The sequence below is a fragment of the Panicum virgatum genome, chromosome 7N, assembly GCF_016808335.1.
Source record: "Panicum virgatum strain AP13 chromosome 7N, P.virgatum_v5, whole genome shotgun sequence".
Taxonomy (NCBI): Eukaryota; Viridiplantae; Streptophyta; class Magnoliopsida; order Poales; family Poaceae; genus Panicum; species Panicum virgatum.
This window is the reverse complement of record NC_053151.1, coordinates 29842009-29946650: the sequence shown is the minus strand read 5'-3', so window position 1 is coordinate 29946650 and position 104642 is coordinate 29842009. Positions and strand designations below refer to the sequence as shown.

The following is a 104642-nucleotide window of genomic DNA, read 5'->3' as shown; positions in this document are numbered from 1 at the left end:
ATGTCATATGCAGGACCCAGGACCTTGATGAAAGTAACGAAGTACCTGTTCTAATTAGAGGTGGCTGCACCACTGTCACTGCCGCCACTGCCATCTGCAGTTTCTTCACCAGTAAAGAGCTTTTCAGCAACTTCCTTGCTAGGGGATGGACGGGACCTAGAAGTACATATATGAATTTTATATATGAGTTTTATGTTCAATAACCAACTGGCAGAAGTAAAAAACAGAGGCTGTTGTTAGGGATAACCTTTTCTTTGCGGTTCCTTTTTGTATCTTTGTAGAGGAATTACCAGGTGCATCTGCAGTAGCAACCAACCTCTTGTCCTGTGTCTTGTGTCTAGGTATACTAAAATTTAGGAAGCAAGACTACTGAAGGGAACAACATCATCTAGTTGCTACATTTCAGTTTACTTAAAGTGTGAGGATATAGTTGTAACAATAGTAAAGAGCAAATGGCATGGAATGCTAGATGTTGTTGTAATAAAAGTAAAGTGTTATTGGCATAAAACGGTAGATGTAGCTAATTACCTGATCATGAGCATTGTTCCTTGTACTCTGTGGAGTGTCTGCTGGAAGGAGTATAGTGATGGCTCTCCTTGAGTTTTCACCTTGTCTCATGGTTGTTCGCATCGCCCCAATATCAATGGAAGAATGACTAAACTCTGAGCCCCCATCAGCTAGCCAGATAAGGCAGTGTATATGGAGCAGGCCATGCTTTTGGAACTCTATAGTGTACAGAGCTGCATGGGCAACAACTTAGCCCTGAACAACAATAACAAAGGCTGAAGAGCAACATGAGATGCTAGCCTATATACTATATCTCACCTGCATGTACTGCACCAAACGTCCCACCCTCCTTGATATCATCTATGAATTCATCGACTTTCATATTGAACACTCGCACAATCAAATCAAATCGATCACGAGGCTACTGGCCTGGCTCATATCGCAAAGCATCGGCAATCTCTCTCCACCTAGTGTTGCATGTAAACGTCACAAAAAGATCAGGAGGGCCATATACTCTGCATATGGCCATTGCATCATGATAGTTCATCGCATGAGCCAGCATAGCACAGAAGGACCACACAATCAGCACGGGAGCATCAAAAGAGGGCACAACACATTCTTCCCAACATAGCACATAAAACTCACATTGAACACTGCATATCAAAGGAGGCCAAACAAAAAAAATAACATGAATAAGATAGAAAGCATGTCACAATCACCACGCAAACAAAATCAGACTATATGGATCACTTACACTCATATATTAATGCAACAAGAAAGGCATTAATGCAGAAAAAAATAAGAAATAAACACACTGCATGGAAAAGAAACAAGCAGCAAGTGCAAACTGACCTTTGCAGGTCCTTGAGCAGCAACTGGAACAGAATCCCTCGTCCCTTCAGTAGGAGACGATCTAGCAACAAACAGCAAACCTGATTAGCATGGGCGAAAGCAAATGCATTTGGCACACTAAAGGAAGCCATGCAAACATAGAAAAAATACCAGCAATCAAAGATGAACCTCTCAGTACCAAATTATTCCATTTTGTGACAAAATTATCTCTTTTAGTCTATTAGCACTCTAAAATATACAAGCCTGTATTTTTTAGTTTGTTGCCTCTGCATAAGTGCAGATACTTAATTCTAGTCATGCTAAATAGGAAAGGGGAAAAATATAGTGCAGTTTTGTGTTCCACTCAATATTGAAATGGTCCTAATGATATAAATCGCTGCAAAAATTTGCCACGAATCAGAAATCGAAGATGAAGCTTTCAGCACAAAATTATTCCATTTTGAAACAAAATTCTCTCTTTTAGCCAATTAGCACTCTAGAACATACAAATCCGCATTTGTTAGTTTGCTTGCTTATGCATAAGTGCAGATACTTAATTCTGCTCATGCTAAACAGGAAAGGAAAAAATACAGTGCATTTTTGTGTTCTACTCAATATTGAAATGGTTGTAAAGATATAAATCACTGCTGTAAGGATCACCGGGGTGTCCGACCCTAGAGGGGGAGGGGGTGAATAAGTTCGCTAATCGCTTTTTAACCTAGGGCTCAAACTACTTGCATAAGATAAACCTAACACGTCCTATACATGCTAGTTATGACTAAGGTTTATCTTTGCTATTCTCTACTTACCCCAAAAAGAATTGCAACCTATAGTCAATCCTAATCAAACTAACTAGGAAAGTAAAGGTACGCAAGATAGAGTAAATGCGGAAACGTAATACGGTAAGTAAAGAGGTAAGTGCAAATGGGATGCAAACTCCCGAGTAGACACGGTCATGTAACGTGGTTCGGCACAAACGCCTACGTCCACGGGACACCGTGGCTCTTCCGATCATCGTCTTGCACTACGCCACCAAGGCGATGCCGGCAAGCAAAGACAAGTGCCCATAAGACACCGAGTCTCGTGCACCGCCACCGCCTCTCTTGGTCACCCAGCTGAAATCCACTACGAAGCTTCTCCACCAAGGAGGGGGTCTCCTCTTCCCCCGTACAAAGTGTCGTTGCCACTCCACACCAAGTCGGAGGGTCACACGACGGATCACAAGGATTGCTTGCCGCAGCAAGACTTCTCTCAAGGGAGCTCTCGCAAGAACTAATCCCTATTACAAGCACTAAGCACTCTCACAAGTGTGTTTAAGCCTATATGATGTACACTAAAGCTCTATGGTGGTTGGAGATGTTCTTCAAGTGTAGTATGCTTCCTTAGTCTCCAGCACTATCAAATGAGCCGTGGGGTGGCATATATATAGCCCACACACCCCAAACTAGCCATTGGAAAAAGGCTGACAAAAAGCGCTATCACCGGTTAAACCGATGCTCCCGTTTTTGTCATCACCGGTTTAACCGGTGAGTGCATTTTCCAACTAGCCGTTATACTTCAACGGCTACCACAATCGACCGACGTAATCAACCGATGCAGCGTCAGTTTAACCAGTGAGTGTAGTTGCTGAAAAACTAACTCTCTGGATAACTGCACCAACGTTCACCAATATCTAGCGTCGGTTCATCCGGTGTATAGATTTTGCCTCAGCTGCTGAGTTCATTGCACCGACGTATTCAACTTTCCTGGCGTCGGTTCAACCGGTGTTACCAAAACTCCCAGACGTGCTCCAAGTCAATGCACCAACGTATGTAATTTTCTTAGCGTCGGTTCAATCGGTGATACTAAAATATCTCTGTCTTGATTGTTTTGACTTGGTTTCTTCACGGTCTCTTCAATCTTTGAATCCTTTGGACCTAAAAGCGGAACCCCCGTAGGGGCGGCCCTTCGGGCCTAGCTACGCCTATCTTCTCTTTGTCATCACTTGAACCTAAAAGCCTGAGAATGGTCATCTTAACAATCATATTAGTCTAAGTGTTGTGTTGTCTATATCAATCACCAAAATATTATATTGAAATATGGCATGAGAGGCCATTTTCGCTACAACTGCACACATTTGCCATGAATCAGACATGTAGTATGGATCAGTTAATTTAGTTAAAGATGCACTCTTAAGCAAACATGTAGTATGGATCTGTTAATTTAGTCAAAGACTAAAGGAACAACCTGTGTGCTATTTTGATATATCTTTGGAGAAATATTGACTCTTTCATCTTTGAAATAACTATTGTTAGCTTCAATGCATAAGAAAGGTACATCTGATTCAATGCTATAGAATCTCAGATTTATCTATCCAATCAGGTTAACTTCGTGGGATTTGGCATTTTTCATGAGCTGTGATATTTTTAAGCAATTTATAGAGTTGCAAGTAAAGGGAAAATTGGCTGTAGGACATCCTTTAATGTTGACTTTTGCTTCAAACCACTAAAAAACTATGCCTTTGCTGAGAGACACTCTTCAACCATTCCAATTTGCTGCAGGACACTAGAGTCTATTCTTTATTCAGATTAACTGAAAAAGAATGGAAAATGACCAAATTACCCCCATAACTACGGCTTCCGATTCGCGCTTTGCTCCCTCTTGCTCCGGCGAGCAGCGGCCCTCCTGCCTGCCCCTGCTCCGGCGTGCAGAGGCCTTCTTGCTGCCCACCCGTTTCGTAGCGCCGGCCACAACTTCAGTCCGCGGGCCACGACGCAGCAGCCGCCGCACCACCACGACGACGCCCTTCCTGGGGCGCGGTGATGAGCCCATGGCTGGACAAAATAATTCAAATATAGCAGCGGGTAATTCTCTAATGTCATCTGGTCTTCAATTTGGAGCTATTTATTTTGATGAGAAATGTGGCAAGAATATGGAGAAATTTACTAGCACTGGTCTATCATCACAAGAAAACGAAAGAAAAGAAGTAGTGAAAATATATCTATATAAGCTCCGCTAGCAGCATCATGGCCAGCTCCGTCGCCCTCCTGCCACCCGCCACCGGCGGCGGCGGTGCATCGAGCTCCAGGTCGATGGCCCCCTGCTTCGTTCCGCGGGGTGCGGAGGTTCTAGACGCGGCCCTCCTGCCGACGGCTTGGTCCGCCGCGCGGCGGCCCTCTCGTGCTGCCACCCGTGACTCGCCCATGCTGCTGCGTCACTGCTGCTTCAGCACCGCTGCCCACTCCGTCTTCTCCAACCTCGTGCCGGGAAGGGATCGTCGGCCAAGTTGCAAGCTGGTCCGTCCGTCCGTCCGTCCCTCCCACGCGTGCCGGGCTTGGCCGTCTATTCTGTAGCGAGGAGGAGAGGGGGCACCGCCGGGGTAGCACGCCCGGCCGGGCTGCGGGCAAGAGAGCTGCGCGCGGGCGAGGAAAGCGGCGCATCGCCGCTGGTATGCGAGAAAGCAGAGGGCTTTGAGAAAGATTGTTGTGCGGGAGAGGATAAGTCAATAGGGGCAAATTCGTCATTTCGTGTGATTATCCAATGAACTTGAATAAAATAGTGGGCGTGATGTCTCCCAGCAAAGACACCTGATTTTTTAGTGTCTATGAGCAAAGGCAATCTTTTTTAGTGGCTTCTAGCAAAAAGCATCATTGAACGGTGTCCAGGGGCAAATTTACCCGCAAGTAAATTATGGTCATGCTAGATAGAAAAGGGGCTAAAATACAGTGCGTTTTTGTGTTCTACTCACTATTGAAATGGTCATAAAGATATAAATCACTGCAACAATTTGCCAGGAATCAGCAATCAAAGATGAAGCTTTCGGCACAAAATTATTCCATTTTGAAACAAAAACATCTCTTTTAGCCAATTAGCACTCTAGGATATACAGGGCTTGCATTTGTTACTCTATTTGTTTCGCATAAATGCAGATACTTTATTCTGGTCATGCTACACAGGAAAGGAAAAAAATGCAGGCACTTATGTTCTACTAAACACTGAAATGGTTCGTTTTTGTGCTCTACTCATTATTGAAATGGTCATAAAGATATAAATCACTGCAACAATTTGCCAGGAATCAGCAATCAAAGCTGAAGCTTTCAGCACAAAATTATTCCATTTTGAAACAAAAGCATCTCTTTTAGCCAATTAGCACTCTAGAATATAAAATCATGAGGGAGAAGAAACGGGGGAAGAGGAGGAAGAGGAGAGGGAAGGGGCGCGGCTCTTATCTCGGCGGGAAACGGGCCGGGCATCGAGCTCCGGGAGCACGCCGACGCGACGGGGCGGTCTCGGCCACAGCTCCGACGGGACATCGGGAAAGCAGCGGAGGACAGGGCGGACAGGCGCCGCCTGCGCACTGTTCCGGCGAGGGGGCCACTGTTCCGGCGCGGTGAGGCGAGCAAATCCAAGGCGGATCCAGCCGCGCTGAGCTGGAAAGGCGCCGCGTCCGCCGCAGCTGTTCACCCGGGCGCCGCTCCCTTCCCCCGCCGCAGACAGCCGGGCTCCACAGCTAGGCGCCCCCACCGATCAGACGGCGGATGAGGGCAGGCCGGGCGTGCGCCGCTCGCTCCTGCCGCGTCGCCGCCCGCGCTGCGCTCCGCCCCGGACCTATCCACCAACGCGGTGGACGCCCGCTCTACCCTAGCCGTAGGGAGCTGCGGCTGCCGCCATCCGGGCTCCACCGGACGCCAGGCCCACCGGGCAGCGAGTGCGGGAGCTCAAGTGGCCACTGCCACCGCGCGGGGGGCGCGCTCCCTCCCGCCGCGCGGCACGCGCCGTAGCAAGGTGCTGCCGCCGCCCGGCGGGCTCCACCCGACGGCTGGCCCATCGGCCAGCGAGCGCGGGTGCATACACGACCGGTGGCACTGCGCGGAGCGCGCGCTCGCTCCCGCGCCGCTGCAGGCGCGACGTGCGTCGTGGCGACACGCGTCCCCGCCGTACTCGTGGAGCGCAGAGCTGCGAGCACCAGGCAGCAGCTATTAAAAATTTTGATGCATGCTCCGAACTCTGAACCATAGTCACAGAATTCGGGGTCGACGCCTCGATCCATGACCCCGGAACACTGTCTCGAATCGGGGGTCGGGAACGACATGGATCGATGTCCTGATTCTGGACGGGTCGCCATCCCATTGCCGCACAGGTTCATCAAGGGACAAGCTCCAAATCTGACGGGTCATCGCACCACTGACGCAAAGACGATTCGAGAGGGGGACGAGACGAGATGCAGATGGAGAAGGTTACGACTTACGAGCTTACGGACATGGCGTCGCCTCCTCCAACTCCGGCAGCCCGGCGACGACGAAGACGCGGGCAGCCGGCAGCGGAGAGTCGGCGGCACTCCGGGCACTGTCCCAGCAGCGGCCGTCGTTCACCCGCCGCCGACCTCACGCGAGTACGCGACCCGCCGGCGTCTTCTCGCTGCGAAGCACGAACGACGGATCTCGCCGACGACCTCCTCCCGTCGGGCCGTCACCGTCCTCACAAGCCCGCTCTGCTCTTCTCGAAGTTGCCAGGCGGCAGAGGCGCAAGCAAAGGCAGAGGAACCAGGAACCATCGTCAGTCAGACTCAGATGTGTGGCCCGTCTGTTGATTTTGATTTTGGATCTGTGTAATTTTTCTTGGTATAGCGGTAGGTTTCATGCCTGATGGCTCGAGTTGGGGGGTTCGACGCCTGCTTTTTTATTCTTCCCTTTTAGAGTACTAGTATATTCGCAACGAATCACGTTGGAGGGATTTTTTATTTGCAACTATAATCGCATGGAGGGAATTTTTTCAGGGACATGGAGGAAACTCTCCGGCCACATGCAATACAATATTAGCTCATGGACAAAATAAAAGGTAACCTGAGCGTGATTACGAACTTTTTTTGTCTCGTCCCAAAATCAAAAGGAAAGAAAAATTGGGGACTAGTAACTCGATCACGTTGGGGACGTGACCCTCGACCCCAAGCACCGTCCCAGGGGTCATCGACCCATAAACGACGGAGTCACGTACCAAATTTAGGATTCTCGTTCTGAATAGGTATACCATCATCGTATCATGATTCTATAAAGTATCGATCCTCGACCCTCGACCCCGTTCCTCGACCCGGTTGACCCGGGAATTTTGTGACTATGCTCTGAACACGGCTTCCTTACCTTCTCTATCTAGCTAGTAGCGACACACCAAGTTTCGATCCACAACTAGAAAACGAGCGTAAAAAAATGACGACACGTTATATTAGAGTGGTGAATTATAGTAGTAAACATGTTTAGTTCTCAAAAAATTTCAAGATTCTCCGTCACATCGAATTTTTGGACACATGCATGAAGCATTAAATGTAGTTAAAAATAACTAATTACACAGTTTAACTGTAAATGTTGAGATGAATCTTTTGAGCCTAATTAATTTATGATTGGACATTAATTGCCAAATACAAATAAAAATACTACAGCAGCCAAATTAAAAAAATTTCACGAACTAAACAAAAAAAAATCTTACTGTTGTACCGTCCCGATCCGGATTATTCTCGGCGGGTGCGATTTGATAGCGCCGCTGACTTCTCTCGCCGTGTGTCATCACATCGTCGCTCAGATAAAGGCTACCACTGGTGATTAATCAGGACACGTACGGCTGAGCACATTCTCCTGCGCTGCGTTAAAGAGCTTCCACAATTATTGGCAATCATCCAGCAGAACTGTGCATGCATCCACGCATGATCCGGGGCATGACAGTAGCAGAGAGTTCCTGACACTGCTGCTGCTGCATGCTGTGCTGAAAGTTCTTGGCAGTGCACGGGGACAAGCCGGCGTGACGGCGAGCACGCAGCAGGCGGCCGGCCCGCCGGACGGCGAAAGCGAGCTTGTGAATTTTGGCACATGCGCGCATGCGCGTGTGACTGAGAGTACGCAGCGCAGGACGCCCGCGCTGACTTTTGGGAACCGGTGTCGACTGGGTGAATTTTGGCGATCCTTGTACTCCAAGGTAACTTTGTCAAACAAGGAGAATTACCTTCGCATCGAGGACGGTAAATAATAGCAGTGCTTGTTGCAGAGCGCCAACGACCTAGGGCCTGTTTAGTTCATTTTGAAAAAAAAAATTGCAAAGGAATCTTAGTCATTTGAAGTACTAAATGAAGTCTATTTGCAAAAAATTTTGCATAGATGGGTTGTAAATCGCGAGACGAATCTAATGATGCTAATTAATCTATGATTAATTAATAACTAGCGGATGGTTACTGTAGCATCACTATTGCAAATCATAGATTAAGTAGACTCATTAGAATAGTCTCGCGATTTACAGCCCATCCATGCAAAAAGTTTTGTAAATAGACTTCGTTTAGTACTTCAAATGACCAAGATTCCTTCGCAAAATAATGCGTTTACGGCGTTTTTGCGTTTACAGATAAAGAACTAAACAGGTCCCTAGAGAACTCGGTGCAGCCGCGCGGACGCTTTCTCATCAAGTCATCTTCTTCCGGTTCACACTGATACCATTAATTCACCCCAGATTGGTTATTACCATTGCCACCATTGGCGCGTGAGGAGCCTGGCGGTCGCGGTGTTTGGAACGGTGGAAGTGGTTACTCTCCAAAAGCACCGGGGGAGGTGGCAATGGCAATGGATCATGATTTTAGTGTTTTCTTCACAATTCAACTTGATTACTGTTTGTCTAATCTGTTTACACACCGTTTAAACATTACTTAGTGGTATATTGTTTTTGTTTAATCGATTGTTTCGGCTGTTCAAGTAGCCATTTTGCCCGGATAATGGGCTAAATGGTAGATGATAGACTGTTTAGCGTTTAGTGTAACATATATTTTTAGATTAAAATTTTAAAATTGTATATATAAGATACTGATTTTTCAATTTGAACTTCAGATTATCTAGATTAAATTTTGAGGCATTTGCCACCCCCTAGGTATTTTTGGGAGTCTTGGATGTGCGGCAAGTTGCGCCCGCTGCTCACCTGTCAATAGGAAATAATGTAGAAAAGACCGTAGGAAGTATAGACTAATAGTGAGTAGTTGATTAGAGCATGTACAACAATAGCTCTTAAACCAGACCCTGTATATCTGAAGTAAGGGCTCCTTCTTTTTTTTGAGAGCTATTTTTTAACCTTAACTTTAGTAGTGACATCTAAATCTCACTCTCTTCTTTTAACCTAAAGGGTGGGATATATTTATCAGTGGATAGAGAGCTCCATGAAGACCCTTTAGGAATAGAAGGTGGAGCAAGAGATTTGGAGGCATCTTCAAGATGGAGACTTTAATAGTGCCATATCCCACCCTTTGTGCTAGAGTATGATTTTTATATTTCACCCTTCAAATTTAAGATTTATTTAAAGGATCTGCTAGAGTTGCTTTAAGCTGATGTGATGCTTCGTCGTGGTTAGTTGAACTTAGACCTATGTGAATGTTGTGAATGGTACTGTGCTAACAATCTTTTTGTGTTAATGTAAAACATTAAACACGTTTTGCGGCCCCTATATATCTAGGCGCGGGACCTAGCGGTGGCACTACCCCTAGAGCTGACTGTGGGCAAGAGTTCGCGGTGGGAAGGATCTGGATTATTGCTTGATCCCCATCCCAAGGTGAAGAAATTTTGACATTTTAAAAGGTTCGATTTATATGTAAAACAAAACATATGTCAGGTGTCAAGGCTCCTCTCAGGCTATTAGTTAGCCATCAAACATCTCCGTGTATCCGGAAGTGATTTGACAGACACCAGCCCTGACGTGAATTACAATTATTACTGGAAAAAACAAGCTTTCCAAAAACACAATAATAAAAGGAGCCAAACATTATTCCGAGGGAGGCGTTTAGCTTTGGCCCGGCGCGCACACCACTTGGGCACCAGCAGAGGAGGCAGCAAATTAAAGCCGGTTCCGTGGTCAAGACGAGCGGCGACGTGACCCAACCGACGCTCTCGCTGTCCCGCACCGCGCGCGTGCACGGCGCACCCCGGCCGGTTGCTCGCTCGCCGCGGTGCTCGCTCCTCTACGCCACCGCGCGCCACCACTTGCTGTTGTTCCCGGCGACGCGCAGCAATTAAGGAAGCTAATCACAGTGAACAATGACGACTCTCCGTTCCCCTACAGTTGATGGAAGTATGTTCGTCAGTTGTGCTGAAACAGACCTGGCCAGTCCGAAAGTGTCATCGACACAGTTACCAAGACTAGAAACTTAAGAACCATGCCAATGGAGTATCATGGTGATGACACTCCTTTCTCCTCATACTATTGGTACATATTAGCAAATTTAATGTCCATGACACTTTTATAACACTCCCACTGAAATTGGCCTTAGCCAAATGATGCTGGATTTACAAAGTGGAAAACAGAGTAATCACAGAGTGAGCAATGCAGTGTGAGAGGAAGGACAGTAGCACGCCCATCTTGCCACAAACAAACGGCACATTATTCTGTCATTTTCCCCCCATGGAACACAGTAGCAGCGGCTCTGGCTGCCAATCAGTGACCAAGCTTACAACCGAATTAACGGTGGGACACAAGCATGCGGCACCAGTACATCACCGTTCACCAGCAAGCAGCAGCAGCAGCAAGCAACTGCCGGCACACCAACAAGTCCGTCAGTAATCACCGTGCGGGAGGGATTAATCAATTATTGCCTGGAAACAAACAGAGCAAGCGCACATGGGGGAAACGGCAAGCCACCTTAATTACAGCGTCAAGCCAAGCGTGATTAATCCTAAGCACATTCTTAATCGGCGCCGGCACCACACGCGGACACAGAGACATGCGAGGCGCGATGCATCAGCGAACTCACTAGTATAGTATGCAACGCGCGCGATCACAAGGCCTTCGCCGGGGAGCTGGGGCGGCGCGGCGGCGGCGTGCCGGCGAGGCAGTCGCGGGAGCGGGTGCACGACCGGTAGAGGCTCAGCACGGCGAGCCAGTCGGTCAGGGTGGCGGCCAGCGCCGGCGGCCGCCGCTGCCGGTGCCGCCTGCGCCGCCTCGCCTTATTCTTGGCGTCGTCGGGGACGACGATGTAGCCGTCCGCCGCGGCGGCGGAGAAGGGGCCGTCGGCGGCGCCGACCTTGCTGGAGAGGAGGGAGGGCGGGAGGGGCAGCGGCAGCGGCAGCGCCGCCGCCCTGGCCTTGCCGCGTGGCGCCGCCTGGCGCGCGGGGGTCTTGGGGATGCCCGGGCGGTGCTCCCAGGAGAAGGGCACCGCGGAGGCGCGCAGCGGGGAGAGGAAGCGGTGGTGGAACGGCGAGGGCGCGGGCGAGAAGGACGGGAAGGAGAAGGAGAGCCCCGAGGAGGCGGAGGACGACGACGACGACGACGCCGAGGCGCCGGAGGCCGAGGTCGGGACCGCAGAGGAGGAGGACGACGACGACGGCGGCGGTAGGAGCTGCCGCCGCCTGCGCCGAGTGGCGGCGTCGGGCGCCGGTGGCGGGGACGAGGAGGAGGGGTTGGGCATTTGCCGCGCGGTGTTTCTTGGTGGACGGTGGTGGCGTGGTCAGAGGCAGAGCGCTGGAGAGTGGAGGAGGCGCAGGTCCGGAGCGGCGGCGTCGGTCTTTTATGGTTGGGGGTGACGTGATCCGGGTGCGCAGGTCCGGTTTGATCTCGGTAATTTTCTGCGTCCGAGGCATCGGATCAAGGCGGTAACAGTAATGGAGCTGTCCTGTTGTTAGGAGGGTAGCGTAGGAAGCCTCTCCCAGCGGAATTAGCGAGGAGCGAGATCATGCGACCGCAGACTCGAGATCGAGGGCGGGCTCGTCATTTGTTTACCGCGCGGTAATTCGTGGTGTCATCAGTGGTGTTGACCATTTCTATCGACTTATAATAACTTTGGCCGCTGGTACTTGAAACGTGTATGTAAAAATCGACATAAAAAGATAGGTTACTGTACTTTCAAGACATTTAATTATTTTTTTAATGAAATCATCATACTTTTCATACAAATTGTTATTCATTTTCATCTTATAAACTGTGTCAATATTCCGAACGTTTTGAATCGGAAGGAGTACACGGACGGACATGATCGACAGGGAGCACAAAACAAGCCATCGTGACCCTTGAGAGGCAAAAAAAAACCATTAAAACTTCTGAACTTAGGATTCTCAATGTACCTTAATCCTACCTCATTAGTATATAGTACTAGTAGTAGGCTAGCAGCTTGGACGAAAGGACCTTACATTTGGTAACATTCGTTCCTAACAACTACGCGTGTATATAGTCAGGGAAGGAATGAGAGAGGCAGAGAGCATTCTCCGCTTTATTTCCTCGACACCTCCTTTTCCGCGGGAGGCGAAACAGTGCGACCGAGCGAGACGCACGCACAGTAGTGGTAGTGTTAGGCGCCGAGGTCCTTCCCTTTTGCCAATTCTGCTGAGCAGAGGCCCTGACACGCTAACCGGGCAGAAGAATCGCTCACTACGTACAACTGCGTCCGTCACCGTTGGTTAGGAAACGGGAAACGCAGCGGTCGCGTGATTAGCCGGGCTAAACAAGCTTACTGCTGGAGCTGATAATCATTTGCGTTTAGCCTCTCTAACAACCAGCAGTCCCGTAACCACGAGTTGACTACGTGCCTGTGCCTTGTGGGGCTCTGCCACCTACTTTAGTACCCCTGAAACAAAAATGTGATGCTTTTACTTTGTGATGCAAGGTTTTGCTGCTGAAATTGTAAGGTTCCAAATCAATGAAGCCGTCAGATCGATCAGAGCTTGGTTGTAGGGATCGAAATTAATTAAAATAGTAATCTATAATTTGGAAAGGAGAGACGAGAGAGTAGTTCTATTCTAAAATTAAATTTGGAATGGAGGGAGTAGATCCGTTCTAAAATTTGTTTGGTGAATTTGGGTGATGTTTCCGTGGCCTCTTTTCATATCCGAGATCTCTATCAGGTACAGTGGAGAAATGAAAACATTTCCTCTGCAGCCTCTACTGAAAACAGACCACGCCAGTGACTCGATCGTGCTGTAGTTATCCGTCTCTCTCGCTCTAACTCCGCCAGAACTTGAAACTAGCATGTCAAAACGACAAAACCGAAAGCAGCGCCGCGCGCACTACCGCAACCAGCCACCAGCAGCGGTAATCAAGTAGCAGCAGCAGCAGCAGCTATCTGCGATTCTGCGCGCAGTAGGTGCCACGTCGTCCGCGAGCTGACAGGCACCGCCGTTTCTTCCTCCACTGCTCACGCATCCACCACCGTCGCCGGCTGACTGGCCGGCCGCCCCCCGCAGAGGCAGGAGCCGAGAGGCAGCCAGGGACGACTGGCCTGTACAGTCGACGTGGCTTCCGTTTCCTTCTCGCGTGCCGACAGGCGCCCGATCCCGCCGAGATGGCGCGGATGGGCTTTGCCGTGCGCGACGCCGGCACGCCGCTGCCCATGCGCTCGGTTGCTGACGCGCGCAGGCGCGGCGGCGGCCGGCGGGTGGGTGGGTGGTTCGGCTCGGCGAAGCCCGGCGTCGGCTAGCCAGCTTCGTTGATCGTGAGTGTGAGGAGAGAGAGCCGTGTCGCGCGCGTGCCCCGTCACGCGCGGCGGACATGATTGCTAGCTGCCCCCGGTCCGGACGGCGACGGGAGGAAGGCGGCCGGGAGCGTAGCGTACACGCGTACACGCATGGCTGCTGGCTGGACAGCAGGAGAACAAAGGCAATCGGCAAAGACCAGGGAACAGCGCCTTGTCGCCTCCCAAAAGAACAAGGCGTACCTCGCGTTTCAACGCTTTTTTTTTATTTGCAAAAATCGCAGCAGCCTTGCCTGCGAATAAAAAGTACACTGATTGACGGATGGAAATGCATGCTGCGACCTGCCCCGCGCTGCTATCAAAAAAAAAACGTACGACTACTACCCAAAAAATAACTTTTTTTTTTGGTGAGGTATGGTGTGCATGACGGGGCTTCGTCGCGGTTGTTGTTATGCGCTGTAATCATGCAGTTGCTGAAATAATCCCCGCGGTTAACCGCTGCTAGCAGGTGGCGTTTTGCGCCCTCCTCCTTCCTTTTCCTTTTCCTTTTCCCCTTGGAATGGAATGGGACTGTGTGCTCGCAAACACCTCACCTGAACACCTGACGACGACAACGCTTTCACCCTTTACGCTTCCCCGCCACTTGCCAGATCCCCCGATCCTTTTTACTTGACACGGACGGGGACATGAATCCTAACGCAACGCCGCTGCTGCTGATTCTCGGTTCTCGTTTCTGAGAACCAAGTGGTCGAGACACATGTACACGCACTCGCGCGCTATGATCAGGGTGGTTGGACAATGGCCGGGCATACATGCCGGCATTCTTTCTCGGCGAGCATCAGATCAGTTGCTCCATCCTCGCTCGACAGAATCCTCCACCTGACGGCGCTCCGGAAATCAGAATGCGTGCGCGTACGTACAGCCGCTGTCGAGTGCGGACCAAGGCGTGGACTCTCCGCAGCTGGATGCCTACGGTCTCCAACAGAAAGATTCGGTGTTTCAGTGCTTGAGCAAAGAAAGATTCGGGACCATCGTTCCTAATTCTTCATGACAGCATTTCGATGATCCATGGATGGTAATGAGCAGAGCGTCAGTCTGCAGTCGTGCTGCGGGTGTGTGTGTGTGTGTGTGTGTGTGTGTGCGCGCATGCATGACGCATGCAGGCCACCAGCAGCGAGGCAAAGGCGAAACAGGAGTAGATTATAATGCAGTGCGGGAGTACTTGGTAGCAATAGCGCAACGAACCCCATGAAGTTATTGGAGATGCCATTAGCTCGATGATCTGAACAGGCTTCAAGGATCAACGAACCACACACACACACACACACACACACATTAGTATTAGGATTTAGGACTAGTGCTGGTCCTGAGACCTGAAAACTAAGCTGCCTGTGCGCCCAGTAGCTAGCTAGTGCTGCGGCTCCACCATGCATGATATATTGATACCTATCTCATCTTCGTTCAGCTCGAGTTGGTCCGAGATATTAATGAATAAACTCAAAGGGTTCGGCGTAACAACAACCAGCCAATTAATGCCCAATCATTTGGAGCATTGGAAATTTTTTTATTAACCATCCAGACCAGCAGAGACCCCCATCTTGGGAGTTTGAAATGGAATGCAGGAGACAAGAATCGTGCAGAAAGCAATTCAGTCAGGTCCTGCAGGAACACGAAAAAATTCCCCGCGTTCCGACGAGGCTTATTGGACGCTGGTAAATGACGCGGCACTAGATAGCATGCAGTGCGTTTGGTGGCATCAGCCATCAGGCACATCACGTAATGGTGTGAAAGTACTCGTCGGAGTGGTGGATGGCAGTATGGCACGCGAGGAATAGAATGTGCAGCCACCATGAAAGGAAAGGAAATTCTTTGTTTCTTGAAGCAGTTTTGTGTAACACTTACAACGTTTGGTTCTTTTTTTTAATATATAATACAACCAGTAGGGGCATCACCCTCCTGTTTCATTTTTTTTTTAAAAAAAGCATGAAGGAAAGGAAGAAGGAATAGGAGCAGCTCCAGCTGCCAGCAATTAGATGGAAAACACACTCAAAGCAGCGCCATCAGACCGGGTCATCGTACAAGTTTCTTGTTCAATATAAAGGGACGCAAAGGAAGGGACAAAGCTACCAGCATTGGTTATTGTTCACCACATGCTACTCAGTTAGGGATGAAAATGGATGGGAGCGGTCGGAAAAACCTCTCAACCATTTCCGTTTTCATTTTTTATTACGGGAAACAAGATTAGGAGCGGAATAGCCGGGTACGGAAATAGAATATAACGGTTACGGAAATGGGCGGGAACCGGAAAATCTACCTGAATGCATTATTATTTAATCACCATTCACTTTGCATGAATATAACACTAGACACTCCTTTACATAAGCTATTTTTAAAAAAATATGATCAATATTTCTTGTTTACTATGATGAAACCATAAAGTACATATATTGATGTTGAGAAACATGAGAGGATATATGGTGTGCCTATAATTCTTTTTCGGATTTTATAAATACGAAACTAATACGGGATTATCCCGGCTAAAAACGGGATCCTGGAAATACAGGCGGGATACACCCCTTTGCGCTTCCCATCCCATTTCCATATTTTCCCGTAAATACGGAAACAGACAGGATAAATATAGAAATACGGACGGGACGGGATGGGAATTTTTCCGTCCGTTTTCATCCTTATACTCAGTACTCAGCCTCTGATGGAATACGTTGAGCCGTATTTTAGCACGTACTAGTTATTGGCCCCGTTTCATTTCCTAGAATGCTAGAAATCAACACTTTGACTGCTAATTACGGTGTCAAACTAAATCAGTTTACAAAACAAACTCCAAAACCCCTGCGCTAGAAACCCTGAAGAATCTAATGAGGCCTTTGACAGCGTAATTAGAGAATGGTTACTGTAGCATCACTGTAGCCAATCATCGATTAATTACCATCATTAGATTCATCGCGAAACGTTACACCCATCCCTGAAAAAGTTTTGCAAATAAACTAATTCAGTACTCCATGCATGCAAGATTCTTTTCTCGGCTTGCGTGTTCCAGGAAATGCTAGAAGGAAACAAACAGGGCCATTATGTTATTCTTTCGCAAAAATGAAAATGTTAACATGTTATTATGCATGTGGTAGCAATAGAAACATTAAAGCGGGACGCCATGGATGGTCACGTACTCGGTACTCACGTACGAGAAAAGAGAGGATGAGCAGACAAGAAGCTAGCTGTAACACAGAGCTATTAATTCACTGCAATTAAGTTAATTAAGATTATTAGTTTCGACCCTAAATAATAAACCATAAGTTAGCAATCTTTTTGTCAATCTGGCCCGACCAGTCTGACCGGTAGGGGCGACCGGTCTGACCGGTGGACTCTTCTCTCTCCCAACAACTCACTCATCCTCCCCAGCTCTCTCACTCACCTTCCCCGAGCTCACCCCTCTCCCCAAGCCCTAGAGTCCCAAATCCTCACCCCAACTTGATTCCAAGGCCGGGAAAGAGATCAAATCAGCGTGGGATGTGTTCCTCTCCACGATTCCCTCCCTGGGGTGCCTGGGATTCAAGTTCTTGTGCACAAAGGAGCTCACTCAAGGTATAAACGCTTGTGTTGGCCGATCTCCTTTTCTAGATAGTTTTAGGTGATTTCCCCTGGTCAAAACCTCTAAAGATATACCTGAACTAGTGCCTAGAAGGGTTTAAGAATTTGTGGGCGACTTTCGCCGCGCCAAGGATTCCAGCTTTTGGTCTGGGTTGGACCGGTCTGACCGGTCGGGGTCCGGACAGTCCGGTCATGTGTTCGGATACTCCGAGTTTGTGGTAGTCTGGACATTCCGGGTTTAGGTCCGGATTCTCCGGACTTGGGAGTCCGGATACTCCGAGAATACGTCTGGATACTCCGGATTTTTGGTCTCGAGTCGCATACAGGCCAGACCGGTCTGACCGGTTTGGTATACCGGTCTGACAGGTGCTAGCAGGGCTGAGAGGGTTCAATTAGGGTTAGTTGTCACAATTGGATAGAAATTAATTTGGTTGTTGATTACTTGTAATTTTTGCAAGTCATGCATGTATTCTGTCATATCATATGCATATGCATACGTGTAGCAGCCGCAGCGGAGGAGGTGATATACGAGGTGGTTGCGGAGCCCCCGGAGCCATTAGAGCAAACCCAACAGGAGGAGAAGCATGAGAACCAGGCCCAGAGCCCAGTGGAACCCGGTGTTGAGCAGCAGACGCAAGGCAAGCTCCGGTGCACATCCTATTATTTCAAATTTATGACACCTAAATATGTCTCTATTACTTGTGCATTAGATTTAGGAATTATTTGGAACTCTAGTTGCATGATCCCTAAGTTCCCTTGAGTTATACTAGTATGTATAGGACGATAGAAGTACTATGCTTAATGGTTCTCGGTAAAAGACGAGTGATCTCTGGTCACTCGCGATAAATAGGATGATTAAAAGTCGAGTAATTTCCGATTACTCGCGAGATACAAGATATATTAATATTTCAGTATATGAGTTTTTGAATTTGATATGTAATGAATGGAGAATTGAGACCGGACCGGAATGATGAGGATATGTAGGTATGGCAGCAAGACAGGATTTCTGGGTGTCTTAGTCCTTTCTGAGTCGGTTAAGGACCGTACCGTTGTTGGCCCTGCTGATCATGTTTGAATTGTACTAACCGCATACCGGGAGTAGGAGGTAGTCGAAACTGGTAAGCCGAGTACTGCTTTGCTTCGAAAGTACAGGAACCCGCACCCAACTCCTAGATCGAGTCGAGTGGCCGCGGAGAAAGGGGTCGCATATGTTTACTTTTGGTGGTCTCACGTAGGGCTCGGCTGACTATATATCGTTGGGCTGGTTCCTGTAGTTCGAGGCGGGGAGGGGAAATGTTGGTGCATGGGGTCCGACAAGGCTTTTGCGTGTCGTGTTGGTTAGGTCCACCTTGCAAGGTTAAAGCGAATTGATTCGCCGTCAGTCGGACTCGGATATGAGCACCTTGATCACTGCGTCGCATCGTAGTGTTATGATGAGATGATGAGTATATTTATATACATATGATGATGAACGCCTTGAATTATTGTTGATTTCACCACCATATTTGATATAGTTGGTTCATGCAAATATTAGAATAGAATTAATTTATATAGAATCTGGAGCTAAAATACTGAAAGTAAGGAATTACTTTATTCGCTTTTCTGCAAAATAACCACCAGCCAAAAGTCTTGCATGTCTAGATATGTGGGCTAAGTTATACCCGCTGGTCGGATAAGTCTTACTGAGTATTAGTTGCTCAGAGTTTGTTGCTACCCAAAATTATTTTAGTAGCCCAGGACGTTGACTTCTGTCCCTGATGTGCCAAGTTCATCTGCCGCAGTGCAGAGGGGTGGAAGGTGGATGAGCGAGACCCCTAGACTAGGGCGTTGGCGGGCTGCACGCTTGCGGGCTGAGCGTGCAGCCTCTCTGTTTTGTTGCGACCGGTCTGACCGATAGTCCTCGGCTGGTCTGACCGGTGTGGCTAAACGGTCTGATCGGTGGTGTTAGCCTGTGAGTGGGCAGCAGTGTAGTGTAGTCGTTGTTTGGGTGTAAATTCTAGTTGATAGTTGTAACACTTGTAATTTATGTTTGTATTTGAATCAGGTTTGTAAAACTCTTATAGTTGAACTATTTTGTAAAAGTGATGGTTATTTTTATTATTTTCGCGTTGTTGTATTTTGAAGTATTCGTCGTGCTTGTACCATCTGCGTCCGTCTTCGCGTGGGACTTCCGGTGTTGTTTCGATCAGGCCATGGGTTGAGAAAGGATCCCCAAATTAAGTCATTAAGTTAATGCGCCCGATGTGTTCAAATGACGGCCATTACGCTTAATTTAGAGTTTAAATTTGGCGGTTCCGTCACAGCTGAGATATATATGGCTCGGATTGTGAGTCTTCATGGTGTACCCAAGACAATCATATCAGACAGAGGCTCACAGTTCATTGCGCGTTTCTGGGAACACTTGCAGGCATCTCTGGGTACACAGCTTATTCGCAGCTCAGCCTATCACCCACAGACCAATGGTCAAACTGAGCGAATCAATCAAATTCTGGAGGATATGCTTAGAGCTTGTGTGCTCTCTTACGGCAAGAAATAGGATGAATGCCTGCCGTTAGCGGAATTTTCTTATAATAACAGCTATCAAGAGAGCATCAGAATGGCTCCTTTTGAGGCATTATATGGGCGGAGGTGAGAACTCCATTGAATTGGTCAGAAATCGGTGAAAGGAATGTATTCGGCCCCGATATGGTCAGTGAGGCAGAAGAACATGTCCGGTTCATACAAGAGAATTTAAAAATAGCTCAATCCCGGCAGAAAAGCTATGCGGACAAGAAACGTCAATCAGACTCATTCCAAGTGAGAGATCATGTCTATTTGCGGGTATCTCCAATGAAAGGGATCCAACGGTTTGGTGTGAAGGGAAAGCTCGCCCCTCGCTATGTCGGGTCTTTTCCTATCATTGAGCGGTGTGGGCCAGTGGCATACCATCTGGAACTCCCTGCCCACTTATCCGCGGTTCATAATATATTCCATATCTCTCAGCTCAGAAAGTGCCTCCGTGTTCCCACCAAGATCGTGGATATAGAGGAGCTACAATTGGAGCCCGATCTTATGTATCCTGAGCACCCGGTGAAAATTGTCGATTTCAAGACTCAAGTTACTCGAAATCAAACTAGCAAATTCTATAAGGTGCAATGGAGTAATCACTCCGAGCGGGAAGCTACTTGGGAAACGGAGGAGTTTGTTCAGTCAAAATGTCCGGATTTGCTCCAAACTCACCAAGGTATCTAACCTTCCATGTATTTCCATGTTTCTTTGCAATTTAACACCTCCGTTAAATCTCGGGACGAGATTTCTTTTATGGGGTAAGATTGTAACACTCAGCTATTAATTCACTGCAATTAAGCTATTTAAGGTCATTAGTTTCGACCCTAAATAATAAACCATAAGTTAGCAATCTTTTTGTCAGTCTGGCCCGATCGGTCTGACAGGTAGGGGCGACCGGTCTGATCGGTGGACGCTGGGCCAACCGTTTTTTTCTTGGGCCCACATCATTTCAACCATTCTTCTCTCTCCCAACAACTCACTCATCCTCCCCAGCTCTCTCACTCACCTTCCCCGAGCTCACCCCTCTCCCCAAGCCCTAGAGTCCTAAATCCTCACCCCAACTTGATTCCAAGGCCGGGAAAGAGATCAAATCGGCGTGGGATGTGTTCCTCTCCACGATTCCCTCCCTGAGGTGCCTGGGATTTAAGTTCTTGTGCACAAAGGAGCTCACTCAAGATATAAACGCTTGTGTTGGCCGATCTCCTTTTCTAGATAGTTTTAGGTGATTTCCTCTGGTCAAAAACCTCTAAAGGTATACCTGAACTAGTGCCTAGAAGGGTTTAAGGATTTGTGGGCGATTTTTGCCGCGCCAAGGATTCCAGCTTTTGGTCTGGGTTGGACCGGTCTGACCGGTCGGAGGGACCGGTCTGACCGGTAGGGGTCCGGACAGTCCGGCCATGTGTTCGGATACTCTGGGTTTGTGGTAGTCTGGACATTCCGGGTTTAGGTCCGGATTCTCCGGACTTGGGAGTCTGGATACTCCGAGAATATGTCCGGATACTCCAAATTTTTGGTCTCGAATCGCACACAGGCCAGACCGGTTTGGTATACCAGTCTGACCGGTGCTAGCAGGGCTGAGAGGGTTCAATTAGGGTTAGTTGGCACAATTGGATAGAAATTAATTTGGTTGTTGATTACTTATAATTTTTGCAAGTCATGCATGTATTCTCTCATATCATATGCATATGCATACGTGTAGCAGCCGCAGCAGAGGAGGTGATATACGAGGTGGTTGCGGAGCCCCCGGAGCCATTAGAGCTGGCCCAGCAGGAGGAGAGGCGTGAGAACTAGGCCCAGAGCCCAGTGGACCCCGGTGTTGAGCAGCAGACGCAAGACAAGCCCCGGTGCACATCCTATTATTTCAAATTTATGACACCTAAATATGTCTCTATTACTTGTGCATTAGATTTAGAAATTATTTGGAACCCTAGTTGCATGATCTCTAGATTCCCTTGAGTTATACTAGTATGTATAGGACGATAGAAGTGCTATACTTAATGGTTCTCGGTAGAAGACGAGTGATCTCTGGTCACTCGCGAGAAATAGGATGATTAGAAGTCGAGTAATTTCCGATTACTCGCGAGATACAAGATATATTAATATTTTAGTATATGAGTTGTTGAATTTGATATGTAATGAATGGAGAATTGAGACCGGACGGAAATGATGAGAATATGTAGGTATGGCAGCAGGACAGGGTTCTTGGGTGTCTTAGTCCCGTCTGAGTCGGTTAAGGACCGTACCGTTGTTGGCCCTGCTGATCATGTTTGAATTGTACTAACCGCATACCGGGAGTAGGAGGTAGTCGAAACCGGTAAGCCGAGTACTGCTTTGCTTCGAAAGTACAGGAATCCGCACCCAACTCTTAGGGCGAGTCGAGTGGCCGCGGAGAAAGGGGTCGCATATGTTTACTTTTTGTGGTCTCACGTAGGGCTCGGCTGACTATATGTCGTTGGGCTGGTTCCTGTAGTTCGAGGCGGGGAGGGGAAAGTTTGGTGCGTGGGGTCCGACGGGGCTTTTGCGTGCCGTGTTGGTTAGGTCCACCTTGCAAGGTTAAAGCGAATAGATTCGCCGTCAGTCGCTCTCGGATATGAGCACCTTGATCACTGCGTCGCATCGTAGTGTTATGATGAGATGATGAGTATATTTATATACATATGATGATGAACATCTTGAATTATTGTTGATTTCACCACCATGTTTGCTATAGTTGGTTCATGCAAATATTAGAATATAGTTAGTTTGTGTAAAATCTGAGGCTAAAATACTGAAAGTAAGGAATTACTTTGGTCGCTTTTCTACAAAATAACCACCAGCCAAAAGTCTTGCATGTCTAGATATGTGGGCTAAGTTATACCCACTGTTCGGATAAGTCTTGCTGAGTATTAGTTGCTCAGGGTTTGTTGCTACCCAAATTATTTCAGGAGCCCTGGACGTTGACTTCTGCCCCTGCTGTGCCAAGTTCATCTGCCGCAGTGCAGAGGGGTGGAAGGTGGATGAGCGAGACCCCTAGACTAGGGTGTTGGCGGGCTGCACGCTTGCGGGTTGAGCGTGCAGCCTCTCTGTTTTGTTGCGACCGGTCTGATGGACTGGTCTGACCGGTAGTCCTCGGCCGGTCTAACCGGTCTGACCGGTGGTGTTAGGCTGTGAGTGGGCAGTAATGTAGTGTAGTCGTTGTTTGGGTGTAAATTCTAGTTGATAGTTGTAACACTTGTAATTTATATTTGTATTTGAACCAGGTTTGTAAAACTATTGTAGTTGAACTCTTTTGTAAAAGTGATGGTTATTTCTATTATTGTCGCGTTGTTGTATTTTGAAGTATTCGTCGTGCTTGTACCATCTGCGTCCGTCTTCGCGTGGGACTTCTGGTGTTGTTTCGATCGGGCCGTGGGTTGAGAAAGGATCGACAAATTAAGCCATTAATCTAATGCGACCGATGTGTTCAAATAACGACCATTACGTTTAATTTAGAGTTTTAATTTGGCGGTTTCGTCACACTAGCAGATGATGCGAGCTGCTGGACTATCTAACGGAATAATCATGGAGCTTGTCCGGCGTCTTACGAGAGCAGCCGCTCAATAATCTCAGGGGCGGCTGGCATTATGAATTCAGGCAACAGAGAATGCTGTGGTGCTTTGTTGTGCCCAGCTGAAACCAAGGAACGGCATCCAGGGTTGGTGTCGGCAGCGGCTAAGCCCTCCATGATAGAGGCTGCTGCATCCATCAACCATCCATTCAGCTGAAAACCCCAAGAAATTTCAATGATTTTTTTTTTTCTGGAGGATGAGCAACTATTGGAGATAGGAGGAGGAGCATGGAAAATTGATGAAGCATAGGATAATATGGTTAGTCCTTGCACATCACCTGACCTTAATTAAAGAGTGGTTAGGCGAACAGGTGTGATAAACAGTTTGGCTTCAGGACGCCAGCAACTAATAGTTCAGCAAGCCTTCCAAGTGGCTACCACCAAGTACAGGCGCAGCTCCGATTTGGTGTGGGGCTACACGCACGACATGGATGTTAACCGTTGAGTATATAAACAAGGTACACGCTCACTATTAGTATAAGGATGAGATTTAATCCTAGGCAGATACCTCAATGGCATCATTGGAAACTTGCATGCTACAATGACTAGAAACTTTCAACGCCAACGGGTATAGGAGTGGTGCCTGGTGCGGGAGTTAAAATGTCATGCGTATTAGTTCTCGTGCCACTTCATGTTCCATCACAGTCTACAAGAATGTGAAGTAACGGAAAGGAAAGCAACTTTGAGCTGGGCACATACTTGATCACTGTCATTCTTCATTCTTGAACAGTGCCTACAATAAATGAACCAGATACAGAGAAACCGTCTGAAAACCAAAACAAGATGAACCAATGCGTTCGTGCAGTTAGTTGGTGTAAAATGAGAGCAAATGAATAGAATTCTAGTACCAAATCTACAACTGTCACCAGTAAAATGGACGGAGACACAGAAGATGCAATTCGTATGCCCATCAATATGGGCGGGTACCATGTAGTGGTACTTTATTTTTTTTCCCTCAAAGCTTCCATTTAGCATAAATGTATGTATGTTACAACAACAGTGTTACAGGGTATTTACAGTGTGGCGAAGATATACACAGCCCATTCCGCATTATGGAGAGGCGTGCGGCTTATCAACAAGAAACTTTGTGACAAGCACAATGCAGCGTCTTCTTAGAAACAGCGGCGTTGTGATAAGCACAATGCAGTGTCATCTTTCCTTGACTATTACTTTGGATCTTTCATTCTTCTTTCTGCACCACTGGAAACAGCTGCAGTACCTGTGTCCTGTAGGTACCACAATTTTAGACATGTTTTGAACTGTTAATATCAGGCCCCGTTGGTACCAACCAAAGTAACAGTGCTGGAGAAAACCATGAGGCTCAAAACTTGGAAAAAGATTGAACATCAACCATGCAAGTAACAGTGCTTGAGAAAACTATGAGGCTCAAAACTTGGAAAAAGATTGAACATATCAACTAGTCATGACTCATGACTTGCATATGAAACTTGCTACTTGAAAGGGAACTGAACACCCACTGATGAATGGAAAGTTGGGAGCTCACGTTAGTCGCTTTGCAACGAAGAACACAGGTATTCTTTGTAGTTTCCCTCCGTGCGCAGGTTTCATTTCATCAATTAATTGTTCAGCTTGAGTGCCTGCAGCAGTCAAGACAAACTGGAAAAGCAATGTTGTCAAGTTGGACTTCCAGAATTTGGTGTATATATGTTTGATCATAAAACAAATAATGAGCACTACTACTATGTCTTAAAGCACTCTTATCCAAAGCATATATAATCTATCATGCAAGAACTTCATCCTGGAAAGAGGAAATTTCAATATCTCAAAGCTCCTCCGGGGAAACAAGTGGAAAACTGAGAGAACATCAAAACAAAGAACATACAATTGATAACAAGTGTTGTACATTGCTGCTCTATTTCCTCTTCCCATAAAAACAAATCTGATCTGCCATGAAGTTCAGTGCTGATATTCTAGGAAGGTATGGTGTAATTACTATATGACCATACTTTCAATATGGAGGCTGCAAGGTCTCATCTTCTAGTACAAGTTTTCCGCTAAATATAAACCACATACAGACTTATGAATTCTTCTTTTTAAGGTAAAAACAGCGGCGAAGGAACATGATGTGGTATATAAAAAAGAAAAAAAAAAGGAAAATCGATGTAGAGATGCCCAAAGCCAGGGAGCAAAAAAAAATGAATTTGAGAGCAAGTAGACAGAATGAAGCTAACTAGAGCTACTGTACAAGAGTGTCAAACCAACTCATAGTATTGGATCTTATAAAGCCTTCTAAAACTATGTGTTTGCAGAAGTATTTCATCCTTGAATCCCTATGAATTCCTTTCAATAATCTAAAATGGTATTGTGAAACAGCTTATATTTGTGAATGAAAAAACTGCAACAGCTTATGAGCAATGTACCACTTCCTTTTCCTAGTCACGAAGCAAATGTAAAAATGGTGCAACTTTGTGTACTATCTATTAACTATTTCCAACAATAAACCACTAGTGAGTTTCTGACAATTTTCATAGCAATGAACTCGAATGCAGTTATATATCACAAAAATCAACTGTGCATGTTTGACAAAGAAAAAAAACATGTAAAACCTTTGAAGATTGGAAACTCTTAAATTTATCAAATTTAATGTACCAAAAGAGAACATTTAAAAACGTCAAAAAAAAAGAACTGCAACTGAAATGTGTTTAACCTTACCAACGGGTAAAGTATGGCCATAAGTCCATAACTTGTAAGAGGAGAGAAGAAAAAAATTGGAAGGACACACGGAGCCCCTACATAGGAACAACCAACAATATGTCAAAATTACACAAAAGCCAGCTAGAGCATATAGATTATTTAAGAATATGAAGAAACAACATCATGTCAATAAAGCAAGCAATTTACATAATAAGGTAAGGGAAAGCAAAACAATGCTCATTTACGTGAGGTATCTTGTGTGGGAGCTTTCAGCGCTGGGTATGCCTTTTTAATGAAATGGTTTCAACTTGGTGCAAAAAGTATTGCCTATTGATTTAATGTATAAACAAGCTGAACAGCCAAAAAGATTTAGTAATCCGTAATCATGGAAACACTTCAATAACAACCTAAAAGTGTGAACGCTTGCCACAAACATACCAAAACACATGTAAAATGGATTGAGGCATTTCAAACAGACAAAATGTGTATAAAATATGTAGTTGTCAGCTAATGAATTGTCAACATACCAAATCCAGCAAAGAAGGCCCAATTTGATTCAAAGAACTCAAGCCTCTTATTCAGACTCACTGCAAAGAAGTTCCACTTGTACCTGGCAAAAAGTTTACCAAAGTTCAAGGTAACAGAACTATGGAATTAACCCTGCAAATGCATAACACACGGAAAAATAATAGTTGGAAGAATGATGAACAAGATTCAGACATACTTACTCGAAGCAATAGTAGGCATACATCAATGACAAGAGCAGGAAGTTCATTGCCTTGCCAAAGTAAGGTACATAACCAATCACTGAAACCTGCATGGCATTTCATGCAAATATATGCAAAACAGTAAATAACAAACCAAGAAGACCAGGAGAAATGAAGTTCAAATAGATATCATCTGTGGAATTGTGTGTCCAATGATACATGAAGGGAACATAGAATCATATACCTCAACAAAGAAAATGGTCAAAAGGAGGATTGAATAGACCTGTTCCCCTATACCAAGTGCAACCCTAATATCAAAATATCAGCAACAGAGCAAGCAATCAGGCACCACCCATTTCCACATGAACACACCTACCTGTCAAATCCTTCAGGTTGGCCTTCTGGTTCAGTTATGTTGTGAGCATTCAACGCTCGAGTTGAATCTAGGCTCTTCCTTTTCACAACATCCAAAGCATGCTTGGCAATGTCATTATACCTGACATAAGATGGTCCGCATCACAAAAGGGATAACAGGGTGATCCCTTGTTTAGTCTCTGAAATATGCATAATTCGAGGATAACAAAATGAGAATCCATACCTGTAACAACAAGTGAGTTCATTAAATACAAGAATAAGTTTCCACACAATCAAAATTTAAATTTCAAAGACCAAATCTAGGTCTGTTGTCATGTACTATTGAAACCTAACCAAGAATTCAGCAACAGACAACACTTGTTTTTTTTCTTTTTGAGAAAACATAGACTGGGCAAATTTACCAGCCTGTTGCAAATATATAAATTATTATAATGTTTGCTAAATGCATATCTCTGAAAGAAAATAACAAACTGACGCATAGAAAGATCTATTCTGATCATGTTACTCCCGGATACTGAAAAACAGAAAATTTACCAGCTTGCATGGCTAGCTGGAATATTTTTTGACAACTAGCTAGCTGGAATATTGGACCATAGTTGCTATAGTGAACATATTACTTCATTAACAAGAGAAAATGGGCAATTTTTAAACCAGAAACTGTAAGCTATTAGCTTATATAATGTTTGATGATCCCATTATTGACTGAAATCAACAGCGTACTCACAGAAAGAAGAAAATAATTTTTCTGGCAGTATAATACAAGTTAGAGATCATGCATTGAAAAGGATTAAACATACCAAAGCGTACTTAATATGAAGCTGAAGACGTAAAGTGGATAAAACCAAAATACCTGAAATAGATATTTAGTTATGTGAAACCAAAATGTAATAATAAATAATAAGCAATGCATAAATATTTAAAGAAAGAATGTGATAAGAATAACATGGAGATTACAATGCCGATAACACACGTATTATAAAGTAGTAAATGACATGATTGTGACGAAAAGCATTATTCTTCGAGAAGCTAGTAACAGTAAATGTTATTTTAAGGGAGATAGCTGTGGTAAATTGATAAGAACTTGATAGTTTGTCCGAAGGGATCCTGCAAACTAGTGGTGCATGCCATAGAAAACTTTGCAGCATATGGAGAGCCAAGCATGTCACTAGGAAAACATTAGTGACGCTTTAACAAAATAACATGTGTATTATGATTCATGAACCTTCATTGCTACGAAAGAACAGGTTTTCCTATCTCACGTTCTATTTACATGAATCATTGCAAAGGTAAGTGCCCACTAATATATTGTATTTATGCCAACATCTGTTATTCCACACATGTTTCTTAAAATAAAAATGCAATCCAAATACTAAATTTCACATTTGCTAGCTAACATCAATAAATCTGTGTCGTTCAATGCAAATTAAATAACTTAATGCACCATAATAGCCTTGAAATTTGAGTGTTAATGGGAATACCAAGAACAGAAACATGATCGGTAACATTGTTTACAAAAAAAACATACCAGCATATAAAAGGTAGCACTTACATAAAAAATCTCAACAAGGCCCGAGCGTAAGAATGAATAAATAGCTATAGCTGCCTTGTGATCACAAAGGTGTTGTCCACCCATTTGGTTGCATTGCTCAGGTAGAATCCACAACAGAGCCGGAATGACCACCGATTTCAGGGTTAGCAAGCTATGAAGCAAAGAATTATTTAGAAGTTTATTCAAGAGAAAAAACACAAAAATAGGGTAGGCAGGAACACTGAAAACAATGTCATGAGACAAGTGCTGAGAAGAGACGACTGACATGATAATAAATAACATATTTTCCTTATGTTTAACACATAGTAATTGAATTGAAGTGACAGAGAACTGGGAGAAGTCAATGCCCACTATTCCCTGCATAACTCCAAACAGCCCATCAAACTCCACCCTCTTCACTTTGCTAGTACATCAGGTAAATCGGAAGAGGCAAATGCATAACAACATTCTGATGTTATTTGCTAATATGCTACCCTAGTAGTCTCAGCACACTTATCACAAAACTGTACAATCTACTCACAAGTTCTAATAACTTTAGACCTTACCACATTCCAAAGCTACAGCAGACACATAATTTAGTCGAGATTCGAACTCAATAATGAACCACCGTACCTCCCCAGGAAGATGAGGCCGTTCAGCAGGAAGCACTGTGCGATCCTGATGGATAGTGCCCTCGAGCTGCATCCAACCAGAAATCGACGAGGTTATACTAACGGAGCATGTAATCGATGCTTATAGCGGGGTCAATTAGCTCTAATTCTCCCCCCGAAAAATCAAATAAAATTGTAAAAAAAAAGGATAGAGAAGGGGGTATTGAACAGAGGAGGAGGGACCTGGCGCAGAAGGAGACAACCCGGTGGAGGCGCGCGGCCTGGAGGAAGCCGGCCAGCCAGAGCACCGCCGCGGGCCTCGCTTGCGACGCAAGCGACTCCATCGGCGAGGGGACGGGGAAGGGGAGGCGTCTCTCGTTCGGATTTGCTTCTCGAGAGGCATTATTTGATCGGCAATCATCCGACGTACGTGTTCCGATGTCGAAAGCGTCTTTGTTTGAGCACCGGAGGCGTAAGTGTTCTTTGCTCTCTGGGCCGGGCCTCTTCGCTAGGAAACACAAGCGGCCCAAACGGGCTCTCCACGGAATGCAACCCTTCTCGAAGCCCAACCGCAACAAATCATCACAGTGAGTCACCCCCTCTCGCCCACCACCACACCAGACCTCCGACGGCGGCGGCGACCCCAGTCGAGAACACGAAGGCGACGGCGATGGCGACGGCGCTCAACCGCGGCCTCCGCTCCGGGATCCGCCTCCTCGCCGCCGGCGCCGAGGCGTCCAAGCCAGGCAAGCGCCCCTCCCATCCCGCGCCCTCTGGCCTTGACCTCCCAGCGCTGCGCGATTTAGGGTTGCTGCGGCGCGATTCGCTTCGGTTGGGTGTTAGTTTTCCGATGGTCGCGGTGATGGATGCGGGTGGTGGTAGATCCGTCGGTTACTCGGAGAATCGTTCTAGTCGCGTGATGAAATGGTTGGGGTTGATAATACGTATTTGGGGGGGACAAGATTTGTCCGCGCTCCGCTGTGACTATGCTTTCGATCGGCGTTATAAGATCAGGCGGTGCGTCTATTTTGGTGAATGAATCAGGCGATCCACTAAATTAGATTTCGCTGCTCTTTCGGTCTTACATGTGTTGATTGGGAAATGGCTGGCCTTTGGGCTTTTGACCTTTTAGATCGAGACTTGCCGAGTTTACAACATCGGACCACTCTGAAATCGGTAATTATAACAGTGAACAATGCAGCAATAACAACTCTGATCCTTTTGTATCATTCCAATTCACCCGAGAGGAGAGTGAAGAACAGTACGCCTGTGCCCTTCTGTTTTATATTTCTTCTTGTTTACTTACCGTTCCTCTTATCAAAGTTTGTTCATTTATGTGTTTTAAAGGAGGTAGTACGAATTTGTTTGAGGTCTTTGGGTCCAATTCCATTTTGTTGTCGTCGACCTGATGACAGGTGTTTGAGGGCTTACAACTTAGAAACAATGGTCTGAAACTCTTGATGGTTAAACAGGGGTGCTGGTTATTCTTTTGTTGTGCTATGTTATTATTTCTCCTTCGAAGCAAAGGAGGTTTATGCTATTTACGACAATCTCACACCTTTTATCTGGAACCCTGCTGGTTGTAATCAGTGCGCTGGTCCCATGGTTTCAGCAATAGGATTATGCGAACTATTTTACCCGGAAAGAAACCAATCATAACTTCATAACATTTTATTTGTATCAATTGTATCAGTGCCCAGGGATCAAAATTCCTATGTTTCTTGACCGCATGTTTTAGAGGCGAAAATGAAAAGGCGGCTTGAATATTGGACTGGTGGGAAACTGGAGATGATGGTAGTTGTGAATGAACATTAGTGCATTTTAGTTTTTTTGGCTTGATCGTTATATTTCTGATATCGAACCATTACTATTACTCCCTCCGGGCCGATTTCTAAGGCATCCTGAGGAGTATTCCACATACCAAGAAATCTCATTCAATTTCCATCAGTGCCACACCTCATTCAATTTGCATGCGAGCATGTAGGGTGATTCCATTTTCCAAGGCTACGCGCACCCAATCAATGGCCTACACGAAATCTCCTTTGCTTTAATCATATGACGCACATGCATAATCTCTTTGTTTACCTCCTGCCCAAGGAGTAATTACCTGCATTGAAACTTGTGCATGCCTAATATGTCGGCCAAAAGGAAAAATGGGAATACGCCCTATAAAAGGATCCGGAGGGAGTAGTGCCTTTTAGTTCTTTGGCTTGATCATTATATTTTTGACATCAAACGCATTTGTGAACTTTCTATTCTTAATATCACTTCGAATTGCTGATCAGTAGATATTTGTGGATGCATGGGCCTATTCATTATACTTCTGATTGTTCTTTTACTATGAAATGAAGTTGTGATCTCATTTGTTTTCTCGCTCATGGGCCTATTCATTATACTTCTGATTGTTCCTTTACTATGAAATGAAGTTGTGATCTCATTTGTTTTCTCGCTCCCTTAGTAACCCTGATTGCTGGTTTTCTTGGATTTGCCAGCTTCTCGTGGATTCCATGCCACTGGTGTGAAGAGAATGGGAGGGCACGGCCATGATGAGCCGTACTATCTCCATGCCAAGCACATGTACAACTTGCACAGGATGAAGCATCAGGGGTTGAAGGTGACTCTTTCCGTGCTGGGAGCAGTTAGCATCGGCGTTGGAGTCCCTGTGTACGCAGTCATTTTCCAGCAGAAGAAGACCGCCTCAGGTTGAGCGATCATGCTCTCAAAGCCTACATATCGGAGACTTATTTTCAACAAGATTTTGTGAAGTTAAAAGCTTGGACTTCATTCTTACCTTGCTTGTTGCTTATTACCATGTTTTCTTACGAGAAGTTGTATTGTAACCTCGTTTCTTGCCATTATCAGTAGGACACAACTTTCTGTTAATAATATCGTGGCTTGAACTTTCCAGGCTGTGGAGAAACCTCAGCAGTGATATCATTTGTTGTTGTGCGGTTTCTTGTCACGCTACTTGTGCTGAGCACGGGTATCCGGTGTTACCTTTTGAGGTGTCACTTGCTTACCGATGTAGGTGGAAAGATGCAATGGATTAGAGCGGGGCTGTATTGATTCTGGATAGGAGATTCCGTGGTAGTCCACGTCACAATACTGAACCAAAGTCCCGGTGACGGTGACAATTAGGGGTTTAGGGGTGGTGAAGGGTTCTAAATTTTAGTCTAGATAATCAAAGAGCTGGGTTCTAAAAAAACTGAATGTTTTTAATACAATTTTGAGCTAAAAATATATAAAAGTAGTGGTTTTATTCGATTTTAAGCTAAAAATATATAAAAGGCATGTTTGTGTATGACGAGAGCACTAAGACTATGATTCATTACCGCGCTTAACTGACAATGCAGTTTTTAGCTGCACAATATTGCTGAACTTGTAGATTTCGAAGACGAGGCAAAATTACCTTACCGGTACGATTTAGGAGCTTTTCAGAAATATAGAGATTAAAATTAGTGTTTTTAAGTTTATTTTCAGAATTTTCATTTTGTAGAATCAACAAAAGGTTGTTACTCTCTCTGATCCAGAATATAGCTACATTTTTCCAAAGTCAAACTTTTCCAAGTAAATTATTTCAAATTATAAAAATTCCAAACTACACTAGTGGACTAGATTGGAGTTTGCACGGAGAGGTTAGTTTGCACCTGATATGTTCTCTAAATCTATTAATATATTTTTTATGCTATTAGTCCCTATGATTATTTTACTATTTATAGTTGAATTAAAAATAATTGATTTTAGAAAAGTTTAAATGTAGTTATATCTTGGGATGGAGGAACTATAACGCAAGGACATCCAAACCGTTGGAAAATAAGGCGGTGATGTAATCTTGATTTAATGCCCCGTTTGGGAGTGCTTCATGCGGCTCCAGCTCCACGGCCAAAAATACGGTAGCAGTACTGTTCATCCTGACTCCGCTCCCTCTTCTCCTCCTGTCTCACTGACACGCGACACTATTTATTGAAGCCATAGAGCCAGATTTAGATGATTCCGCGCTACATTGACGCTATAGTGCCGGAGTCGAAGCCGGCAGAAGCCCTTCCAAATAGGGCCTAAGGTTGGGCCTACATTCAGAAGAAGAAAAAAAGAGTAGTACTATTCTCCTTGAAAAAGTGAACAAATAATATCAGATTCGGGGGGAGGATAAATGTGAACTTATTTCCCAATAAACCCCTTCCCCTTGGAAGCTGGTCTAGTCCCGTGTCCCTCCTTCCGACGCGGCGATCGAATCGAGCGCCCGCCACGGCGATGGCGACTCGAGTCCTGCCGCCGACGCTGCTTCCTCTCCTCCTCCTCCTCCTGCTGCTCCCGCTCTCAGCCCGCGCCACCGCCGCCGCGGGCGAGGAGTTCCCGCGCGATGGGCGGGTGATCGACCTGGACGAGAGCAACTTCGAGGCAGCCCTTGGCGCCATCGACTTCCTCTTCGTCGACTTCTACGCCCCGTGGTGCGGCCACTGCAAGCGCCTCGCGCCCGAGGTACGAGCGCTGACCTGTCCACTGGGCCTGCCGACCTGCAACTTGCTGCTGGTGCTAGCCCTGCGAGATGCGATGCGAATTGGGATGTGTTGGGAGTTGGGATACCGTGGGGTTGTCTCTGTGGATCTTGTTGCTTTTGTTAGTGCTGTGCAGCCGGTTGATTGGGATTCTGGGACCGCGTGTTCTTTGCGTGGTCCCATGAACTCAAGCAGGCGAAGTTGGGAGACAGAACTTACTATTTTTCAGGATAATTGCTCGATTTTTGAACAAAGCCTGTTATTATTCAGTTATTCAATAAATAGTGAGATAGGAGTTTGACATCACCTGAATTCACTTAGATTAGCTTATACGTAAGAAAGGAAACTAAACGCAAGTACAGTATGTTGTGGCCAATTAATAGATTCTCAAAATATATGCCTTGCACTTCTATAAAAGACAGGAACTGCCAGTGGGTTATCTTGCTGAGGACTTCTATCTTGGATTGAGAAACTGAAAATTTCTACTTCGTTAATGCAGTTAGATGAAGCTGCGCCAGTGTTGGCAGGGTTGAGTGAGCCCATCGTAGTTGCCAAAGTAAACGCTGACAAATACAGGAAACTTGGATCAAAATATGGAGTAGAGTAAGCTCATGTCCCTAAGTATTTTGGTTTCACTGTGGAGTATAGATTTTTAGATTGCTGAATGCTGATGCTTCTTAGTTTCTAAATACAGTGGGTTCCCTACCCTGATGCTTTTTATCCACGGTGTCCCAATTGAACACACTGGTTCAAGGAAAGCTGACCAGCTTGTCCGCAATCTGAAGAAGTTTGTTGCGCCAGATGTTTCTATCCTTGAGTCAGACACTGCGATAAAGAACTTTGTTGAGAATGCTGGTACAAGCTTTCCTATGTTCCTTGGTTTTGGGGTGAATGAGTCGCTGATTGCTGAGTATGGAAGGAAATACAAGAAAAGAGCTTGGTTTGCTGTTGCAAAAGATTTCTCCGAGGACATCATGGTGGCCTATGATTTTGATAAGGTTCCAGCACTAGTTGCAATACATCCGAAGTATAGGGAACAAAGTTTATTCTACGGCCCATTTGAAGGTATTTGTTATCGCTTTCTTGTGGTCCTGACTGGATTTTTTCTGCTATGATGCATAGTTTGCAAAGTATTTTGAAGTACCATATATCGTCTTATGTCCAGTTGAATATCCAATAAAATGACATTTTGCTTTCCCCATAACTGATGACATTGTTTTTTGGACTTAGGAAATTTCTTGGAAGATTTTGTACGACAATCCCTGCTCCCTTTGGTTGTCCCAATCAATACAGAGACACTAAAAATGCTGAATGATGATGAGAGGAAAGTTGTTCTTATAATTTTAGAGGATGATTCAGATGAAAATTCTACACAACTGGTACAAGTCTTGAAATCTGCTGCTAATGCGAACCGTGATTTGGTGTTTGGATATGTTGGAATCAAGCAATGGGATGAGTTTGTGGAGACTTTTGACGTTTCCAAGAGCTCACAGCTGCCAAAGTTGCTGGTGTGGGATAGAAACGAGGAGTATGAGCTAGTAAGTAAAGCTTCCTCAGTAATCAATATCTACTCTAAGCATAATTTTATTCTTTCCTATTTGTTGACCTTCTATTTTCCATGAAAAAGTTAATGCTTGATTAAGACAGAAACTGCTAATATTTCTCTGCTCATCATCAAATGGAGAATCCACTATGCCCGGGATTGAATTAAAAATGCTTCTTTGTGAAGGTGGATGGTTCAGAGAGATTAGAAGAAGGTGACCATGCATCCCAAATAAGCCAATTCCTGGAGGGATACAGAGCAGGAAGAACCACAAAGAAGAAAGTCAGTGGTCCTTCTTTCATGGGTTTCCTGAATTCTCTGGTCAGCATGAATTCGCTGTACATCCTTATATTTGTCATTGCCCTTCTGGTTGTCATGGTGTACTTTGCTGGGCAAGATGATACTCCTCAGCCAAGACGAGTTCATGAAGAGTGATGGAAGCTTGGGGAGCTTGTTGCATCTAAAGATGGCAGATCTACCAGGAGATGTAGCTAAGAGGTTAAATCTCAAACTTTCAACTGACGCGATTCCTGAAGAAGTGTGGTTTTAGAAATTGATCCTGACATTCTTCAATTTCTATTGACAATCAACTTCTACATTTTGCCTGTTTGCAGTTCTACTTTTTGTCCTTCGATTTGTTTGTTGTTTAGAACTTAGAAACTAGCCTCTGCTTGTGTATTAGAAACTGCCATTTCAGAGTTCATCCTGTGCATTAAATATTTACTGTGAAAATATATTTGTCGTCATACTCGGCTACTAAACTTTTGTACAATTAATACAGAATATATAAAAGTGTGTGCTATTATGCTATGGTCCTTACTGGTTGTCAGTTTGTCACTAAAACATTGAAACAAGCCATTTTGCTGAGGAAGGTTTTTCCAGGGATTCAGCTGTATAGCCATTTCATCGAGATATTTTTTTTTCCAAAAACAGGATCTCTGCCAAACTTGATCAATAAAGGTTTTGTGTTCAGTTTTGTTTTTATTTGATTGGTTCACTGGGAAAAAAAATCCAAAAAAAAACACAGCGAGAGTTTATTACAGCTGACATCCGTGTAACGAAGAATTAAAAATCTTGGAGTTTAGCTTCAAATTTCCATTTTTATAGGGCATATTAGGATAGGATTTGAAAAGTACAAACTTTATTGTTTTGATCGTCTCTTAGTGAAATTATATGCATGCTTAGTGTATGAAACTTGTGCTAATAGATTACTTCAAAAATATTTCAATACGACATTGATGTTGTAGCAATTGATGATATATTGCAAAAGAATTGCTGAGGATACAATCATACAAAGAATTTTGGAAATCGCTACTTCCTCGTGGTATTATTTACATGTAGCATTACGTTTGTCCTAAGTCAATTTTAGCCAACTTTGATCAAATTTATAGAAAAATAATAATAACTTTTACAACATCAAATTTATAGAATTCTATATTTTTCTATAGATTTGATCAAAATTAGTTAAATTTAAATTAGAACAAACATAATACGATGTGTAAATAAAAACAAAGTGAGTACAAATGTAAACGGAGGGAATACCTGACCGCAGAAACGTCCTTGTTGAAGTCCGGCCGTGCATGAATCTGAAGGAAAGTATAGGCACGGGAATTGTGATTGATGTATTGCATTGAGTTCCTTGGGCGGTATATATAGGAGTACATGGTTTGGAGGGCAAGTACCCTCTCCTAGAGATAAGGAAGGTTATCCCGGGATTACAATCAATTCTAAACTAACCATATCCGGAGTTGCCTAATATACTCTAACATCCCTCCGCAGTTGTAGCGGTAGCAATACGAATGGTCAGATTGGAGAACAATGGAGACGTATCCCCCCTGCAGTCGGAACGCCGGTGCGAAAGCTTTGACTGGAGACTCATGCAGATGATAGCGCTTTAGTGCCGTAGTAGCCGAAGTCAAGGTGGACGTGGTCGAAGCCGTGGAGGGGGCGCGGGTCGAAGCGTCGTCGAGGTCTCGAGTACACAAACTCAGCAGCTTCTTGCCGAAGACAGCAGCAAGACGGTGCGGCGGGTGACGATGGTAGACGACGCGGTTTGCGACTTAGGTCACGCTCAGGGGGTGGCGACGGCGCATGTTGCAGCAAGTGTCGCGCTCAGATCAGGGGTGGCGACAACGTCTTCCTTCAGGAACATCGGCGGTGATGTCCGCACGAGAACGGCTCGAGGTGCGGAGGCAGATCGAGCGCCTGCTTGACGAAGACCGGCGGCGAGTGGCGCCACCGCCTGAAAAGGCGACGACGCCGGTAGGGTGGCTTGATCACGAACGTCGTTGCTGCAGCCCGGAAGGGCGCATCAACACCTTCGTCCTTCGGGGGTGTCGACGATGAAGCGGCGACGAATGGCAGGGCGACGCAAACCCGATCTCTGATCAGGAAAAAGAAACACGGCAGCAACAACGGGACAAACCTCCGGGTACAATCTCGGGTGCACCTAGTTGGATATTCCCACCCCACCTTTATCCTCATCTCTCCCCATCGGGAAAGAACAGAGGGGAATAGCAGAGGGGGGCAAGCCGGCGAAGTGCATCCCAAGCGGCCACTGCTCCAGCTGCGCGGCGGGCTGGCGACCTCCGAACCATCCCCCGCGGCAAGGCGGCGGCGGAAGCGGCGCTGAGGACGAAGGGGACGCAGGCTCGACGGTGCCGAGGAGAGGACCTGTGGTGGAGGGCGGCGGCAGTGCTGCGGCCTGGTGGCGACGTCAGACGGCGATGCGGTGGCCCGATGGCCCCGACTGCGTGGTGGCCTGGCGGCCCCATGGCTTCCTCCGCAGCCATGCACTCGCGCTCAGGGGCAACGGTGCGGCGGCACAAGTGGGAGGGGGCGTCTGGACGTTGCGCGGAAGGGGTGGCGGGTCCTGATGTGATGCCGAGGGAGCGACGACGTAGAGGCAGGGCAGGCTCAGCGGCGGGCCCATGGCGACGCAGTGCCCGACGAGGACGACAGCAGTGCAGCCATGGATCTAATGGGCGACGGGAAGAGGTAGGTCCCCTGCTGCTTGTTGACGACGACGGCGGCGCGGATCAGAGGGATCCGCGGCGCATCCTAGGAGTACGCTGCCCCCGGCGGAGATCGATCTCCCCGGGGGGCGGCGCTTCGACAGCGGAAGCGGCTAGGTCAGGATCTAAAACCTAGGCGTCTAATGCCATGAAGGAAATTATAGGCACGGGAATTGTGATTGATGTATTGCATTGAGCTCCTTGGGCGGTATATATAGGAGTACATGGCTTGGAGGACAAGTAGCCTCTCAAAGAAAGATTATCCCGGGATTACAATCAATCCTAAACTAATCATATCCGGAGTTGCCTAATATACTCTACCACAATCAATCTCCTGCGGTCCAGTCCCATATCGCTGGGGCCTAGTGTCTACTACTTTCCTTTGGCTCGTAGCTCTGGGAACGTATTGAAATGGAACTGATGGAATAGAACATAAAAAATGAGCACATGGCTTTTGACAGTTTGCCCAACCAACATTGTATTTGGCAGTCCAGTTGATAAATTCCAGAGGAACAAAAGCGAATCCGTGTGTAGAGATGGTGCAAACCCTTTTTGACACCAACGTGTACACTTCTGCCACGCACGTCCTGCTTGCAATTGCAAAGGTCGCGTCCTTCTCGGCAGAGCCTTCTCCGTGAAGTTGAAGCTCTGCCTTGGACCCCCAAACACGGCCTGGCCTGCTCCTACACCCATCTGGCCAACTCCTGCTGCTCGACCGACCGGACCGACTGGCCATCGCATCCGCCGTACGTACTCTGCGATGAAACCCGAGGCGATCACGCGACGCGACCGGCTGCCCGGTTCGCGTGATATGCGCGTGCCGGGGTCCCGATCCAAGCGAGCGAGAGGGGGGTCAGCGGCCAGGATGCTGACAAGGTCGAGTGGATGCAGAGCACCGAATGAATGAACGAACACAGTACACACGCACCGAATGCTGATCCGGGCGGAAGTGCCCGTGCCCCGGTGGCAAGGGCACCGCGCGGCGGATCCACGTGCATGTACCCTCTACTAGAACCGTGCCCCGAGAACCCCAGAGAGAGAGAGAGAAGCCACCAGGCAGCGAAGCTGCCAGCCGAGGTGCCCTGCGCCGCGGGACGCCGGCGGCGGCGAGGGCGAGTGGCCGTGTGGGTGGACGCGTCGGCTGGGCTCCCCCGATTCCTCATCGCGCGTTGCCGGGAGTGAGATTAGCCGTAGACTCGCGGTCGCGGCGTCGGTAGCGGTGGCCGGTCGCGGCGTCGGCGCGCGGTCACCGTGCCTAGCGCGCGCGCTCACGTGCCGGCGCGCCGCAAGGGCGCAAGGCTAGGCCGGCGACCCGGTCACCGACCTCCTCCGCACGTCAGTTCGGTTAGGCCGGCCTGCGTCACAGCAGGCTGCGTGCAGCGATCCGCTCCGCTGCAGGCGGCCGTCGCGTCGGCTGGGGCTCCATGGCTTCCATGGCCTGGAGGCAACGTAACTTGTGCGGGAGATACTGCTGTCCTCGCGAAGGTACTGGAAGGCCCACGGCCCTTTGACCATGAAGCTAGCAACAGCATGACCACGATGAGTAATTAACGCAGAGGGTCCGCGCATGATTTGTAGTAGCAAAGCTAAGGTTGTGACTCGTGACATCCGGCCGGCTTGATGACTAATCATGCTCGTCGAATGATGCACTGGGCTGGGTTGTGCCGGGCGAACGGCCACGTCGAACGGGGCCGGCCGGGCGGCCATCATGCATTCCGCCGGTCGCCGTCGTGACATTTGCCGGGCCGGGAGCCAGCCCGCCGGTTCCCGGATAAGAAGGCAATTAGGCTGGTCAAAAGGGCCGCCGCAGCAACCAGCTCCCCGCCGGCGTCGCCATCTCGCCGCGCCCGGCAGCTCGCAGTGGCCTCTCGCAGGTACCGGCGGGTGGTAATGGATCATGATCCTAATGCTCCCTTCACAATTTTATTTGACCCTTTATTTTTTTAACTCAGAATTAAATAAAATTATGGTCCGATCCTTTTAGACCCCGACCCTTAGATTATCTAGGAAAAAAAATATGGCCCTTTACCACTACCGCCGATCCAGGAACGTGAAGGGCATGCCATTACCTCGATCGTAATTGGCTCTCCCTTGCTGCGTTCGCGGTCAAGGTATCAGGCCAAACCACACTGCAGGACGGGCCATCCGTATACCTGCACCACGAGACTCTTCTTTTGTGTTCTTGTGTACTGAAACTCCTAGGGTCGCGGTTCCCGACCGTTTTCTCCTCCGTGATTCCGTCTCACGCATCCACGGGCGGCGGGCCCTACGCAGGACATTCCTGGTCCTGGCCTCCATCTCCACGCGCGCCTGTCTCGCGTGGTATACAATCTTTCTCCCACGATTCAGTCCCGTACCTACGTGCGTGATGACTGACCGATCGAACGCGGCGATCATTCTGCGAGCTCATTAATTTTTTTTCCTCGAATGATTCACTCGGTTTCCTTTTCAGCAATGATGCGTTTGATACCCGTTTCGTCTTTCCCTTCTGTGGAGACTGTTAGCCCGGGAACCCACACGACGCGACTCGCATTTACTCGCTCTTCTCAACATGTGAAACTGATCAAACGAGCAAACGGATGGGTAATCTACAGCCTCAGTTATTCAATGCAACTTCCAATCAATATAATGGAAGATGTGCAAAACGAAATTTTCAGCTGAAGTTATCTACGGAGACCTTGAGGATCCCTGACTCCTTAGGTCAGGTACCGCCACGGTGTCGCATTCTGTAATCACGATAGGAACCCTAGAAAACACTAGCTCCATGAATCTATGCTGGTACACAGTGCACCGTAACGCAGTACTACCATCCTGTCCATCCCTACCTTATACGATTGTACGGAAGGTACTGCGACGAGTCTAGCATCGATCTAAAAAAAGGGCGCATTCGGAGAATTAAAGAAAACTCTTTGGGAAGAATTTGTGACTTTTTTCAAGCTGGGTGGTTTTGCACTTAGAGAGAATTTATGCAAGACCACAAAACTCAACTCTGCTCAGCAGAAATACTCAAGGCCGTGTTTGGATGAATGGATGAAAACTTTTGCACAAAAAGACGAATGCATGCATGAAGTACTAAACGAAGTTTATTTGCAAAACCTTTTTAGGAATGGGTGTAACTTTTCGAGACGAATCTAATGAGCCAAGTTTCATCATTATTGGCTACAGTGATGCTACAGTAACCGCGCTCAATCATCCTCTAATCATGCGGTCAAAGACCTCGTTAGCTAGAGCAACTGCTACAGTACCACAGTTGTGGAAGTAATTTTGTAATTAGACTTTATTTAATACCCCTAATTAGTAGTCAAAGTATCGTTTCTCTCTCATCAAAATTTTTCCACACTCCAACCAAACATGGCCCAAAATTATATGCATGCTTGCATCTATAATGCTCATCCGTAGAGAAACCGGGTCATCCCTTAGTCATTCGGCACCCCTGGCAACCACCCCGAGCAGGCACACGCAAACGGCAAGCGGAGCCGAGCCAGTCCCACTCGGACCTGCGCCACCTCGCCGCCGGCCGGCCCCACAAAATCCGACGCCGACCACCACCAGCTCCCCCGCCACGTGGGCCCGCTGGTTGCCCGTCCCCACAGGTCATCCGCGGGGGCGCCGGGGCTTTATGTACCCGCCTCAGCCCCCCTTCCCGCGCCGGAGCAGAGCCCAGACTCTGCAGCGCGACGCGGCTCCTACCCCCCCCCCCCCCCCCGACCCCGACTCGCCGCTCGCCGGGAAAGCACACCCAGCTCCGGCGAGCCATATACAAGCTCCGCCAAGCTTTCCGCCCCCACTTACTCTCAGCCGTCGCCTCGCCCCGCGCGGCCAGGCGATCGAGTCGCTTTTACTTCTTTCCTCGTCGCGCGGGCAGGCAGGGGCGCAACGACGGCGGCGGCGGCGGCGTGCGAGATGGAGTCGGCGGCGATGCGGAGGGCGTCGTCGCTGGCGGACCCGGAAGACTTCGACCTGACGCGCCTGCTGAACCACAAGCCGCGGATCAACGTGGAGTGGCAGCGCTCGTTCGACGACCGCTCCCTCAGCGAGCTCTCGCTCTCCGGCGCGGGCGCGGGCGGCCGCGGGGGCTGGGGCGGGTGCGGCGCCGGCGCGGGGGCGGAGAGCTACGAGAGCATGTACTCCCCCGGCGGCGGGCTGCGGTCCTACTGCGGCACGCCGGCCTCCTCCGCGCGGCTCTCGTTCGAGCCCCACCCGCTCGTCGGCGAGGCCTGGGACGCGCTGCGCCGCTCCCTCGTGTCCTTCCGCGGCCAGCCCCTCGGCACCATCGCCGCCGTCGACCACTCCGCCGGCGAGGTGCTCAACTACGACCAGGTATGCGCACGGCACGACAACGGCATGCTGCCTTGCTCGAGCACACTTTCCTGCTCGTGCAGGGTGGTTGGATTCTGTTAGGTCGATCGATCGAGATCTTTTCCTCTCTCTCTCTGTTTTTTTTTCTGGAAAATACTGCAGTTATGTTGATCAAGATAGATACTTGAACAACCGTATAATTAGCAGAGGAGTATGCATGTATGCAGGTGTTCGTGCGCGACTTCGTGCCGAGCGCGCTGGCGTTCCTGATGAACGGGGAGCCGGAGGTGGTGCGGAACTTCCTGGTGAAGACGCTGCTGCTGCAGGGGTGGGAGAAGCGGATCGACCGGTTCAAGCTGGGCGAGGGCGCCATGCCGTCGAGCTTCAAGGTGCTCAAGGACCCCAAGCGCGGCGTGGACAAGCTGGTGGCGGACTTCGGCGAGAGCGCCATCGGCCGCGTGGCGCCCGTCGACTCGGGCTTCTGGTGGATCATCATCCTCAGGGCCTACACCAAGTCCACCGGCGACATGACGCTCGCCGAGGCGCCCATGTGCCAGAAGGGCATCCGCCTCATCATGAACCAGTGCCTCGCCGAGGGCTTCGACACCTTCCCCACCCTCCTCTGCGCCGACGGCTGCTGCATGATCGACCGCCGGATGGTAAGTCAAGGCGGCGGCCGCCGTAACTTATTAAGCAGCGTAGAGAGCTCAGCTGATCCGACCGGCCGGCCGCTGGTGCTGCAGGGCGTGTACGGGTACCCGATCGAGATCCAGGCCCTGTTCTTCATGGCGCTGCGGTGCGCGCTGCTGATGCTGAAGCCGGACGCGGAGGGGAAGGAGATCATGGAGCGGATCGTGACGCGGCTGGCGGCGCTGAGCTACCACGTGCGGAGCTACTTCTGGCTGGACTTCCAGCAGCTCAACGACATCTACCGGTACAAGACGGAGGAGTACTCGCACACGGCCGTCAACAAGTTCAACGTCAACCCGGAGTCCATCCCGGACTGGCTCCTCGACTTCATGCCCACCCGCGGCGGCTACTTCGTCGGCAACGTCAGCCCGGCGCGGATGGACTTCCGGTGGTTCGCACTGGGGAACTGCGTCGCCATCCTCGCCTCGCTCGCCACGCCCGACCAGGCCGCCGCCATCATGGACCTCATCGAGGAGCGGTGGGAGGACCTCGTCGGCGAGATGCCCGTCAAGATCTGCTACCCGGCTATCGAGGGCCACGAGTGGCAGACGGTCACGGGTTGCGACCCCAAGAACACGAGGTGGAGCTACCACAACGGCGGATCCTGGCCAGGTCAGAGCCATCTTTCACCTCAATTCCTGCACTGGTTTTCATTTATTTTCCCCTCCACTGATTGATCGTGCTCCTCGATCCTGCAGTGCTGCTCTGGCTGCTCACGGCGGCGTGCATCAAGACCGGGCGGCTCAAGATCGCCCGGCGCGCGATCGAGCTGGCGGAGGCGAGGCTGGCGAGGGACGGCTGGCCGGAGTACTACGACGGCAAGCTGGGGCGCTACGTCGGGAAGCAGGCGAGGAAGTTCCAGACGTGGTCCATCGCGGGGTACCTGGTGGCCAAGATGATGCTGGAGGACCCGTCCCACCTCGGCATGATCTCCCTCGAGGAGAACAAGGCCATGAAGCCCGTGCTCAGGAGGTCGGCCTCGTGGCCGGTGTGACGTGGCGGCGGCGCGCGGCGACTACTCGACCACTCGCGCGGTGTTGTGTTTGGTCAGATAAAAGAGGACACATTCATCACAAGGTTGTGTTTCTTTGGCTGGCATGGCAACGACTCAACCGGCGTGCATTTCTTCACTTCAACTCCATCCTTGCTTTCCCTACTGCTGGGAGCGCGCGCGTTCAATGTTTAATTTTGGTTGCCTCCCGTGTACAATTATGCAAGTCTTGCCGACAATAAGAAAACATCGTCGAAATGATTTTTTAAATATATATTTCATTTCCATGCCAAGAGCAAATATAATGACGAATTTAGGTGAACCTATAGGGCTACTATCCTCACAGTTGAAAAGGCTGTACATCGAAATTTTTTAAGAAGAGTCGAAATGAACGTTGGAAAAAGGCTGGTAGCCAAAAGGGCCAAGCCCAATGGCCCACGAACGTACGAATGTGGGTCCCATAATAATTCACTCTGTTCTGATTGTCTGCTTTCGCCTTATTCCAAGTGTTTTGTGAGAGAGAATAATTTGGAATAAGCTGATTTTGTTTATTTAATAGTATTTTATGAGAGAGAATAAGCTGGAATAAGCCGAAAGCAGAACAGAGTGATGTTTAACTGAGCATCAAGAGCCTTTGGGCTGGTTAGTAATTATATATTTATTTAGCCCATTTATGCAGCGCGACGAAATACATGCAAGCAGGGCAGGTTGCGGCTGCCCGCCCCGCAAGAACATATGCGGGCTCATGCGGCACCCCCGCAAATCGCCACGATTGTTTAGCGGGTTTTGTAGCAGCCCTCGTGCCGCCGCGTCACGAGGACTTGGCCGCTGCAGAGGAGCCCGCAACCATGCATCTGATGAAGCTACCTGAAGTCGCTTTGCGTCAGCAGATGCAAATGGGGCCGACGACGACAGGCAGCATCAGATGGCATGCCGATGAGGTCACTTTTGGATCTGCCGGCTACCCTCCGCCGCGATGGAGCCAAAAAAAAACCTGGTGGGCGGCGGCTATGAGTCGCCATGGCTAGCGCCATAAGATGGGAACTGCGACTTCGGACACCGCCGCCACTTCCCCCACTCGGGAGCTCACTGCCTCGCTCCTGGCTAGGGCTCTGCGATTCAGTTGCGGGCTCTGTGGCGCCGCTGGCCCCCGCGGGTTGCCCGCAATGAGCCGCTTCGGCTATGCGGGCTAATCTGCAGCAATAGCTGGGAATGCGGCACGGGTTAGCCCAACGGGCTTGCGGCAAAACCCACCCCACTTGCACTAATTTAAGACGAAGATGGTAAATGGGAAATTAAAATACGCCATCATGAATTCAATAGAAATAAGCAAAGGAAAAGGAGGTTAAGAGTATGTATGAAATCTTTCAGAACTCAAACAAAGTGCAGGTTTCATCACAGGAGCTTAACAGGCATAATTAACAAAATCCTCTACTGGGAAGGTTAAACTTTGCTCAGCAGGACATCGATCTTTTTCCTCCCTGTTGCACACACCAGCAGCCTAGTCGCCCTTGCGGCGGAAGGAGCAGCCCTCAGTGAGCCTGGCCTTTCCACCGGTCGGTTGGCAGAGCACCGTCTGGCAGCCAGGACACACCACCACGGTCTGGGAGTGGCTGAACACAGTGGTTCTGCAATCACATTAACAGATAGTTAAATACTGTTAGCAACCCATAAAACAGGTAAAATATATATTTCACTGAAGCTTAACTTAGCTTTTACGTTATCCTGTCTGTCCATCTAAATCCTAATCCATCGGAATCAACTCATGTGCATAGTGCAATGAAGGAACAGAAGTCCCACAAATACTACAAGGATAACATCCAAAAGACACAAGAGCAATCAAGCTTGGAGATGACAATAGTATAAATTAAGCTTGGAGATGACAATGATATAAATTACGCTTGGAGGTGACAAGAATATAAATTCAGTGGAATCAATCCATAGTGCATACTACAACCAAGGCAGATGCACTTGCAACATCTCAAGCAAAAAAAGAATTACGCTATGAAATTCTAAAAAATACAACTTGCACTGTCAATTAAGTCACCTAAACAACACACAAAATAAGGCAATTGTATCAGTCCGGTAATAAACTAACACAAATATGGAGTGCACCCATAGCAGTTTCTATTTCTATACCTATCAACAATTTTCTTCCTTTATAATGTGATAACAACCTACAAAACTTTTGCTAAACCCTTACAAAAAATATGAAATTATACCAAATCAAGATGCACCCTTAGATCAGTTAGTTCCACACAATCTTAGCATTGCAAAAAATAGAAAAGTCAAACAATTGAATCGATACATTGACAGTTTAGTACTAATTGCAACCCTAATTGCTAACTATAAAGTAGAACCCCAGTTAACCCAGTAAAGTATGGATGGAATAACAATATCACAATTCACAGGCTTAGCAGGACACATCAACCATGATAGATAGACAATTTGCAAGATGGATGCAACCTCTCAGGGGTGGAGCCAGCTAGATTCCTGGGTATTCCCAGGAATACCCAACAAATTTATCAATACCTTAGACATATATCAGATGCATACATGTGTATATATTTTATACTATATAAAAGAAAGATTCTCGAGTAAATCAGCAGCTCAGAGCTTCATCCCAACGCCAGACACTCTCCTCTTTGAAGGAGAACAAGTTTATGTACTCATGACTGTTAGCATGTTGGTTAGCTAGTTACCCATTCTACTGGCTTAAACTATATACTCCTAAAGAGCGTGATCTGCTGGTGCTCACGATAATCCGACCTACAGCCTCTGGTACATTTATATACACATCCTTTAAATGAATAGAACTGCATCTTATTAGCATCTGTATCTACATGGTAACAGACAAAATAGATTCTTTGATCCCTTCTTCCACTATTTTTTCTTTGTTTGATTATCATAGCGTCACAATCTTCCTCCTCTAACCCTAGATCTTCAATGCATAATACCGAACCTATCACCACGATCAACATCTCAAATGATATCCGTGCCACTCTGTATCGGATATGGATTAATCCAATTTTCATCAATGGTGTTTATTATTCGGATTCACCTTTGAATTCATTTGCTTGGAAAGCGGGAATACCCAACTCAAAAATCCTGGCTCCGCCACTGCAACCTCTCAACATCTACATTATTACAAGTGGGTGAAATAGCGCCTATACGTGGTTTCTGCACCACTCCAAGAGCAAACAACACAGGCAAACTATTGATCACGCACATCACAATCTATAAAAGTTGTACACAAGAATCAATCAAGCAACAGGTAACCCCCCTCAATTGCAATTGATGAGTAACAAAAGAAAACAAAAAGGACCATGGACCAAGAAGCCTTACATGCTGAAACAGCCCTGGCACTTGACATCCTGCACAAAACAAACCACAGAGCAAACACAATTAGAGACGGTCCCCAGTCAGACGCCGCCGGAAAGGGCCATCGCCCACAGATCACAGGCGATTTGCACCGCTCCATCACGCGGAAAGCGAGAAAAGGGCATAAACGCATACCATGAAGAAGGAGTTGGGGGACTGGACGAGGCGCTTCTTCTTGTGCTTGAGCTTCTCGAGCTCCGCCGGCGGGTTGAGCAGGTCGATGTCGTTCTGGAGCACCTGCAACGAGTCCCCAAGAAACCACCACGAACAACATCAGATCGGAAGAGCAATCAACCAAGCGGAGAAACGAGATCGAAATGGAAAGGAAAAAACAAACAACACGGTCGAATCGAACAGCGTACCATCTTGGAGATGCGGTCGCCGCCTTGAGCGCTCTTGCAATCGGAGGGAGGGAGCGAGGGCGAAGGCGAGCGCGAGGGCGAGGTGGCGGCGGGGAGAAAGGGGGGCTAGGGCTGGTGACGGGAGGGTGGACGCTTTATACGACAAGGTGGTCAATCTGAGGCGTCCATTCGGGTGCCGGCTCATCTCGGCCGTTCGTGCGTTGAGTCGGTTTTGCAGACCGCCGCCGCCGTCTCATGCCACACCGAAGAGCAAGTCTGACTTCTGTAAAATACCATAAAAAATGTTTGGTCCTCTCAAACACCACCGAAAAAATAAATCGTTATCATTCTATCACATTTTCCACTAAGGACGTGCGCAATGGTAATAGTTAGTAATACCTATTTAATCTGCTGATATGGATGTGAGAGACAAAAGAAAAGATTATTTTATATTATGGAACCTACGCGTTCCTCTCATATATTTTTGGACTACGTGAAATAGATCAGCTATTTACTCGTCACTAATGACTACTCTCTCTCCTATTTTTTCATTGCCACATCAAATCTAGCTAGCTAAATAGCTAACCATTGCGGACGCCCTAACTCACCACCCGCTCCGTCATGCTCGCCGCCAGCTCCGCTTGCCTGCTCATGCGGCTGGCTCCGCCTCCGGCTCGCCACCTGCTCGTGCTTCCTTTGCCTCAACGCGCGTGGAGCCAGCCGCAGACCCCAACTCCCCCGCCTGGCCGCATGCGCAAGCCCGGTGTCTCTGCCCTGCTGCCGCCCGACACCATCTGCCGCGACGTGGCGCTCTGCTGCGCATGCGAGCTCAGCCCGGCGAGCACGGAAGCGCACACAGCTCATACCGCTACCGGTCTACCGCGCGCGCATCTCCGGCAGCTCGCGCGACAGCGCCATGCACGTGGAGTCCCCCACCCGTGCCACAGTGGACCGCACCACGGAGCGCTGCCGATTGTTGAGGATCTGTACTGCCTCCGCGTGCGCGCCACCGCTCTATAGTCGTCCGGGCCGCCGCGATGCCGTCCGTCGCCTCCACCCAGACACGCTCGCGCTCGACCTCAGTGGAGCGCCCCACGGTCACGAACCCCATGGCCTGCTTCACCAGCGCGAGCATGGTGCCCATCCTACCATGTTGTCGCTCACATCGAGCACGGTCACCAGGTCTAGCGGCGCATGCGGCTCCGCCACCCCGTTAGTCTCGGAGATTCTGAGTGCACTGGCGGGCACCAGCACGGCGAAGTCGTCGCCGGATGCGTCCCTCGCAAGGTCGAGTACTTGCAGTACGTGGCGAGCGCCACCGCTCCTCCATCGGATGCCTCCGCCGCGCCTTCTCCGCTGTGCTGGTCCTCAAGCATGGGCCGCGGCGTCCGGTCCACGGGATCGTCGTCATCGAACACCCGCGACTCCATGGGCCGGAAGAACAGTTGGGACGCTTGAGTCGAAGATGCTTGAGTCGGAGATGCAACAGGAATGAAACTGGTGCAATCACTCCGCGGTGAAGACAGCCTGCCCACGCGCTTGCCGCCAGCCCGCGTGCTCTCGCCCCCAGCTTGCCGGCGCCCCTGCTGCATCGTGCTCGCCGCCGGCTTCGCCCGCTCGTGCGGCCGGCTCGTGCTCCCCAGCTTCGCCGCTTGCGGCACCGGCCGGCCCAGCTCCCTCACCATCCGCCGCCTCCAATCCTCGTCAGCTCGTGCTCCTCCTACTGCTCCTCTCACCTCCGATGCTCCGACCAGATGCATGCACTGCTCCGCGAGCTCGGGAACCTGGCCGACACACGCATCATCCTGGAGACCAAGGCAAGGCAGGGGGAGCACGAGCCGGAGGCGGAGCCAGCCGCACGAGCAGGCAAGCGAAGCAGCGGCGAGTTAGTGGAAAAGGTGACATAATCTATAAAACCTATATAGTTGGTTCTCACTAGAGATTTCTCTTGATATGCAAACTGTCCACCTCAGATATGCACTATCATATACAATTAAAATTCACTATACCTTCCCTCAATTTTTTGTAAATATTGCCATACAATCATCTTAGTATTTCTACTTTCAAATTTCCCCTTAAAATTTTATTTAAGAAATCCCGCAGCAACGTGCGGGGTATCACCTAGTATCCGTTCAAACTAACACCCACTAATTGTTTCTCTCTTCATGCAAGATGTCCGCATCATTTCCCACTAAGTATCTCACAAAATGCAATCTATTCATATTCTCTTATTAATTACAAAAAATATCCATATTTTTAATTTTTAATATATTAACGTAAAGTCATATAAATACGCTATTTTTCATCACATATTCTTCTATAAAGTGATCAAATATTCTATTGATGTTTCTTCTATTAGCTTATCAGTTTTTACCAGATCCGTTAAACAAGAAATATCCATGTCATACCTACTACGTGCAATACTTTTGATCTTTAAACTATTAACGCAAATCTCTACTATGTACAATATTTTTAATATTTAATCTATTGACGTAGAGTCACATATATATATATATATATGCTATTTTTTTATCATCTATTCTTCTATAATATGATCAAATATTCTATTAGTGCTTCTTATATTAGCTTATCGATTTTACCAGATTTGATAAAAAAAGTAGCATGCAAGTAAAATTCACATCATCTATATATCACATATATATCCTATATAGATGGCACCCACTAAAGTCATTAATTATATTTCTCTCAACATGTAAGCCATCCACATCATATATGAACCTATTATATCAGACACCCCATCACCATCCACTAGGACCATCTGTGAATGTTGCTATATAATCATCTTAGTGTTTTTACTTTCAAATTTTATTTAAAAAATTTTACAGCAACGCCTGGGTATCAGCTACTGCTACTGTGGGGTAACGATTCATACGTATTTTACGGGGCTGAAAGTTTTCGTTGGTATTCTGCGGAAGTTCGACGTCTTTCGGCGCGCTATGTGACCAATTTTCGCCCTCCCTGGTAAGCGCTAAACCCAGCAGCAGGCTTTTATCCAAAAAAAAAAGAAAAGAAAAACCCAGCAGCAGGCTGCAGTTCCCCGCGATTCCGGAATTCCGAAAGCCCGCCGTCGCCGGAGACGATCAGAGGGCAGCGCCCCACACTCCGCGCGGCCGAGGCCAAATGGCGCCGAAGAAGAAGCAGCCGGCGTCGAAACAGAAGCAGAAGCCCAAACCCTCCTCATCCGCCGCCGCCGCGGCGCCGCGCCTCCAGATCTCGTCGGAGAACGAGCGCCGCCTCCGCCGCCTGCTCCTCAACTCCTCCGCCTCCGCAGCCCCCTCCCCGGCGTCCACGGACGGTCCCGGGGCCCGCGGGGAGTCGAGGGAGCAGAAAGCGCGGCGGCTGCGTGGCGTGTACGACAAGCTCGCGCTCGAGGGCTTCACCTCCGCGCAAATCGAGCAGGCGCTCTCCGCTATTCCTGTGAGTATCCCATTCCCCGAGCACACCTCGACCTCACTGTGTGTTCGAACTTCGAATTGCCTGTGAGCTGATGATTTTTGTGCTTTTTTGGGGCAGGATTCGGCGACATTTGAGTCGGCGTTGGACTGGTTGTGCTTTAATCTGCCAGGCGATGAGCTGCCCCTTAAGTTCTCAAGCGGTGGCACCAGCACCACCTCCTCCCGCGTAGGTATGAAATTTGAAGGGTTTATGGTTCAGTGCTTCCAGGCGGTGAATATGTGTAGACATACATTTCTCTGTTCTTGGGCTTGTGTCCTCATCAATCTGCGTGCGTGCTCCTGAACATGCATTTGTGACGTGTGTGTTCTCCTGCATGTGCACACAGAATATACTTTACATTACATCATCGATTGTTTGCTAGAATCATGTGCTGATTGCATTGGTGGTGTGTGTTGCAGGAACTGAAGGTTCTGTTAAGGTACTGTCCACAGCCAAGGAAAATTGGGTGCCACAGAGTCGCGAACCTGGGGAGGTGAATGCTAGCACTGAGCAGTTGGAAATCAGAATTGGTGGGCGTAGAGAGGAGAATGTATCATTGGATGATGGGCGGTCATCGCAAGCTGCTTGGATTCGGCAATATATGGAACAACAAGAGGAGGTATTGATGTACGAACAAGTAATTTTATCACTTGAGTTGAGTCATCGAGTCTTAGTACTCTTTGAACACTAGTTGGAGTTTGTTAACCTTATGTTTAATACAGCTCTGACCATTAACTGTAATAGCTCCATGCTAGTTAAATTAGGGAATATAATGGAAGTACTTTTGATGACACATTATTTATGTTATTTTGTTGTTGTCAATGTAAATGTTCTTTTTACACATTAATGGGAAAAATATGAAAACTTGACAGCATAAATGTTGTATCATATGGATTTTTATATGACATTTTAAACTGATGCTGGGATTTAATGTACACAACATTGGAATACCCTACGCATATGAATTCATGACGAATTAAATTATTCGTCTGCCAAGTTCTTTCAGATCTTCCTCTATCAAGGCTTTCTGTTCTTCCATTTATTTCTTTTTATGTCTTGTTTTATGGTATAATTTTTTGTGTGGCTGCCATTGATATAGGAGGATGCAAATTCTAATGATTCCTCCACATGGGAAGATCACTGCTTACAAAGTTTGGAAGTTGTTGAAGCAAAACCAAGTAGGCGGAAGAGCAAGGGTAACTTAATTATTGTATTATTATATTCATGTTATAACTCGTCTACTAGTTCTTAATAACTTGATCCTGATAAGTTTTTGAGGTTTTTTACGTAGTTCAGACAGATCTATCTTATGATTTCATCCCACTTTACAGCTGCAAAAAAGAATTCCAAGCATGGAGGCTTGAAGGAAGATACAAGCCATTCTGCACATTCTGTCTCTTCAAATTCTGAAACTGCAAATGTTGAGGGTGGTCAGAATGATTTAGGGGTAGCTGAAAATAATTCTGACAGTCCAGGAAATATTGATGAAGGATCTGATTTGCAAAAGGGAACTCCTAAGGATGTTGTCGAAACTTGCACGAAGGTGATAGAGGAAGAGGAGGTAGAGCTTGATGGCATGTTTTTTGAAGACTCATCTGCTTGGGATGCAGTGGCTCCAGAAATATTGAAACAGCAAAAAATAGAGAAATTATCACATGATGGTTATGGCCATCTTCTTGGGAACATAGATGATATATGGAAGAAGGTCCAATTGCTTTTCCTTTTTCTTCATATTGATGGAACATGTTTCATGTTTGACTTGTGCTTCTGCTCTGCACGTTTTCTAACTGTTCAACTTTCCCACTACAGGGAGATTCTGGTAAAATGCCAAAAGCTGTTCTACAAAAGTTTTGTCAGAGACTTGGTTGGGAAGCACCCAAATATAGTAAAGTATCTGAGAAAGGTGGTAAATTTGTGTATGCTGTTAGCGTGTTGCGGGGTGCTACTGGCCGTGGTAAGAGTCGGAAGGCTGGAGGCTTGACGAAAATTCAGTTACCTGAAATAGATGAAGAATATGGATCTGTTGAGGTCACTTTTCTATTACTTTGTATGATAAGGCTTCTTATAAATATTTTATGTCAGCTAATTATTGTTCTGATACATATGCTCATGGTTGTCAACTTGTCATGCTTCGTGGTAATAGCTATCATTATACCTGCATGGTATAATGAGATGTCAATTCATAACTACTCACAATAGAATAACGTTATTTATCCTTATCTAAATTTGCATTATTAACTGAACTTGTGAACAGGAAGCACAAAGTCGAGTTGCAGCTTTTGCTCTATATCAATTCTTTGCTGACCTTCCCTTACGTCAGCTGCTTACTGAGCCATACTCGTCACTTGTTTTAAGATGGCAAGAAGGTTGATGCTATTGATTCATATCTTCTTTACTGACTTTTGAATCATCACGGGTCTTTGTGTTACACATTGCATGTTTCCATAAAACAGGTGAATTATTGTCAACATCAAGGGTGTTGGATACTGAAGATAGTCGAAGAGCTGGCTTTGTAGATATGTTATTGAATATGGATGCAGATACATCTCATATCGAAGATTCTTCTGCTGGTGTAATACTTGTAGATACTGGGGATACTGAAGACAACAAATCTGTACATGAGAAGAGAGAGACTGCCATGATGAGTTGTATGGGTAAGCTGTCAATACAAGTCATCAATTCAATTACTTGTTTCTGAAACATATTTCTGAATAATGTCATAAACAATCTTGGTTGTGGATGATTATCGTCCCCCCTCCTTCCGAGAAATGGTTGTCACTGATGGCAGACATATTACTTACATTTGGCATATTGAGCAATTGCATTCACCTTCTTCATTTCCTTGTACTTTCTGGGCAGTGTGCATCATCAAGGTTGCTATCATATGTAATTTCTTTCCTTGCCACTTTTTAGGATGAATCATATGGAACACTGTATTATCTATTGACATGCATGAAACAACAAATAAGCTTTGATTCCCTACCACATATATATTCCTCGAGTTAATATTTTTTCTCTTATAAACGAAATGGTCAAATAAGTCAAAGCTATACTGTCATTATTGGGCCTCTATTGCTTCTATCTGCTACCCTTCTAATTAAAATGGTCAAATGAGTGAAAGCTATAATCTCATTGTTGTAGTTCTATTTCTTCTATCAGCTAATAATTAAAGTGTGATTTGTTGTTCTTCCACAATTAGGAGTGAAATCCCCAGAGCATGCAGAGAGTGCAATTTTGAAAAAGCAGTTGGAAGACAAAAAGAAGCTACCGAATTACTTGGTATGCAATGAACGTGCAATCTAATAATAGTATTTTTCGTTTCTTTGTTTATTACTGATGAATTCTTGTGTTCACCTGGAATTTAGAAAATGCTGGAAGCCAGAGCTTCTCTACCAATAGCTAAACAGAAGCAACATTTCCTACAATTGCTGAAAGACAACGATGTAATTGTTGTTAGTGGAGAAACTGGATGTGGGAAAACAACTCAGGTACCTGTGCTTCGTTTTCATTCAAATTATTTTACATATCAAATATCAATTATGTTCTGTGCCAATAGTTCCGAGTGGAAGCCAACATGTCGTGCATCATATCATACAACCATTTGCTCCCTTTGTAGATGAGTCTGTTATGTCAATAATTTGTTACAGTCTCATTTGTCTCCTTTTTCTTCTCAAACATGCAGGAGAGTTGTGTATCATTTTACTAAGAAAGAGAACCCAGCTGTGCAAAACTACTCACACATCAACCCCCCCACCACCACACACACACATCCCTTGATACATAAATACATGCACCACTGAAATAAAAGGAACGGCCCAAACAAATGCCCTTGTAGCTGTGTAAACGGGCAAAAAGCTGTTTCATTTGAGTTCTCTCAAAAGTTTCTTACTATTTGCAAACAACATGACACAGCAGCTAGCGTAGCAGTAACGCTCTTACCAGTCCTGGGCAACGTCCTCTGGTCCTGGGTTCAATTCTCACAAAACAATTCAATATTCCTTCAAAGTTACAGCAGCCACATTGCAGATGCCCACTTAAAATGGTAAAGCTTGCAATAGACGGTGGGAGTGAGCCCAGCCTTCATACTTGTTCTTTGCAAGTGCACATTGTACAAACCAGGCTAGTGAATCTTCTGTGTCAAAGTTAGAATCAACAAAAACTGAATCGGCAAGGCTGGTAACCGGGCTTAAGCCCTTAACAGTGGCCAGCGATATTTTTTTTGGAAGTAGTAGTGTCAACAATGTTAATTAACCTGTCTCATTATTAATCTCCCTTTCACAGTAAACGATTTTATATTTTTGTTTCATGATATGTATAGAAGTGTTTCTTGATACGATGTTTATATTTGTATGTACGCTCTTCTCAGTACTTTGTAATGAATATGATGCAACTTGAACTTCTGTAGGCTAATTATAAATTTCCAGAATTATGAATTCATGAATATTTTTCATATTTGCAGGTGCCACAGTTTATTTTGGACGACATGATTGATTCTGAACTTGGAGGATATTGCAATATAATTTGCACTCAGCCCCGGAGGATAGCGGTAAGATCAAGATGCAGATCTTTATCTTTTCTTTGATGACAGCATCATAAGATTAGCAGTGGTATTATGCAAAAGTTGCATGCCTTATTCATGAAATCACTTGCAAATCTATATATTAATTGAATCTCCCATCAGAACTGATTTGCATTATCAGGAGATCATTTGTTGTGGTGATCGCTCTTTTCATATTTGCTAAGACTCCAAACTTTACATAATCACAAACTACCTATGCCCTTAATTTTATCAAACAGATATAATCGAAAGTAACTGGGATTGATCTACATATGTATAGGCCATTTCTGTTGCGGAGAGAGTGTCTGATGAAAGGTGTGAATCTTCACCTGGATCGAATGATTCACTTGTTGGATATCAAGTTCGTCTTGACAGCGCACGGTGCGTTTCTTTCTCATGCACATGTTCAATGTGCTCAGTGCTTACAATTTGGCACATGATCCCTGAAGGTTTATTAGTATAACTTGTAATTTGTACATAATATGTCTGATGTTTTCTCTTGGGTAGAAAATCCTTTCTTATGTGTTAACACCTCCCCCCCCCCCCTGTACTCATCCTTTTTTACTTTTTTACCTCTTTGTTTTCCTTTCCCTTGGGCTTTGGACCATTTAGTTTTATATATATACTACATGTCTTTCAAAAATATAATGTTTTTTTATTGTTTTAGGAATGAGAGGACAAAACTTTTGTTCTGCACTACTGGTATCCTTCTCAGGAAATTATCTGTGAGTAGTGTCCTCATATGCATATTAATTATTGTTTCATGCATTTTTCTTAATCAAAGATGATATCTATTTTTTCATTTGGTCTGGTCTAGTTAAACTTGAAGCTGCCTTTCAGCTAATAAAAGGAGAATCTAATTTTGTATCATGTCCTGATGGTTGCTAAATATAATCTGTTGTCCATGCAATATGTTTCAGGGAAACAGGGACTTAAGTGATATTACTCATGTTGTCGTAGACGAAGTGCATGAACGTACTATTTTGGTATATACTCATGTGTGTTATCCTTTTTCATGTTACAAAATGTCATGTGTGTTCCCATGCTAATGAGGTAAACAATCTTTATTTTTCCCTTCAGAGTGACTTCCTGCTTATTGTTCTTAAGAACCTTGTTGAGAAACGCTCCAATGAACAAGGAAGGAAGTTAAAAGTGATTCTCATGTAAAATCCATCCCCTTTTGGTTTAGTATCTTTACTTCTTTTAATTATTGCATTTTCTTTCTTACTGTTTGCATTTGTTGGCTTGCTAATCTTGTTTTTATTCCAATGTTCTTTATAATCAGGTCTGCGACGGTAGATTCAAGCCTATTTGCACGATATTTTGGAGAATGCCCTGTGATCAGTGTTGAAGGAAGAACACATCCAGTGTCAACTCACTTTCTTGAGGATGTTTATGAGAAGATGGAGTACTGTCTTGAATTGGATTCTCCTGCATCAGGAGCGTACTTTGCACAACATGGGGAAAAGGTTTCGTATTCTGAATTCTCACACCTGATAGTGTACACATTCTTCATCTGTTGTGTTGGAGACCTGTGACTATTGCTGCTTCTTTTGTATGGCTAGAACTTGTATATATTTCAGTTGCTCATTGTATTTGTAGATATAGGCTTGTTCTGTTAGTCTTCTGTGTCCGTTTTAAGAGTATGGAAAATCTTGTTGGTCGTGCAACTTCTTTTGCAATAATGTATAACACAGTTTACCAGCCCAACATGAACCAAGTATTTGATGTGTTGCCTGCAATAAAGCTGAGAATTCCCTGTTTGGTTATAGGACTACTTTATGGGTAAGAGTATGGTATGTGTTTTCCGCAACTGTATGTTCTGTCACTGCCCATGAGATCCTCAGGGCTAACCAATTGAATTCCATTATACTTGGTGTCTGTTTTTTACCATTAATGCTATACTTACATTTATTGTTTTTTGACTCTCTTTCAGTGGAAGCATGCTAGCAGCTCAGTGAATAACCGGCGAGGCAAAAAGAACCTTGTCTTATCCTCATGGGGTGATGAGTCAACTCTTTCTGAAGGCTATGTTAACCCTCATTATGTTTCTGATTACTATAAGTCATACAGTGAGAGAACCAACCAAAATCTAGTGAGTTTCTTTATCTGAACTATACTTTGCACTCTTCTGTTTTAAAAATATTTTGATTCTGAATATTTTCTGTTGATAACACAGAAACGGTTGAACGAAGATGTGATTGATTTTGATCTGTTGGAAGACTTGATATGCTTTATTGATGAGAACTGCCCTCCTGGTGCTCTTCTAGTTTTTCTTCCTGTAAGGGTTTTACATCAGCTAAATGCTTTGTTTGCTAATATGTATCTTACATTAAAGGGCATATCCTTTCCCACCATTAATGCTGCAGGGAGTTGCAGAGATTGACATGTTGATTGATAGATTATCTTCTTCAGTTAGATTTGGAGGGGCATCATCTGATTGGATCCTTCCCTTACATTCACTACTTGGACCCTCTGATCAAAGAAAAGTGTTCCAGTCTCCACCAGATAAATTCCGCAAGGTGATTACCCCCACTTCTGTCCTCACAGATATACTGTGTACTTACTACATGATGTTGCAGGTTATTGTTGCCACAGACATAGCAGAGACCAGCATTACAATTGATGATGTAATATATGTAGTTGATACTGGAAAGCACAAGCAGAACCGTTTTAACCCACGGAAGGTCAGATTTCTCTTATTTTCACCTGTAAACATGGAAAAAATAGAAGATTATCTGTTATAAATGAGTTTGAAGAAATGTTGTAAATGAGCACGTGGGCTAGTGCTTGAACGTCTTTGCACTAAATACTGGAATCAACTGTTATAGTCTTCTATGATGCCAGATTGTGTTCATCTCATGGTTTGCTTGCATATGTGGACTTTCAAATTCATTAGCCAACAAGTCCTAAAGCAATACTCAAATGGTGCTCAATATGGCTGTTTGGTTAGCTCGACAGTTCTTGTGTTTGTGCATGAGCTCTGTTTACTTCATTATGCGTCGTATGTTGACAGAAAGAAATTCCTATGAAACAGTATAATCTTAGAAGGTGGAACAAAAGTATTTAATAATTCTTTTGTCTTGTATGTTTGCAGAAAATGTCAAGCATAGTAGAAGATTGGATTTCTCGTGCAAATGCAAAGCAGAGACGCGGAAGGGCTGGTCGTGTGAAGCCTGGTTTATGTTTCTGTTTGTATACCAGGCATCGATTTGAAAACATTATGCGTCCATTTCAGGTTATCACTGGCCCTAGTTATGTTTTTTTAATGGTTTCCTAGTCTGCCTCTCATATAAGCCAGTTATCTCTCTTGGTGCCTTTACCTTTCCGTTATTCCCTATATGGTGACCATTCTTTCTGATAGGCTTTCCCTGTTCCCTGTTGGCTACCTCATCCTTCTAATCCGTCTCCAATATATCAATCAATTCTAGGGTAGTAGTTATATTAATTAATTGCAAACCCACATCTGCACAGAAGCAAGGAGGCTGTATTGTCCATTTGTAATATGTGGAAAAGATGTTTCTTTGACACAAATGAGTTATGTTTTATGTTATTGTTAATATCATTGCCAAAGGCTATCAAAAGTTTCCTAAATAGCACATGTAGTCTTCGGGAATTTATATTCAATCTATACTTGAAGGTGCCTGAGATGTTGCGGATGCCTTTGACTGAGCTGTGCCTGCAAATAAAATCACTTCATCTCGGAGACATCAAATCCTTCCTGCTAAAGGTACATTTCCCTCTGTTTTTCGCAATCACTCTTTCTTTCAGTTTCATCACATTCTATTCAATATCTGCAAGTTTTATTTAACTTGTGCCCAAGAGGTTGAGTTCCTGTGCACCTTTTTATAGAGTCTATCACGATTTACTTAGTAACTAGGTGATTCCCCGCGCATTGCTGCGGGATTTTTGAGAGCTTTTCGATAAACTATGATAAAAGATATAATAATTCTTTAAAAAAAACGCTTTGGAGAGCATGCAGTAAGATAAATAAGCATTTAGATCGAGTTTGCTAAAAAACATAAATGATAGATTTTTTTAATAAAGAAAAGATTGTATAATTTTGGTTAAATTGGAAATTTACAGTGTAAAATCACCTTGATTAGGGGGGCCAGGCCCCTGCCCGCCCCGTCTCCGCCCCTGCAGACATGCATGCATGACGATACATGTGTGACTGTGAATAATGGACGTGCAACTTTGAGGCTTGATTATATTGATTGCCGCGAGCTGGTGGAAAAAGTACATGGGTTTTTTGATCATTTATTTTGAGTGGAGCACTTGTTGTAGGGGAAGGAGATAGAAAGACATGAAAGTTAAAGCAAAGTGAGCATTTATTTTGAGTGGAGAACAGAAGATGAAAAAACATAAGCTAGAATGATGAATCAACGGTCATGATTAAACTTGGCTTAAGATCGAATGGACACAATTTTGTTGATGACGTGGCGCAATGTGAGTTGAGAGAAATAGAAGTTAATGGCTTGTACCTTGTAGTGGGGACCAATTATATAGGTTTTATAGATAAGCTATATTTGTATTAGTTCTGCTGTTGTGCATATCATTCTGTTAGTGATATGCTCACATTTTATCATGTCTTGTTCCAGGCAGTAGAGCCCCCTAACGAAGAAGCTATTTCCTCTGCAGTTGACTTGTTATACAAGGTTCTATTCTTTCTGTTTATTAACCATGTATACATTGTAGTAAGTGAAAGTATGCATAGCAATCTTGGCATTCCTTTCTGTAGTTCTCAACTAAATACTATGCTGCCATTGCTTTATCCAGGTTGGAGCATTTGAAGGACATGAGGAGTTGTCACCTCTTGGGTATCATCTAGCAAAACTGCCTGTTGATGTTTTGATCGGAAAGGTGTGGCTATTTGACATGAATAATTTGAGCAAAGTAACTTGATTGTGCTGTTTACAATGTGGAGTTTCTCATTAATCTTCAGTAACGCTTAATAGCAGACTTTTTTCATACGATCCAACACGAAGTACATTCTATTCTCTGTCTCCATCTTGCATTGAAACTTTTCCCATTGAAATTTCAGTAAATTAATTCTTTAATTTTTGTTACACATCTCAAGAATGTTCCGAGCATATTGCCTTATTTTCTATCCTTTTCTGTACAAGAATTAACATTAGGCTGTCAAAGAGTCGAGCTTGAGCCAAGCTTGTACAAGCTGATGTCTCAAGTGAGCTAACTAACAGAACAATACGTGCACCTTTCAGCATTGGGCATTACATATGATAACATAAACTTGAGGTCAGCTTGAGTAAGCTTGAACATAAGCAAACTGTTTAAGCTCAACAATTTGCTTTGGTGAAGGCTCATGGCCTGCTTTCTTACAATTAGAGCCATGCTAAAGTTGCTTGTCGAGCTTGAACTCTTCTGAGAGTCCTGTTTACTTTGATTTGTGTAGGCCATGCCCCTTTGCATTGCACATCTATATCATTATAGGAAATTATCATGCATTATTTTTCATATCTGTTGGCCTCTTGTGCATTTCTGTATGTAATCTGCAGTAACTTCCGGGTTCTTAAAAATCAATAGATGTAGTTAACTTTAGAGTTCTTAATCTGACGACAGGCAGTCCTCTTCCCGGTTCAAGAAAAAACTAATACATCTTGTTATGAATTTATAGTTTTGATGGATCTTTTTTTTTCACATGCTGATGATTTGATTCATTTTTTTATATGCGACTGCAGATGATGCTTTATGGTGCTATCTTCGGTTGTTTATCACCAATTCTTTCTGTTGCTGCTTTTCTGAGCTATAAATCCCCATTTATCTCTCCGAAAGATGAGGTATTATGCGACTGCAATGATGAACAATTTATGTGACCTAGATGTTGAATTTCATGACTCTTTTTTATTACAGAAGCAAAATGTCGAGAAAGCAAAAGCGACACTGTTGAATGAGAACCTTGATGGGTCTACTTCTGCAACAGATAATAAACAATCAGACCACCTGGTAATGGTAATTGCGTACGACAAATGGTCTAGAATACTGCTGCAGGTTATAAACTACTTCCTTCTCTTCTAGAATACATTTTTTCTGTTGCGTTGTGTGGCAGCTTTTAATGTGTATTTAGGATCATGTTACTTTATCATAAATTTTACTGTGTGGTTGGAGGATTTCTAAAAAGCTGGTTTTGAATTGCAGCATGGAGCTAAATCTGCTCGTCAGTTTTGCCATTCATTTTACTTGAATAGTACGGTGATGCACATGATCAGGTTTGTTTCATCAGAAGCTAAAATCATGTTTACGCAGAACCTGATGCAAAAAAGCAGATGTCCTAAGGCTTTTTTGGGCGTTTGCTTACAAAGTAGTGGGGTTGTTCTCAGTCTTCAAATGTGAGATTGGGAGTCTTCAAATGTGAGAATGGGGTGCTATTATATTTCAAATGGAGGAACTAGTTCTATTGCCTGTTTTATAATACAAAATTTTCTCTAAACCTAACCCAACGGGGAAAACAAATACTCAAATCCAATCCAATCCAATGAAGGTAGTACATACATGAAGATGCTCAGCAACTCTTTTTATACCAGTTCTCATTAAAGATGTAAACTGCATTTTTGTTTTTGGAGAATATTTAACTACATATTTAGTTGAAATCCATTTGTCATTTTTCTTCCGCTGCCATTATCTATGCACTTTATGTATGCCATATATGGTTATGGTGCACAACCACCTGAAGTTTAGCAGGTAACATTGTGAACCAGGTATTGATAAGCATAGGTTCATAAATCATAAGTATGCTTCTGAGGGATCATTGTAATTGTTTGCTTTCAAAGCTCATAGGTGGACATGGAAAACCCAATTATTGGTTTGGAACGTTGTAGCTCCCTTGTATTAGTTATGGGAAATGCGACATTTTGAGTTGCTACTGACTCTGTTAGTTTTTTGTTTGCTATGTTGTTTTCCTTACTTACAGATATCTTATATTGCATAATGAAGTTGATTCAGAAGCTTCTTTTTGGCTATCATTAATCAGAAAATGTGTTCAAGCTTACCATAAAAATGTAGAAGTTACTAAGATTCTCATGTGATATGTTTATCCACTACAAGTATTTAATCAGGTAGATTTTCTTTGCAGGGACATGCGTCTTCAGTTTGGCACATTGTTAGCTGATATTGGACTTATTGATCTTCCTAAAGATAGTATGGTATGTTTACTTCATAGAATTGGTCGTTTGTGTTTCAATGGAATGTTTGGGTTGAGAACAAGTCTGCTCCCTCTCCTTTCCTCTCTTCCTCAGACAGAAAACATCGAACATTTACTTAATAGAAACAAACTTTTGTAGACTGCAATCCATATACTTAACTTTAAACTTACAAAGTTGATCAAAAATCACTTATGCTTTAAATTCAGTTCAACCTAAGTGACTTTAACTTACTAAGTTACTAAAAAACTGGCAAGTTCATAATCAATGATGTGCTAAGGTAGTTTGGTCAGTTCAATCCAATAAATATCATATACCTTACCTCTTTGTCAATACTACTGTAAATACATATTCTCTAATCTGAAATTGAAAGACATCAAAGTCAATCTTCAACTATGAATTGGTTTTTCTATTTCCAGAGGCCTAAGGAGGGGAGTAGGAAAAGTAATCTTGAGATCTGGTTTTCTAATATGTCGCTTCCATTCAATGCGTATGCTCGCTGCACTTCAGTTATTAAGGTAATAACATGATTTCTGGCCCTTGTATATTGATACTAGTCATTTCCCTTTGTTTGCTTTCAAAAGGAAAAACGACACATGATTAATTTGGAGAATATTGATTCCGGTTGCAATATTGCAGTGTCATTGATCGAATGACTATGTATCTTCATGTATATGGTTCAAAAATTGATCAGATCTAGTGTACCAAAGTGAAATGAATGCAGTGTATATTGAAAGCTCACTTCCATTAGATAGGAATAAATTTACTGCATGACTTCTGTTCTTGTTTTTGGTTTGAATGAGCCTGGAATGCTTTTCAACTGTCAGCAACTTTTGGACATGTACCAAAAGTATGTTTGGAATGATCTTGTACCGTTACTTGTTGTCAGTGTAATGCTATCATTATGCTTATCACATTACTAATTATTCACTTGGTAGATAGATATGATGTCAACACATTGTACGAAAAATGCTTACATGACATTTGTGTTGTGTAGTCGGTCATATGTGCAGGTCTATACCCTAATGTTGCAGCATCTTTGGAGGGTGTTGATCCTGGAGCTTTAGGTGGAAGAAAGCCATCTGATATTCTGTTCAGTAAGGACCGTCCTAGATGGTATGATGGAAGGCGAGAAGTCCATATACATCCATCATCTGTGAACCACAGCTTGAAAGCTGTTCGATATCCATTTTTGGTGTTTCTTGAAAAGGTATATGCTTGTTTTTCTTACATAAAAGGGATCATTGCTGTCTTGTTCCATAGAGAAGTTTGTTATGTATTTGGTATGCTTCTAGTTATATGTTTTTGTGTCAACTGTTATCAATGGCAACCGGTCTAGACTCTATATATTACCTTTGCATTCAGATTATGCATAAGAGTGGGTCTTGTATACCTGATCCATAGAAAATTTGCGTGTCCAAATTTATTTTGCTGAGAGTTAAGTACTGTCCAATTTGAGTATATTGTTGTACCAAGGAATATGGATTTATGATCAGCACACCAACCAAGATGAACTCGGATTATCAATTTCTGATGTTGACTATTCATTCTATTATTCTATCTCTGTTTCTTATTTTCAGGTTGAGACAACGAAGGTGTTTTTACGTGATACTAGCGTCATTTCTCCATACTCACTCCTTCTGTTTGGTGGTTCCATGGTGATCCAACATCAGGTACTTTGACTCTCATCGAACACTAGACATACTTGAACGTCATCATCCTCGTTTTATCTCTACCGGAGGCACTTGGATCTTAATTTTCTGATTCTTTTGGAAAGATTTTGTCCATGTGACTTTTCCGGTGGTAGTGTGTTGTATGTTGGAACTTTTCATGTGCTGTCCATATTCTATGTGAAAATTGGAAATGGGCACCACATTAGGAAGATGCTATACTTTAGGTATTTTGGTTTGACCCAGGTCTATATGGTCATGTGGAATTGTGGATCAGATAGAAACTTTTTTTTCCTTTTTGGAGAGGTCCTAGAAAGCTCGTATGTATGGTCACATAATATATGATAGCTGATATCTGAATTCTCAGAAGGGATACTGATAGTCTCTGTTTCCAGACAGGAGTGGTTGTTATAGATGGATGGTTGAGGCTGTCTGCTACTGCCCAGACTGCTGTTTTATTCAAGCAACTTCGAATAACACTTGATGCTGTTCTGAAAGAACTGACAAGAAAGCCAGAGGTATGGTGTGTCTTCCTCTTGTTGAACATATGAAAGGGGAAACACGGGCAGCTGATGTAATGGAAATTTTATGCTGCTGTAGCATCTCTGGACCATCTCTTTATACAGTTGCTTAATATCTATTAACTGTATATGTAAGAATGTATAACTTGCTTTGAATAATAGACAGCTTCACACAATGTAAAGAAACTTTCTTTGTACAAAAGTCTGTTTAACAGAGCTCACAGAACATATTAGCCCTCATGCTGCAAATCCCTTTTCTAATAGCTGATTTTATTGTCTTGTTTCAGATGGCAACATTTGTTGACAATGAAGTGGTCAGGTCCATCATTCATTTACTGTTAGAAGAAGACAAAGCCCAATTAGCATGAGTCATGGTAATCCTATTGATCTTTAATTTTCTTGGAACTATATCGAAAGTAGGATCATGCAGATGGAATAGTCATAACCTTTTTTAATACGGATCATAGGGATTTTCATGGAAAACCTTTCCTTCAAGTTTTGAAGGATTATATGGTTACATGGAACACTTGATTATATATAGAAAAAGTTAGATCTGATGGCATCCATTTAACAATAGGAAGTAGTAAAGCACTTCTCATGGTTAACATTTTGATTGATCAAATATAGCATGATTAACATTTTAATTGATCGTATGCTATTATTTCTCCAATGTTCCAGTAATTTTAGTTTCAATGGCTATTTTCTGTGATTCTACATTAGGTCATCAAATTATTATGTACATAGCGGTTGCACCCTCAGATAATTACAGAGTTTGCGAGTTTGGTCATTTTGATATTTTGGGTTCTGTGTAGGCATCAATTTTGATTCTTGCCGTGCACATCTGGGCTTATATCTGCAAGCATTCTTACTGCACAGTGTGGGTTGCAATATATATTGACGTGTATGATTTTTATGTGCAAGAAGTTTGCCTGGATCTAGTGCACCCTTATCCCATTTGGGTAACTTATACATCATAATACGGAGCAGAGAAATCCCACAAAAGCTTGCATTAGTCAAATCTTACATTTGTCGACCAGAAAAGAAAATGAAAAACCATACATATGTACCTTCTTATCCAGGAAGAAAAGCGAGGCCTACGGGAGCATCAGCGCTATTTCACCTGTGGTGGCGTGCCGCGTGTCCGCTGGGACATGACGGCCCTTCCATCACGCGGCAGACGCGTGGGCTTGCTCGGCTCGTGCACTCGTGATGAGTTCTGGGTCCAACCTGGCCTGTCGTCCGCATCACGCGTCGTGCCTCCAACTTGTCCTACGTCGTCCTTACCTCGGCAAAATTTCCCAATCCGGTGAAGTTTTGTCATATCTGTGTAGGGAGCTATTAGCGACTTATTGTTAGAGCATCTCAATGATAATGGTTCGAGAAGTAGATCATAACTGCACCAAACCATTTTACTAATATATGTTATCCCACACCAGTACAGCACACCATCTCAAACCATCATCTTTTAAAACCAAACTAAACCAGACCACATTCATCATGCAATTAGCTAGCTCCATCTGTCCACGTTGTAGGTCTGCAGCTGATGTTCACGTTCGCCTATGCGCGCTGCAGGCCTATTCAACTGCATTAATTGGCCAAAATGATTCTTTCGAACCAACAAATGAACTCGAAAACAAAAGCTCAATCCGTATCAAACCAGTCCCTTGTGAAAGAAGAAACAAACCTAATCAGACCAATGGTTAGACACATCAACCCATTTGACACTGAACCAAAAGAGCCCGGATAGCAAAACCAGACTATTAAAACTGGGTGCGCCCCGAACCATTAGCAGCTTGATCTACAACAGTTCCCTAATAAATATCTCTAAGTAAAATAATATTGGGATGTTCTAATTCCATTTTTATCGATTATTAGAAGAGATGCTTTTACAGTTCCTCAGTAACCGTATCCTAATACAACTAACATACTGGAAGAGCTAAAATTCTTCCTTTATTTGAGGAGAGTTGGGGTTAAATATTAGGACAACCCAATAATTATTTGGTAAAGTGAGATGTTTTGGGTAACTGCTGGAGTATATATTTCTCTCAGTATCATTAGGCCAGTCTCAGTGGGGAGTGTCATCGCATAGTTATCAAAATTGTGAACTACGTAAACGAGGCAGAGTGTTATGGTGATGATACTCCTCTCACATCCTATGACACTGCCCATCCTCTCTTCGTAATGGTTCTACCATGTCAGCAAATTTAATGCTCATGACACTCGTATGACACTCTTATTGAGATTTGCCTTAGTTTTTTGGGGAAAGGGAGACGGCTGGAGATGCTTTGTTTGGTTTTTGCAGCTATTGTAAACTGAGCTCTTTTGGCATACGAGTAGATTTTGAAAAGGTTTTAAAGATGTCTTTTTCACTAAGCATTAACTGTGCTGAAAGAAGGCTGCAATATGTTAAAACCTTTGTTGCCTACAAGAGATCCTATCGTTTTATTTTCTATACTACATTTTTTTTCATGTCTATATATGTGCTTTGTAGACCTAAATTGATAGATCTTTCTTCAGTCTCGCCCCGTACTATTAATAAATTTGCATGTCGTATATTGACTTTATATTTTCCTTTTTTTGAACTGATGCTGTAATATACAGCCATAATGCAACTTATTGTACTACGCTAAACGCTGATAACACAGATCATACACGCTTTCACTGCAGGCGCGGCGTTAGCGCGCTGATCATCTAGTATACGTAACTCAGAACAACAAACAGGTAACATAGTGCGTTGGTGGTTACAGTTGTATTAGCATTTGGAAACTTAGAGTCGCACCTTCTGCAATTCACGAAGTCGTGATCCATTCTGGATGACAGTTGCAACTGAAATTGGGAATACATCTTCTACAAAGTGCACCGTTCCGAAGCACTGTTATTTGGCAAGATTTTGCTGTCCTAGTTACTCTCTTTTCAAGTTTCCAGAACCCCGCACAGTTGACTGCTATGATATAGCGCGTGATAGGGTACTGCTCGATAGGCTCTGAATGGATGTTTCTTGCGTTCTAGAACTATTGACTAATATAGAATGGAACAGCGCAGAAGGCAGTGACGACATGAACAATTGAACACCGTACTTACTACCTATCGAGGGTTTGTATGGTCCGCGGCAGTCTTACGTTAGGATCTTCTACTTCGTCTAGTTTCCGTGATGAGCACGGTGCTCAATTATGCTACCACCACACATCGTGGACTACTGCTCTAGACAAGTACAAATGTTTTATGCCTGCCAAGTTCTTTTGTTTCTTCAACCACGGGCTCTTCACACTTTCAGAAGTCAACATGGCACCGGTTGGACGAACCAACCATTCCTTTTCTTGACCTTTACCTTTGCCTTGCCTACCCTCTGTGCTTTTTCGTCATGCCGTAGCATGCAATCTGCACCTCCTTCTGGACACAAGGCATTCACGTCAGGAAAACACCTACTACTACCAGCGAAGTAGCCAAAGGTGAAGAAACCCCAAAGGTCTAAAGCAAGGCTAGCAGCTCTACGCGATTTCATTTTTTGTAACTCTTAGAGAGAGGAACAAAATCATCCAATCCAACTGTCGCATATCTGCAGGACCACTGTTTGTAGAACGGAGGACAATGACCGGTGGACCTCATCGATGGTTGATAGCCTGTCTGATAGACTCGAGTGTCAACGTCTCGCAGATGCCCTTTTTGGGGCTGGATAGTTAGCGCGCGAGCTAGGAAGAAAACCAACAATCGATTTCCGACAGCTCAAAACTTTCCATTTTGGGAATCCGTGTCCATTCTCTTTTCGGTTTCGGGGGGGAGGCGTCCAACATATTTACGGCTCAATTATACCACTGCAGGGTGCGAGCCCCCAATCCGACAAGGCTCCTTCCCTTTCTTTTTTTATTCAGCGCGCAAGGCTCCTTTTTTTCCTGGCGCACGATACGCACCTCTGATACATAGGCTAGCTTCTTTTTTTTCATTTCGTTTTTCATTCAATAATTTCTGTATTATGGCACCGTTTAGTTCCCAAAATAAAAGTTTTTTGTTGTCAAATCGATTGTTTGACCAGATGTCGGAAGGATTTTTTTGACACTAATTTAAAAACTAATTTTAGAACCCGCTTGGAAACTGCGAGACGAATCTTTTGAGGCCTTTGATCGCACCATTAGCACATGTGGGTTACTGTAGCACTTATGGCTAATCATGCACTAATTAGGCTCAAAATATTCGTCTCGTCGTGTACATCCAAACTGTGCAATTAGTTTTGTCGTTTACCTACATTTAATACTCCATTCATATGTCCAAAAAAGGAGGCAAAAATTTTTGGGAACTAAACGGCCCCTATATCATTTTTGTATGTGTGTACATTGTGGACAAGTTATACATAAAATTCTCCAAACAACATTCATAAAGATAAAAGTTATAACTTGTAAATATAAGTTTCTTTCCTTTTTTGGAAAGTTTTCTTATCCCACATTTTTCTACTTTTGGAAATTTATAATTTGTAAATATAAGTTTTTAGTATAACTTTTGCGCGCCTTCAGTGGAGAATAAACTATCATCATAACTTTTTATGATTGACATAACTTTTACATATAATTTTTTTCTAGCAATTCTTAGTATAACTTTCACGATACATATAAATTTTTAGCATAACTTTTATGATCTATACAATTTTAATGCATAGATTTTTTTTCAAATACTTATGGAGCATAATTTTTAGCATAACTTGTAGAATGTTGTCTTTATCAGGGAGATTCCTCTTACAAAATTCTTTTACACAAGTTCATCATTCAACTTTTTACGTACGAAATTCATCATACAACTTTTGAGTACAACTCTCAGTATACTTTTTTAGATAACTTTTCACACAATTTGATGCATAAGTTCGTCATATAGCTTGTGAAAATATAATTTATCGAGATAACTTTTCAACACAACTTGCTGGATAACTTTTTATATACAAGTTCATCATACAAATTCTAAGCACAAATGCTTGATATACTTTTTAGTAGATTTTTTCTGAAGTCTTTGTCAAGAGAATTTCTCTAGAGAAATACATAGTAGAAAGTAAAAAATTGAAATCTGAAAAAAGGAATAATAAATGCTGGAACACAGGGGAAGCAAATAGAAAAGAAAAAGAGAAAACACTGTCAAATCGAGCGCCAGGAAGCGCTCCAGCGCGCGGGCGCCCAATTGGATTCACGCCCGCTCCTTTTGCCGGTCACGTATGCTCTGACACCCATTGGCCAATGGGAGCGGGGCGGTCCACTCGCCTTCCCTTCGTCGCATCTTCTTGCCGGCTCCTTTTGCACCTCCCTTCCACCCACCCCTTTCCACGATTTTTACCGGTTCCATGTCCAGACACAAGTCAGGTCCACAGAACGTATGCTCGATGGGCCTTACGTATACGATGATGCCTCCTGAGTCAATATCTTGTGCTAACTTAGTAGAGAATCTACTAGCGTCCCAAAACCGAATTGAACCGTATCATTATCGTGCCCATCGAGGTTTCTCATAGCTACTATTATCATACACCCAAGTGGTAGTTAAACCATAGTCTTATTCAATTTTTTTTACAAAATATCATTTATTTTGTTGTGACTTGCTTTATCAATATAAGTTCTTCAAAAATGACTTAAATTTTACTATATTTGTATAGATTTTTTGAATAAGACGAGTGGTCAAATTTGATGTCAAAAAGTCAAACGACCTATGATAATTTGGGACGGAGGGAGTGGTAGTTAAACCATAGTCCAGTGTAGAAGCACACCTTTAGTCCAGTGCAGAAGCACACCTTTCAGCACGAGAAAGATGCCATCTGAAGCGCATGTACGACACACCACATCCACATCGTACAATTAAACTGACCTATAATCTGCATTAGTCCCACATATTGTTAACACTATCTTTGAACAATGTTTCCGAGTAAGGCCAGGGATTGGTGGCCCGGTGCCGGGTAGACAGGACAGGAAGATCCTCCGAGCACAGAACAAAGAGGCAGCCAGCGAACGCGCCACCGGCATATCCTATCCTTGGAACCCAAGGCCGCGTCGCCGGGGAACAAGAAGCCAAAACCAACCGGGCTGCATATCGGAGCATTTCTTGGGTCCAAAGCTACACGCTATTCCCCTCCTCCTCCTCTTGCCGAGATCTCCTGGATTTCCCCTGGTGGCTTATATATAGCCTCCGCCGCGGCCGAGACCGTCCCTTCTTCCTCCCCTCTGGTCCCCCTCCTCCGTTGCCGCCATCGTCGCCGTGTGCGGTGTGGGTTCTTTAGAGTTCTTGGAGAGGCCACGAGCTGAGGTCTGTTGGGCCGTGGAAGCTGGAAGGCGTGCATGAACCTGACGTTGAGTCTAGCCGTCAATGGCGGCACCGGCACGGGGAAGAAGCGCAAGGTGCGGGACGGCGTAGTGGACGACGTGGGCGATGGTGGTGACCGCGGCAGGGTGGTGAGGCTTCTCCAGGCGAGGGAGCGGATGGTGGTGAGGCTGGAGTCGGACGATCAGAGGGTAGCGCCCGATGCTGCTGCTGCTGGCGGCCTGCGGCTGATGCAGTTGCTCCTCTCGTCGGTGGCGGCGGGGGAGGCCGGCGACGTGCGCGCGGCCACCGCGGCGCTGCACGAGGTCTACCGGCGCGCGTCCTTCCGCGGCGGCGATCCCGCCTTGCGTGTCGCCGCCTACTTCGCCGACGCGCTGGCGCCGGGGCTGCGGCTCCGTTCGCCCGCCACGGCGGCCTCTCCGCGGCCGACGCCCTGGGAGCAGTTCCTGGCGTACACCATGTTCTACCAGGCGTCCCCGCTCTACCAGTTCGCGCACTTCACGGCGAACCAGGCGATCGTGGAGGCGTTCGAGGCCGGCGGCCGCCGGAGCCTCCACATCGTCGACTTCGACGTGTCGTACGGGTTCCAGTGGCCCTCTCTGATCCAGTCTCTCTCGGACGCCGCTGCCGCCGCCGACGCCGCGAGCACGAGCGGCTCCCACGACGGCGACTGCAAGGAGCCGGTGTCCCTGCGGATCACCGGCCTCGGGACGAGCGCCGACGAGCTGCGGCAAACCAAGGCGCGGCTCACGCGCTTCGCGAGCGGCTGCCCCAACGTTCGGTTCGAGTTCGAGGGCATCGTGACGAGCGGGCCAAGCAGCGGCCGCCATGAACGCATCAAGAACGACGACGACGACGCGACGGTGGTCGTCAACCTGGCGTTCCCGGCATCACAGAGCTCGAGGGCGAGCGCAAGAGAAGCGTGCAGCGCGCTGGCTCGCATCCGCTCCCTGAACCCTTCCCTGGTGTTCTTGGTAGAGAGAGGCGGAGCCGGCAATGGCACGCCGAGGGGGCGCTCGAGCCTGGTTCCGCCGTTCACGGCCAGCCTCCGGTACTTCGCCGCGGTGTTCGACTCGCTGCACGAGTCCCTGCCGGCCGACAGCGCCGAGAGGCTCGCCATCGAGAGGAACTACCTCGGCACGGAGATCCGCAACGCCGTGGCTTCTCTAGACCGCAGCCACGGCGGCGACGGTCACACGGCGGCGGAGCCTTGCAGCAGCGCTAGCTGGAAGGAGATGATGGAGAGCGCGGGGTTCGAGGCCGTGGCGCTGAGCTCGAGAACGGTGAGCCAGGCGAAGCTGCTGCTGAAGATGAAGAGCGGGTGCGGCGGCGGCGGCGGGTTCCGGGTCGTCGAGGGCGGCGGCGGCAGGGCGATGTCGCTGGGGTGGCGGGACAGCGCGCTGATCACGACGACGGCGTGGCGGCGCCGCCGGCGCCGATCGATCGGCAAGATATCCAGCTAGTACGACATGCAGTGGGCAGTGTGAAGCCGAAGATCTCAGTTATTCATCGACCCGATAAAGTATACTTCATCTTCTTCTTGGTTTGTTCGATTGGTTCGTTATCGAGAGAGAAAGGTTTGGCTGGTAGATTCTCTTGTGCTTTTCTTCGTTGATGCGTACGTGTAAACAAGATGCCAAGAGCTGCTATGCGATTGATACGTACAGAAATAGACAAAGCATCATTAGATTCGAAGCAATGTCCTTTGTAGCCCACCAATGGATGATGAACCGTGTCGAAATGTGGAGTCGACTCGAAGCATATGGTCAACCCGGTTAGATCACTACAATAATTTCAGTGGATGAAGTCACAAAAAAAAAACTAGTGGATGTGAGCTGGTTTTAATACAAATGATGAGCTGACTAATGCACTACTAGCTAGCTAGCTCAGAACTGATGCATCCAAACAATTGTTAGTATCGATGCGTGAGTCAATTTGGGGGTGAATGTGAAGTTGACCTTCTTGCTTCCATGCGATTTTAAGTCCATATAGTAATAACAGACACAAGTTTGCAATCCTTGCGCTTTGACTTGAGCTAGCCAAGTACTAGTACATTATAACAAAAGTTGCAGTCATATAGAAAGGACATGCATGCTCCGATCATATGCTTTGAACACACGACTCCAGGGGCGGATCCAGCGGTCTGAAGTGGCTTCAGCACCTCCTACCGCCACTGGATACATGGAGCCTCCTATAATTTTTTGATATTATACACTGTGAGAAAAGACTAAAATTATTTAGAGGTAGAAAAAAAAACCCTCCTAAAAATTACCGTGATTCTATGCTTCACTAGCATTTGCATGGAAGTTACTTGACTCGCATGGTAAATCCTCTCCCTCTCAAAGTCAAAAAAAAAAAGAGGAAATTTTGCAAGGTAGTAGTAAACTATGATGCACCAGCTGGGCAGAAAGGATTCCACCTTTGAAAGGATATAAACAGGACGGACGATCGTCTGACCTCGCCAGAGAGTGGTTCACCAAACCGTTGGTCCGCACCTACTAAAGATCCTCCTCCTCCGACGACGACGACGGCGTCGCCGAGACGCCGCCATTTGTGCCACCCGGACCTCGCGCTCGAGCTCGCACTATTGTTAATTAAATCGGCTGACGGTGTCCTTAATCAGTTGGGCTACAGTGTGGAGATAGGGATGATGCATCAGAGATAGCGTGACCGCCCTATCATCATCTGCCACTCTAGCTACCACCACGAACAACGCATGCATTGGCCCCGCTGCACCCAGCAGGCCGCTCTGACTTTTGCATGGCATGGACCATGGACCCTGACCAAGTGACCATGCATGCTCATCTCACGCGTGTGAATTGCCTGGAACCCTGACCGTGCTCATCTCTGTACCCTGACCATTGCCGTGGACAATTGGAAGGAAGACGAGGCCGGCTCCAGCTCAGCTGATGATAAGGCAGTTGTGCTGACGCATGATGGACCTCCCTTGTTCTTGGTCAGATCATCAAGAACTAAACAACACGCCAGCAGCATTCGAGAAAGGAGGTGTGAAAACCAGCTCGGCGTCAGGCGACCGGCGCGCACGCGCCACCGCTGACACGCTATGCGTCTACCGGAGATGCTCCAAGATCTTGGCCGGAATACTTTAGCCCCGGCCGGGTCGATCGGCGCCGGACCAACTTTTTTTTTTCCCACGACGCGAGGAACGGAACAGCGACGTTGAATTCCGCCTCCAAAGTCCAAGCACAGCACAGCGCGGTTGGAAATTGGAATTCCCAGCCCCGGCCGTGGGCAAGCAGCAAAGCTGTTCCTCCTCCTAGCTCCTCCGCCGTGTCCAATTCCATGGCGCCACCACCAGAGAGCCGGTCAATGGAGAGGAACGCGTGCAGGGGAGCAGCCTGTCCGTCCAAGGAGCTAGCGGACAGAGCGCGGGTCACGTCGTCGGAGCCCGCCGGCCCGGTGGGGGAAGATTCCGTCTTGGGCAGGTAGAGTGGCCGCCAGGGGAGGGAGGGAGGGAGGTAGGCACGCGATGGAAATGGAATTGGCATCGCCGCCGGCCGCCGTCTCTTTTGGCTTGGCTCACGGGAGATCTCTCCGAATCCGGCTTTGTCCTCGCCGACCGCGTTGTCCGCGAGGGGAGGTGGAGATCTTGTCGTCGGCTTCCGGGGGAATATCCCAGTGCGGGTGCACGCGACAGCGACGCCCCTGGGATCCAAATGTTCGGACGCACGCATTGTTCCAGAATATTGTCACTTTGGCTTTGCATGTTGCTCAAGGGACAGGCCGATTCGGGTGCCATATCTATCTATTATATTAACAAAGGAGTGTTAGAAGAAGTTAAAAAAAGTCACCACGTTCGTTGAGAGGGTCAAGAAATTCCCACGTTAATCTAAAAAAGAGAAGAATTTGCACCGTCGGATTTTATGAAGATCTAATGGTCTATATTAACCTAAAGAGTCCAAGCCAAATACTAGAAGAAGCTAAAAAAAGCCACCACGTTCGCCGAGAGAGTCTAGAAATTCTCATGTTAATCTAAAAAAAAGAATTTGCACCGTCGGATTTTATGAAGATCTAAAGGTCTATATTAACCTAAAGAGTCCAAGCCAAATACGAATTATATATTAACAAGGGAGTGTTAGAAGAAGTTAAAAAAAGCCACCACGTTCGTCGAGAGGGTCAAGAAATTCCCACGTTAATCTAAAAAAGAGAAAAATTTGCACCGTCGGATTTTATGAAGATCTAATGGTCTATATTAACCTAAAGAGTCCAAGCCAAATACTAGAAGAAGCTAAAAAAAGCCACCACGTTTGCCGAGAGAGTCTAGAAATTCCCATGTTAATCTAAAAAAAATTACACCGTCGGATTTTATGAAGATCTAAAGGTCTATATTAACCTAAAGAGTCCAAGCCAAATACGAATTATAAATATAACTAGATTAGGAATCTAAAAATAAGCAATTCATCAATGTGATACTGTCTTTATATATGTTTCTTTTTCTTTTCTATCTCTTTCCCCCCACGAAGATGTATATGATACGGAGGAGTAGATGAGATGAGACACGAAGATGTATACGATACGGAGGAGTAGATGAGATGAGAACTGAGAAGCCTGCCGGCCAGCATCTCAAAAGGTCCTCATCAGCTTGCACGCTGCTAGGCCATCTTTTGTGCGCTCAAAGCTCATGCAGGACACAGTGGCGACTCCATTTGCAAAGGCAAGGCTGGCGACTCCATTTGCCCTAGCTACTACGATTGCAAGGCATTGAGCCACGGCGTAAACTGCGAGACAAAACAACAGCAACATCCCTGCTCTAGCCGGACAAGAAAGCGAACGGCCGGGTAGCACTAGGCCGCGCCTCACGGCAGGCACATGGTCTGGCCGCTGCACGTGTACTTTCCCGAACAATCCTGTGATAGGGAGAAGGAAGCTGTTAGCTGATTTAGCCTGGGTTAACAACAACCCAAATAAGGGAGAGGTAGACCGGCAGCTGTAGCAACGCGTATGTTGTCCTTATTTTGTCATTATACATGAATATATTTTGTAATACAGTATCCAAATCCAATTAGCCAATTAGAAAATATCAGGCTCTAAGGTAACTATTGGCGGCCCATTGAAATTCTTTGATTGTGTTCCGTCCAACAAAAATTAGGCCTGGACATGAGTCATGACTGGAGAGAAGAACGAACGTCACTTGCACCTGATGGCCGGGACATGATGAGAGGAGATTGCTGTTGTGGGAGCCTCCTGACACTGATACTGGACATATCAAAATCAATGTTGATGATGTTGTCTCTATGCAGAATCACAAGCTGGTATTGGCCTTGTGAGTGGGGATCACACATGTATAGTCATACTTTCAGCCTACATAGATTTTTTTAGTCCGACTGTATGGCGGTCATTCACTACTATCGAAATAAGGGGCCCGCCATCCTTATTCTGTTATTCACCAACCAAGAGGCTACATATTGCAAGAATGCTTCAAAATTAGTATCGAGTTTGTGAAAGAGAGCAGAACAATATCACAAATGATCTAGTTTAGACCATGAAGCTGCTAAACCATAGCGTAGTATGGCACGATCGCTCTCCGAAGTGTTAAAAGCAATAAATATCTTTAATTGCTTGGATAGTATAATCCCCTTCTGAAGTGTTTGAATAATTAATAAACTTTTCTCTTTACTTGCAAAAAAAATATGAAACTAAAATACATTTTAGCTCTTTTTTGCGAGTACATTTTTAGCTTCCTCAATCAAGGAGCACGCATACCCACAGCAGAGATCCATGTAGCATTGTTCCCAAGCATCCGAGGCACGAGGAAGCAGCCAAGCTATGAGCAACATGGGAAAAAGTTCAATTGTGTAGCCCTTTAACGGAGAATAAGAGCAAAAACATGTTATATTTTGCTCCAGATACAATGATTCAATTTTCTAAAAACGAGAGAACAATTGTGGCATTTTTTTAGAGAAGCTAAGTTGTTACATCGATCATTCTCAGCTCAATTGATCATGAATGAAAGGTATAATAAAGGTATACACAAAACAAAGAATACAAAAGAAGAATATATTATTGTTTCTCCATTTGTTATTGGGAAATATATACATAGCGACTACCTCCAACGCTTTGTTTGCCGAATGGATATTTCCCCTTAAATCCTCACACTGTAGCAAGGATCAAAATCGAAGCCAAAAGATCTCTTGAAGACAGTTTGCATAAAGAGGTACACCATTTTTTCTCGAAAACAATAATGGTTTGGTGTAGGTATTATGTAGATGCGATGTGGTTTCAAACTTAAAGGCAATGGGATTATGCACAATTTTGAGAGGGGCTAAGAATTTTTTTTTGGAGCGATCATGGAGACTTGGAGAGGCACAAATTGTTGGTAGCACATGGGGAACAACTACTATCAAAATTAAGAAATGAGAGAAAAATGTGAGGATGGTGTGGCCATGGTAGAGATTTGACACGATTGCAATCTACATGATGATGAAAGAGGGCAAGATTTCAAGAGGCTGACGCCGTGGTGAAAGCAATGTGTTAGCCATGAAGAAGCGCAGTTGGACAACAAATTTGGAGAAGCCTCCACGATCAGAAGATAGAAGAGGAAGGGCAGTAGGGCTAAGAAGCAATCTCAATCTAGAAAGTGATGAGAGTTAGTGCTCGACTTGGAGAGCGCACGTCGCAACACAATCCCTATCGAGTCAGGAGGTCGTGTATCACCCTAACATAGCAGAGCATCGATGTCATCACCGAACTGAGGCATTGTGATGACCACGGGCAATGATGAGAGATGAAGTGAGCACATGACCTGTTTGAGACTGCTTCACTCTAGTTGTACTGATTCTAGTGCTATAGCGAGTACTCATTGTCACTTTAGTTTCATTTCCAAGTCCATCTTGTTTTATTCTGACTGTGTTCATAAAAAGATAACCAACATCAAATTTATTTCATTTAATCTATACCTATTTGCAAAGCGAGAAATGCTTCCATCTAAATTAGTTTGGTCCATTTGGTTTGATCCGTTTCAGGTGGACCTACATTTTAGCTCTTTTTTTGCGGGTACATTTTTAGCTTCCTCAATCGAGGAGCACGCATACCCACAGTAGAGATCCATGTAGCATTGTTCCCAAGCATCCGAGGCACGAGGAAGCAGCCAAACTATGAGCAACATGGGAAAAAGTTCAATTGTGTAGCCCTTTAACGGTGAATAAGAGCAAAAACATATTATATTTTGCTCCAGATACAATGATTCAATTTTCTAAAAACGAGAGAACAATTGTAGCATTTTTTTTAGAGAAGCTAAGTTGTTACATCGATCATTCTCAGCTCAATTGATCACGAATGAAAGGTATAAAGGTATACACAAAACAAAGAATACAAAAGAAGAATATATTATTGTTTCTCCATTTGTTATTGGGAAATATATACATAGCGACTACCTCCAACGCTTTGTTTGCCGAATGGATATTTCCCCTTAAATCCTCACACTGTAGCAAGGATCAAAATTGAAGCCAAAAGATCTCTTGAAGACAGTTTGCATAAAGAGGTACACCATTTTTTCTCGAAAACAATAATGGTTTGGTGTAGGTATTATGTAGATGCGATGTGGTTTCAAACTTAAAGGCAATGGGATTATGCACAATTTTGAGAGGGGCTAAGAATTTTTTTTGGAGCGATCATGGAGACTTGGAGAGGCACAAATTGATGGTAGCACATGGGGAACAACTACTATCAAAATTAAGAAATGAGAAAAAAATGTGAGGATGGTGTGGCCATGGTAGAGATTTGACACGATTGCAATCTACATGATGATGAAAGAGGGCAAGATTTCAAGAGGCTGACGACAACCGTGGTGAAAGCAATGTGTTAGCCATGAAGAAGCGCAGTTGGACAACAAATTTGGAGAAGCCTCCACGATCAGAAGATAGAAGAGGAAGGGCAGTAGGGCTAAGAAGCAATCTCAATCTAGAAAGTGATGAGAGTTAGTGCTCGACTTGGAGAGCGCAGGTCGCAACACAATCCCTATCGAGTCAGGAGGTCGTGTATCACCCTAACATAGCAGAGCATCGATGTCATCACCGAGCCGAGGCATTGTGATGACCACGGGCAATGATGAGAGACGAAGTGAGCACATGACCTGTTTGAGACTGCTTCACTCTAGTTGTACTGATTCTAGTGCTATAGCGAGTACTCATTGTCACTTTAGTTTCGTTTCCAAGTCCATCTTGTTTTATTCTGACTGTGTTCATAAAAAGATAACCAACATCAAATTTATTTCATTTAATCTATACCTATTTGCAAAGCGAGAAATGCTTCCATCTAAATTAGTTTGGTCCATTTGGTTTGATCCGTTTCAGGTGGACCTTAAACCATCATATATGCAAGACGGATCAATCCCCTCCATCCACAGCTCAATCACGTAGATCCCTAAAATTAATATAGAGGCACCAATACGTATCCGATATTTATACCAACTTTATCCGTAGCCATGCATGAATATAATTGTCTAGTATAATATGAAATACATATACTACCGCCATCCAAAAATATAGCAACTTTTAGACATGGTCAAAAAATCAAATATTTTCATATTTAACCAATAATATCTCCAAAAATAATTACTTTTAAATATTAAAAGTTATATATTAGATTGTTGGTTTCATTATGAATAAACTAATATTACTTTTATTGTCAATGTTCATGTTCTTTTTACCATATATGGTCAAAGTTTAAATGTTTGACTTGGAGAAAAATCTAAAAATAACTACATATTGTAGGATGAAGGTGGTACAGTGCATTTATTTGATATAGTAAAACTTTATGTTTTTACATGTTTGGTCAAGTTTAGAGATGTTTGATAAAACTAAAGTGATAAGTAATTTACGGCGAAAGGCGAGGGAGTAGCACGCAGCACATGTGCCACGAGAAATTCCAAGGCATCTCCGCGCGTCGCTCTCCTGCCATCGCTTTCTTGGATACGCTTCGGTCGAGCGGCCATGGGATACCGGTTCGAGACTGTCAGGTCATGTGTGCGATCGAGTATCTTGCTAAATAATGTCGAGATATCCATTAATCCATCCATCGCAATGGTCGTGGAAGAACATTGCTTAGCTCAGGTTGTTGCGAACAGAGAGCCCAGCCTTTGGTGCTTAAGCAGCTTAACCCGATGACGCGCCGGGGATCGTCTCCTGCTTTTTCCATTTTATTTTAATTAATTAAAATCTTTCGCGATGCGCACACACAAGCTGTCACGACTAAACTCTGTATCGTGCCGTGCCTAATAGCAAGATTAGCATACAGCCGGCCGCTGGCTATAAACATCCTTACAGTCTACCTCTCACCCATTTATATAGTTAGTCTTTCATATATGATCCACTTATCACTCTCACAAAGTTCTTAATTCTTATATCTTACAATTAGCTTCTCTTTTTTCTACTCTCTACTCCAATTCAGCGTTTAGCCTTCTCACATTCTTTTATAATACTGGTCCGCAGGTAAAGCCGGAGCGACCACCACAGATCCAGTGACCCAGCCAAGTTCCAGTTTCCAAGCAGCATAGCCTACGCGGACCAAATAAACGCTATTTCAGTCGATTTTTTTTAAAAGCAGCTATTTCGAAAATCACTAATAAACTAGAAATGCTAGCGGTGTTGCCGCGTATGCCAGTGTGTGGGCTGCTTCCACTGCAGATGGCCTCCTGATTTTGCGTATGGTACGGTGAGTTGAGGTAGCGATGAGTCGGATGGGTATTTCAGCTTCTTATCCGTTGATTTTGAGATCTCTTGCATGGGTTGATAATTTATTTTTGTAGTGAACTTTGAGATTATAATTATAATTTACAACTTTGATGCTACGTAAACTAATATATAGGGTATAGTTATGCTATGCAGGTAGGTCTATAATATTTTTTAGGCAGCATAGGTAAGGCAAATGCGTTGCTTTGTTGTTTTCACGTTGATGTCATGATTTGCGTCTTGTTTTTGCATTTGGTATATATTTGAACTTCGTATTATCATGGTAAGATTAGCTACAGAGTAGTAGATAATCTATTAGTAATATATGAGATTATTGTGAGCTACGTAAACTAATATACCTTTGAAGCCAATTCCCGAATCATCTGCTGCAAATTGGACATCTTTTTTGTACTCGGAGAGCTTCAACTCTAGTTCTGCAATATCAGGCCTACGAAACAAGAATCCAACTAAAGATATAGAATACATGAGGTAATTTAACATCTTCGTTATGTGGAAACCACAGGTAGCAACTAGCAAGAAAGGTCCAGAATACGCCTGACATCTTAAGCAATAAACAATAGTACATTTGGAAGTCTCCGTAGCTTTCTTCTCCCTCATCTCTCTCTGAGCTACCGCTCCTCGTTCTCCCGCTGCGCCTCGCGTCGCCCGTCGTCTCCAACCGTGCGCCAGCAGCCGTGCCCCGGCCTCGTCCTGTGTCGCACTCTCCGAGCGCGGCCGCCTCCTCGCCACGCCCTTCCTCCCCTACTGCGCCGTGCCGTCCTCGCTAGCCGCGGGTGCGCCGTCCTCGCCGCGCTAGCCCACCTCCCCGCCCTTGTGCCGTCCGCGGCCACTTCCGCGACGCCGGCAGACACTCCGTCCGCGCCGGCTCGGCATTGCTAGGCGGCGGCCGCCCTCGAGCTCGGCCCGTGGCGACGGCAGCTGGATCTGGCGGCCTCGACGTCCGGCTAGGGGCGGTGGCGGTGCCTCCCGCGACGGAAACGGAGCTGCGGCGCCCAGCACTCTGCCCTCTCCTGCTCCCTCCTCCAGTGCCCTCCCATGGTGGCGGCGCGGCGGGGAGACTGCGGGCCTGGCCAGATCCGGCGGCCTCAAGCTCGGCCCGTGGCGGCAGCAGCAGGATCTGACGGCCTGGACGTTCGGCTAGGACGGTGGCGGCGCCGTCCTCGAGCTTCGTCGCGGCCTAATTTGGCGCTCCCTCCTCCCCCTTTCCTGACCGGCGGCCATGGTGGGTGCCTGCGCAGGGCCATGGCGGGGAGCAGATTCCCGGCAAGCGGCGCGGTGGAGCGGCGGCTGCAGCTCTTATAGTTACAGGCGCGGTCGGTGGCGGAGCAGGAGCGGGGCGCGGCCGGCGAGGCCGGAGAGGGACTGCGGGTTGATTTTGCATTAGCAGAAGAATTTTTTTTTATAAAAACATAGGATTTGCACGATCTTGGCCGTCCGTGTGCCCGATCGGATGGCCGGGGAAAAGCGGGTGACGTGGCCACGCTGGCCGGCCACCTTTTGTTGCAAGAATCGTATTAGTAGATAGGTGCTTTTGTCCGGGAGATCCGGGAGACGAATAAAAAAAATTTCGAATATAAACGGGATCTCTGCCTCGTCATACCCCATGGAATGGGACTTGGGCCGTCGGATCGACGATTCCGCCAGCCCGTAAGGCCCATGCATCTCACGGGCCGTAGTATCATTTGCGTTGGGCCTTCCGCCCCCACTCTCTCTCTGGAGTCTGGCCCTCTCGCTTTCCCCCCGATTGGACTGGTCGGCTTCGAATATTGCTCTCGCAAATTCCACCGCGCCGCCGCCGCCCGCCGGAGCAGCCTCTAGACCCACCATCCAGCTCCTCCCCCTTGTCCATGGAGGCGGCCGCCGCCCCACCTTCTCTGCGCCCGCACCGCTCGCGCAGCATCAACCCTGCTCCCGCCACGCGACCGGGCCCGAAACCTAGGCCGTGGGGCCTACTGGGGGCGAACCGCCAGGCCAACGCCGTCAGGTGCGAGCTGCCCCGGCGCCCGGAGCCGCGCCCCCTCCGGGCCAGCGCGATGGCGGAGGACGGTGGTGACGCCGGCGGGGCTGGGCGGAGGAAGCGGCTTGCGGTTTTCGTCTCCGGCGGGGGATCCAACTTCCGGGCGATCCACGAGGCCGCGCTGGCCGGGGAGGTGCACGGGGACGTCGTCGCGCTTGTCACCGACAAGCCAGGTGAGGAAAACCGCATCCCTCCAGCTGCTCGGGTTGCGAGCGGATGGATGTTTTTGGTTCGAGAGTGACACTTCTGCGTTGCAGGCTGCGGTGGTGCAGAGTACGCCAGGAGCAGCGGCATTCCGGTCGTTGTGTTCCCGAAGTCGAAGAGTGCGCCGGAGGGAGTCTCGGTCCCTGAACTCCTCGATACGCTGAGGTTATTTCTTGCTTATGTCCCTTGTCTGTGTCATTCTGAGAGCAACCACGTCAGAAAAATAACAGGATTGAAACGTATAGTTTTGCACAATTCGCATACACTGCTGCCATGTTGTTATAGTTTACTGTTGACTGTGGACACTCTGTGGTGTACTGCATTCCTTATGCCTGCCATTTGGATAACTCTAATATTCAGATTCTTGGCTCATATTTGCCAATGGAACAGGGAACATGAAGTTGACTTTGTTCTTCTTGCTGGTTACTTGAAACTTATACCTGCTGAATTGGTTCGGGAATTCCCAAGATCCATATTAAACATCCATCCTTCTCTCCTTCCGGCATTTGGAGGCAAAGGCTACTATGGTTTAAAGGTTCATAAAGCAGTTGTTGCCTCTGGTGCAAGGTAATTCAGACTTCTCTAGCATTCTACCTATGCAATTCACCTGTGGATTCCCCAATAAAACATTACCTGTATGCATAAACCCGTGTAATTTCAAGGAACATGGCAAACATTCTTCTCAAATTGAGCATAATATTTACAAATTATGCTCTTTGATTTTGCGTTTCAATTATGTGGCTTCTGTCATTTGACAATAATATTTGATACAGATACTCGGGCCCAACTGTACACTTTGTGGATGAGCACTATGATACAGGAAAAACATTAGCGCAGAGGGTTGTGCCGGTGTTTGCGGATGACACACCAGAGTTATTGGCTGCGAGAGTCCTTCATGAGGTAAGAGTTCAGCCGTACAGACTAAGACAGTTCCAGTTCTAATATTCCATCGACACACCATTAAAGTTAATCTGCAACCCAAAGTATTTATCATTTCCTTGATTGAAATCTATCATCCAGGAGCATCAAGTCTATGTTGAAGCAGTTGCTGCTTTGTGCGAGGACCGCATTGTATGGAGAGAAGATGGCGTCCCACTCATCAAAAGCCAGCTAAATCCGGATGTATACCTCTAATTGACGATTCTGGCACCCTTTTGAAGCAATAAAAATTGTAAAGCCCAGCAATAAAAATTGTAAAGCCCCGCCAGTTTTCCCCAAGGCAAGGGGTACTTAACAGTTAACATAGGCTGATATGGTGCCAACTTAGTTGTCATCTAAACACTCCCATTTGTTGGCAGTGTTGGAAATGAGAAAACTGGCAGTTTTCCCCAAGGCAAGGGGTACTAACTACCGTGGGATTAAGCTGATGAGCCATACGATGAAGCTTTGGGAGAGGGTTATCGAGCATCGCCTAAGAAGAGTGACAAGTGTGACCCAAAACCAATTTGGGTTCATGCCTGGAAGGTCAACCATGGAGGCGATTTTCTTAATACGACAATTGATGGAGAGATATAGGGAGCAGAAGAAGGACTTGCACATGGTCTTCATTGACCTTGAGAAGGCGTATGACAAAGTACCGAGAAATGTCATGTGGTGGGCCTTGGAGAAGCACAAAGTCCCAACTAAGTACATTACCCTCATTAAGGATATGTACAAGGATGCGACGACGTTTGTCCGGACATGTGATGGCAACACCACTGACTTTCCTATTAACATAGGCCTACACCAGGGGTCAGCATTGAGCCCTTATTTATTTGCTTTAGTGATGGATGAGGTCACAAGGGATATACAAGGTGAGATCCCTTGGTGTATGCTCTTTGCTGATGATGTGGTGCTAGTTGACGAGAGTAGGACAGAGGTTAATAGGAAGTTAGAGCTGTGGAGACGCACATTAGAGTCGAAAGGGTTCAGACTTAGTAGGACCAAGACCGAGTACATGATGTGCGATTTCAGCGCGATTAGGCATGAGGGGGGAGACGTTAGTCTAGATGGACAAGTGGTGGTCCAGAAGGATACTTTTCGGTATTTAGGATCGGTGCTACAAAAGGATGACGACATTGATGAAGATGTTAGGCATAGAATTTCAGCTGGCTGATTGAAATGGCGACAAGCTTCTGGCATCCTTTGTGACAAGAGGGTGCCACAAAAGCTAAAAGGCAAATTCTATAGGACAGCAATTCGTCCGGCGATGCTATACGGTGCTGAATGTTGGCCTACAAAAAGGCGACATGTCCAGCAACTGAGTGTAGCAGAGATGCGGATGTTGCGGTGGTTTTGCGGGCACACAAGGAGGGATAGAGTCCGGAACGAAGTTATTCGGGATAGGGTCGGAGTGGCACCAATTGAGGAGAAACTTACCCAGCATCGGCTGAGATGGTTTGGACATGTCCAACGAAGGCCTCCTGAGGCGCCGGTGCGTAATGGGGTTCTTGAGCGGGTCGATAATGTAAAGAGGGGTAGAGGTAGACCTAAACTGACGTGGGATGAGTCGGTTAAGAGAGACCTTAAGGATTGGAATATCTCTAAAGAGATAGCTTTGGATAGGAGCGCTTGGAGACTAGCTATCAATGTGCCTGAACCTTGAACTTATTTCTTTCGGGTTTCATCTCTAGCCTACCCCAACTTGCTTGGGAAAAAAGGTCATGTTGTTGTTGTTGTTGTTGTTGTTGTTGGAAACGAGAAATAATGTTTGATGAACTGCAGCTGCAGTATGCATGTATGCATACTGCATAAACCACGGTTGGCTTTACTGGACCACTAAATAATGTGGTTGCCCCTCCTGGATTTTTTTTTATTGTTTGAAATTTTTAGATGGGCAAAACTTATAAGCACTCATTGGATCATATGATGCTCTTCCATTGATGGAAGGTTCTCTACAGTACCTGATACATAAATTGATGGTCGTCCCTGAAGAGACGTTTTTCAGACGTTACTCGCCGCAGCATCACCAGGAGGTTTCCCTGGAAAATTCATGGTGGTAGAAATGGAAGGCAATCTGTTCCGAGGATTTAAAAGAGGCAGCTGCATTTGGTTATTCATGCTTTCACCACCTATTGTCATTCTATGTAGTCATGGTCCCAGCACAAGTGATCAGATGACAGGTCCATAAGCCTGCGCAAAGGCTGCAAGAGTACATGCTCAACGAGATGTTTTATTCCATAATTTTGTTGCACTTGCTAACTTAATCAGTCCTTACAAATACAGTGTTGGAACCACTTCAATAATTTACACTGTTGCAGCATCAAATAGGAAAAAATGAAAGAAAACTTGAAATCAAGACCACAAACTATCAGGAATATAGGTATGAGGTTCATCATCAGTTGCTACCACAATACATATCCTGTTTGTGATCTCTCTCGCGACCGCGAAACCCTCAGCTGATCTGAAACTCGCCGCTGGCATGGACTTGCTTCACTTGCTTGTCATACTCATCCTCACCGTCCTCTTCCTCCTCGGCCTTCTCTGGTTTCTGGCTGTCCTGCTCATCCTCTTCTGCCCAACCAAAGCCAGCCACAGGGGTGGAGGAAGGAGGCGGCGTCCGTGCCTTCTCTACGATCTTCATGATCTCCTCCACGGACTGCACGGAGTAGGTTGGGGCACTATTGTCCTTCTTGTAGTACATTGCCTGTGCAGCTTCTGTGAGCTCCCTAGGCAGGTTCTTCAGGAACCAGGGGTGGTTCCTGATCTCCCTAATTGTTATTCTCTGCATGAAGTTTGGAAATGGAATGAAGCCATTGAGCTGCTTAGGTTGATCTGAGCTTGAAATATATGGGTTACCTTCGCAGAGTTTGCGACGAAGATTCTTGAGAGAAGTTCCTTGCAGTCTTGGGAGACATGGACGTACTCCGGAATTTTGTATTGGATTGACATGATCCTCTATGAAAATAAAGAATGCAGCAAGAACAACATTAAGAGACAAAAACCGGGGGGGGGTGCTAGATTAGCAAAAGGAGAAGTCTTTTTAGTTGTTACCCCAATCGTCTTTCTGAAATTCTTGGGGTCATCAGGGTCCTCAAAAGGATAAGCACCGACCAACATCACATAAAGGGTCACTCCACAGGACCAGACGTCGGCTGTCTGAACCATTAATCAAATGTTGCAAATATGTTAAGACAAAATAAGCAAATAAATATAAAGGCAACAAGCAAGAAAGTTTGTACTAAAGAACATTTCTTTTCAGTAGGATATTAAGATGCAGTTATGGTTGTCAATACAGCCTTCAGTAGGGCTACCTGTTCTATTATGGCACAGGCCCTCTAATGAAAAGAACATTCAAATGATAGCTCTTTAGCACCATTTGGCTCTATTATGGAATTCTAGATATTATGTGGGAGTGTACTGTGTTTCTATTGCTAGAACGTAGAACCTATGCATCCCACCGTGGCATACTGGCATTGGCTATATGCCTATATTTAGTTCACTCAAAATGCCTAAAAAGGTGGCACCACGAACTCTTCAAAGCAAAGCAAAACTTCAGGTACATTACATTTTCATCAAGCTTCTAAAATATATGTGATTTCGTTGAGCAACAATTTTAAGTGGATGAACATTTGACCTATATCAACTCAGCTAAGGTACAAATAGGAAAAAGTCAAAGCTGTAATGCATCTATGTAATATGTTTAGATGAGGTTTGCTATTGGGCTGATGGTTATATTCTGAGGGCAGGTGAAAGATGGCATCAGAGAATCAGTACACTTTTGTAACTACATGTTTTTCCACATATTTTCATGCCGCAGGGTTTCGAAAAAGAAAACACGAGCCCTGTAGTAGTTATGGAGTTTAGGAGCCGTTTTTCATCAAATCCTTAAAACTACAAGTCTTTTAGGATCTAGGCTGTGTTTCTTTTCGCCATTTGGGAAAGAAGTAGATAGCACCTGTGATCATTCTGAAGTCCAAATAATATGTATTCTCAAGTATCTCTCTCTAGAACTGCTGCAGGCAGGGAAGTCAAATTCACCCAAACAAAAATCAGGTAGACGTGGAGAAAACTAAAGAAGGTCACTACAGTATTTTAATGCAAAAGCAGGCAAAAAGCACAGAGCTTTATGACATAGAAGTGGGCACCATACGGTTGGGCAGATCGATGCCACTACTTTGATATCAGCAATAGCCTTGAAGGGGTTCTAGAAATCAACAATTTAAAAATATAATATACTTGATATTGTGTCTATAAACTATTTATCTCTGACAAGCAAATGCAACCAATTTTGCGGTGCTGGAAAGGAGAAGTGCAAGCAGACTGATATGGTTTCTTGGATAGCAACCGAACAAAATGCAATCACTGTTTGCGGCAGCTGATAATAAGAAAAGTAAAAAAGGAGTAGAAAATAGCTTCAAAGGACCACAAGAGGCCAAAAGAGAGGTTCAGTCTAACATGACTGCTTGAAAAGGATTGGGCTTGAGGGCCTCTTGTGATAACATCAACCAGATGGTCTGCAGCACTAAAACCATGATGGTAAAATGGCTAGGAAAAGGACATAAAGCGTGAATTGAACCTAATAAGAGGACCTGTCAAGCAAAAACAGAGAGTTGCCCAACTTGATGCGCCATAGTGGTGCGTTGTTATCCCAACAGTCTTGTCACAAGCATGGATTCACCTAATTTTCTTAGTCGCCTCCTTTCAAATTCCTAATGATGGAAAAACAAAGACCCTTTGAACATTGCATGCTCCTATATAAGCAATTTGCAATTCTGCATCGCCAATGGCCATCTTCAACCTCACCGAAATCAAATAGCACTGCTGAACAAATATCTTTATCTACAGAATCTCGTGCTTTTCCTCCCAGCTGATCTAACTTTTCTTTCAGGCCACAATTTATTAAAGCAAGAGGAATGACCGAGCATACAGACTACAAATTCTTCGCTGCTAAACCGGTCTGAATCCGATGAACCTAAACCTTTCGTTCCACCCTTCGGCTAGCTGTGCATGGCGTGCAGGGAAAGCAGGTGGAGCAAGCATCGCCATCACAAGCATGATATGTGATCGCCGGAGAAACAAGAGAATGTGCATGTCCAAATCGAGATCGCACGGGGGAAGGAACATACGTATCCTTCAATCCTTGGCTCCTTGCATGATCCCTTTACTCCTTTTCAGAATGATTTTTTTCTTCCTTTTCAAACCTGCACTACGCTACTACTCCAGCACCAGATCTCATTAGCTGGGAAAACATCTAGTACTAGTATTCTAGCTAGAGGAGGAGCGACAGTATGACACACTAGTGTGTGAGTCACTACTCACTAGTAAGCATGGTCTGCGGGCCCATCGCACAGGCTGCTGGCCCCCCCAGCTCGACCACGGCCAGAGCCCAGGCCCTGTTTGGATCACGATTCCCAAAAAAAAAATCTCACATGCATGGAGTACTAAACGAAGTTTATTTGTAAAACCTTTTCACGGATGAGTGTAATTTTTCACGACGAATCTAATGACAGTAATTAATCGATGATTGGCTACAGTGATGCTACGGTAACCATCCTCTAATCGTGCGGTCAAAGACCTCATTAGATTCGTCTCGCGAAATAGCGCAGGATTATGAAGTTAGTTTTGTAAATTGACTTTATTTAGTATCCCTAATTATTGATAAAAAAATTTTGTGCTACTTGCTACACGCAACCAAAGGGCCCCAGAGCAGGGCGCGTGCTGTGCTGCGTACCTGAAGCCCGAATCACACGGCGTGCGCACTGCGAGGTCACGGATCACGATGCACCGGGAGAGGGGACTCGGGGCAGACACGAATGGGCCTCGACGGGCCCCACTGCCCAGCGGCAGGACGGGCCTGTCTGCCCGGGCACGGGCTAGCAAATCTCCATCTCGGACAAATCCCAAATCCATCATCAGCCGGCAGAGCCCAGAGATCTGTGCAGCAAAGGGACTATAGACCTACAGCGACGGCAGAGTATCTGGACCCGGTCTATAGACCTATAACCTGTGACAATGTGGGCCCATTTGCTGACACGCCTGGGCACGCCTGTGGACCGGGTGCACATGGACTCTGGGGATGGAATCGAGGACGGCCCGTTACGTGGACTCCAAGGGGCGGCACGTGCACGTGGGCTCGCGACAAGCGAGACTGCGAGAGTCACTGCGAGCGGGCCCCACTCCTGCTACGTCACAGGGAGGGAGGGAGGGAGAGAGAGAGAGGAGAATCTGACGACGGAGAGATAGAGAGAGACGGACTGACCTTGCCGTCGTATTCCCGGCGGGAGAGCACCTCCGGGGCGATGTACGCCGGCGTGCCCACCGTCGACTTGGGCTTCGAGTGCAGCAGCGACGACTGCAACCAAAAAGGATCGCGGCGGAGAAGAAAGGCGTCAGTGCCGCAGCCAGAGCCAATGATTTCTTGTTGCTTGTTCATTCAGGCGAGAGGTAACCAAAAGATTTTTAGGCGGAGGAGCATTTCCAGGTGAGCAAGGAAGGGTGAAAAAAGGGGGCGCTTTTTGACGGAAAGCTCGTCCCTTTTTCTTTGGAAGGAAACCACCGATCAGTAGGAGAAGCACGGCACCTTGGAGTAACCGAAGTCGCAGATCTTGAGGCGGGGCGCCGGGCTGCCGTCCAGCAGCGTGTTCTCCAGCTTCAGGTCGCGATGGCAAATTTGCTGCAAATCCACGACGGATTTCGCATCGGACACTTTTTTTGTCAGCACAAAATGGTGCACTAACTCTTCTTGCTGAGAGAGAGAAAAAAGGATCGATCTTTTCTTTTTGGTTCTTACCATGAAGTGGCAGTAGCTCACGCCGCAAATCAGCTGCTGGAAGAAGTACCTCGCCTGCGCAAGAACAGCACGGCCGCCATTTACACGGGTTATTAGCACGAGAGAAGAAATCCTCCCAAAGGAGACGAAGCGGACTCGAGCTACTTGTAGCCGCCTGATTAGCAGCTGATCCTGACCTCGTCTTCGCTGAACCTGCCGGCGTTGCAGATCCGGTCGAACAGCTCGCCGCCGGCGGCGTACTCCATCACGATCGCCAGATGCGTCGGCGTGAGCACCACCTGCAAAAAAGGAGGGGGGGAATTCGCGCACAGATTCTTCACCGGGAACACACAAAAACCATCACATTTTTCTAGTCGATTCCCCGCACCTCCTTGAACCTGATGATGTTGGGGTGCCGCAGCGAGCGGTGGTTGATGATCTCCCTCGCCACATTCTCGTCTATCTGCAAACCGCGCAGAGCTAGCACCCGTCAGGAAAAAAAAACACACCATGAATCTCGCGAGAACTATCACCTTTTGGCCGCGGGGGATGTACTTCATGGCGACGAGCTCCTTGGTCTCCTTGTTCCGCATCAGCCGCGCCACGCCGAAGTTGCCGGCGCCGATGTCCTTGAGCAGCTCGTACTTCTCCATGGCTCCGGCGAGCTCGGGGGAGGGCGCGGCGCGCGCGAGCGCTTCCCGATGGTTCGGACTGGCGAGGGAACCTCTCGGGAGGCTTTGGAAGGTTCTCGCTGAGGTGGGAAAGGGGGTGGAGGAGGAGGAAGAGGGAGAGGGAAAAGCAGAGGGGGAGGGATTTGAAGCTTGCTGCTACTCCGGTTCGTCGTTGGGATGAGTAGAGACTACTACGAGTTCGATTACATAGGTGGTGGTAGCCCAGCGAGGAAGAGCTCGTTTTATATTAGGCGGTTAGTTTAAACTTGGCCATGATACGGCGAGCTTAACTGACAATGAACTTTTTTTTGGATTCTAAAATTGCATTTTGAACATCTGGTTTGTTGCGGTTTTGTGCAATGGTCCTTGCGTGAATTGCCAAGAGAAACAATTCTCCTGGTGGTCGGTCAGGCCAATGCCAAATTTAACGGGGGCCAATCAGATGATAACATCTGACTGAACTTTGGAACAGTGTCCAGAATACGTTTGGGATCTTCAGAAAAACCGGAACACGCTAACCAGACACCCCCTCCTGCAAGCAGCAAGCGTGACGCGGGATGCGGCGGATGATGGCCTGGTCTGACGCCGGTTGACCCGCCGACGGAGCGTCGAGCCGAGTGGCGACGGAGGGCGGCGAGGGCCGAGGGATCTGCCTGCGCGACGCGACGTGGGCGGCGCATCCGCTTCCTCGTTTGGGCAGGGAGGCGCTTTGCCTGCTGGCCAAGCAGGAAAAAATAATACTCTAGATCCAGCGGTAGATTTATGGCTGGGCATATTACCCGAAGCCCGAAACCCGTACTCGAAAAACCCGAACCCGTATCCCAAAAACCCGAACCCGAAAAATCCGACCACTATTTCGGGTAGCAAACTCCGGTACCCGAAATTATTACGGGTAATTCGGGTATTAAATCCCGGTACCCGAAATACCCGAAAACCCGAAGTGCCCCGTACCAAAATCTGTCTCAGAAGCAAATTTGGCCCACCACAGCCCAATCCCTGTATGGCTACCCACCTCCAACGCAACTTTATCCTCTTTACTGTCTTCTTCTCCCAGACCTAGTGCCCAATCCCCATCCCTCTCACCCCGGCGGCGGCGCCTCCGAGACCTCCGTGTGACCGGGCCCCCACAAATTGCTAGCGGGCGGAGAGCATGCCGAGGAGCAGCGGTGACGGGGCGGCCAGCGGTGTCTGCGTCACGACGACGCGCGGCCGCGGCAGCCGGAGCCCGGCGGCGAGCGGCAACATGACCCGCGGCCGCGGCAACAGGAGCACAACGGATGAGCGGCAACACGGACGCGCGGCCGCGGAGCGGCGGTCGGCACCACAACACGACGGGCGGGGCTGAGTACTCAGGTGGCTTGCCGGCTGCTTGCGACGCCGGCTGCTTGCTTGCTATTGCTACTACGCCTGCAGCCTGCTGCTTACATCCTTGCTTGCTTGCGCCTGCTGCTTGCATCCTTGCTTGCTTGCTACGCCGGCTGCTTGCTCGTGGATCTGCTGCTTCCTCGTTTGCATTTGTGTTGCTACTTGCTGGCTGCCTTCATAGTTGTATCTCGGGTTGTTCGGGTAAACCCGAACCCGAACCCGAAATGTCGGGTACCCGAAATGTCGGGTTTTGTTTATTTTGAACAAATTTCGGGTTGAAGATTTCAAAACTCGAAATTTTAAAAACCCGAAAAATCCGACCCGAAATTTTCGGGTAGCCCGAACGCCCAGGCCTAGGTAGATTGTTCGCGGAGCCTTGGACCACCACGCACATCGACGAGCGCGCGCACCCACGTGCGGCCGCGTCGCCGTCCATCCACACGCGTGCACGCGCCGCCGCCGTCCGCCGGGCGATTCAGGCCTGTAAATTTTTTGAAATAGGACCTGTTATCTTTACATGTAAACACAAAAAAACCGTAAATACATTAAAGTAAAATGGAATCTTGCTAATTTGAATCACTATGTCGTGGTGCTGCAAACCACGGCCGGGTGGCGGAAGGCACCCGCCCTAGCCCAGAGGGTGTGTACTCAGGGGGTAGCTAGTCTTAGATCGATCTCACTCAAGAACTTGAGGAACACAGCCGGATTTAGAGTGGTTCGGGCCGCCGGAGCGTAATACCCTACGTCCACTGTGTGTTGTATTGCCTTCCCACGAGAGTGAGAAGGTGCGAGAGCTTGAGTCCGTCTGGATCTGTCTGACGAGCGCCTCCCTTTTATATCTCAAGGGGGCGCGTACACAGCCGTTGGATCCCCGACAGGTGGGTCCAACGATGCAGTATAAACTAACGTACTGTTCATACATTATGGCGTCGCAGGCAAAGGAGATCTCTCTCTTGGATTCCCTTGCCTGCTCCCGGAGCTCTTCGTCCATCATGTCCTAGCGTTGTCTTGTCAGGTCGGGCCTGTCGTAGCTAGTGGCACCGCCCGTCACATTGCTTAAGCGGGTGGTGTAGCTTGCGGCGTAGGCGGCATGATGGAAAAGTGCCGTGCTATCGTATCCATTTAATGCTGCAGGCGGGCTCTGCGCGGGTGCGGCACAGGCGGCTGCACTGTGCTTCTTGGTAATACGCGGTGCTCAGCGAGGCCTGACAAAGGCTGTCTCACGTACCGCGGCGACAGAGCACGCCTTGTCCACCACATTAAATGCGGTGGGTGGGCGAGTCCCCCTGCGGAAGACTCGCGCACGATCCCGCGTCCTCGGGACACGTGGCGGTCCCGGACCCCTACATGGTGAGGGTAGTCCGGACGGGCGCAGGAGGTCCCGGACCCCTATGGGGGTCCGGGCCTCGGCGGTCACCACGGAGCTTCCCTTCTTTAGGGACACGTGGCGTCTTCGGACCCTTCCCCAGGCGGGGAGCGGGTCCGGGGCCGTTGGCCTAGTGAGGGAAGAGCCTGACCTGTGGGGCCTGGCTACTCCGCCTTTCCCGCGCAGCTATGGACAACTACGCGGGTCCTGCCTTGCTGCAGTAAGAGTGGGTATCCCTGCTACAGGGTACCGACAGTGGCCCCCGGGCCCACCTTGGGGAAGGTACGAACCCACAGGTGGGGCCACTTCTGCGATTTGGCTCTGTATGGCTTCAAGTTCCTTTCTGCAGGGGTCTCGACCGGCTTTGACCACCCGTCGGGTTGGTTGCTGCCTCATCACGTCGCAACGGATTACTGACTATGGGCCCCATGATCAGTGGTTCACCTAGTCACACGCGCGACGTTCGGCATTGTTGCGGCCGGAGTAAACGGGTCATTTACCACCGGCGCAGCTCCCGAAAAGCTCGGCCACGCCTGCGATTAATGCGCGCACGTCAGCTCAGCTTCCGCCTTGCTTCACGCGTGCGGGCGACGGTTCGGATCCCGCCTTTTCGCACCCTCGTTGATTACCCACCCTCCCTGACAGGTGGGCCTGGGCCCCCACGTCATGGACTGGGCGGCTAACTCCGGGTGCGGGCGTCGCCTGAGTTCCGGCGACGGTTCCGGGGCGCGCCGGTTGAGTCAGGCTTTATAACGGGGCATACCGCATTCCACGGTTGCTTTCCCGCATTCGTCTTCTTCCTCCAGCCTTTGCGCCCCTTTGCCTCCGAGCTTCCCTCGCCCTTCTCTCCCCCCTACACAGGCTCCTTCCTCACCCACCAAGAGATGGCATCCCTTGTTCATCCCCGTCGCTTCCAGACCGAGGGAGAGCTGAACACAGTGCGCCGCCAGCTTGGGTGGAGCGCTCAGGAGACCGGCTGGGGGGTGCGAGCAGGCTCGGTTCCCCTTGGCAACCTCAGCACCGGGGAGTTCGTGCTATTCACCTCGCACGTCTCCGCCGGTGTGGGACTGCCGATTTCTTCATTCTTGCTGCTGCTGCTGGAAGACTTCGGCCTCCAGCTTCAGCATCTGACGCCCCACTCCCTCCTCCTGGCGTCCATCTTTGTGCATCTATGCGAGATGTTCGTGGGAGTGCGTCCCTGCGTCATCCTCTTCCGCTACTTCTTCATCCTGGTGAGGTCCGGAAGGAGCAGGGACGAAGTGGGAGGGTACTACTTCCAGATAAGGAGTGACCTGCCGACTCCTTACATTCCGGGCCTTGCTGGCGGAAGGTGGGAGGAGTGGCGCAGGGATTGGGTGATCGCCACCACCGAAGCCAACGAGCGCCTTGTCCTGCCGACCGCGGGACCCGCCTCCGATAAAGCATCCTGGAGGGCCAAGCCATCGCTGCAGCCGGAGTTCGACTCCGTGCTGGATAAGATCAGGTCGCTGGCAGGGAGCGGCCTCACCTCATGGCACGTGCTCGGCGACTTCGTGAAGCGCCGGATCGCCCCCCTAAAGCAGCGGCCGCGACCGGCGTGGAGCTTCACCGGCCTCAACGATTGCAGCAGGACCCACCGCGGGGAGGGAAGCGATCTGACCCAGGAGGCCTTGGAGGTCCTGGTGCGGAACGTGACGGGAGACACCTTCATCCCAGAGAACCTGATCCTCCCGCAGAGCATAGTCCCCCTCTGCGAGGACCCGGCGAGGGTGGCGGTGCTGGCCACCCTGCCAACCCTGGACGACGGGGGACTGGCCCCACGGCAGACCGGGGGTGACCCGAACCGTGGGCTCCGGATCCCTGGCACGTCCGGGGATCAGGCTACGCTGAGCGCTGCGGGGTCCGGCGCCACTACGAAGGGGAAACAGGCCGCAGCTAGCAGCGCGGCCGCGGCCGGCTCCAGCCGGGCTCAGAGCAGCTCCGGTGCGTCGTCGGGGGACGTAGGCCGGCGGAGGCTACTCCGGGGCGACGGGACCCTGGTCTCGGAGCCCGCCGCGAAGCGCCAGAGGTCTTCTGAGGGCGCAGGCCAGGGTAGCTCCCGGGCTGCCGGCCCCCACGGGTCCTCTGGCGCGACTGGACCACCACCATCGCCGCCGAGGAATTCATCCCGCCGGCAGCAAGAGCAGCAGCAGCAGGAGCAGCCGCAAGAGCAGCGGCAGGAGGCACGCGGACGGCAGCAGCAGCAACAGGTGCGACCCCGGGTTGCGCCCATGCCGCAGCCGCAGGAACAGCAGCAACGGGTGCAGGCCCGGGTTGCGCCTGCATCGCAGCTGCAGGGGCAACAACAGCAATAGCAACAGTAGCAGCCGCAAGAGAAGAGGCCCGGGCTCCGGGGACGCTGGGTACCCGGTACTGCTGGGTTAGTGTCATCCTGCTCTCCTCCCTTGCGCCGGTGTTCTGTTTGTTCGTTTTTTTTTTGTTGTTGATGGCTTTTCTGCTTTGCTACCAGGGCTTCCCGCCCCAGCGGTTCTTCTACCACCGTTGGCACATCAGCAGGTGCCCGGGCGGCGGCGACCTCGGCATCGACAGCGACGGTGGCAGCAGGTGCGGGACCCTCAGGTACGGCGTCCTGCTGCTTACTCCGTGGCACATGACGCGATGCTGACTGTCATGCCATTTCCAGACTCCGCAGTGCTCAGTGCAGCAGCAGCAGCGGCGGCGGTGCCGCCGGTGCTGGGTGCAGCCGCACCCGACACGGTGGTGGAGGTGCCAGTGCAGGGCGCAGCCGCTCCTGACGTATCGGTGGCGGGGGCACCCGATGCGGCCGCGTCCGCCACGGCGGCAGCGGGAGCGCCGGAGTTAGGCTCGGCCCGCGCCCGACTCAGGCGGCAGCGGGGGCGTCCGGAGCTGGGCCAGCCGCGCCCAACTCGGCGGCAGCGGGGGCGCCAGAGCTGGGTCCGGCCGCTCCCGACCTCGGCGGCAGCGGAGGCGCCGGAGCTGGGCCCGGCCGCTCCCGACTCGGCGGCAGCGGAGGCGCCGGAGCTGGGCCCGGCCGCTCCCGACGCGGCGGTCAGCGGGGCGCCGGAGCTGGGCCCGGCCGCTCCGACTCGCGGCAATGCGGGGGCGCCGGAGCTGGTACCCGGCCGCTCCCGACTCTGGCGGCACGGGGGCGGCCGGAGCTGGGCCCGGCCGCTCCCGACGCAGGCGGGCAAGGCGGGGGCGCCGGAGCTGGGCCCCGGCCGCGCCCGACGCGGCAGCAGCGGGGGCGCCGGAGCTGGGCCCGGCCGCGCCCGACTCGGCAGCAGCGGAGGCGCCGGGGACAAGTGCCGCAGCGGAAGCCCCTACCTCCAGCTCCGGTCCTGTGCGGAGGAAGAGTTGGAGGTGGTCTTTGGCAGGCGGCTCCTGCAGCTCCAATCCCCGGAGGAGGATGCGACTCCGCTTCCTCAAGTGCTGTTGCGAGTTCGGCGTTCGATCGAGGAGGCAACTTCCTCCGCCGAGGTGGCCTTCCGGCGGGAGTGGTCTGCGCTGGAGAGCGAGCGTCAGCGCCTCTCCGACTGGCACACCCGCCTGGAGGCGCACACGAAGGCTGAAGCCTCCCACGCCGCGGAAACTCGGTCAAAGCTCAAGGCGGACCAAGAGGCCTACCGAGTCAACCTTAAGAAGGTTTTTGACCGAGAGCTCGCAGTGTCAAACCGAGAGAAATCCTTGGCGCAGCGGGAGTAGGACTTCACCCTGGAGGTTGTTGGCTTCGCTGCTCAACGGTCCGACCTCGAGGCCCACCTCGCAGCCCAGCAGTCAGAGCTGGAGACTCGCAGCGAGGACCTCGAGGTCCGGAGGCAGGAGCTCGACGTCTTCTCTACGACTCTGCAGGGATGGCGTGAACAACTGCAGGAAAGAGCCTGCCAGCTGACTGCCGACGAGGCGGATTTGGAGGAGGACCGGAAATCTCTCGCCAAGCGGGAGGCTCACGCCACCGGCATAGAGAAAGAGCTTGGGCGCCAGCGAGAGTCGCTCAAGAAGCGGAAGGTATATGTGGAGCAGAAGGAGGCCAAGCTGGAGGAGCGGTCCCGCGAACTCGAGGAGAGATCCCGCGAGCTCGAGGAGAGGTCCCGCGAGGTGGAGGTGGCCAAGGCGGCCTTGGACACCCGGGTGCAGGAGGCTGTCCGGGAGGCGGTCCGGAAGCATCAGGAAGACCAGCGCGTCGAGGCCTAGCGGATCGCTGACTGGGCAAGCGAAGCAAGCCTGGCGCTGGTGCCACTTGGCCTGAGCCCGATCCAGGTGGCGGTGCCGCCAGCTTTGGTAGCTGACGCCCTCCCGGTGCTGAGTTCTGCTTCGGATAGGCTCCAGCGCCTGGGGCCAGTCCTTGCTGGATAGCTTGAGTCCGAGGGCCGCGAGCTGATCCGGCTGGTGGCGGAGCACATCCTGACCTGCCTCCGGAGCCACGACCCGACCATCTCGCTGGCGCCCGTGATCGATGGCCCTGTAGCGGAGACGGAGGCCGCCGCTCGGGACAGCGTGCAGGAGGTCGTTGACTTCGTCGCTGCCTACTTCAAGCGAGAACCTGCAGACTCTTGAGCTGGGCATCGTATCTTTTTCCTTTTGCATTATGTAACAAACTTGTACTAGCTGAAATTTTTGAAGCAGGAAAAACTTCAACTTAGCTGTTTGTCAGTTGTTGATTTGCAATATGCAGCACCCCGGCGCCCTGGCCCTCTGGCAGACAGGTTCAGTTGCTTGGACCTGTCTGCCATCTGAGCCGTAGAAGATACTGCGGACCTCCTTGGCATAGGGCTGCATAGCCTGCAAGACGAGCAAGCGCCTTGTTCCCTGCGTAGGATACAGGAGTACAGATAGAAAAATCAAGTTCGCTTATATAGTAGCAACGATACTGCAACTTAGCTATTTGACGCATGCAGAATTCATCCACGATGTCTGGGACAAAGCGGATGCCCCGGGCCCCCTGGGAGAGAGACTCAGTCGCTATGAGTCTGTCTACCATCAAGATTGGCTCTTATCCTGCATGAAAGCTTTGAAGCAGATACTCGGACTCCCTGGTAGGTAGGCTCAATGGTTTGAGACTGTCTACCCCTGGCCAGGTTTTAACCTGTGTACCACTTCAAAGTTATAGCTTAGTAGCAGACCCGCGGGGCTCATTCCTGACCAATCCCAGGCTGGTACCAGGTCCAGGACTCTAGATGCGCAGGCCCAGGTAGCTCTGTGCTTGTTACAGAGTGGGGGAGTGCGTAGGCTTAGGGTCGGAACCAGGCTAAGGCGCTACGCAGGGCTCCGAACCACTCCAGGAAACAGCACGATCTTTCCGGACCTGGCTTCATCGTCCCAGACCCTTCGCAGCAGTGGGTGAGGTCACTTTGCTGTGCTCGATCCTTTGAGATATAGTGCTGGACACGCCGTGTTGGACTTAGGAAGCCAGCCCTTGAGCTGGGACGAGGTCTGGGCCCCCAATTACCCGGCTCTAGGTACTAGAGCACTCGTTACAGGGTGGTGGAGAGTGCAGGCTTTTGGGTGCGGAACCAGCTAGGCGGCTACACTGGGCTCCGAACCACCCCAGGAAACAAGTACCCGCTCCCCAGAGTAGGTTCCTAGGGGTCCGGACCCCTCTCCAGCAGCAAGAGGGTCCGGACCTATACGGTAGTCCAGCAGCTCAATGCAGATCTTAGTTGCAGCAACAAGGGCAGAGGTCCCGCGGGGGTTAGAAAAAAAATGAAAATTCCGAGAATCGAAATGCGTAATTTAACTTTGACACAAAGACAGAACTAGGAGAAAATCTTTCCTTTGCAATCTCGATGTACATGGCTTGCGCGATGGATGCCAGAGGCCGGGTTTATGAGGTCGGACCTCTACCGCTCTGAGCCGCGCGTTAGCCGCTGGTGCGATGGATGCCAGAGGTCGGGTTTACGAGGGTGGCCCTCAACCGCTCCGGCCGCACGCTAACTCTATCTTATTACAAAGGAAAAGTTATTTCCCTGCTCTGCCTAGGTGTAAAACTTACGCAGATGCTCTATGTTCCACGGGTTGGGTAGCGGCACTCCGTCTTCTGTGGCGATGCGAACGCATCCGGGCCGGCATACCTCTGTAACCTTGAAAGGCCCCTCCCAGCTGGGGGAGAGTTTGTGGAGCCCCGCTCGGTTCAGGATCCGTCTGAGGACGAGGTCGCCAGCCCGGAGCTCCCTACTGTGCACGAACCGTTGATGATAGCGCCGGAGCGCCTGGTTGTAGCGTGCATTTCGGATTGCTGCTCGCCACCTTCGCTCGTCAACGAAGTCCACGTCGTCGCACCGCAGCTGCTCCTGCATGGATTCGTCAAAGGCCTGGACCCGTGGTGAGCCCAGGTGAATTTCTGGGGGAAGGCATGCTTCAGCCCCGTAGACCAGGAAGAACGGAGTCTCCCCGGTAGCTCGGCTGGGTGTGGTCCGGTTGCCCCATAGTACACACGGAAGCTCGTCAACCCATTTGGCACCATGCTTTTTCAAGCAGTTGTAGGTGCGGGTCTTGAGTCCCCTGAGGATCTCTGCATTCGCTCTCTCAACCTGTCCATTGCTGCGGGATGTGCCACGGACGCAAAGCATAGCTGGATGCCGATGTCCTCACAGTACTCTTGGAAGAGTCTGCTTTTGAATTGGGTCCCGTTGTCCGCGATGATGCGGTTTGGGACGCCAAATCTGCACACAATGGACCTGAGGAATGCGACTGCTGATTTCTTAGTAATATTCACCACAGGAGTAACTTCCGGCCACTTGGTGAACTTGTCGATGGCGACATAGAGGAACCGGTATCCGCCGACAGCCCGGGGGAAAGGCCCCAGGATATCCACACCCCACACAGCGAATGGCCATGAGGGTGGAATCATCTGCAGAGCTTGAACTGGGGTGTGTATTTGTTTTGCATGGAACTGGCATGCTTTGCAGGACCTTACCAGCTCAGCCGCATCCTGGAGTGCTGTTGGCCAGTAGAAGCCATGCCGAAAGGCCTTGCCAACAAGCGTGCGAGAGGAGGAATGACTTCCGCACTCGCCTCCATGGATCTCCGCGAGCAGTTCGCGGCCCTCTCCCTGGGAAATGCATCGCATGAGGATTCCGTTGGCGCCACGGCGGTAGAGATCCCCTTCTACCACCGCGTAGCGTTTAGCCAATCGGACTATGCGCTCAGCGGACACATCGTCATCAGGGAGGATGTTATCCTTCAGGTAGTCCCGGATCTCGGAGATCCATGCATCGGGAGCTCCCAAAGCATGTGGGGGTGGCTCTGTGAGGACACCAGGTTCCTCAACAGAACACACAGCCCTGGTTGGGCACCATAGGTGGAATGCTGCCGGGACCGCTAGCTTCGAGGTGCCAGCTTGATCCCCCTCACCCGGCTTGGGAGGCTGGGCGGTAGGTTTCAGCAGCCGTCTTTCAAAGACACCCTCAGGCACAGATGCCCAGGTAGATGCTCTCACAGAGAGATCATCTGCTGCTGAGTTGTGCTCGCGGGGAACGTGTTGCAGTTCCAAGGCGTCGAAGTCCTTCTCGAGCTTCCTCACGTGTATGAGGTATGCCGCGAGCTGGGGATTGTTGCAGTTGCAATCCACTCGGACCTGCTTGATGATTAGCTGGGAGTCCCCTTTCACCAGAAGCTGCCGGACCCCCAATGAGAGGGCTTGCGTCAGGCCGAAGATCAGAGCCTCGTATTCCGCCATGTTGTTGGTGGCCTTGAACTCAAGGTGCACCATGTACTTCAGCTGATCTCCGTTTGGGTCGATGAGGACCACACCAGCCCCGGCCCACTTCTCGCGGGCGGACCCATCAAAGAAGAGTGTCCAGTGAGGCTCGGTGAAGACTGGTGTCCTGATTTCCGGCTCCGGGGGTCCAACATTTATGACTGGACCCCCAGGGTTGCTTGGGGAAGGAGTCCACTCCGCTATGAAATCAGCCAAGATCTGGCTCTTGACCGCATGGCGTGGCTGGAAATCCAGTTGGAATTCTACCAGCTCTGCTGCCCACTTGGCGATATTGCCTGTGGCGTTGGAGTTGTGTAGGATCGCTCTTAATGGGTAAGAGGTCACTACAACAACTCGGTGTGCTTGAAAGTAGTGGCGCAGTTTCCTGGACGCAATAAGTATTGCATAGATAAGCTTATGCGTCTCAAGATACCTGGCCTTTGCCTCGTGGAGGACTTCACTGATGTAGTAGACTGGCTTTTGGACGGTCCGGACCCTAGTTCCTGGGTCCGGCTCGCCCTTGTCCACCACATCTGTCCCTGGGGCCCCCAGTGGTTCTGGGTTCCCACTGGGATGAGGCTCCTCCGGACCTGCCTGTGCAGGATCCGGACCTTCAAGCTGGGGTGAGGCTGACGGGCCCCCGTGTCCGGGGTCCGGCTCACCATCCTTGGCCAAGAGGACCTTGGTGCCCCCCTGGCAAGTTTGCTCCATCCTTTCGGCGACCAGCACCATGCTGACCGCCTCCGCAGATGCAGCAAGATACAGAAACAACGGCTCACCGGGTTCTGGAGCCACCAATACTGGCAGCGAGGTGAGGTGCTGCTTCAGCTCCTGGAAGGCTTGTTCAGCCTCTTCGGTCCATGAAAATGGACTGGACCTCCTCAACAGCTTGAAGAAGGGAAGGGCCCTCTCAGCCAGCCTCGATATGAAGCGGCTAAGAGCAGCGAGAGATCCAGTAAGCTTCTGGACGTCCTTGATGCGGCCAGGAGGCCTCATTGCTTCGATCGCCTTGATCTTGGCTGGGTTTGCCTTGATGCCTCGATGCGAGACCAGGAAACCCAGCAGCTTCCCTGCTGGGACGCCGAAGATGCACTTCTCTGGGTTCAGCTTCGTGCGCGTGGCGCGAAGACGGTCGAAGACGAGGGACAGGTCCTCCACTAGTGTTGACCCTACCTTAGTCTTGACCACAATGTCGTCGACATAAACCTCAACAATATCTCTAATTAGATTACAGAAGGTTTTGTTCATAGCTCGTACAAACGTGGGTAAGGCATTCCTTAGACCATACGACATGACAATGTAGCAATAAAGCCCATCTACTGTTACAAAGGCAGTATGCTTCCTATCCTCTCTAGACATCTGAATCTGGTGGAAACCAGAGTATGCATCTAGGAAAGACAAAAGATTACACCCGGAGGTGGAGTCCACGATCTGATCGATACGCGGAAGAGGATAGGGGTCTCTTGGACATGCCTTGTTGAGGCTGGTGTAGTCGATGCACATCCGGAGCTTCCCGTTGGCCTTTGGGACGACGACCGGATTGGCCAACCACTCGGGATGGTGGACCTCCTCGATGAAGCCGGCATGTAGGAGCTTGTGGACTTCCTCGCGGATGAAGTTCTGCCGCTCCACGGACTGCTTCCAAGGCTTCTGGCGCACCGGCGTGGCGTCGGGGTAGATCCTCAGATTGTGCTCGATCACTTCCCTGGGGATCCCGGGCATCTGTGACGCTTCCCAGGTGAACACGTCGACATTTGCCCGGAGGAAAGCGATGAGCGCGTCTTCCTATTTCTCCTCCAGGTTCCCCGCAATGCGGGTGGTCCTGGTGGAGTCTGCTCCAATCTGTACCGACTTCACGGGAACTTGGTCCGGATCAGATGGTTGGACCTTGGGAGCCTTTGCAGGCGCCCTGGGTTGCGAGGTGGACGGAACCTCCTCGGAGCGTGCAGCCTCTGCCGCCAGGGTATGCAGTCTCTCAACTGCAGCGACGGCAGCGGTGCGGTCGCCCTGCACGGTGAGGACTCCGGCAGGGGAAGGCATCTTCAAGACCAAATACCCATAGTGGGCAATGGCCATGAAGCGGTAGAGTGCCGGTCGGCCAATGATGGCGTTGAACGGGAGGTTCACCTCCGCAACATCGAACATGACGCTTTCTGTGCGGAAGTTCTCCTCGGTCC

The 104642-nt window shown here is 47.6% G+C and overlaps 10 protein-coding genes and 1 long non-coding RNA gene across 16 annotated transcripts in view; 6 read left to right on the top strand and 5 right to left on the bottom strand.

Moving 5' to 3' along the window:
* The window catches only part of LOC120683375, a 1318-nt gene extending 600 nt beyond the window's left edge, over positions 1 to 718 (bottom strand). The window contains exons 1-2 of the long non-coding RNA XR_005678783.1: positions 529 to 718; positions 46 to 156 (exon numbers count right to left, since the gene is read on the bottom strand). This is a non-coding gene — a long non-coding RNA (uncharacterized LOC120683375). The remainder of the gene's footprint in view (positions 1 to 45; positions 157 to 528) is intronic.
* A 9864-nt stretch (positions 719 to 10582) lies between these two features.
* On the bottom strand, positions 10583 to 11896 carry LOC120680676 (putative protein TPRXL). Its single transcript, XM_039962183.1, has one exon. The coding sequence runs from the start codon at positions 11735 to 11737 to the stop codon at positions 11108 to 11110; it is 630 nt and encodes a 209-aa protein (XP_039818117.1). The 5' UTR covers positions 11738 to 11896; the 3' UTR covers positions 10583 to 11107.
* Positions 11897 to 24361: 12465 nt separating this feature from the next.
* On the bottom strand, positions 24362 to 29777 carry LOC120682060 (protein EI24 homolog). Its single transcript, XM_039963809.1, has 11 exons — positions 29588 to 29777; positions 29367 to 29432; positions 28755 to 28905; positions 28003 to 28055; positions 27207 to 27326; positions 27075 to 27138; positions 26852 to 26937; positions 26651 to 26733; positions 26142 to 26218; positions 24973 to 25085; positions 24362 to 24694 (listed from the first exon to the last, which is right to left on the bottom strand). The coding sequence occupies exons 1-11, from the start codon at positions 29686 to 29688 to the stop codon at positions 24649 to 24651; spliced, it is 960 nt and encodes a 319-aa protein (XP_039819743.1). The 5' UTR covers positions 29689 to 29777; the 3' UTR covers positions 24362 to 24648.
* Positions 29778 to 29890: 113 nt separating this feature from the next.
* On the top strand, positions 29891 to 32281 carry LOC120682546. Its single transcript, XM_039964502.1, has 2 exons — positions 29891 to 30090; positions 31837 to 32281. The coding sequence occupies exons 1-2, from the start codon at positions 30015 to 30017 to the stop codon at positions 32049 to 32051; spliced, it is 291 nt and encodes a 96-aa protein (XP_039820436.1). The 5' UTR covers positions 29891 to 30014; the 3' UTR covers positions 32052 to 32281.
* Positions 32282 to 33486: 1205 nt separating this feature from the next.
* On the top strand, positions 33487 to 36198 carry LOC120682343 (protein disulfide isomerase-like 5-2). Its single transcript, XM_039964189.1, has 5 exons — positions 33487 to 33823; positions 34340 to 34443; positions 34535 to 34905; positions 35071 to 35378; positions 35570 to 36198. Exons 1-5 carry the CDS (start codon positions 33596 to 33598, stop codon positions 35816 to 35818), a joined length of 1260 nt encoding a protein of 419 aa, XP_039820123.1. The 5' UTR covers positions 33487 to 33595; the 3' UTR covers positions 35819 to 36198.
* Positions 36199 to 42118: 5920 nt separating this feature from the next.
* Positions 42119 to 44677, top strand: LOC120683149 (cytosolic invertase 1-like). Its single transcript, XM_039965178.1, has 4 exons — positions 42119 to 42717; positions 42924 to 43355; positions 43440 to 43998; positions 44085 to 44677. The coding sequence occupies exons 1-4, from the start codon at positions 42301 to 42303 to the stop codon at positions 44378 to 44380; spliced, it is 1704 nt and encodes a 567-aa protein (XP_039821112.1). The 5' UTR covers positions 42119 to 42300; the 3' UTR covers positions 44381 to 44677.
* Positions 44678 to 45668: 991 nt separating this feature from the next.
* On the bottom strand, positions 45669 to 48336 carry LOC120682511 (40S ribosomal protein S27). Of its 2 annotated transcripts, none has more exons than XM_039964465.1 (4): positions 48121 to 48278; positions 47894 to 47995; positions 47723 to 47751; positions 45669 to 46005 (listed from the first exon to the last, which is right to left on the bottom strand). In XM_039964465.1, exons 1-4 carry the CDS (start codon positions 48121 to 48123, stop codon positions 45879 to 45881), a joined length of 261 nt encoding a protein of 86 aa, XP_039820399.1. In that variant the 5' UTR covers positions 48124 to 48278; the 3' UTR covers positions 45669 to 45878. The 2 variants fall into 2 exon arrangements, with proteins under 2 accessions (XP_039820399.1, XP_039820398.1); XM_039964464.1 differs by lacking the exon at positions 45669 to 46005 and adding an exon at positions 46012 to 46182 and having other exon boundaries at positions 48121 to 48336.
* A 2767-nt stretch (positions 48337 to 51103) lies between these two features.
* LOC120680822 (DExH-box ATP-dependent RNA helicase DExH7, chloroplastic-like) lies at positions 51104 to 68350 on the top strand. 5 transcript variants are annotated; one of them, XM_039962381.1, is made up of 34 exons: positions 51105 to 51537; positions 51634 to 51745; positions 51975 to 52174; positions 52655 to 52751; positions 52887 to 53260; positions 53365 to 53583; positions 53810 to 53921; positions 54009 to 54209; positions 54755 to 54834; positions 54921 to 55043; positions 56015 to 56101; positions 56394 to 56494; positions 56781 to 56838; positions 57034 to 57099; positions 57194 to 57276; positions 57399 to 57582; positions 58050 to 58208; positions 58293 to 58394; positions 58483 to 58635; positions 58696 to 58800; positions 59211 to 59351; positions 59754 to 59843; positions 60715 to 60771; positions 60893 to 60976; positions 61816 to 61914; positions 61988 to 62125; positions 62273 to 62343; positions 63207 to 63276; positions 63693 to 63791; positions 64271 to 64483; positions 64854 to 64946; positions 65339 to 65461; positions 65752 to 65838; positions 66544 to 68350. In XM_039962381.1, the coding sequence occupies exons 1-33, from the start codon at positions 51241 to 51243 to the stop codon at positions 65830 to 65832; spliced, it is 4272 nt and encodes a 1423-aa protein (XP_039818315.1). In that variant the 5' UTR covers positions 51105 to 51240; the 3' UTR covers positions 65833 to 65838; positions 66544 to 68350. The 5 variants fall into 5 exon arrangements, with proteins under 5 accessions (XP_039818313.1, XP_039818316.1, XP_039818312.1 ...); XM_039962379.1 differs by having other exon boundaries at positions 51104 to 51537; positions 58483 to 58800; XM_039962382.1 differs by lacking the exons at positions 58483 to 58635; positions 66544 to 68350 and adding an exon at positions 66277 to 66482 and having other exon boundaries at positions 51104 to 51537; positions 58293 to 58377; positions 58640 to 58800.
* Positions 68351 to 71404: 3054 nt separating this feature from the next.
* Positions 71405 to 73418, top strand: LOC120680718 (scarecrow-like protein 23). Its single transcript, XM_039962238.1, has one exon. It carries the CDS (start codon positions 71764 to 71766, stop codon positions 73207 to 73209), a length of 1446 nt encoding a protein of 481 aa, XP_039818172.1. The 5' UTR covers positions 71405 to 71763; the 3' UTR covers positions 73210 to 73418.
* Positions 73419 to 83197: 9779 nt separating this feature from the next.
* LOC120681907 (phosphoribosylglycinamide formyltransferase, chloroplastic-like) lies at positions 83198 to 84958 on the top strand. The gene is made up of 5 exons (XM_039963574.1): positions 83198 to 83646; positions 83731 to 83842; positions 84068 to 84244; positions 84451 to 84577; positions 84698 to 84958. Exons 1-5 carry the CDS (start codon positions 83304 to 83306, stop codon positions 84809 to 84811), a joined length of 873 nt encoding a protein of 290 aa, XP_039819508.1. The 5' UTR covers positions 83198 to 83303; the 3' UTR covers positions 84812 to 84958.
* A 1850-nt stretch (positions 84959 to 86808) lies between these two features.
* Positions 86809 to 92249, bottom strand: LOC120681906 (serine/threonine-protein kinase SAPK7). The gene is made up of 9 exons (XM_039963573.1): positions 91901 to 92249; positions 91756 to 91830; positions 91565 to 91666; positions 91389 to 91442; positions 91179 to 91271; positions 90858 to 90950; positions 87650 to 87754; positions 87455 to 87553; positions 86809 to 87380 (listed from the first exon to the last, which is right to left on the bottom strand). Exons 1-9 carry the CDS (start codon positions 92018 to 92020, stop codon positions 87051 to 87053), a joined length of 1071 nt encoding a protein of 356 aa, XP_039819507.1. The 5' UTR covers positions 92021 to 92249; the 3' UTR covers positions 86809 to 87050.
* Between the last annotated feature and the right edge of the window lie 12393 nt (positions 92250 to 104642).

Bases quoted from the DNA above. Each gene is read 5' to 3' on its own strand.
- LOC120682546 (XM_039964502.1), top strand. From the start codon at position 30,015: ATGGCGACGGCGCTCAACCGCGGCCTCCGCTCCGGGATCCGCCTCCTC. The intron at 30,091-31,836 runs GCAAGCGCCCCT...TGGATTTGCCAG, and splicing joins CGCCGAGGCGTCCAAGCCAG to CTTCTCGTGGATTCCATGCC.
- LOC120681907 (XM_039963574.1), top strand. From the start codon at position 83,304: ATGGAGGCGGCCGCCGCCCCACCTTCTCTGCGCCCGCACCGCTCGCGC. The intron at 83,843-84,067 runs GTTATTTCTTGC...CCAATGGAACAG, and splicing joins GAACTCCTCGATACGCTGAG to GGAACATGAAGTTGACTTTG. The intron at 84,578-84,697 runs GTAAGAGTTCAG...TCTATCATCCAG, and splicing joins CTGCGAGAGTCCTTCATGAG to GAGCATCAAGTCTATGTTGA.
- LOC120681906 (XM_039963573.1), bottom strand. From the start codon at position 92,020: ATGGAGAAGTACGAGCTGCTCAAGGACATCGGCGCCGGCAACTTCGGC. The intron at 90,951-91,178 runs GTGCCGTGCTTC...TTTTGGTTGCAG, and splicing joins GCGACTTCGGTTACTCCAAG to TCGTCGCTGCTGCACTCGAA. The intron at 87,381-87,454 runs GTAACCCATATA...AACTTCATGCAG, and splicing joins TCGTCGCAAACTCTGCGAAG to AGAATAACAATTAGGGAGAT.
- LOC120682511 (XM_039964464.1), bottom strand. From the start codon at position 48,304: ATGAGCCGGCACCCGAATGGACGCCTCAGATTGACCACCTTGTCGTAT. The intron at 47,752-47,893 runs GTATGCGTTTAT...TGTTTTGTGCAG, and splicing joins CCCCCAACTCCTTCTTCATG to GATGTCAAGTGCCAGGGCTG. The intron at 46,183-47,722 runs GTAAGGCTTCTT...TTATCCTTGTAG, and splicing joins TGCCAGGGCTGTTTCAGCAT to TATTTGTGGGACTTCTGTTC.
- LOC120682060 (XM_039963809.1), bottom strand. From the start codon at position 29,688: ATGGAGTCGCTTGCGTCGCAAGCGAGGCCCGCGGCGGTGCTCTGGCTG. The intron at 27,327-28,002 runs GTATGTTTAATC...ATCTTATGTCAG, and splicing joins TTCATATTAAGTACGCTTTG to GTATAATGACATTGCCAAGC. The intron at 26,734-26,851 runs GTAAGTATGTCT...ACTTTTTGCCAG, and splicing joins TATGCCTACTATTGCTTCGA to GTACAAGTGGAACTTCTTTG.
- LOC120680718 (XM_039962238.1), top strand. From the start codon at position 71,764: ATGAACCTGACGTTGAGTCTAGCCGTCAATGGCGGCACCGGCACGGGG.
- LOC120680676 (XM_039962183.1), bottom strand. From the start codon at position 11,737: ATGCCCAACCCCTCCTCCTCGTCCCCGCCACCGGCGCCCGACGCCGCC.
- LOC120682343 (XM_039964189.1), top strand. From the start codon at position 33,596: ATGGCGACTCGAGTCCTGCCGCCGACGCTGCTTCCTCTCCTCCTCCTC. The intron at 34,444-34,534 runs GTAAGCTCATGT...TTCTAAATACAG, and splicing joins GGATCAAAATATGGAGTAGA to TGGGTTCCCTACCCTGATGC. The intron at 35,379-35,569 runs GTAAGTAAAGCT...TTCTTTGTGAAG, and splicing joins GAAACGAGGAGTATGAGCTA to GTGGATGGTTCAGAGAGATT.
- LOC120683149 (XM_039965178.1), top strand. From the start codon at position 42,301: ATGGAGTCGGCGGCGATGCGGAGGGCGTCGTCGCTGGCGGACCCGGAA. The intron at 43,356-43,439 runs GTAAGTCAAGGC...CTGGTGCTGCAG, and splicing joins GCATGATCGACCGCCGGATG to GGCGTGTACGGGTACCCGAT. The intron at 43,999-44,084 runs GTCAGAGCCATC...TCGATCCTGCAG, and splicing joins CAACGGCGGATCCTGGCCAG to TGCTGCTCTGGCTGCTCACG.
- LOC120680822 (XM_039962379.1), top strand. From the start codon at position 51,241: ATGGCGCCGAAGAAGAAGCAGCCGGCGTCGAAACAGAAGCAGAAGCCC. The intron at 58,801-59,210 runs GTCAGATTTCTC...GTATGTTTGCAG, and splicing joins ACCGTTTTAACCCACGGAAG to AAAATGTCAAGCATAGTAGA. The intron at 63,792-64,270 runs GTAATAACATGA...TGTGTTGTGTAG, and splicing joins GCTGCACTTCAGTTATTAAG to TCGGTCATATGTGCAGGTCT.